Source organism: Oncorhynchus masou, chromosome 23 (genome assembly GCF_036934945.1).
Source record: "Oncorhynchus masou masou isolate Uvic2021 chromosome 23, UVic_Omas_1.1, whole genome shotgun sequence".
Classification (NCBI taxonomy): domain Eukaryota; kingdom Metazoa; phylum Chordata; class Actinopteri; order Salmoniformes; family Salmonidae; genus Oncorhynchus; species Oncorhynchus masou.
In genome coordinates, this window is record NC_088234.1 from 30609371 (window position 1) to 30753549 (window position 144179).

Below are 144179 nucleotides of genomic sequence, written 5' to 3' on the forward strand. Positions count from 1 at the left end.
AGAGAGAGAGAGAGAGAGACAGAGAGAGAGAGAGAGAGAGAGAGAGACAGAGAGAGAGAGAGAGAGACAGAGAGACAGAGAGAGAGAGAGATTTTTGAGTGCTGTAGCCCTTTCTTGCAGTCAAAGGACCTAGTGGCCTCATGGGTGGAATGTTATTAATATTCTCATAATTACATAATTAGTAAACTGTTTCAAAAAAGCCACCCAAACTCTGATGTTTCTTTGTCAAACAGTTTTGTTATATTTCCGCCTTCTGTGATGTACAGTACCAGTCAAAAGTTTTGACACACCTACTCATTTTCGGGTTTTTCATATAAAAAAAAAAAAACTATTTTCTACATTGTAGAATAATAGTGAAAACATCAAAACTATGAAATAACACATGGTTAACACAAGATTTTAGATTCTTCAAAGTAGCCATCCTTTGCCTTGATGACAGCTTTGCACAATCTTGGAAAGTGTAATATATATATCTGACATGGTACAGGCGTCTTCTGTTTAAGCCCATAACCATGTATGTGGGGTGTATACTTTTCAATGTATATTAGTTTGACTCTGATTTAGCCCACTGCAGTAAAAGGTTAAGCGGTAAGGAGGACATGTTGTTTGAGATAGAAGTCCATCAGTGTGGATAGTCACTTGACTGGACAGCTAATTTTGCTCTTTAAACCTTGCTCAGGTTACCATAGAGACAGAGACTGAAAATCAATGAGGTTTTCTGAATTATTCATCAATGCATTTTTGTATATGTGTGTGTGTGTGCATGTGTGTGTGCGTGTTGTGTGTGGCCAGGGCAGGTTCCATGCATAAGCGACATAGGTGAACTCAGTCAGGATCTCAACTTACTGTAGAGAGTTAGACTAGTATGCTGATATAAATGTAACATGCAGCAATTGGGTGGGCCTGGGAGGGCATCCACATGTTCCCTTTATTACAGATAGAAATACTCCTAAGCACCCTGACCCACCTCCCCTCAGATGATCCCGCAGGAGAAGTAGACGGATGTGGAGGTCCTGGGCTGGCGTTGTTACACGTGGTCCGCGGTTAAGTGGCCAGTTGGACATACTGCCCATTTCTCGGCTTATGTTAGAGAAATGAACATTAAATGATCTGGCAATGGCTCTGGTGGTCATTCCTGCAGTCAGCATGCCAATTGCACGCTCCCTCAAAACTTGAGACATCTGTGACATTGTGTTGTGTGAAAAAATTGCACATTTTAGAGTGGCCTTTTATTGTCCTCAGCACAAGGGGCACCGGTGTAATGATTATGCTGTTTAAATCGGCTTCTTGATATGCCACACCTGTCAGGTGGATAGATTATCTTGGCAAAGGAGAAATGCTCACGAACAGGGATGTAAACAAATTTGTGCACCAAATTTGAGATAATTTTTGAGCGTATGGAAAATGTTGAGGATCTTTTATTTCAGCTCATGAAACATGGGACCAACACTTTACATGTTGCGTTTATCTTTTTGTTCAGTGTAGAATATAAAGGTAGCAATTTCGAAATTTGGTTGTGCATCAACAGTTTTTCTCTTCTGTCAGTCACTGACAGTCACTCTGTTAGCATATGTCATTAGCAGTGTTCATTTTGGCAGCTATTTTAGATTTGGTTTTGGTCTTAGTTTTAGTCTTAAAATACCTTTATTCCTCAGTCACATTTGAGTCATTTCATCCTTCGTTAGTTTTAGTTATTATTAGTCGACAGAAACTCCACAAACAAGTTTTGGCTAGTTTTAATCACAGCCATTTTAGTCACAAAATAGTCAATGGATTTGTTTACTATTAAATATTGAATATTTAGGCTACCTCTAACTTCCATCATGTGCACTCCTAATTTAAAAAAAAGAGCAACACTCCTTTGCTGACAGCGGCAACACAGACGATTGAATAAAAGCACACATGGGACAGACAGACAGACACTCCCATCTGACTGAGGTGTTCCTTCTCGTGTCTCTATCTCTGGAGGAGGGAGATCAAACCCCTACAGCAGAACAGGGGCTATGTCCCAAATGGCACACTTAAAAGTTGTGGAATATGTAGGGAATAGGGTGCTGTTTTCTACACAGCCTGGCAGCCTCAGCCTCTCACCCAACAGTGTTATACTATTGATGAGTTAGCTCCAAGCTAGCTTATTGCACCGATCTGCTGTGTCAGCAACAACCCAAACTGAACCCTTTCTTCCAGAACATTCCTAGTCCCCTCTGAATGAACAAATTAACCGGATTAACATATCCAAATCACAGTCGGATCCCTGTATTAGTACAGAAGTGAAAAATATAGCCCAAAAGTGGGTCAACAAAGCTTGTGCTTTGAAATGACTTTGTGATTCTGTGCTATGACTGGGAGACTATGGGAGATCAGGTTGCCATTAGCTGGCAGTGGGGTGCAGTGGCTAATAGATGACTAGATGGTGAAGCTCTGCTGCCGCTCAGTTAATCCTTTACATCAGGATAGTAGCAGTGTCGTGTTGGGGGGTTGACTTAGCAGAGAGAGAGAGAGCGAGAGAGAGAGAGAGAGTGTGTGTGTGTGTGTGTGTGTGTGTGTGTGTGTGTGTGTGTGTGTGTGTGTGTGTGTGTGTGTGTTTCCAGGCTGTGAAGTCTCCTCTTTTATCCTTTTTTGTTGTTGTTGTATCTCCTTATGGCAGATTTAGGTTGTGTATTTCGATGGTGTGGGTTCACTGCAGGGTTTCCCCATGTTCCCCTTGTACAGTAGCACACACCCACACGCTCTCTCTGGCATATTCGGAGTGGCAAAGTGGGTCAAGATGGTGGATGGCCTGCTGAATGTACAGGGAAGGCAGTGTCTGACTCATCCTCCTCTTCCTCTCCTCCTCTTCTTCTCCTCCCTAAGCCCGAGAGTGTCTCTCCGTCAGCATTTGGACTCTTCTCGCACCTCTCATTGGAACGTGGACTCATTTGAAACTCTTTTGGTACTGCCCATTTCCCTGTCGCCAGGTGATGCTCATTGCGTCACAGGTCACAGCGTTACACTGAGGTCATATGTAAGACCTGTATTTTAGATCTTACAACTGCCTAACAACCCCCCTTTCAGATATTAAAGAACAAGACTGCACAATGTTGGCCCTAACTGTCTCAAAGTGAATCTGTTAAAATTCACTGGTCCATAGTTCTAGAGTGTAAATGCCAACTTGGAAATATAGGAACAGGGATAGAGAAAAAATAGAGAGGGAGAAAAGCTTAGAGTCAGTCCAGAACATTCTCTTGTTCACTGTGTACAGAACTGTCTGCACTCCTCCTCCTCTGGCACGCTCTATCCCTCCATCCCCATCACCCATGGCAACCCCCCCCGCCCCAGCCTCATTTATCCTCCTTCTCCCACCACCGTGGAGCATCAGTTTAGGCAAGCGGGCAAACACACGCACAGAGTTTCTGTTGATGGTCATTCATCCACTACTGCATCCGCAATGTTACTATACCAACCTAACCTGTAGTTTGTATGTGTGGGCTTGAGTCTCTGCACAGTGGGAATGGAGTTTGGCCTTGGATATTAATTATTCCTATTGGCTCTCCAGCTTATTGATTTGGACTCCGCACTCTTACTGGGCTTCAGAAGCACCCAACACTATAACGTGTGTGTGTGTGTGTGTGTGTGTGTGTGTGTGTGTGTGTGTGTGTGTGTGTGTGTGTGTGTGTGTGTGTGTGTGTGTGTGTGTGTGTGTGTGTGCAAACTGTAATAAACCGTATGCTATACTGTACTTTCTCACACACAGAGTACTGGCTCTTTCAGATGTTTGAGGTCTAGAAAATGGATAATGGAATATAAGAAAGCGCTACATCATCAGCTATATTCATCATCGCTTTCTTGCTCTCTCTCTCTCTCTCTCTCTCTCTTCCTTCTCTCCAATCATTTAGTAAATAGTCATGAATAACATTGTCCTTTATGAACAACCATAGTGGGTAAATGAGACAGTTTGATATTCTGATACAATTTAACTGAACTCCCGTTGCCACGGGGAAATCATTATGGAGTTGTTATGTCCTTCTGAATCCCTTGCTGGCAATGCCAACTTCTCTTAGCAACCCGTTTCTCTCAGGGAGTTACTCATTTTTCTGCCCATTTTCTGCCCGTTTTAACACACCCGCTCACAATAACAAACTAGCCCCCTTTCTCCTTTTCTCTCCTCACAAGCTGTGCATTGTGGAGGGAGTAGGCTACAGTGACTGCACACAGAGTCCTTAAAGACCGCCCTGAGATATAGAAAAGTTTAAGTAGTACTTTGGCCATCCTTCTTAAAGCCTACCTCTGGCTATCACAAGGTAAGATGCTAGACTCTCGACCCAGATTCTTCCACTCACCTACTCACCCAATCACTCACCCCTCCCCGCTCTCCAGCATCTGTTTCAGGTGAACGTCTTTAATACCAGGGTCCCTCTTAGCTCAAGGTGCCCTCTTCACCCCCTCATCCCTCTCTTCTCTCCTCTGCCCATCCCTCTCTCCTCTCCCTGCTGGTATTTGGTTCAGTTCTGTATGACCAGAGGGCATAGGAGAGGGGTTAGGATTTGAGTGGGGTTGGTGGTGCATTGCATATCCCCATCCCTGGTTCACACACATACACACACACACACACACACTCTCTCTATCTCTCGAGCACTAGAGCTCACATTACGTGTGTGGATTGAATCACCCCTGTGGGCTCGGTACTCATCCATAACCGTTCCCCATCCCATTATCCCTCAATCCCAGTATCTCCATGAGTTATATGGGCATACATCACCTCCTGGATCCTTTTGAAGTGGGCTTGTTATGATAACTTGTCGGGTCCATCACGTTGGACACTGTGGTTTCCATGCATTCCTGCATTAACAGCCTGTTTTATGACCCTGCGATGTGCCATATGAATTACTCCAGTGGGACACCACTGATTAATCGTGTGCATGATTTGCATCAGAATCAACTGATTGTGCACGTGGAGTATGAGGGGTAAGTGTGAGGTCAAGGTTAAGGGGAGAGGATAGAGAGAATGTTCTGGTGACCTGTATTCCAATTACACACTGCACACTGCCCTATCCCATCTGGACAAGAGGAATACCTATGTAAGACTGCTGTTCATTGACTACAGCTCAGCCTTCAACACCATAGTACCCTCCAAACTCGTCATTAAACTCAGGGCCCTGGGTCTGAGCCCCGCCCAACTGGGTCCTGGACTTTCTCACGGGCCGCTCCCAGGGTGTGAAGGTAGGTAACAACACGTCCATCTCACTGATCCTCAACACGGTGGCCCCACAAGGGTGCGTGTTCAGCCCCCTCCTGTGCTCCCTGTTCACCCTTGACAGCGTGGCCACACACGCCTCAAACTCAATCATCAGGTTTGCAGACTACAATACAGTAGTAAGCCTGATTACCAACAACGACGAGACAGTCTACAGGGAGGAAGTGAGGGCCCTGGGAGAGTGGTGCCAGGAAAATAACCTCTCGCTCAATGTCAACAAAACAAAGGAGCTGATTGTAGACTTCAGGAAACAGCAGAGAGAGCACGCCCCCATCCACATCGACGGGACCAGTGTAGAGAAGTGGAGAAGGTGGAAAGTTTCAAGTTCCTCGGCGTACACATCACTGACAATCTGAAATGGTCCACCCACACAGACAGTGTGGTGAAGAAGGCACAACAGAGCCTCTTCAACCTCAGGAGGCTGAAGAAATTTGGCTTTGCCCATAAAACCCTCACAAACTTTTACAGATGCACAATTGAGAGCATCCTGTCGGGCTGTATCACCGGCTGGTAGGGCAACTGCACCACCTGCAACCGCAGGGCTCTCCAGAGGGTGGTGCCGTATGCCCAACGCATCACCGGGGGCAAACTACCTGACCTCCAGGACACCTACACCACCCGATGTCACAGGAAGGCCAAAAAGATCATCAAGGACATCAACCACCCGAGCCACGGCCTGTTCATCTCACTATCATCCAGAAGGCGAGGTCAGTACAGGTGCATCAAAGCTGGGACCGAGAGACTGAAAAACAGCTTCTATCTCAAGGCCATCAGACTGTTAAAAAGCCATCACTATCCTGCTTTTAACCCTGCACCTTAGAGGCTGCTGCCCTATATACATAGACTTGGAATCACTGGCCACTCTAATAAGGGAACACTAGTCACTTTAATAATGTTAAAATAATGTTTACATACTGCTTTACTCATCTCATATGTAATAACTGTATTCTACTCTACTGTATTTTAGTCAATGCCGACACTGCTCAATCTAATATTTACATTACCAGTCAAAAGTTTGGACACATCTACTCATTCAAGGGTTTTTCTTTATTTTTACTATTTTCTACATTGTAGAATAATATTGAAGACATCAGAACTATGAAATAACACACATGGAATCATGTATTAACCAAAAATGTGTTAAAGAGATTCTTCGAAGTAGCCACCCTTTGCCTTGATGACAGCTTTGCACACTCTTGGCATTCTCTCAACCAGCTTGCATTTCAATTAACAGGTGGGCCTTGTTAAAAGGTCATTTGTGGAATTTCTTTCCTTCTTAATGCGTTTCAGCCAATCAGTAGTGTTGTGACAAGGTAGGGATGGTTTACAGAAGATAGCCCTATTTGGTAAAATACCAAGTCCATATTATGGCAAGATCAGCTCATTTAAGCAAAGAGAAACAACAGTCCATCATAACTTTAAGACATGAAGGTCAGTCAATCCGGAACATTTCAAGAACTTCGAAAGTTTCTTCAAGTGCAGTCGCAAAAATCATCATGCGCTACGATGAAACTGGCTCTCATGAGGACCGCCACAGGAAAGGAAGACCCAGGTTATTGGAAGATTTGCAAATCGAAGCCAACATTGTTGCATTTCCGTGGAATTGTACAATATAAGAAACACAATGTCTTTGTAGACGGAATCTCAATCTCACATAGCTACGCTTCCCTCCTCTCTTCCTTCTATTCCGCCTCCACTCTGTTATGCTCTCCTGCAGCCGTCTCAGTGCAACAGTGGGCGAGGGAGAGGGAGAGAGAACGAGAGAGATGAATAGTGCTGCATCGCAGATGATTCATTACATTACTAACGATTTCACCTACAGAACTACTTTACATATACAATTTACATTATTCAATGTTGTTGTTTTTTTGTGCTACTGGAATGTTAAACCCTGGGCCTTTAAGGTCCTTGAGTCGGGAAATATGTTATGATCATCAGTGGTCTCCAGCCTAATGAGGCTACATGGATGGAGCTGTGGAAGTACCCATTGTTGTAGAGAGGCCTGCTAGATGGATATGATCCAATAGCATCATCATTAGCATTAGGTGAACCCTCCTGTTTGAGTACACGCGGGCAGGCGGCTGGACGGGCGGGTGGACGGACGGACGGACAGGGTTGAATGGATGAATAATAATCCTCTGTTTGTTGTTGTTAACACATTATCTCCTCTCCATGGTGAAGTATTTGTATGTCATGTGCACAATGTCTACAGAATTGCTTCCCTGTTGTCTACATGTTGCAGGCACATGTGGGGAATGATGACAACCAAATGTGTTACATTTTATGCCTGTGCAAAGCTGTGTTGTGTGAATGTTGTTGTTTACATCTTACACTCTCGTGTTGTGATGTATTTGGATTACCGATAGCAGATGGCTCTAGTCATCCTCTTCAAGTTTAGTGATCTCAAGTTTGATTAATAGCTGCCTGCAACTCTAGTTACAATGCATAACAGACAAACACTCAATATATGCAGTCAGATGTCAGGAGAAAGGAATGTGCAAGGTTTGGGTGTTGAAAGTTATACCAAGACAGAGGTGGTAGAATAGATTGTAGTGTCCTCCATTTTGTCCCAGTCCAGTCCTTGGGAAGCTCATCCCTCAATAGTGACAAAGCACTGTTTGACATCATTCATGAGAGAGAGAAGGAGAGACAAAGAAATAGAGAGTGAGAGAACGAGAAAATGATGACCAGAGACCAGGACGAGCAGAGATGGGAGAGAGAGAGAGAAAAAAAAACAATGCAAAGAGAAAGACAGACTATTTCTTAAATATGAGACGAATATGACAATATGACATTATGCCACGTCAATATGACATTGACGAATGAGTGACACAGACAGACGGGCAGAGAGAGAGTAATAATGTTGATCTTTCCAAATCAGTAGTGGTGTTTTAATTAAACGAGACACCAGAACGTGGGAGAAGTTTGGCGCTTCATAAATGTCTCCTTTTTCCATTATTTTTGGAGAAAAACATAAAAACGGTATAATCTTTGTAAATTATATCATAACTCCACCAATCCTATTTATGTAACAGATGCAGCTAACAAAAATATATGGAAATGTCTGCTCTACCCAAAATTACAACCAACTAATTTCAGCATTACCACAAAAATGGAAGAGGCAAGTGGGTGGGGGAGAAAGTAAGGAACTTGTCTGTCAACCCTGCATTAAAGGCCAAAATTGGTTAAAGAAAATTGTGAAAATAAAGAAGTATACCAGCTTCATAAAAGGACCAAAAAATTGACAGCTGTGAAATATAGATTGCTAAATAGTTGGCACATGGTAATAAAATTGGCACATGGTTATGGCACATGGTTATAAAATTCTTGCAACCAATTGAATGTTATTTATATATATGGGGGATACAACCATCCCAGCTCTGCAGATTTCTACTTTGGAAGTAGAAGCCTAAGTGTTGTTCTCCATTAGTTTACTCCAATTACGGGAGAAGGGGAAAATAATAATGGAAAATATATATATTTTTAAATATATATTTTATATATACAGTATGTACAAACATATATATCTGGGGGATTAACAAAGATGTGAAAATCATTTTGGGAAATCTGTTGCAGATCAAGTCGACCCACAATACAATGTTCTCTCTCTCCCTGGGCTGGCTGGCTGCCTGGCTGGCTGGCTAGCTAGGTAGCTAGCTACGAAGCATAAGTAAACACAATAATACCAATGTCAATATTAGCATGTGAAGTAGCTAGCTAGCTGTAAAATCACCCAAACAAACTGCAGTACTAATTTAGGAGTCTATCTCACAGAGTTCCAACTGCCACCTAGCTATAATCGGCGTCTCTGCCCAGAGCGAGAGCAGAGTGACGTTGCTTTCACACAAATATCATTTTGAGGAGGTGGGAAACTCCACTAGAATTGGATTGCGTGACGAATAGCTTAGTTGGGTGGGAAGTTTCTCCATTCATTGCCCAATGGAATTCCTATCTCCTCCTGTCTTTAATATTTCTGTTTCCTACAGACACTGCGCATTGCGACATGGTACTTGAAGGAGAAACGGAGATGAATAATTAGGTACAATGTTTAGATTTAGCACATCTAAGCAAAATCTATACTTTGTCATTATTATATAGCTATGATGCCTTTCTACACGCTTTCCTGATTTTCACAGAACATATGCGTTCACCAAATTGACATGAGTTTCATGATTTTTATTTCTGCTGGACGTTTGTGAGACATGGATGAACGTCTAATTTCTGACGTGAGACTGTGAGAGCTTGTTGTATACTCGCCGAAGTCTCAAAGAAGCTTGAGTTTCAAATGGTGAAGTCTTTTCAAATGCTTATGACCGTCAATGCTGTCAGAAGCTATGTTCGGTAGTAGGCCATTCTCACTGTGTCCGCTTGGCAAATATATAGCCTATGCTGCTTGAGCAGTGATATGTTGCATTGATGATGGATACTGTCAACACAACCCATGATCCAGGTTTCCAGGCACCGTCACTCCCCAAAATAAATAAACAGGCTACGTCCGTGAAAGTCTGGAATCTACTGTCTGATTCCAGTACATAGTAGTACTGGAATCTACTGTCGGATTCCAGTACATAGTAGTACTGGAATCTACCGTCTGTTACAGTTATGCTACTATAATGAGCTAACATTACATAACTTGAGATGATGGTGATGATAATAATGGTGTTTATAATTAAATAGGTTACCAGTAGCCTAATAAAATGTGTGGCCCTCTCCACTCCTGACCCTTTTATCCTCATTCCTGTGCACTGAGATCCGTGTGGAGTTTACTGCTACTGAAGACACAGTCATTATTGAGATCACTTGGAGAGGGGAAAAAAGCACCACTTGCAAGTGCTCCCTGCCCTTTACAGAGGCACTGTCTAACAATCATTGTGCACTTGCTCAAGAGAACGTATGATTATAACACTTCCGTTTTTATCAAGGTTATTGCAAATGAGATGAGTTGAATTAAATTACTCCACGTTTTATGCCGTTTTTATGATCAACTGGAAGACACCTCAGTCCACCGCACAAGAAGGCGCATCCATATTCCATAAGCACACGCATCTCTATTTTTCCAGTGGGCTGGTGCGGTAAACGCCCTGTGAGAGATTCCCGAGAGGCGGTGTCATTTTTTTTATTAGGACTGGAACTTCTAGAAGATTCTATTTATATTAGATAGCTGCAATAGCTCAACAAGAACTCAGCCCTCGTACCCGAGAGAGGCTTTCGTGAATCGTATGACCTGCTGCCGCTCATCCCAAAGATAACCGACTGTTGACCGCAGATTTCTCGCTCCTTTTCGAGCGTGCCGCACCGGACCCCGCGCGTTAGAAAACAAGACGTTTTGGAGGATGTACTACAACACCGCGCAACGGCAGGAAGAACTTGGATATTAGGATAAGAAACACCGCTCTTCGTTTTGTAAAAGGGTTTGACAGTTGAAAAAGGGACACTGACAGCGCGACAATGCCAGAAGAAAAAGGTAATGTAGCGCAGGTTCGTTTTCTCCTACCGAACGTGTGTTTACTTTGTCGGGGGCACGGGTCGGTTATGGGACATAGACGCTTCTCGATGGCCACTGTAGACCGTAGCCCTCAGCGCTGTGTGCGTCGACTTGAAAGGCTATGGAGGGTTCATTGATTTATCGTTGTACAGAAAAGGTATGCAGTATTCTGCCCAATAAGACATAGCCTACCTTATCTCTTTGGACTACTTTATGGGACAAATAGGATTTATTCCATCATTTAATATGATTAGACAATTGTCATAAAATGAATACAAAACAGGACCTTTGTGTATTATGTAATCCTAATTAAATTGACATTAGCCAGATATTAATACCAGAAACAAACAACAACACTCTCTCTCAGTGTAGGCTATGACTAATAATGTGCCAGAATGATATGCGACAACACTCCATGAAGTCCCTGGCAGGGAGCACTGTGCTTTTGGGCACCAGCCTGACTGTGACACAAGATGCCTGTCTGGCTGGCCGTTCAGGCATGAAACCAATGACAAGGGGCCGATCTGGCTCAAATTGGAAAACAAATGAGATATTTTGGTATGACAGGAGATATGTTTTTGGTGTGTGTGTGTGTGTGTGTATCTGTGTGTGCACGTGTGTGTGCATGTGTGTGTGCATGTGTGTGTGTGTGCGTGCACGTGTGTGTCTGTGTACATGTGTTATAGCAGCATTACACAGTGTGATCTGGAACAGATGAAGTAACATCCCACAGCCCTTTCCCCTATTTTCTGATAATATGCAGCGACAAAGTGGGAGTCCAAACAAATGCCTCAGCCTATAGAATCAAAGTGTTTTCTCCGGACTGCAATGTCATGTCCTTAGCTGCCTTGTTAAGTTTGAGACGCAGCCACCTTTAGAGGGGCAGCTATGTCTTGGTTATGAATGGACTGTTGGCCATAGCGGTGGTGTGTTTGTGTGGACGGGGAGGTGTGGACAGTTTGTAAGATCACAATGTGATGATGCTCGGCTTTGAAAGCTGTTCTTATGGGGATGGCTAGCTGTCAACAGGCAGAGCGACACCCACTGGCGTACCACCCCCCCACCCCCCTCCGCAGCCCCCACAACAAGGGTTGTGGGCCCCTGGAGGTAGCCCCCATAGAATTAGGAATTACAATACTAGAATGGACATGAACCTTATGATGGCATCAAGGTCAGGGAGTTGTTGGTCAACCAGGGTTTGCCAGTGCTGTGATAAAATATTTTGTCAAATAACGAATTTGAAGAATTGATCTGCACTGTATGTAGAAGAATGTATGTATAAGAATTATTCCATAAATTGTTCAAATTAACTGCCGATATGCCAACATCCCGTTCAAACAATTGCAGTCAATCCACAGCCATTACACTGGCTTAAATCAGTAGACTGATATTGTATCATATAATAGAACTCTCAGCTATCCAATAATATATATATATATATATTTATGGCCTGTTTACATATATTTTAGAAGCTATTTATACAGAAAATGTGTATAAAACCCATATAAACTGTATTTATAATTATATGACAATATTTTAGGTTGACAATAATTATATTAAAATGTCTGATATATCACATGCCTTTGTTTTATATTTTTGCATAAGTAAAATCATGACAGTATGTGTAGAACTGCAGGAAATTAGCTTAAAAAAATGCAAATTCATCTGTCCTGTTTCTTTCCTCAGAGGAGATGAGGGAAGGGAGCACTGCCCCTACCTCGCTCTCCGAACAAATTGCATGAATTAAGGAACAGTCTGAACTAGAGAGGAGATTCTGCAACTCTTGAAGCACAATGGAAGTAAAATAAAAAAATAAAAAAAAGCTTATTCAAAGTTACAGGTTTGTTACGTTTCGGCTTTTGGCCTTTTTCCTCAGAGGACATGAGGAAAGGAGATGAGGAGAGAAAGCCACGTTTAGCATTCAGACACAGGCACTTCCAAATGAACTGTCTTCATCCTAGAGGTTAATGGAGATAGGATGTGTACTATGTTCAGTTAAAATAGTTATGCATTCCTATCCCTTAAAGTGTTAAACCTGCTGGGCATATGCCAGTGTTTTTACACCACCAATGCTGCTAAAGAAATGCAGACTCAAAGGTTATCCTGAATGGTTATTCCAGGCCTTGTTGTTCAAAGCTGGTATACACAAACAGTTAGCACAAATAGGCCTCTCTCTCTCTCTCTCTCTCTCTCTCTCTTTCTTTCTCTCTCTCTCTCTCTCTCTCTTTCTCTCTCTCTCTCTCTCTCTCTCTCTCTCTCTCTCTCTCTCTCTCTCTCTCTCTCTCTCTCTCTCTCTCTCTCTCTCTCTCTCTCTCTCTCTCTCTCTCTCTGCAGTAACCCACCACACACACACACACAAACCAACAATACCATCTCAAGCTATGTGCTGTGATTTTGTGCTGCATCATGGTGTCTGCTGTGTGAGCAGGTCACATGGTTCCTATATTACCCGCGCTCAGGCCATCCTCCGAGCACCAACGTCTCCTCTTCTCTCATCCTCATCTCCTCTCTACTCCTCTCCTCCGCCACTGATTTTGCCTTTGTCCTAGCCGGCTATGGCGTTACATTCAACTGACTTCATACATGCTTTAAATCAGAATGTCATGGCTGCACAAATTGTCACCAATGCGAAATTGCTTAGTAATGGTCGGGTGTCACTCATGAATTAGTCACACATAGCCTATAGGCAAAGCTGGAGTCCCCTTCAACATTGCACTGATCTGAAGCCAATGTGTCAAAGCTTTTGATATCGCTGTAATGCTTAATGTCATAAGCCCCTCGTGATGCCGTCACGTCTCAGATGTAAACAACCATTAAAGACCCACTGAAGAGGATGCTATTTAAGAGGATACTATTTGCGTGTCGTCCTTAAATTCTGAGCTGCAGCTGAACCTAATCAATTCTATTAACCGAGTTATGTACTCAGTCACGGTCGGCTGGTCGGCCATATCTGGACTGACCGGCGCACAGAGCTTATCTCATCACCCAGATTTCAGGGAGAGAGGAAGAAAAGATTAAGAGCGAGATAGACAGAAGTTGGTGACAGAGAGGGAGGGAGGGTGAGAGAGAGATAACTAGACAGAGATGGTGAGAGAGAAACAATGAGATGGATGGCACTTGTAGTAAATCATCGACAAGCATGTTAACATTGATGTCCTTGGAATGTCAAAGGCAGTCATTTGTCTTCCATGTGTGGGTCATAGGTCAAATGCATGTCAGATCATGTCAGGCATGACAGCACAGGTTTATCTGTGAGCCTGCATTGCTAAGTTCAGGTGTAGTTTTCCATTATAATTTTTTCACCATAAATCTGATTGTGATCAATTTTGTTGATCTGCATGGGGGACTCCCTGGATTTGGGGGGCTCCCTGATGTTGATAGCCATGCCAGAATAAATCATTCCAAAATGAAAGAATATGGATTACAGAGCTAAAGCTAGGGAATCTAACACCTATCCCTGTTAAGGTACATCCCAAGGTCAATGTTTTGGCCACCAGAATATGCCCCTGCGGTGGTAACCCGAGCATTTTAATCATCCACCACTGCCAGTCAGGCAGATGGACCCTGCCTGGAATGGAGCACCATGGAATCGCCTTGGGTTGAGGGAACAGGGATATTTTTAGTGGAGAGCATGGCTCCTGGAACAGGAATTCAAGATGGCTGCCCATCTGGGCCACACTGACTGCTCACCTACAGTAGCTATCGGCCAACCTTGAAGGAAAAATGCCTGCCTGTGTATGGTATTTGTGCGTGCACATGTGTGTGCTTATGCACGTGTGTGATAGAGGTCGACCAATTAATCGGAATGGACGATTAATTAGGGCCGATTTCAAGTTTTCATAACAATCGGAAATCGGTATTTTTGGGCGCCGATTTGCCGATTTAAAAAAATATACATATATATTTTTTTATACCTTTATTTAACTAGGCAAGTCAGTTAAGAACACATTCTTATTTTCAATGATGGCCTAGGAACGGGGGGTTAACTGCCTTGTTCAGGGGCAGAACGACAGATTTTCCCCTTGTCAGCTCGGGGGATTCAATCTTGCAACCTTACAGTTAACTAGTCCAACGCAATAACGACCTGCCTCTCTCTCATTGCACTCCACAAGGAGACTGCCTGTTACTCGAATAAACAATCAATCATAATCACTAGTTAACTACACATGGTTGATGATATTATTGATTGATTATATTATCTAGCGTGTCCTGCGTTGCATATAATCTGACTGAGCATACACGTATCTAAGTATCTGACTGAGCGGTGGTAGGCAGAAGCAGGCGTGTAAACATTCATTCAAACAGCACTTTCGTGCGTTTTGCCCGCAGCTCTTCATGTGCGTCAAGCATTGCGCTGTTTATGACTTCAAGCCTATCAACTCCCGAGATGAGGCTTGTGTAACCGAAGTGAAATGGCTAGCTAGTTAGCGTGTGCTAATTCTCATTGTGGTGCTGGTTCGAGCCCAGGGAGGAGCGAGGAGAAGGACGGAAGCTATACTGTTACACTGGCAATACTAAAGTGCCTATAAGAACATCCAATAGACAAAGGTTAATGAAATACAAATGGTATAGAGGGAAATAGTCCTATAATTCCTATAATAACTACAACCTAAATCTTCTTACCTGGGAATATTGAAGACTCATGTTAAAAGGAACCACCAGCTTTCATATGTTCTCATGTTCTGAGCAAGGAACTTAAACGTTAGCTTTCTTACATGGCACATATTGCACTTTTACTTTCTTCTCCAACACTTTGTTTTTGCATTATTTAAACCAAATTGAACATGTTTCATTATTTACTTAAGGCTAAATGGATTTTATTGGTATGTATTATATTAAGTTAAAATAAGTGTTCATTCAGTATTGTTGTAATTGTCATTATTACAAATAATACAAAAATTGGCCGATTAATCGGTATTGGCTTTTTTTTTGGTCCTCCAATAATCGGTATCGGCATTGAAAAATCATAATCGGTCGACCTCTCGTGTGTGAGTGGTTGGGTGGGGGGAACATAGATGGCATGTCCCCGAGGTCTGTAGTGGTACATAGCTCAGATTGTTTTCTGGCTGTGACCTTTGGGAGGGCGACACTGTGGGTTTGTGTCTGTCAGCGAGGGAGCAGAGGAGAACAGGGTGATTGATGAGCAGGACATCTGTGCCAGGCTATAGGTCTTGGTGTTATGTGTGTTATGGGATGGGCTCAATAGCTCAGTACAGTGTTTTCTGTTAGCCTAGCCCTTGGAGGTTCTTCATAGCACATTGTGTTCCTTGTGTGTCAAGAGTGCTCCTTCATACTATTTACCCTGAAATGCTCTAGGCCTAAACTGTACCCATTACAAGAGAAGCCCCCTAGTGGAATCATCTTGGACCCCCCCAAGCCATATTTATTGTCCAGACAGGAAGTGAACGATACAGGATCCACTAAACAAGTGCGTGCCAGGGGTAGTGTATGCTGGTCCGGCCGAGAGAGAGCGAAAGAGAGAGAGGGCAGTGGGCAGACCCCCCATTTCCTCCAATAGAATAGTCTCGGCTGGACTCTTGCTGTGCCACATGGTTTCAATCAACTCAGGCTCTTGAAGTGCCTCAGACCATTTTATGAGGACGTGTGACTTTCCTTCCCCCAAATTCTTGCCTTTATTGGTACAGTAGCAGCCAGTGTTGTGGTTCCAAAGTCTGGTCACAGTTTTGTCCTGTGTCGGATACATTTGTACTCTGTCTTGACTCGGAGTAAAAAACTCATCATTATCAGCTTCCATTCAGTGAGCGCGTAAAACCGCTTCTTGATGCCAAATATATCATGAACATCTTATCGCCTATTGAAACTTGGGGGGGAAATGTAACAGTCTTTATATCTATTAGAGACATGTTTGCGCAGTGGCGAACTGTGGCTATTGGACCTCGGCTTTCAGTTGGGGGAAAGATAGCAGAAAACCGAGCATACCTTAATGCGCCCAACTGAATCGAACAGGCCTGAGGCTGAGCCGAGCTTTCGTGCTGCCACTCACAGAGACAGAACCCGCACAGATAGTGCTACCAGCAACAACAACCACACGGCTTACGCTAACCTACTGTACGGTAGCCTCACACCATCACTATCACAACATCCCCAACAGCGACAACAGTGACACATCACAGGATGTGCGTGACAGGTTTGTGATGTTGAGAGGACAGCGACCGTAATAGCAGCGCAGTCCATGTGGGAGAGTGCACTTTCTGTAAAACATACAGGGCCGATAGAACGAGAGAAGACACACAATGCATGATGTGAACGGATAAGCAGTTCCATTCACTCTGACATAATAAGCCAGTAGGTCCCAATCAAAGGAATACAAAAACACAACCATTAGGCGAAGCGTTTCCAAATTGAAATGCACAGTTATTACTTCCCATTGCAAACATGTTTTTTTAAACATTCAGCACAGAAAGTAACCGATGATTTTAAGTTCAAATGCGACAGTTTTTTAATCCTTTATTTAACTAGGCAAGTCAGTTAAGAACAAATTCTTATTTTCAATGATGGCCTAGGAACAGTGGGTTAACTGCAGATTTGTACCTTGTCAGCTCGGGGGTTTGAACTTGCAACCTTCTGGTTACTAGTCCAACACTCTAACCACAAGGCTACCCTGCCACCACAGTTTCATACACGTAAAGTTATTTTCAAAGAGATAGCTAACAACAGCAAGTGGTCTGCAATAAAAATAAAACAGTTCCACTCGCCGTGTTTTCGATCATTTGAAACGGATGCTGATCCCTTGAAACGTATCTTCTTGTTCGAAGTTGCTAGTAAAAAGGGCAAAGCTAACAAATTAGCAACAGCATCCTTTTCGAGAACACCTGCTGCAGCCGCTTACAACAAAAGCTAGCTAGACCGCGGGAAAACTATTGCTCGCTACTGCACTGTTTCCATATGGTTTTGTTAAAACAGTCCCATCCATTACAGGTCAAAATGTGATTGGTTGATTCCACTGTCACTGCACAATTCTGGCCTAATACATTTCAATGGCAGATGCCTTCTCTCTCGCTTCTGATGGCCTAGCCAATGGCCGACTTAGCTAGAATTATCTCCCTGGAGACTACCAAAGAAAAATCCTTTCGCTTCAGTGTTAACCCTTTCCTTTCCAACAGAAACTGAAGAGATTAAATCAGAATATCATTGAAAATTAGAATATAATTAGAATATAATTGAACTATTATTAAACAGATTAAATAGAAATGAAAAAAAAAGTATTTTAAAACTGCATTTATTTATTTTATAAATCCTTAGCCCTTCTCTGAAGGCATAGAAGGCCCTCGTGTAGTAATAAATTGTAGAGTGGCTCTCTATTTTCTCTCAGCATTTTCCCACCATTCTGAATGTCTAAAGAATCCACAAGTTCTTCTGAAATATGAACTCTTTTTATGGTGGCAATTTGACAAAATTCCAATCATGCTCTTGAATTGGACTTGCGTTTTTCTGGTCTCTGCCTTGACTCAGTCTCGCCCCGCTCTGGTCTTGTTCTTGAATCAGTCTCGCTTTAGCTGGTCTCGATCACAACACTGGTAGCAGCATACCCACATGCTGAAGACTGGTAGCTTACACTGTAATAAGACAGAGTTCTGCGTCCTGTTGACAAGCAGCAGACTTCCAATATATGCCAGAGTATTTGATTATTTGATATTTGATTATATTATATGCCTCCTGTTGTACTTTCATGTGATTACTACGAATATCTCCATAAAAATGCAACTGATCGTAATCTGGAAGTATGGATTGGAATTCAAAGCAGATTCTGGGGTCACAGTGCACTTGGTTAGGCCATGACCTTTATTCAAAGACAAGATCTTGGAACATGAAGTATGATCAACCAGCACCACACCTCTAGCCTTTATGGTGAATATCCTTGTTTCTTTGTCATCAACTAAAGGCATTAGTTTACGGAGGTTCATGAGATCTTGTTTGCCTTGAAGTTGTTTATCCGGTCTTCCTGCTCGCTGTATAAAACTGAAAAAATAGCTTTTTACCTCACCAGAGGCCCTTTAAACATTCCCAGAATGCTTTGCTCTACCTCTGAGTCTGGTTCTTCTAGTCATGGCCGAGAGGCCCAAGACCTCAAAGGGATAATAAATGGCGTTGAAGGTGTTTTCACTGTCGTCGGTAGTATTTACCATGTAAAGAGTACCTACAGGCAACAGACATAACACTACAGCTTGTGCCTAACATGGCTTTGTTTGAGTCCCAAATCTCATTTGGGCCTAAGTAGAGGCTAAACAGGGACATTTCTCAAGTTCTCAATGGTAATGTTGGCAGACAAAGAACAGAGAGGAGAAACTCTTGAATGAATGAATGAATAAATAAATGAATGGAGGGGCACTGAAGCTGAAACTTGTTCTCGGGTAAACACTAGTCTAGCATACGGTGCCCTGCTTAGCACAGGCAGTCTATCTGAATGCCATTGTTTCCCCCTTCTTTTGAACCCCAATTAGGAGTAACCATGGTGTCCAAAACAGAACCGGTTTGACGAGCACACGAGAGAGAGAGAGAGAGAGAGAGAGAGAGAGCGAGCGAGAGAGAGAGAGAGAGAGAGAGAGAGAGAGAGAGAGAGAGAGAGAGAGAGAGAGAGAGAGAGAGAGAGAGAGAGAGAGAGAGAGAGAGAGAGAGAGAGAGAGAGAGAGAGAGAGAGAGAGAGAGAGAGAGAGAGAGAGAGAGAGAGAGAGAGAGAGAGAGAGAGAGAGAGAGAGAGAGAGAGAGAGAGAGAGAGAGAGACTCTCTATTTGTCTGATCAGTTGTCCGTATTGGGATGGAATGATGACTTGCATGGGTGAGTATGCGAGCACTTTGTGTCATTATAAATGGAGAAGGGTGAGGTGCTGAAAGACGTAAGCTGATGTTGTGTACTGTACCACAACTTCGTACGGACTGAAGTTATCAGGCTTGTCTCTGTGTTTGTCACTGTAAGACATAGTTACTTAGGCTAATTGATGCACCAATTATCTGGTCATATCTTTACCACTACTCATAGACATACAGTACTTGTCATATATCTTAACAGTACATACCATGTGCAGGCCTCCGGGCTGTTTGAAGTTTCGAACATACTTATGTAATGAATGTGTGTATGCAGTGTGTGTGTGTGTGTGTGTGTGTGCCTGCCTGCCTGTGTGCGTTTTACATGAGTCATGAATGCTTTTGTTCACGAGTATGTGTGTGTTCCTACACGTGACATCTCCAACAAATGCATGTGTGTGCATTTTCTATCTAACCTCGGTGCCGCTCTCCGTTTCTTTCAGTGTTTCATCAGCAGGGTGTCCACAGCCCTCTGGAGCAGGGGGTCAGCAGCAGCAGCTCCATCCCCTGTCAGAACTGTGGCAAGGCCTGCAAGGGAGAGGTGCTGCGCGTGCAGAACAAACACTTCCACATCAAGTGCTTCGTCTGCAAAGGTACGTCGGCCTTGACCCCTAACCTCTTATTATCTAGTCAATGCATAATTTTTTGATCCAGTCATTTAGCAGACGCTCTCATCCAGAGCGACTTAAAGGAGCCATTAAATCAAATCAAATCAAATGTATTTGTCACATACAAATAAATTTGATTTGATTTAATTGCCTTGCCTTGCTTAAAGCAGATGTTTCACCTCGTTGGCTTGGAGATTTCGAACCAGCAACCTTTAGGTTACTGGCCCAATGTTCTCACCAGATGCAGATACAAGGACACACAAAGACTGCTGACTAGTTATCATGAGCACAGGCAGTTAGCTACTGGGTTTCCTGCATTCTTATGGTCTTTGGTTATAGCAGGTGCAACATACAGTCATCATGTTTGCTACGTATCTCACTCACTCACCAGAGCACTACCATAGAAAACAAACAGGCTTGGTTAGATAGGGCAGGTCAAAGCAATCAAAGAACAGAAGGATCAGTGTTTCCTGTTTTGTCTCTTTTAATGTGTGTGTGTGTCTGTGTGTGTCTGTGTGTGTCTGTGTGTGTCTGTGTGTGTCTGTGTGTGTCTGTGTGTGTGTGTGTAGCTAAAGAGTTGGCTGCTGTGATCTCATATTCAGCCCACTCCTCCTTTCTCTCTCAGTCATCTCCATTGCACTCTGTAAGGCCCCAGTCTTTCACTAGGGGCTGGTGTCAGTGTGATGTTGTTATGAACACAAGCAGGGTTGCTAGGAAACCAGCGGGGTCGGGACAATGTTGGGCACTTCCTTCAGTTTATCACGTTTATTCTTACATCAGTGTGTAATGCCACTGGACCCCCCCCCCCCCCCCCTCTTGATCCAGGAGGGGAATCTCTGCTGTTACCGGCAAGCTAGATAGCTAACTAGCTACTAAATTAGCACACCAAATGAACAACTGCAGAGCATTTAACACATTTAAGAGAGTTAACTTAATGGTTATAAGATATCTTGCTGGCAAACATTTAGTTGCGAATTCCATAATCTAAGTAGATCACCTGGTGCACAACAGTGAGTGACTCACAAGGCTCCAGTCTCTTGTCGTGCTTGTAAACAAACAATTATGTGACAGGTGAAGTTAAGAACGCAATATTCTTTATCTCCCAACATATTGCGCAAGTTGACTACAGGTATTTGCTTAAAAAGTTGCGGGCAAATATTTAAAATGTATCAAAAAACATCAATGGAATAGTTTCAACGGTATTGGCGGTATTGAAAAACCATCCCGTAGCTATTTCAGAATACCCTAGTATATACTGTATACCGCCCAAGCCTTCTCTCCATGTTGAAATGTTTATCCCTGGTTTACTGATTCATAGGGGAAGTCTGGTCCAAGGGGAAATGTGCTAAGCATGAAGATTCTTACACCTGCAATAGTATTGTATTACATTTTCTTTAGCAATTCCTACATTTTCAATATTTCCTCCACTTTATGTTTTTGGTTTATGCCTGAAATACAGTATGTATTCATGTTTTATTCATTTGTCAGTGGGGTTTCTCATAGGAAATGTATGAGGCTCGTTGATGAAATGTCAGGCATTTAGAGGGCGGTATTAATACCCCTTATAGACTCAACACTGACAGGGAGAGGCACCGAGGTGGTTCGTCCACACCCCAATCCCAATCCCTTAACCACCCCCCAACCCCCTAATGACAAAAAAACAAAACTGGGGTGTTTATTGAGACAACACCCAGCTTAACCACCCCCCTTATCAGAATGCCTTATTTTGCCCTTCCCAGAATTCCACTGCAGGAATGCAATTTTCCATCTAATTGTTGGATTTATACTGCCAGAATTCTTCATGTATCCTGAGGTATGAGGGTGACGGCCCGTTTTGACGATAAACTTCCAGATGTTGTGGACTGAGTGTACTCCAGAGCTTGAGGTAGAAGTTACTCTGAAGTCCAGATCTAGGAACAGATTACCCTACCTCTAATCTTAACCTTATAACGGTGTGCGAGTTCATTAGAACGTGCGTTGAAGATGTCGTTCCCATAGCAACGATTAAAACATGGATTGATGGCAGCATTCGCGTGAAACTGAAAGCGCGAACCACTGCTTTTAATCAGGGCAAGGTGACTGGTAACATGACCGAATACAAACAGTGCAGCTATTCCCTCCGCAAGGCTATCAAACAAGCTAAGCGTCAGTACAGAGACAAAGTAGAATCTCAATTCAACAGCTCAGACACAAGAGGTATGTGGCAGGGTCTACAGTCAATCACGGACTACAAGAAGAAAACCAGCCCAGTCACGGACCAGGATGTCTTGCTCCCAGGCAGACTAAATAACTTTTTGCCCGCTTTGAGGACTATACAGTGCCACTGACACGGCCTGCAATGAAAACATGCGCTCACTCCTTCACTGCAGCCGAGGTGAGTAAAACATTTAAACGTGTTAACCCTCACAAGGCTGCAGGCCCAGACGGCATCCCCAGCCGTGCCCTCAGAGCATGCGCAGACCAGCTGGCTGGTGTGTTTACGGACATATTCAATCAATCCCTATACCAGTCTGCTGTTCCCACATGCTTCAAGAGGGCCACCATTGTTCCTGTTCCCAAGAAAGCTAAGGTAACTGAGCTAAACGACTACCGTCCTGTAGCACTCACTTCCGTCATCATGAAGTGCTTTGAGAGACTAGTCAAGGACCATATCACCTCCACCCTACCTGACACCCTAGACCCACTCCAATTTGCTTACCGCCCAAATAGGTCCACAGACAACGCAATCTCAACCACACTGCACACTGCCCGAACCCATCTGGACAAGAGGAATACCTATGTGAGAATGCTGTTCATCGACTACAGCTCGGCATTTAACACCATAGTACCCTCCAAGCTCGTCATCAAGCTCGAGACCCTGGGTCTCGACCACGCCCTGTGCAACTGGGTACTGGACTTCCTGACGGGCCGCCCCAGGTGGTGAGGGTAGGCAACAACATCTCCACCCCGCTGATCCTCAACACTGGGGCCCCACAAGAGTGCGTTCTGAGCCCTCTCCTGTACTCCCTGTTCACCCACGACTGCGCGGCCACGCACGCCTCTAACTCAATCATCAAGTTTGCGGATGACACAACAGTGGTAGGCTTGATTACCAACAACGACGAGATGGCCTACAGGGAGGAGGTGAGGGCCCTCGGAGTATGGTGTCAGGACAATAACCTCACACTCAACGTCAACAAAACTAAGGAGATGATTGTGGACTTCAGGAAACAGCAGAGGGAACACCCCCCCCCCTATCCACATCGATGGAACAGTAGTGGAGAGGGTAGTAAGTTTTAAGTTCCTCGGCATACACATCACAGACAAACTGAATTGGTCCACCCACACAGACAGCATCGTGAAGAAGGCGCAGCAGGAGGCTGAAGAAATTCGGCTTGTCACCAAAACCACTCACAAACCTCTACAGATGCACAATCGAGAGCATCCTGGCGGGCTGTATCACCGCCTGGTACGGCAACTGCTCCGCCCACAACCGTAAGGCTCTCCAGAGGGTAGTGAGGTCTGCACAACGCATCACCGGGGGCAAACTACCTGCCCTCCAGGACACCTACACCACCCGATGTTACAGGAAGGCCATAAAGATCATCAAGGACAACACCCACCCGAGCCACTGCCTGTTCACCCCGCTATCATCCAGAAGGCGAGGTCAGTACAGGTGCATCAAAGCTGGGACCGAGAGGCTGAAAAACAGCTTCTATCTCAAGGCCATCAGACTGTTAAACAGCCACCACTAACATTGAGTGGCTGCTGCCAACACACTGACTCAACTCCAGCCACTTTAATAATGGGAATTGATGGGAAATGATGTAAAATATATCAATAGCCACTTTAAACAATGCTACCTAATATAATGTTTACATTCCCTACATTATTCATCTCATATGTATACGTATATACTGTACTCTATATCATCTACTGCATCCTTATGTAATACATGTATCACTAGCCACTTTAACTATGCCACTTTGTTTACATACTCATCTCACATGTATATACTGTACTCGATACCATCTACTGTATCTTGCCTTTGCTGCTCTGTACCATCACTCATTCATATATCCTTATGTACATATTCTTTATCCCCTTACACTGTGTATAAGACAGTAGTTTAGGAATGTTAGTTAGATTACTTGTTGGTTATTACTGCATTGTCGGAACTAGAAGCACAAGCATTTCGCTACACTCGCATTAACATCTGCTAACCATGTGTATGTGACAAATAAAATTTGATTTGATTTGAACCATTAGAGGGATGAATAAACATCTGACCCTGTATCAGTGGTTGGAGGTAACTTCAACCTGCTCTGGCTCCAGCCACTTTATAGGCTGCAACAGGGCCGTATCAGAAAACCATCAAAGACTCCTCAGGTTGACCTGGAGGAGAATCAACCATATCAAATATATGACCTCCCAGTCTGCTTACCACTAATTAGAGCTACCGCGGGTGTAAGCCAGGCGGCTAACGGTGCCAGTTCTGAAGGGGAAACCATTAGCGCTTTGCTAGCCAATTATAATTAGCACTATGCTACACAGGGTTAGTCATTTAATGTAACCCCCCCCAGTGGCTCTGGTAGTCTGATATCATCAGGGCTCGGAGTGGTAACACAAAACACAGCCTCAGATGTAGCCCTTATGATGTTTAATCATGTTACTTTTAGCTAGCTAATTCACTTTATGCTAGGAATGCTATCAAGTGTTGCTAGCTTTTGTTGATGCAAGAACTCTATCTGTCACATAGTGTCCTGTTATGTCGGATTTTATGACACCCGATTAATTAGTTAGTTAGTTGAATCAGCTATGTCCAAAATGAAAGATACACTGAAACCGTTGTCTGGCAGAACATTGAGGAGATTTTTATCCCTCGCCTGTTTTTGTTCTCATGGAGGATGATAACATCACAAAAGCATTTTCACACAAAGGGGAATTGACTACTGCCAGCAAAACTGTGGACACCCGATCTTACTATACAAGCTTACAGGCCGGTGAGCATTATACACATAAACCTATGGAAAAACAGGCAACTGTTAGCGATATCAGCTATCAATTTCATTATTAACCTATCCAAATAGATTCCTTCCTGGAATTATTGGTGTTGGACAGTAAACATACACGAACAACCACATGTTCCGGGGTCTATTTGACGGGGGGGACGGGGGGGGGACACAATGGCAGCTGTTTTAGATATTCTCAATGGGGGTGTTGGCTTTTGGCCTCTCTGTTCTCTTGTTGCTTGACCAGAACCTTCGTAGCTCGGGTGCTTTTTGTTGTTGTTGTCACTCAGGGATGGGACAGTGACCTCACCCCACACTCACACATACCACCAACGCCCACCTCTGTCAGACCTTGAAACAGGCCCAGGGTCTAGTGCTTGTTCCGTAGGGGTCCTTCTGGGCCAGGTCTAGATTTGAATGGAATGTACTCATAGGGATAGTACAGTAAACACAGTATGTTGGGTAGGGCCCAGAGGTTTTCCTGTTCAGGACAAACTAAGCACCTTGAACATAGGCTACTGTAGACTAAAAAAACGTCAGGTTTTCTCCTGTTCTATGTCAGGGCCTGTGAACGGAGAGAGGAGAAAATCCGATGTAATACGCCGTGGGAACGGATAACAGACACAGACCCACGCTAGCTTGCCTCTCTTCCGTTGTCTTAGTAGTCTGCGAGCAGTTTAGCTCCACCGAGTGGGAGCAAAGTCTCACCTTGAAGTGAGTTTCTGTTTCTCATGTCAAAATGATCGACCGTGGGCAAAAAAATCGACCATAGACTCTGCACTCCAATCCCCACGTAGCATTTTATTCTGTCAAGGACACACAGACATGTCCACTCATACTACCACCCAGGCACACACTGTAAAATACAAAGGGGCTTTTGCAAGGGACTGCCAGCAAGGTCACACAGACATATCGGCATACCCATTGCACACAGTACATACTGTATATATTTAATAGCAGTAGCATATTGAGGCTGTATGTAGGGTCACTTGGTGCTTTCAAGACTAATCTGGCTTAACCAGGGCTGGGCTGGCTGTTGTGTCCATTTTAATTTTCATCTGCAGGATCAGGATAGTGAATTAGATTAGCCACAAATTACATCTAAATGACATGCAATTTCATTAGCATCCTGTGGTCTGGTTCTGTTCAGCTTTCAAAAAGGTAATGTGCACACGCACTCACACTCACACACACTCACACTCACACTCACACACACACACACACACACACACACACACACACACACACACACACACACACACACACACACACACACACACACACACACACACACACAGAACCAGGGAATTGTATGCACACAGACCCTTGTTGATGAGCTGCTCAGGCGTGTGTGTCAGTGTGTATTATTTCCACTAAGGAAAGCTGCTGGTTAGGAAACATTATGAAACATGTCAACGGAGCATTTCAAGACAAATCGGAAATCCCTGAATACCTACAGCAGTTCAGGGCACATATTCATAAAGCGTCTTAGAGTAGGACTGTTGATCTATGATCAGTTTTGTCTTTTAGATCATGATGATTAAGATTATATGGACGGGGTGAGGAACTGATCCTAGATCAGCTTGATGAATACAGGCCCCGATAGATGAAACTAGTTGGATGTGGAAGTACACCTCAAAGTGTCTTCATCCGTTTAATCCTGTATTATTACAACCCAAGAAATGACTCTGTTTTAAGTCGTAAATCTCACCGTGAATGACCTTGAAGAAACGATACAATAGACAGAGAGGTTTCTTATTATTTCTCTCAGCAGGAAATGTATGAATTAGGTGGAGAAAATCACTCTGATTTCACATAGTGTTCAGAGGGGAATCCTCAGAGGAGATATTCTGAGTGCCTTTACTTCGTAAGTAGCTTCCATTTCCATTTTCCCTTCATGCTACATTAGATAACCTTTCACAAATGGGATGTTCTGAGGATAGGGAGTTTTGGGCCTGGCAGACGGGCATTAGTCTATTATATTCTGTATTGTATAATAGTATTGTCAGAATCCTGGTTAATGTAGACTCTTGTTGACCGGCTATAAACAGGCAGTATAAGGAAGGGTTAAGGTGTGTGTGTGTGTGTGTGTGTGTGTGTGTGTGTGTGTGTGTGTGTGTGTGTGTGTGTGTGTGTGTGTGCGTGTGCGTGTGTGTCTGTGCTAGGACCATAAAAGACAATTCCACAGATAGTGGAATTACGCTTTGACTCAGTTTTTTCACATTAAAAGGTCGATGTCCACGCTCCTGTGGAAATATAATTAGCATAATAATAAAAAATACCATTCAACTCTATGTACGAGGACTACTTTTAACAATTTCCACTGGAAAATGTACCGAAACAGATTTAGTGTTAGAACTATGCAAATGCAAACTTTGGTAATGTTTTTTTTTTTGAGTGTGTGTGTCGGGAAGGATGTTTTTATTCATGTAGGCTACACTGTCCTGGAAAATCATTTTAAATGTGGTCACCTTAGTGTGTGTGTCCGCTTGTGGCTTTGTTTATCCCCAGCTTCCTGTTTTTATTCAGCCACCACGAGTCGAAGGTCATCTATATTAATGCCTCTGTCTTACACAATGCACCCACACCAATAATTCATGAGACATGGGTCTCGGTGTGTGTGTGTGTTTATGTATTGTCTACCTCTAGAGCATCATTCAATTTCTGCTTGATGTCAATGCTCTGACTGACTGGGAAACCCTGGCCTAGCGCACTAGTGGGGCTGCAGCACTATGGAGTAGTCGGGTTGAGTTCCCGCGTAAAACAAATACTGCAGTTTACTATAGAACACTACAGTACTGTAGTAAACTGTAGTATACTTTATAATACTCTACTACACACTGTAGTATCCCTCTAACATAAGTAGTACTTACTATAAAATATTGTAGTATACTGTACAGTAAATACTACAGTATTATATGCAGAAAAAACTCTAGTAAATACTACAGTACTTAATTTGGATATACCCTGCCCAATCCCCTCCTCCGTATCAGCATTTGTGCCACCCATAAGTGAGAAACCCACTTGCCAAGTATAGACCATATATTGGGTGCCCTGCAGGTTATACAAAAGAGCAGGAGCTCATAAATATCCATTCAGGCCCCAGTTCGTCCTACCTACAGGTTATTAGCTCTTTTAGTATTTCTAAAGTAGGTTTCCTCAAAGAGAATGCCCCCACTTCTATTTCAAAGATAAACACTGTAATGAAAATACTACAGTAGTGTCTGCAGAAACACTACAGTATCAAATCAAATGTATTTATTAAGCCCTTCTTACATCAGCTGATATCTCAAAGTGCTGTACAGAAACCTAGCCTAAAACCCCAAACAGCAAGCAACGCAGGTGTAGAAGCACGGTGGCTAGGAAAAACTCCCTAGTAAGGACAAAACCTAGGAAGAAACCTAGAGAGGAACCAGGCTATGAGGGGTGGCCTCTTCTGGCTGTGCAGGTTGGAGATTATAACATATTTTAAAATGTTCATTGATGACCTGCAGGGTCAGATAGTAATAATCACCGTGGTTGTAGAGGGTGCAACATGTATACTACAGCCTGCAAAAAACAATACAGTGAATACTATAGCATTTATACAATAGCCTTTTTTCCATGTGGGATTGGCCTAGGTATGGATCCCAAATAGTTATTGAGACTAAGTTATTGTATTTCTCACTCCCAGCAAAGTCAGTAGCTACTTCCTATCCATACAATTAGGAAACCTAATCTACTGCAACATAATATCACATGGCTTTCTTCTCTCAAGCATTAGGCTACACACCCCTTACTAGCACTCCAGACTCACAGTTCAATAGGTCAGAGGCCTTTGAGTCACTCACACACACACACGCACGCACGCACGCACACACACACACACACACACACACACACACACACACACACACACACACACACACACACACACACACACACACACACACACACACACACACACACACACACACACACACACACACACACACACACACTACTGGGCATCCAGTTTCACTCCAGACTCACAGTTCAATAGGTCAGAGGCCTTTGAGTCACTCACACACACACACACACACACGCACACACACACACACACACACACACACACACACACACACACACACACACACACACACACACACACACACACACACACACACACACACACACACACACACACACACACACACACACACACACACACACACTACTGGGCATCCAGTTTCCACTAAGCATGTATAATGAAGGTCCCACTGCTTATTTAGCGAGTAACACTCAACTCACACCGAGGCTTGAACCCACAGGACCTCACCGAGGCTTGAACCCAGAGCACAACTGACCGCCCTCTGGAAGTATCTTACCAGTTGGCGGCACTGAAAAATGTACAATTCGGGCAGCGCGAGTAGCGACACTTCAGGCTGAGGAGTAAGTTTCACACATCCCCATGTGCTACAAATGCTCCGTATCGTAAGTCAATGCCCTATACAGACTAATAATACTAACCATGAGCTAACACTTTCTAATGTCTTCGAAAGCCAAGTCAACAAACAGATTACCGACCATTTCGAATCCCACCATACCTACTCCGCTATGCAATCTGGTTTCAGAGCTGGTCATGGGTGCACCTCAGCCATGCTCAAGGTCCTAAATGACATCATAACCGCCATCGATAAGAAACAATACTGTGCAGCTGTATTCATTGACCTGGCCAAGGCTTTTGACTCTGTCAACCACCACATCCTCATCGGCAGACTCGATAGCCTTGGTTTCTCAAATGATTGCCTCGCCTGGTTCACCAACTACTTAGAGTTCAGTGTGTCATATCAGAGGGCCTGTTGTCCGGGCCTCTGGCAGTCTCTATGGGGGTGCCACAGGGTTCAATTCTTGGGCCAACTCTCTTCTCTGTATATATCAATGATGTCGCTCTTGCTGCTGGTGAGTTTCTTGTCCACCTCTATGCAGACGACACCATTCTGTATACTTCTGGCCCTTCTTTGGACACTGTGTTAAGAACCCTCCAGACAAGCTTCAATGCCATACAACTCTCCTTCTGCTCCCTCAAATTGCTCTTAAATACAAGTAAAACTAAATGCATGCTCTTCAACCGATCGCTGCCTGCAACTGCCCGCCCGTCCAACATCACTACTCTGGACGGTTCTGACTTAGAATATGTGGACAACTACAAATACCTAGGTGTCTGGCTAGACTGTAAACTCTGCTTCCAGACTCACATCAAACATCTCCAATCCAAAGTTAAATCTAGAATTGGCTTCCTATTTTGCAATAAAGCATCCTTCACTCATGCTGCCAAACATACCCTTGTAAAACTGACCATCCTACCGATCCTTGACTATTTACAAAATTTTGTGCTCCTTTGCACCCCATTATTTCTATCTCTACTTTGCACATTCTTCCCCTGCAAATCTACCATTCCAGTGGTTTTTACTTGCGATATTGTATTTACTTCGCCATCATGGCCTTTTTTTTGCCTTTACCTCCCTTATCTCACCTCATTTGCTCACATTGTATATAGACTTATTTTTCTACTGTATTATGTTTGTTTTACTCTATGTGTAACTGTGTTGTTGTATGTGTCGAACTGCTTTGCTTTATCTTGGCCAGGTCACAATTGTAAATGAGAACTTGTTCTCAACTTGCCAACCTGGTTAAATAAAGGTGGGGGGGGGGGGGGAGAAAACAAACACATGCGGTTGACTGTGACATGTTTGTGATGGATTTGATCTCGGAACGATGACGTGTCTTCTTTAGGGAGTCATTGAAAGTCTTTGTGTTGGGCCTAAATAGCTCACTCCTACTGTGTGTTTCATCCACTTGCCATTTGTGAGAAGGCTATTTGATTTAACATGGTAGCCTATGCTTGAAAACAGGCTATTGTTAATTTGACAGCCTTATTGTGCGTACGGGGATAAAGCACATCCTAACAACACTTGATTTGATTGAATCTGATTCCATAAGTGCAGCAGCAGGCAGGGGAGCTGCTTTGACACATTCAAAATGAACAAAGGATACGAGATAAATGAAGGAGAGATGAGAGGAAGAAAGCTCAACCATTTCCGTTACAGGAGAGGAGAGGAGCGTACAGGCCACACCCTCTCTCTGCTCTGTACTGAACTTTGGGGATTATGTGATGGTAAACTGGGTTAACCCATTGCATAATCCACTCCGCTCAACAGACCCTGAGAAGAACTGAAGCATTTAGAACAGTGATTTGTACAAGTAACCGGTAATCTGAAATGGAAATATGTGCTCAGCCCTTCTCTCCTCTCTTCATTAGCGCATCTCTCCTCTCTTCATTAGCGCTTCTCTCCTCTCTTCATTAGCGCTTCTCTCCTCTCTTCATTAGCGCTTCTCTCCTCTTTTCGTTAACGCTTCTTTCCTCTCTTCATTAGCACTTCTCTCCTCTCTTCATTAGCGCTTCTTTCCTCTCTCCATTAGCGCTGCTCTCCTCTCTTCATTAGCGCTTCTCTGCTCTCTTTGTTAACGCTTCTTTCCTCTCTTCATTAGCACTTCTCTCCTCTCTTCATTAGCACTTCTCTCCTCTCTTCATTAGCACTTCTCTCCTCTCTTCATTAGCGCTTCTCTCCTCTCCATTAGCGCTTCTCTCCTCTCTTCGTTAGCGCTTCTTTCCTCTCTTCATTAGCACTTCTCTCCTCTCTTCATTAGCGCTTCTCTCCTTTCTTCATTAGCGCATCTCTCCTCTCTTCATTAGCGCTTCTCTCCTCTCTTCATTAGCGCTTCTCTCCTCTTTTCGTTAACGCTTCATTCCTCTCTTCATTAGCACTTCTCTCCTCTCTTCATTAGCGCTTCTCTCCTCTCTTTGTTAACGCTTCTTTCTTCTCTTTGTTAACGCTTCTTTCCTCTCTTCATTAGCACTTCTCTCCTCTCTTCATTAGCACTTCTCTCCTCTCTTCATTAGCACTTCTCTCCTCTCTTCATTAGCACTTCTCTCCTCTCTTCATTAGCACTTCTCTCCTCTCTTCATTAGCACTTCTCTCCTCTCTTCATTAGCGCTTCTCTCCTCTCCATTAGCGCTTCTCTCCTCTCTTCGTTAGCGCTTCTCTCCTCTCTTCGTTAGCGCTTCTTTCCTCTCTTCATTAGCACTTCTCTCCTCTCTTCATTAGCGCTTCTCTCCTTTCTTCATTAGCGCTTCTCTCCTCTCTTCATTAGCGCTTCTCTCCTCTCTTCATTAGCGCTTCTCTCCTCTCTTCATTAGCGCTTCGGTCCTCTCTTCATTAGCGCTTCTCTCCTCTCTTCATTAGCGCTTCGGTCCTCTCTTCATTAGCGCTTCTCTCCTCTCTTCATTAGCACTTCTCTCCTCTCTTCATTAGCACTTCTCTCCTCTCTTCATTAGCGCTCTCCTCTCCATTAGCGCTTCTCTCCTCTCTTCGTTAGCGCTTCTCTCCTCTCTTCGTTAGCGCTTCTCTCCTCTCTTCGTTAGCGCTTCTTTCCTCTCTTCATTAGCACTTCTCTCCTCTCTTCATTAGTGCTTCTCTCCTTTCTTCATTAGCGCATCTCTCCTCTCTTCATTAGCGCTTCTCTCCTCTCTTCATTAGCGCTTCTCTCCTCTTTTCGTTAACGCTTCATTCCTCTCTTCATTAGCACTTCTCTCCTCTCTTCATTAGCGCTTCTCTCCTCTCTTTGTTAACGCTTCTTTCTTCTCTTCGTTAACGCTTCTTTCCTCTCTTCATTAGCACTTCTCTCCTCTCTTCATTAGCACTTCTCTCCTCTCTTCATTAGCACTTCTCTCCTCTCTTCATTAGCACTTCTCTCCTCTCTTCATTAGCACTTCTCTCCTCTCTTCATTAGCACTTCATTAGCGCTCTTCATTAGTGCTTCTCTTCACCTCTCTTTTCAGAGACAGACAGTAGGAGTGTCAGCATGCTATTTAGAGTGTTAGCATGCTGGCTGTCCTGCCTGGTTACTGAAAGAGATGTATTACTCATATTTATTATTACTCAGTCATTTACATTACTTGTCATGCTTAGGACTGGTTTTTATTTACTTTCAATGGGTGATGACGGTCAAAATCATTATCTTCACTGTCATATCTTTATCATCATATCTTTATCATTCCCAATCTTCTCTGAGTCATCCTCCAGCCAACTCCATGTCCTTTCTACTAGGTCACAGGTCACACGAGGATGTTTGATGAGTCTATGTTGGTGCCAGTGTGTCCCAAACGTCACATTCTCTGGCACCGGGAGTAGAGGCAGAGGGGATAGGATTCTATCTGCTACATACCAGAACATACCAGATCAGAGTCTTGACTGCATACCAGAACTCCTCCTTTCCAGGCTAAATCCATCCCCTAAACCTTCCCACCATGTTTGGCCCAATCCCCAATCCCCGTACGGGAATTCTGCCCACTGTTAATGTACAGTGGTTCCTCATTTAAAAGTTGCATCATACCGCAGTATAGTCTGCTGAGGTATGCTGTGAAATGTTTCGGTGAGTCGCAGTGCTTGCCATTAATGCTAATTTGAAACACCAGGGAAAGGTCTTTGAGCACATCTACTCCATCTTGATATACAGTATCTACATCATGACCTATTATAAGGTTGTTTTGATTAATATGTGGATTATTATCAAGGCACAAGACGGGAGAATGGTCGTGGACAGGCAAAAAGGTCAAAACCAGATCAGAGTCCAGGAGGTACAGAGTGGCAGACAGGCTCGTGGTCAAGGCAGGCAGAATGGTCAGGCAGGCGGGTACAAAGTCTAGAAACAGGCAAGGTTCAAAGCCGGGAGGACTAGAAAAAGGGAAATAGCAAAAGAAGTATGGGACAAACACGCTGGTTGTCTTGACTAAACATACAAGACGAACTGGCACACAGAGACAGGAAACACGGGGATAAATACACTGGGGAAAATAAGCGACACCTGGAGGGGGTGGAGACAATCACAGGAACAGGTGGAACAGATCAGGGCGTGACATTATAATAAATTGTCATATTTATATGGGGTTGATGCATTTGTCAGGGCAAAACAGGTCTGTGATATTGAATTAGACATTTCAAATTGTGGTCTTGTGTCAGGTGAACTGTTGTGTCCTCATCTTTTGGGCTGATAATTTAGTTCAAGCATTTGTTATAAAAAGAAGTAACCAAGGGAGCCTTGAGTAATGAAACAATAAATGAACTGCAACATGTTGGCTGAAGCAGTTGCAATCACGAATGCATGCAACTGTTTTTTTCTTGGCTGTACAATTATTGTATTTGTTGTGCTGTTCCAAATAGTCTGAACTTTTGAAATGATGAATTTCCCTCTCCCTACTGCCAATCGGCAGATATCTCAATTCTTATTAGTCAATGCCCATCACGTGATCGGGTCCTTCTCACAGGCTTTGCAGCTTCGAAGTAGGCTACAAGTGAAGACAGACCGATGCAAAGGTGTGCGTATATTGAAGATGTTAGAAGAACTGTCCACATTTACTTTTTGTCAGCCAACAAGATGAGTTGGCCTCACAAACAGAAAAAGTACTAGCCTATGTCAATCTACCAACCCTCCATAGTAGAATAGTTGGCCTATTCTATTGGTCAGTTTGTCCTTCTGTGCGAGAAATAAATATTACAAACATACTCTGGGAAAGTTGTGGGACACGATAGATCCCAAATGAATACAACCACTGTACATTAAAAAAAACGTTGAAAAACAATGAGGCTGATGCAACAGATCACAATGTTTAGCTTTGTTTGGTTCTGAGAATATTCAAATATACTTATTCATGTCACTGAGGGAGTGCTGAGGTTTAGAGGGTCTACACCAGAAGTTAATGGTTATCTGTAGGAGGAAGGTATTATTTTGTGTGTGCAACAAAAGCTTGGAATGTGTTGACTGCAGGGGAGCGATTACATGTGGCAGGCATTGATGACGGGAGAGAGCCATGGATTGGTGATGGAGGGGGGTTGAGGTCAGGTCAGGTCACCTTAAGGGAGAAATAAAAGTTTATGGCCCGTATCACTCGTGTCCTGCCTAGCAGTAAAGAACAATGTTTGTACAGATGAGTAGGAGGAGGCTCAGCCTATGAGGAAGGGTTAAATATCAGTGCTTGTGTGAAAATGTTTTTGTCTAATGCAGCTGTATTGATCCTCTGGGCAGAATACACTTGGTTAAGCTTTCCTAGTGCCCGTAGAGTTCTTTTACTCTGAGGATTAGAACCTAACAGCTTCAAATGCTATTTCTTTACATTATAAGCGCAGCAGTGTGCGCACTGCAGTAAGAGCAAAATGCAATTAGCGGGAAAACACCATTCTTAAAGGTGCACCGCAAATGTGAGCGATTTCATACGACGGAGATGAAAATATCCTTCAGAAATGTAGAAAGAGGGAAGATCTAAAGATTCAACAACAAGCATGGGTTGTTAATATGACTAAGATTGTGTCTTTGGCTGCTGGACAACGAAATAAAGTTGAGTACGTGAGAGAAATACTGATTTCAATTGCGTTTCAGGAAGTGTTTACAAAATATTACCCGTAACAATCCTATGGTCGGAAAATGGTAAGACAAGCCTTGTAAAAATGACAAAAAACCGTCTTGGTTTTAAACCATTACGTTCATGGTTAAATAGTCTCAACATGTTGACTGCCTCCACTCAGATTGCAAGATTGGTGATGTTGTAGTGTGCAACAGGCACTGGCCTTACAGAACAACGGTGACTCAAGTGCGTCAACAGAATCAAGCCTTTAGACATTAATAATGGTCCTACATTATATTTGTCAAACATGACTGGCGTTTAACCTAATATATATATACAGTGGGGCAAAAAGGTATTTAGTCAGCCACCAATTGTGCAAGTTAAAAAGATGAGAGAGGCCTGTAATTTTCATCATAGATACACTTCAACTATGACAGACAAAATGAGCAAAAAAAAAATCCAGAAAATCACATTGATGGATTTTTAATGAATTTATTTGCAAATGATGGTGGAAAATAAGTATACTTTTTGCCCCACTGTGTATATATATATATATATATACAGTGGGGCAAAAAGTATTTAGTCACCACCAATTGTGCAAGTTCTCCCACTATATATATACAGGAGGGATGGTGGCTGATAATGGGCCTCTGTACGACTATGTAGATATTCCATTTAAAAAATCTGCCGTTTCCAGCTACAATAGTCATTTACAACATTAACAATGTCTTTAAAAAACAAGTACATTTCTAAGTGACCCCAAACTTTTGAACAGTAGTGTATATATATATATATATATATATATATATATATATATATATGACTACTGTTATATATATACACTACTGTTCAAAAGTTTGGGGTCACTTAGAAATGTCCTTGTTTTTTTAAAGACATTGTTAATGTTGTAAATGACTATTGTAGCTGGAAACGGCAGATTTTTTAAATGGAATATCTACATAGTCGTACAGAGGCCCATTATCAGCCACCATCCCTCCTGTGTTCCAATGGCATGATGTGTTAGCTAATCTAAGTTTATCATTTTAAAAGGCTAATTGATCATTAGAAAACCCTTTCGCAATTATGTTAGCCCAGCTGAAAAGTGTTCTGCTGATTAAAGAAGCAATAAAACTGGCCTTCTTCAGACTAGTTGAGTATCTGGAGCATCAGCATTTGTGGGTTCGATTACAGGCTCAAAATGGGTCAGAAGCAAAGACCTTTCTTCTGAAACTTGTCGGTCTATTCTTGTTCTGAGAAATGAAGGCTATTCCATGCGAGATATTGCCAAGAAACTGAAGATCTCGTACAACGCTGTATACTACTCCCTTCACAGAACAGCGCAAACTGGCTCTAACCAGAATAGAAAGTTGTGCCCTGGTGCACAACTGAGCAAGAGGACAAGTACATAAGAGTGTCTAGTTTGAGAAACAGACGCCTCACAAGTCCTCAACGTCAATAGTGAAAAGGCGACTCCGGGATGCTGGTTACACTTCACAATAGGACTCAACTCCGACGGATGGCAGCATCTATCTGTAGTCTAAACTGTGGCACAAATTGTGGGATATTTCACACCTAGCCGAGATATTAGACTATCCTTTTGCAAATTAATGGAGGTGTGAATGTTTCTGCTTGAGCATCTCTCTCCTCTTGCACTAGAGTCCTGCATCGGACACAATAATCAGCTGGTGGTGGTCCCGGAGTTGAGAGAGAACTTGGGTAAATACAATGGTGCAATTACACTTGACATGTGGATGCTGATTTTTGAAAAATAGGCTACTTTTGCCTTACAGTCCATTACATGAACAAAAGAGTGTTTGCTCTTGGAGAGGGTACTATTCGCCACGGAGTGGGACAGTTCCCAGCTCCAAACTGCAGATACCATAAAGCCAGCTATTGTGAAAGAATACCTTGTGGATCTTGTTGATTTCCTCTATCCCCTCAAAGAGGCCACGCTTGCCTTGGAGGCAAACAAACAGCCTACTCTTCACCTGGTAATTCTGTTGTTCCAAAAGATAAAGCGTCATCTACAGATGGATTTGTGGTGTCAGAGAGAAGCCAGCTGCGAGCCTGCGACCGGGCACAGTGGAAGACATCCTCTTCCTGCACAGCAATTTGAAGAGATCTGAGTATTGAATGGACTGTTTTCCAAGTTATTGATTTAGTGGCTTTATTTGTTGGCTATTATTATTTGGCTCTTTCAAGGCGTTTTGGGTTGTCAATGTGCCACAATGCATTGTGAAAATGTTAATGCATTGTTCTTAACTCATGACATGGTTTCTGTTTAGCAAAATGTTGCATGGACAAAAGGAATAATAGCCTGCTGTCTGTCGGTAGTCATAGAAACAATTAGGCTAAACCAATTTATGTTATTTTGTTCGGGTAATGGATCGACTCGTGGAGCTCATTAGAGGCGGCTTCTTTCTTCAATATAATCATTAATTCAGAAGGTTAAACCCATAGGTCTTCAGTGAATTCAATTAAATGACCAGGTTCCTTTTTTTGTGAGGTTGTAATAATCCCATGCCTTCTGGGGATTTGATCAAATCCAAAAGTTATGGGCGGAGTTAGGAAGTTGGTTGTCAGAAGTATTACGATGGAAAAGTATTTTTACTCCGTCTGTCTGCACATTTCAAGACGTGGCATGTGAGGGCGCAGGGAGATCTGTGCGGATTAACTTGGTCAAAACATTTTTATTTATTGAGATCCAAAGCCAGAGATGAGTGAGTCACTCAGCTTTAGGCTGACAAAATAGCCTACTAAATATGCCAAGCCTAAACTGATACGTTAAATTGCCTAAATAAACTAATAACAAACCAAATGAAGGTCTTGAAAATACGGGCAACCTTTTTCCGTCCTTATACCAACGCTGGACCTTCATTCAGTTTCTGCTTCACGTCATCAAAAAAGGACTCCATGTTTCAGAAACTCACTTTACATAGAGGGGCATTCAGTCTCTCCACACTGTGCTAAATAAAGCTAGTTTGTAATCTTCAAATTCTTTCTGTCTGATTTTCTAGGGGGAGAATCCGGAAAGCATAATCAGTGTTCTAACTCCCACTTGTGATAGTGTGACGCAATGGTCGGAATGAGCAATTTACCACAATATGCCGCTATCTACCACAAAGTGTTGGGGCATAACCTCACCACTTTTAAATGAGGAACCAATGTACCTGACCTGCGTTTTTTGTGGGGTCGACCTGGGTAATCATCAACATCATCACCATGAGCCTGCACCACTTTAATGGCTGACTCAACCTCCACTTCCCCTACATTTCCCCCTTCCTTATACAGATAAATCCTTTCTGGCGTGGTCTGTGGTCTGTGGGCGACCATCTGCTGCAGGTATACATATCAATCTGTGAAAGACAAGCCTGCTGTAGACTTAGGGCCTTCACTCTCTTTTTCTCGCTCTCTCTTTCCCTCTCTCAGGAGAGTGTGAGCGAGAGACCGAGAGAGAGAAACAGAAGCGAGCGAGATGTCGGTTTCAGGTTACCCACGCTGCTGGCAGAGGGTCAGGTGGCTCTAGGGTGGCGCCAGGATTGAAACACTCCTTATAGTTGTTTCCTAATTCCTCTGGCCCCTTTAGGGACCTGGATCAAAGAGAGGGAGGTAGGAGGAATGCTCTGTAGAGGACTGACTGATAGCATAGTTTCACAGTTCAACCCGGTTGCATAAAGAGAAGCACAACTATAGACGGTCTCCAAACATAAAATAGAACCACTGTATCAACTCACAGACCTACAAGCGACACAAACTGTTGTCACCACATCACACAGCACATTGTGTTATGTACAGTATGTTCCCTCGTAGTGGACCCTTTCTAGTCCAATCACTCGAAGACGTGTTGGAAACAATGCTTGTTGCCTCATGTCCGGCAGCTTCCAGGTTTACCCGGCTGGCCCAGAGTGTTATGATCTTATTCAGGACAAGGTTCACATGCAAGCACACACACACACACACATGCACACAAAAGCAACTCTGGACAGGGTTCACGCATTGTCATCCCACAGGCCCGGATATTAGAAAGCAGGCTGCATGTGCCACATTCTAGGGTGGCTCCGACCAATGAGGATTCAAGCTTCTATTGGAAAATATGTCCACCACTTCCTGAGCAACATTCAATGGTTATTGTTTGGCAGCTCTTTTATTGGGATGGTGCTTCCCTGGGTCAGGTTGCTTAAAGGTTGTCAGAAGGTTGTAAAGAAGTTGCAGTGGGCCACAAGGATTCCCCTGGTGTAACACGGAGCAGCTGAAACATCACTCGTTCTTCCTCTCCTTCCCTTCTGAGAAAAGAGGGAGTGAAGAGAAAGGAACTCACTTTGTTTTATTAAATGACTGGAGAAGGGATTGAGCTTTCCAGCGGGCGTGTCCAGAGAGGGACGTCAAGGGGGTTTTGTGTATTGTGTGTTGTTGCCATGGTTAATTTATTGTTTCTGTGGTTATTAGGTTCGAGAGAGACAGAGATAGAGACAGAGACAGAGAGAGACAGAGACAGAGAGAGACAGAGACAGAGACAGAGAGAGACAGAGATAGAGACAGAGAGAGACAGAGATAGAGACAGAGAGAGAGAGAGACAGAGAGAGACAGAGACAGAGAGAGACAGAGATAGAGACAGAGAGAGACAGAGAGAGAGAGACAGAGAGAGACAGAGACAGAGAGACAGAGACAGAGAGGAGAGTTTCAAGTTGTAATAGTTGTATGTACAGGATACACATGGGGCTCTATTTTAACAAACCTAACGCAATGGTAAATCTAAGTGCAGACACTAGCGCTACAGGTTTGGGGGGGGTGTCAGAAATCATTTTGCTATTTTCACCATCACAATTATCGGCGCACTTGCTGGGGTTGGCGTGAAGGGCTGGGTTTTGATGACTATTTACGGTCTTTTATGTATTCCCTTGGAATCAACTCCAATTCCAATGTTAGTCCGTTCTGTGTTAAATGGCTTACAGAAACGAAATAACAAAATGTAGACCTACCTTTGCTAAATTTGTATATATATCTAAAAAAAAATTGTTTTCACCCATTTGCAGTCCACATTCTTCTAAGTAATTACATGGCTCCAATGGCATTCACACTGATATAGGGGCTCGGCCTACTGTAAATTGAATTATAGCTGAGCATGGACATGCCAAACATTGTCAATAAGAAAGATTCAATTAATTATTGATAAGGCCTAAAAAGAGAACAAATCGATTCTAATCCAAACGAAACAACGTAGGCTATATCACACTTACAGGCACCATCATTTCTCTCAGTGGGCATATAATGTTAAAACGACGCAGACTATGGAGGGTTTATACGCACATCCACACTTCTCTCAGTAGCTGGACAAAGATCCAATATGAATAGAATGTCCACTCGCTGTTATACTGCTCCCAAATAGACCTGTGTTTTATGACCATAATCAGAACCATCTTACAGATCAGAGGACAAAGCCCCACGGACGTTGTCACCATCAAACCCGGAAGGTGAATCGTTGTAATAAGTTTGGTTGTAGTAAAAAAATGAGACGGAAAACGAGCTATTTTGACAGGTTACAGACGGCCTCTAAATACAAGGTTCCCCGGTATTCACCGGGGTACTCATGTCTCGTTTCATACAGGGCCTGGATACATAGCCTCACATCGCGGAAGGGGTGCATGGCTAAACGGGACCTGCATGGCTAAAACAATGTGGGCCTACGATGCATAGATAAAAAAGGGGAATGTCAGGTCACTGTTTTACTCCTCGCAAACTTGATATTTTAATAAAGCTTTGGTTTTTTTAAGATGAATTTCCAGTCGGTCTCAGGAGCCAGACCCTTTATCGACAGATTTGACTCGTGTGATTACATTGGGCAAGATGGAATAAGTCTTAATTAAGAGGAGGGGATGCTATGCTTGGTTTTTAATCAAATAAAACGAAATGGGGAAAAAACGTTCCTTTTCTGTGTTTCTAAATATGTCAATATTCATGCCATAACCAACTGTTTTACCATTAAAACCAGCTTTTGGTTGGTCTTAAATATCCCAGTCAGCGCTGCCTGAAATTAGCACTTTGGATCATGTTTTTAAGGACACACCTCTAATATTTCCACCCCACGAGCAAGCTGATATAAGATGGGTAAATTGCTGATCCTGGCATTAAGGCTGGAAAATGCCAGTGCACCAGTTTTTACATGGTGAAATTGCTAACTAACACTAGTGCCCTCTTAACACCGGCCGAAAATAGAGCTCATGGTATTCACCGTCCAACAATTTATAGTACAATATTTACACATGTATCAGGGAAGGGTGGATTGGGGGGCAAATGTTTAAATTGTGCAGTATTAGCAAGTATTAGCAGTAAGTAAGAGTATCAGAAGTTGTGATGTGTGTGTACTGTAGCGTGTGTGTGTGTGTGTGTGTGTGTGTGTGTGTGTGTGTGTGTGTGTGTGTGTGTGTGTGTGTGTGTGTGTGTGTGTGTGTGTGTGTGTGAAAACAAGAGGATGTGTAGAACAGGCTCTTTTGCGTAGAACAATGTTTGTCCTATGACTTGTTCCAGACTGTCACTCAAGCTCTCGGTGCTCAGTGTTGGCGTTATCTACTGTGTCCTTATCCCCCTCTCTTCTTTGGGCCTCTCCTCATGAATTTCAGCTAGAGTTAGCCATCTGTACCACCCCCTCATGCAATTTAGCCCTGATGACAACGCACTGCTGTCTTTGATCCTATGTCTAATTGTGTTCTCCTTTCTTTCTCTCCCCCTTTTCCCCCTTCTGTGCAGTGTGTGGCGTTGACCTGGCCCAAGGGGGGTTCTTTGTGCGCCAGGGGGAGTACATCTGCACCCTGGACTACCAGCGGATGTACGGCACGCGCTGCTTCAGCTGTGAGGAGTTCATCGAGGGAGAGGTGGTGTCGGCCCTGGGCAAGACCTACCACCCACGCTGCTTCGTCTGCGCCAGCTGCAAGTAAGAGACACACACACACACTCCTTGCATGCGTACATACACGATGGCAGACACACACACACAGGGGTGGGGACACACACACACACACACACATCACCAACAGTGGTGGAGACACACGCGAGGGAACACACCCCTACAGGATACTCAGACATACAGACAGATGGGTGCCCACATTCAACTGGGCATGTGGACGCTTTGAAGAAACTCCCAATACCGTAGTTTGCCCTGCAATTCCTAACTCATTCAAATTGAATACTGTATGTGTGTATACTGTATGTGTGTGTGGGAAAGTGGTTTTATCAGGCCTTGGAAGGTAACGGGAGCCTCTTTCGCACTGAAGCAGGAATGTTAAGTGTGTGGTCAGGAACTCGCAGGCCACTTATTTCTAGAGCAGTGTTAGGTTTCCCACGAGTGTGTGTGTGTGTGTGTGTGTGTGTGTGTGTGTGTGTGTGTGTGTGTGTGTGTGTGTGTGTGTGTGTGTGTGTGCCTGGGTGGGCGGGGGGTTGTGCATGTGCCACGTGTTTGTGTCATACACAGTGTTCTTGTGTGGGATTTGAGGGTGCAACATGATCCGCAATTCCTTGGTCCAAAAACATCTGATTAGTGTTAGCACTCTACCCACCTCACCCCACTCTCTCTCTCTCTCTCTCTCTCTCTCTCTCTCTCTCTCTCTCTCTAGTGTTAGTCAATGGGGTGAGACAGGGATGCAGCTTGAGCCCCACCCCTTTCAACATTTATATAAACTAATTGGCGAGGGCACTAGAACTGTCTGCAGCACCCGGCCTCACCCTACTAGAATCTGAAGTCAAATGTCTACTGTTTGCTGATGATCTGGTGCCTCTGTCCCCAACCAAGGTGGGCCTACAGCAGCACCTAGATCTTCTGCACCGATTCTGCCAGACCTGGGCCCTGACAGTGAATCTCAGCAAGACAAAAATTATGGTGTTACAAAAAAAGGTTCAGTTTGCAGAACTACAAATACAAACTCCATCTAGACACCGTTGACCTCGAGCACACAAAAACCGATACCTAAGCTTTGAATGATGAGGGAGAAAAAGGGCCTTCTATGCCATCAAAATTAGGATCCCAATTAGGATCTGGCTAAAAATACTTCTGGGGCCTGCTCACAAATCAAAAATTCCCAAAATGGGATAAACACCAAATTGAGAATTCTGCAAAAAACATCCTCCTTGTACAACGCAAAACACCAAATAATGATTGCAGAACAGAATTAGGACGATACCCGCTAATGATCAAAATCCAGAAAAGAGTCGATATGTGTTATTGCGGGTATAGCAAAATGCTTGTGTTCCTAGCTCCAACAGTACAATGGTATCTAACAATTCACAACAATACACACAAATCTAAATGTAAAATAATGGAATTAAGAAATATATAAATATTAGGACGAGCAATGTCAGAGTTGCATTGACTAAAATACTGTAGAATAAAGTATATACATATGAGATGAGTAAAGCAGCATGTAAGCATTATTAAAGTGACCAGTGTTCCATTATTAAAGTGACCAGTGTTCCATTATTAAAGTGACTAGTGTTCCATTATTAAAGTTACTAGTGTTCCATTATTAAAGTGACCAGTGTTCCATTATTAAAGTGACTAGTGTTCCATTATTAAAGTGACCAGTGTTCCATTATTAAAGTGACCAGTGTTCCATTATTAAAGTGACCAGTGTTCCATTATTAAAGTGACCAGTGTTCCATTATTAAAGTGACTAGTGTTCCATTATTAAAGTGGCCAGTGATTCCATGTCTATGTACATTATTAAAGGACCAATGTTCCATTATTAAAGTGACAGCCATCTAAGGTGCCAGGGTTCCATTAAAAGTGACTAGGTTCCATTAGTGACTAGTGTTCCATTAGTGATGGCTTATTTAACAGTCTGGTGACCAGTGTTCCATTATTAAAGTGACCAGTGTTCCATTATTAAAGATGTGTTTTATTAAAGTCTCCAGTGATCCCAGCTTTGATGCACAGCCTCTGGTGCAGGGTTAACCTTCTGGATGACAGTCTGGTGGCCTTGAACAGGCCCAGCTTTGATGCTGTACTCAGGAATATATACAGGAATATATACACATTCTGTTTATTTATTTTCCCTTTTGTACTTCAACTATTTGCACAATGTTACAACACTGTAAATACTGTAGCCATACTATAACATTTGAATTTGAAAGATTTTGTGAGTGTAATGTTTTCTGTTTGTTTCTAATTGTTTATTTTACTTTTGTTCATGATTTATTTCACTTTCTTTGGCAATGTAAACACATGTTTCCCATGCCAATAAAGCCTTTTGATTTTAACTGAGAAGGCGAGAGAGAGATAGACTCCTGCAGAGTTCGAGGTGTTGTCTGTGGCTTGGCCATATGTGTGTGTGTGTGTGTGTGTGTGTGTGTGTGTGTGTGTGTGTGTGTGTGTGTGTGTGTGTGTGTGTGTGTGTGTGTGTGTGTGTGTGTGTGTGTGGGGGGGGGGGGGGGTCTGCCTCCTTATCTTAAACCTCAGGAACAGTGTGATGTCATGTCGTTGGGGATATGAAAGTGTATATGTATGTGTGTTTGTAAGTGTGTCCACATTCTTGCACATGTGCGTGTCTCCCTATTCTTGACCATCCACTTAGTCTGGCTGTGACAGTGTGACAATGTGACAGTGTAGTCCTAGATACCAGTGCTTTCTCCGTGGGGGTGTTGCATAGAGCAATGGGTGATAAACACAGCATTATATCAGCTCTCACCGACTTCTTTAATGACCTGTTCCTTTTATTTCTTATTTTATTCGTAATTTTTTTTTTAAACTGCGTTGTTGGTCAGGGGCTCATAAGGAAGCATTTCACTCTTGTATTCACTGTTGTATTTGGCACATGTGACTAATAAAATGTGATTTGATTGGATTCCGCCAAGGCAACACGAAAATCCACTGACAAATCTGTCTTAGGTGACAGGTACACTTCACTGACTGACTATAGCTAGCAAACTAGCTCGATCATAGAGCTCATTAGCTGCATTATGAGTGATGATTATTGACATAGATGTTTATTCCCCAGACATACGAGTGTCTAATCACATCACGCCAGTATCATTTGCTTCAACTCATAAAAGCCATGTCTGTAGCATGTGTTTTGCCCTGAGCCATCGTTCTTTTTTTTTGTCCCCGATCGATGTCACCCTAGCATTCTGTGGCCCGGAAATGGCGTCTTCGTAAAAGGAAGTAGAAATGACAGCCAAAATGTAGTGGAAGCAAGACAAAAAAATGTTGTTGATGCTCATTTTTTTATTTTTTTTATTTTACTAGGCAAATCAGTTAAGATCAAATTCTTATTTTCAATGACAGCCTAGGAACAGTGGGTTAACTGCCTGTTCAGTGGCAGAACGACAGATTTGTACCTTGTCAGCTCAGGGATTTGAACTTGCAACCTTTCAGTTACTAGTCCAACACTCTAACCATTAGGCTACCCTGCCACCCTGCTGCGCCTCATGAAGCATTAATTAGCATTCTGAGTGGTATGGTTTATATGGAGACATTTTCCAGTCACCTTTAATTCTGCAGTGTCATGACAGACATTCTTCAGTAACACTGCTCCCTTCCAGGACATTATGTGTGGAAATGTGTTCATTATTTGTGTTCAGGGCTACATCTCGTATAATCTGACGTAGTGGACATTTCAAACATACAGGTATAACACAAACAAAAGCACATTAGCGTCCACGGAGATAGTGCATTCTGTTGAGTGACCTGAATCTCTGTGCTATTGTGACATCGTACTTGTGTTGTGAACTGATGGTGTCTTGCGTTGTCTGTTGATTGATAGACAGCCGTTCCCTGCCGGTGACCGCGTGACATTTAACGGTAAAGAGTGTATCTGCCAAAACTGTACAGAGCCCCTGCCTGCCAACAGCCCTGCTCCCATACAGGCTGTCCACAGTAAGTTACCCTACATTACACTACACATCCTCATCTTTCTTCTGACTATCACTCTCCCTCAATCTACATAGCCTATACAGTATATACTGTATCTCTTGCTCCATCACTTCCTAACACTTTCCAGTCTGTTTCTTTCTCTCCTCCTGATACATCTCTATATATTTATGCCTGTGTCTTTCTCTCCTATTCCCTTCTCTTATTCCCCCGCCCCCCCTCTCTTTCTTTCTCTCTCTCCCTTCTCTCTCTGCCCCCCCCCTTCTCCCCCATGTAGACTGCTGTGGCTGTGGGAAGGAGTTTAAGAACGAGCAGTCCCTGGTAGCGCTGGACAAACACTGGCACCTGGGCTGCTTCAAGTGTAAGGTGTGCAACAAGGTGCTCAACGCAGAGTACATCAGCAAGTGAGTCCCTCGTGACCTTAACACCCCCTCAACACCACAGGGTTGTTCCACCTTTTGAAAAGTGTAGCTTGGTCAAGAAAACCTTTTGATTTCATCTCATTTGAACATTCTGTCATAAGGAGCACATGCCAAACTTCATAAATAACACCTTTTTCCCATCTCAAAAGTAACAGGTTTGGCCATAACAGGGTTGACCGTAACAGGGTTGACCGTAACAGGGTGGACCGTAACAGGGTGGACGAGTTCATTTTAAATCAGCTACATATCCCCTCGTGACAGGGAGAATGGACGCTTGTTGTGTGAAACAGGGAGTTGGCGGTTGAATGCAAGCTTCACAAAAATGGTTCTATTGTAAAACATTTCCAGCCTGTCTATCGATGGGTAACATGGTTGATGTGTTACGGTTGACCCGCTCAGTTCTCCACCATAAAACACCGGAAAATGGCCGAAAAGAATAGAACCAGCTCACCAGCTCTTCCACTATGATTTGACTATTAGATGTTCACTGTTTCACCATATTAAAACGAGAGTTCAGTTCACGTAACAGGGTTGACCTTAGAATGAGGGACAGACGTAAAATGAATCACTCATCACATTAAATCGATTTATCATTTTCAGAAATGACTTTGTCAAAACTGCAAAAATAACTCAGGTTTTATAATGATAGTGAAAACTTGGAGAAATTGTGGGGTTAAGTGGGTTAAAATATCCCTGTGAGTCACAGAGGGTGCACAGAGTGACAGGACAACATGTTGAATTTTACCACTTTAGCAAATCTTTATTCATATATAAAAAATCGGTTTGATTGAATTCTCCATGTGGTCTAAATGAAAGGGCACGTCATTTAATATAACAAACTTCAAATATCAAAGGGACACCAAAGGCAGTCGTTTCGTGGAACAACCCCTCAGCAGGCCTTAACACCACCCCAGGAGCACCACGTCCCACCCCAACACCTGTCCCTTCCGGACCACACCTCTCACCCTTCCAGGTGGCATCCCAAATGGCACCCTATCCCCTACACAGTGCCCTATCTTTGACCGGTCAAAAGGAGTGCACTGTATAGGGAACAAGCCATTGAAAAAAAGAGTGGAGAGAGTGAGTGAGTGAGTGAGTGAGTGAGCAATGATCTTTTCTCGGTGCTCACAATTCTTTCCTAGTCTGTGTGTGTGTTCCCAAGTAGCACCCGATGGGCCCCGGTCAATAGTAGTACACTATACAGGGAAAATAGGGTGCCATTTCGGACAACATCTCTCTCTTGGGTTTCCATCTATTTTCACAGTTCCAGAAGATGCTCGACCTGATATGTGACGTGCGTTACTCCGCAATTCAAGATAGCTCTCGTTCTGTGTCGGTTTGTGTCACTCTCTCTCTTTCTCTCCGAAGCGTCCGAAGGTCACGCAGTATGTATTGAAAGCTGACGGGGGGTGGGATCTCTGACGTGTGTGTGTGTGTGTGTTTTTACTAGGGATGGGATCCCCTACTGCGAGGTGGACTACCATGCCATGTACGGCATCCAGTGTGACAGCTGCAAGAAGTACATCACCGGAAAAGTACTGGAGGTAGGACGCGTTATAACACCTATATGTCACTTTTTATCTGCCGACGGAGGGATGGAAGGATAGATGTGTGAAGTGGAGGTACGAATCGACCCACCTGAGGTCTTCGAAGCCCAAAAAAGGTTCTCAGCTGTCGTATATGGATGGAACCGCTTGGCTACACATGTTTCTGTGTCTCTCGCCACTGTTGCATTTGCGCCGGCTCAGTATGGTTACTCACTCTTCTCCACAGACACGTTTCCAATCCGTTAGCGTTCACAGTATTGCATCTCTGCCATGTCTGTGACAGTAAGACTCCGGGTAGGAGTGTACCATAGGCACAGATCGAGGATCCACTTACCCTCTTCCAATCGTCACCTCAACCATTCGTGGGAGAAACACTAAACTGACCTTAGATCAATGTCTAGCGATACCTAAGCCACGTTAGCCTGTTGTCCTGTGGGACGAGACTACAGATATCCCGTATCTATGGCTGCATGTTTAATTCACTCTATCTCTCCCTCCTGGGTATCCTCTCATTTCCCTCTTTTCTCTCTCTCTTTCTCTGGGCTAATGGCTTTGACACCTTCCAACCCCTCCCCTCTCTCTCTCTTCTTTCTCTCTCTCTTCTCTCTCTCTCTCTCTCTCTCTCTCTCGTCTCTCTCTCTCTCTCTCTCTCTCTCTCTCTCTCTCTCTCTGCGTATCTTTCTCCCTCTCTCTCACCCTCTCTCTCTCTCTCTCTCTCTCACTCTCTCTCTCTCTCTCTCTCTCTCTGTCTCTCTCTGTCTCTCTCTCTCTCTCTCTCTCTCTTCTCTGTCTCTCTCTCTCTCTCTCTCTCTCTCTCTCTGTCTCTCTCTCTCTCTCTCTGTCTCTCTCTCTCTCTGTCTCCCTGTCTCTCTGTGTCTCTCTCTCTCTGCGTCTCTCTCTCTCTCTACTCTCTCTCTCTCTTCTCTGTCTTTCTCTGTCTCTCTCTCTGCGTCTCTCTCTCTCTCTCTCTCTGTCTCTCTCTGTCTCTCTCTCTTTCTCTCTCTCTCTCTCTCTCTCTCTGTCTCTCTCTCTCTCTCTCTGCGTCTCTCTCTCTCTCTACTCTCTCTCTCTCTTCTCTGTCTTTCTCTGTCTCTCTCTCTGCGTCTCTCTCTCTCTCTGTCTCTCTGTCTCTCTCTCTCTCTCTCTCTCTCTCTCTCTCTCTCTGCATCTCTCTCTCTCTCTATCTCTCTCTCTCAACTCAATTCAGTTTAAAGGGCTTTACTGGCATCTCTCTCTCTCTCAGCATGCATGCACACCACTCTCTTTACTAGAATCTTCTCTGTCACATAAACAAGACTTTAAGGGATCCATTGCTGAATACCGCTGTGGTAGAAAATATGCCAACCAAAACACATACCTCAAAACATTATTCATATAAGATAAGACAATGGTATTCGATCACATAATGTTGACTGCAAATAGATCAAGGTTTTGGAAACAGAAGCGCGCGTTCTTTACATCCTTAACTGTAATGTATTGTATTTGTCTCTGAAAGTGACGAACAGAGATACTGTTTAAACCCGCATCAGCTAATAGAAGAGAGAGAGAGAGAGTGAGAGAAAGAAAGAAAGAATGAGGGAGAATGAGGAAGAGAGAAAATGAAGGGAGAGAACAAGGAAAGAGATAGAGAGAGAGAGAGAGAGAGATGGAGAAAGAGAAAGAAAGAAAAACAGGAGAAGAAATCAACGAGAGATGTGAGATGACTTCAGTGGAAAAGAGGTCTCGTTTTACACCGGTGGAGTGGAGGGTCACAGGATACTCTCTCGGCGGTGAGGGAAATCGGGTAACAAGGGTAGGCCCAAGCTCTGAGACGGGGTCTTGGCCTCCCTGTAACCCTCATTGACGAGGACACAAATATGGAAGAGCAAACAATGATCCCCCTTATCCCGCTCCTGCTCTCTCACATCTCTCTCTCTCTCTCTCTCTCACCTCTCTCTCTCACCTCTCTCTCACATCTCTCTCTCTCTCTCTCTCTCACCTCTCTCACCTCTCTCTCTCACCTCTCTCTCTCACCTCTCTCTCTCTCTCTCATATCTCTCTCTCTCTCTCTCTCTCTCTCTCTCTCTCTCTCTCTCACCTCTCTCTCTCTCTCTCTCTCTCTCTCTCTCTCTCACCTCTCTCTCGTTCTCTCTCTCTCTCTCTCTCTCTCACCTCTCTCTCGTTCTCTCTCACACGCTCTCCTTTCATAAACATGTATCCGGTTGCCAGGCTCTGAGAGACTGGCGAAAACATAAGAAACATAAGAAATATAATGAGCGCGCTTGTCTCTTTCATCTTGCATAGCATTACATCATCACACAGAATACATAAGAGACACACAGTAGGCCTGTATGTAATTGTCCCGGATATGTGCTTCAGCTGCTGTGGCCTGCCAACCTCAATCAAATCAGTCACAACTGAATAGCTGTGAGGCGTCTGCGGGGGGCGGGGTGTGGGGAGGGTACGTTTTTGTTTTTGTGTGTGTGTGTGTGTCACAGGGCTACTGCACAACAATGTGCGTAAGGAAATGTGGCTTCCTCAAGGCGGTTTAGCACACCAGCTGCAACCCCCCCTCAAAGCAAGATCAGCAGACAGAGATAGTGAGCTCCACCCAGAGATAGCTCTGCCATCTATGGGCAGAGGGTCCCACCCAGTCAGTCACCGGGCCTGTCGTGCACTGAGGACTCTGCACTGAAATGTCACGGCATTTGGGGTTGATTAACTCATTGAGCACAGGGGGGGGGGGGGGGGTTAAGCCAATAGAGGGGCCTTAGGGAGGCTTAACCTGAATGGAGTTTGGGGTCTAAAGGAAGATTGGTAGAACATGAAACTGGTGGAAACTATTGTAGTTAAATGGTCTGATTAGGGTCTAAGAAGATGTGGGTAGTATTAAATGGCTCGTGTCAAATGGGTTTATAACTATAGAGAGTCGTGTGGACAATCCATAGAGAGAGGGTGAATAGGGCCACAGCGAGCGTTGAGGAGGTAAGAGGGAGAGAAGGATAAGGTTTTAGGGCCACAGCGAGGGTTGAGGAGGTAAGAGGGAGAGAAGGATAAGGTTTTAGGGCCACAGCGAGGGTTGAGGAGGTAAGAGGGAGAGAAGGATAAGGTTTTAGGGCCACAGCGAGGGTTGAGGAGGTAAGAGGGAGAGAAGGATAAGGTTTTAGGGCCACAGCGAGGGTTGAGGAGGTAAGAGGGAGAGAAGGATAAGGTTTTAGGGCCACAGCGAGGGTTGAGGAGGTAAGAGGGAGAGAAGGATAAGGTTTTAGGGTCACAGCGAGGGTTGAGGAGGTAAGAGGGAGAGAAGGATAAGGTTTTAGGGTCACAGCGAGGGTTGAGGAGGTAAGAGGGAGAGAAGGATAAGGTTTTAGGGCGGTGTCGATCCATGTAGGGTCGGCTGGTTTGAAGACAGGGCAGAGAGAGAAGACATTGTATTGCCCATTGTTCTCTGTGCACCCAACCACCCCTTTTCCACTGCAGTGTGTGTGTGTGTGTGTGTGTGTGTGTGTGTGTGTGTGTGTGTGTGTGTGTGTGTGTGTGTGTGTGTGTGTGTGTGTGTGTGTGTGTGTGTGTGTGTGTGTGTGTGTGTCAGCCTTGTTGCTCTACTCTACCTCTCTTACCAAAATCCATTCTGAGATCACTTCCCCTGCCTTCCAGCTTAGTCACAAACACTGTAGGGGAGAGGAAGAGAGGAAGGCAGAGAGAGATGAATATAGATAGACGAAGGGAGGGAGAGAGAGGTCGATCGAGAGAGAAAGGGAGGATAAGGAGAGGGAAGAAAAAAAGAAGAGCGAGAAAGGGAGGAGGAGAATGACGAGAAAAAGGAAGAGAGAGTAAGAGAGAGAGAAAATTGCAGACTGATTCCTGACCTGCCCTCTCGTCCCTCTAGCAGTTCAGAGTCTGGTTGCCATTCTCACTTTTCAACACATCCACCCGTCACTTCAATGTCAGTAACCAAAGCACAACGGTATCAAACTCACACCTCAATTTCAAACCTCCAACACGGCAACCCATGACAAAGCCTCGTCCATAGAAAATGCCTACTCATAATTCAAAACCAAAATGCCTACTCATAATTCAAAACCAAAATGCCTACTCATAATTCAAAACCAAAATGCCTACTCATAATTCAAAACCAAAATGCCTACTCATAATTAAAAACCAAAATGCCTACTCATAATTAAAAACCAAAATGCCTACTCATAATTCAAAACCAAACCCGGTCCAAATGCTAGCTTGCTCTCGCACAGAGGAGACAGAGAAGTTGTTAGAGAAGCATTATCTATTTCCGTCCTCAACCCTGCCATACTTTCCTTGTTTGAATAGGGATCCAATTCCAGCCTGTTATCTCTCTCTCTCTCTCTCTCTCTCTCTCTCTCTCTCTCTCTCTCTCTCTCTCTCTCTCTCTCTCTCTCACTCTCTCTCTCTCTCTCTCTCGCCCTCTCTCTGAAAAAATGCTAAACTGACTCAAGATCAGTGCCGAGGGCAGGGGTGTCAAACACATTTTGACCCAGGGGCCGCATTCGGTCTTCAAGGAGGTCCGGATGGGCCGCACTGAAAGTGTGTTGTATTTCCTCGCCATTACAATTTTCAGCTGGACATCGAAATTCCCAAAAACGATGAAAATTGTAATGGCGAGGAAATACAACACACTTTCAGTGCGGCCCATCCGGACCTCGTTGAAGACCGAATGCGGCCCCTGGGTCAAAATGTGTTTGACACCCCTGCCCTCGGCGCTGATCTTGAGTCAGTTTAGCATTTTTTCAGAGAGAGGGCGAGAGAGAGAAAGTGAGAGAGAGAGAGAGAGAGAGAGAGAGAGAGAGAGAGAGAGAGAGAGAGAGAGAGAGAGAGAGAGAGAGAGAGAGAGAGAGAGAGAGAGAGAGAGAGAGAGAGAAAATGTGGTCTAGATTAAATGGAAAAACAGAGCAAAGAGTGGGGAAAGAGAGATAATGTCACGGTGTTTGCAATAAACATGTTGTATATGGAGAGAGACACATATATGGAGGCAGAAAGGGAGGGAGAGAGAGACAGAAACTCCTGTCAGCTACCCTACCTAGATGCAATCCACACCATGACATCATGTCATTATGGACACATGCATCATCTCTACCACCTCCCAACAGCTCATGAACGTGTCACGAATAGCGTGTCATCCGACGTTAGCATCTCAATGTGAAGCCGTTCATGTCACCATGGTTATCAAACCGCATAGGTTGCTTACAGGGTGGCGGGATGGATCTCATGTCTACTAATAGAGTACGTGGCTGCAATAAACATGGGTGATGTCATGTAAACATTGGGCCGGTGTTCCCTTTCAGACGCCTCGATTAGTTTCACGAAGGTTCGGATGGCCCTAACTGGAGACATAGTTAGTGATCGCGTGGCCAACCCGCAGCATTATCTGCTCCGTGCGAGCCTAAACCGTAGCGTAGCTTGTACCAGAGCACCCCCTTGTGCTCAAGTTGTAGCACTGCACTTCCATTTTGTCGTCATCTTCGTGTTCATTGGATAAGCTGGCCGAATGGGAATTAGTTTGGACACGCTCTAGGGGACGTTTCAAACAGCAGTGTGTCAGCAGCCTGTGACACCAATACAACTGTACATCCAGGTAATGCCTCTATAAGTACTTGTCTTCATATGTGTTTCGTCTGGTTGTGGATATACTTGTGTCTGGGAATGAAGGTTATCGGTGTATTGCCGACGAGAAAAAAAACATCCGTCTCACTTTCGAGAGGAAAGACAAAATGTTTTCTCAATCAACTGTGGATTCTTTTATTCCGCCTTCTCCCATTTGTCCCGTCCTCAGTGTTCTCCGTCTCGCCGTGGATCTCCAAGCTCGTTTCCTCGTGCTCAATGTCATTCCTGACCTTTGTAACTTTGTAACCTTTGACCTCTTGTCCCCTTGCCAGGCTGGGGAGAAACACTACCACCCGTCATGTGCCCGCTGTGCCAGGTGTGAGCAGATGTTTGGAGAGGGAGAGGAGATGTACCTGCAAGGTGGACCAACCTCTCTTCTTCTTCTCTCCCCCTCTCTCTCTCTTTCTCTCCCCCTCTCTCTCTCTCTCTCTCCCTCTTTTCACTCAGAAATGCACCCACAACCCATCCGTCAGCATGGAAACGTCCTTCACTAATAGCCCAGCTGCCATAAAACCACAGTGCATTTGCCCAGTGCTAATGAATTAGATCACAGTGTTAGTGAATCACTGAATGTCCATGGCATGAATCACCTCACACAAAACGCAGCCTTATAATTCACCATTCTGCCCTCTTTCTTATTTACTGCTCCTGGTGCACTAGAGCTGTTGGCTTGGCTCACATCTGTGATTTACAAGAAACCTGTCTCCATCTCCCCGCGGCTTCCTTTCTGATGGCGCAGGAATTGATTTGCTATGAGTCACACGTGTATATGGGGCCGCGGGGTTGTACTCTTGCTTGCCGAACTCATGCCTCTTTGTCGGAGATACCGTGGCTGTGGGGAAAATATCACATTCGAGTGGATGCATCTCACTGTGTTCCTCGCTCTCCCTCTTTCGCTCTCTCCCTATTTTTCTCGTTCTCTCTTCTGCCCCTCTCTCTCTCTCTCTCTCTCTCTCTCTCTCTCTCTCTCTCTCTCTCTCTCTCTCTCTCTCTCTCAGGCAACTCTATCTGGCATCCTCCTTGCAGACAGGCAGCCAGACAGGAGGAGAAGAGTAAGGTGAGTTCTCTCTCTGAGACAGGATGACCACGCATCACACTGGTTGTCCACACCCAGGCTTCTCTAAAGTTAATCTCGGACACCCCAGTAACATAATTGCGTCAGATACACAATTATGTTCTATGGGGGAAGACGTGTTGGAAAATATACTAACCAGGCTAGCAAAGTCTACAGCCCTCAATACGGAAACGCTCAGCCAGTTTTGGACAAGTCCGTGGGCCAAATGTCCCCTCCCGTTATGAAATTGGAAAGATGCGAACTCCTGCGAAAATTGAGATTTGTCCGAATGATCAGTGCCGGAAATCCAGCGTACCGGAACAAAGTCACTCGTTATGTCATCGCATCCAGCAGGCTGTCGACAGATGCTACTACCATTTATGTCATTGCGCATCTGTCCACAAGAGATTACTTAAAAGTAGCTCCACAGTCTAACTATGGCTAGGTCACAGTATCCAGGAGTCGTACTGATTCAAACCGTACATCACCGTGTGTCTCAAGTCAGGATTCCATCCGTAGAGAAGAAGCAGCCCAACTTGACTGACTGCGACTGTGTTGATCTTGATTACCTGAACAAAGGGCACCGAATAAGTGCACTTACTGTGCAGTAAGTCAATAAGCCCAGGTCCCAGACCAGTACTCTGTCCCTCCCCAATGTAATACACCTGTTGTTCCCAGAAGCAGGTCCGGATACAGCTCAATGACGTCTCTGAGCGACAGGTTTGTGATGCATGTGCAGCCCAGATCCCTTTACCCACCTCCAACCTCTGCATGGGCTGCCCTGACCCCTCAACCTTGACCCCCGAACGGCTTCACGCTCAGTAGCTAGCCATGCCCACAAAACACTTACTGTACCTAGCCCGGGCCCCAGGACACTCACTTCCCCATAATCCCATTAGGTTGATCATGTGATCCAAACACAGGAAGTGTCTTTACTGTAGTAGTATGGCAATAGCCGAGGTTTGGATCCATTCCATTTCAATTCGGGCGGTGGATTAGGTTGAAATGGAATTTAGCCCCAACTTGAACTCTTAACGGCTGAATAGGTGGTGGTTAAACGTGACACTGATCACTGTAGCCCACCTGAGCTTCACTAATGAACAACACTATTGTGTCTGTCTGGTGTCACAGTATCAGGAGACTGGTTTGGTCACCACTACCACTGCTTTCACCTTGAATGATGCTGCATAGTGTTTTGTGACCAGAGGAGGGGTGAACGTTAAGTTTTGTTGTTATACTGCCTTATGTTAACCTAGGCTCAGAGTTCATCTCGAGTTAGTGGCAGGGTTGTGAAAAATGCTAGTCCCACAGAGAAACTCGCTGAGAGTAGCAATGTGTCGTTTTAAGTTCAAGAGAGATACATGAGAGATACATGTGTTTCTGTCTCTGTCTCTTTCTCTCTCCCTTTCAATCCTTTTCAGTGATAATGAGCAGAGTTAACTCCTTGTCGCCCTTGTTCCAGGTGACCAGGACCTCCTCTGAGAGCATCACCTCTGTCCCAGCCTCCAGTGCATCTGGCTCTCCCAGCAGGGTCATCTACGTAAGCGCCACCTCATCTCACCACTAGAGGGCGTCACAGGACAACAGCCGGTCACTAACCCGGGGTCCTGGAGCGCAACAGTGTGTATCACAGGAGGCTGGTGAGGGGAGGACGGCTCATGATAATGGCTGAAGCAGAGCAAATGGGATGGCATCAAATGCATGGAGAACGCATGTGTTTGATGTACTTGATACCATACCACCTATTCCGCTCCAGCCATTACCACGAGCCCGTCCTCCCCAATTAAGGTGCCACCAACCTCCTGTGGTGTGTATGCAGGTTTTTATTTTATTTTTTATTTCTAGCCCAGCGTTAACACTCCTGATTCAATGACATAATATCGAGATGAATAGTTGATTAGTTGAATCACGTGTGTTAGTGATGGTCTGGAGCAAAAGCCTGCCCGGTCCTGTAGGTCTCCAGTACCAAGGTTGTCCACTGTGATCAAGTCAACAGCAAAAATATATAAGGCCCTTTTTACATCTGCAGTTGTCACAAAGTGTTTTATAGATAGCCAGAATAATACCCCAAAGAGCAAGCAATGCAATCAATTGATTGATTAATTGTCGACTGTGCTACGTCGACGACAGTATTTCAACTGTGATCGAGTGAATTGCCTATACCATTATCATTTTCCCATGACCAAAGTGGTTGACGTTAAAAAATACTGAGCGGGCGTGTTTCTCTGTGTCCCAGGCCAAACTAGGAGATGAGATGCTGGACTACAAGGACCTTGCTGCTCTGCCAAAGATCAAGGCGATCTACAACATCGACCGGCCAGACATGCTCACCTACGCTCCTTATGTCAGCTACCCCTCAGAGGAACGACACTACGGAGATGTAAGGGGGGACACGGAGAGGGAGCAAGGGAGCTGCGTTCTCTTTTTCTTTCTCTTTCTCTCTCTCTCCATAAAGCCAACCACTGAACTGACCTCTATCCGTCAGTCTCGTGTAGCCTTATGCAGAAAATGTATCCTTCCTTCCTGTTTTGAAGGAAACTCATTCCCTCCGTTGAATCATAGCTCTCCCCAGCCTCGTTGGCTAAAATGTCTTAAGTTGGAGCAAAAAGACGATTTTGTCATACATTCAAAATGGTGTTAATTCGTATTGTTTTGCTCCTTCCCTCAACATTCCCACAACTGTAGACATTGGGAGGGGTATAGCAAGTAAGCAAGTCATATTCATTAAACCCAACGCCTAACGAATGTCAAAGTCATGCCGACAATCATGTTTGTTCGGTTAACTCATGTTACCTCAGATGATATGAGTTCATTTGACTGAAATCAAATCGGATTGTGTTCGTCACATGCATCGCAAACAACAGGTGTAGACTAAAAGTGAAATGCTTACTTACGGGCCCTTCCCAACAATGCAGAGGGAAAGAGAATAGAGAAGAAGTATAAAAAGTAAATCTAAATCTAAATAAATACACAGTAAGTAACGATAACTTGGCAATATACAGGTGGTACCAGTACAGGGGTGGAGAGGTTTTTGAGGATCTGAGGGCCCATGCCAAATCTTTTACTCGTCTGCTTCTGTCTTTGCCTCAAATACCACAGCCTGGACCTCATACTGAGCTCTACCCGGACATGACTCATTTCAATGTTTCCCCATAACATTGTTTTATGTTTCCTCTCAAATTTTATTGATGGCTGTGTGTTAGAATTGAAGTGTGCGTGCCTGTGTGCGTGCCTGTGTGCGTGCCTGTGTGCGTGCGTTGACGCAAAAGGGTGGTTTTCATGGACATTCGCACACTCTACAGTGATTGATCCCGATCATCAAAATAACATCAGCGAATCCCCCATAATCTGACGTGGAACACACATTCCTATGATTCCGTGGTATTGCACCCCACCACGAGGGCAGAGGGCGTGAACGTTCCCGCGAACCTTCCGTGTTCGGTATTTGGCTTGTGTCCGTGACGTCCTCAGTTGCCCTCCTTGTGTGACGTCGTGATGACGTAACTTCCTGTCCTGGTTTCCAGGGCGACGGAGAGAAGTCTCCCCGTCAGAGGAGGCCCTCCAGCCCCAGCTCCAACAGCTCCCAGGGGAGGTATGGAGGGTACACCCCGTCCCGCTCCCCCCAGAACTACAGCAGGCCAGGTAGGTATCCCCCCTCACCCCTCACCCCTCACCTCCAGCAAGCAGCAGTTCAACAAAAAAAGAGCACATAGTAAAATGTTTGTACATTTGACATATAGAATGTTTGTACATTTGACATATAGAATGTTTGTACATTTGACATGTAGAATGTTTGTACATTTGACATATAGAAAGACGTATAGAGTTGACATATCGGAAAGTAGAACATAGTATTTTGCTGTTATCCTTATATTATACTTATATTATATTAATAGAATAATATGTACAGTTGTAGTCATTAATATACAGCATTTGCATATAGTGCATGACAGGGTTGGGATCAGTTCCATTTAAATTCCAGTCAATTCAGGAAGTACACGAACATTCGAATTGGAATGTGGTTTACTTCCTGAATTGACTGGAATTTAAACTGACCCCAACCCTGGTGAATGATGTAATATTTATGTGCATCATATTCCAAAATGTACCCCCTCATTTAAGCCTCGTCTTGATTTGCCACGCTCATTCTATTACTTTAGAGAGCACGTGTTTTTCCAAGATGCTGTTCTTTTTTTCCCCATTGCAGAATTTTCTAACATTTCATCAGTATTCATTCCATTGCTTCTCTTTGAATGAGGTGGTTAATGCCATCACTTTTTACATGGGATTACCACAGAATCTGTACTGTATTTGTCTATTGGGTATGGGACAGTACTATGGACAGCGTCCTCTTTGCTCTAAAAACCATCTTGTCCTTCTACACCATCTTCCCCTACAGAGGATCTTTATATGGCCAGTAAAGCAATGGGTAATAGATACAATGGCCAGCCCCTTGACTCCAGCTCCCTCCCCCGCCCATCGGCCTACACGGGGGGGCCTAAGTACCTCTCCCCCTTGGCTAGGGACTTCTCTTCCCTCCCCATGCACTACTCAGAGGGCCTACCCCCCAAGTACCCTTGGGCGCTGCAAATGCCTGGGGGGATGACAGTGCCGGGCAGAATCTCTCCCAGGGGCAGAGTCTCTCCTGGAGGCAGAAACTCTCCTCTGCCCTTTAACCCTACCACCCTGGCCATGCTCCAGCAGCACAACTATGTGCCCTACTTCAGAGGTAGCTAGTCCTCCCCTGGTCCCTAGCGCGCTGTCCTGGACCCATGGGGCCGCCGGTGTGGAGTGCAGTGTCAGCTTTAGACTTGATCCCGGCTCTGCAGTGATAACACTGCATGTCCCCCATCCCCGGCTGTGTACAAACTCTAAACTAATCGATAGTTAAATTAACAATGGCACCCAACGAGTCCCACAATGACTGTTTTAGACCTATCGGTATTACATGTCTGTGTGCTGTGTTTCCCACAATATCTGCATGGTTTCTGCTGTTGTTGTTTTGACAATTTTACATAGAATAATATTGTTTCTCTAATGTCAGCACCGCCACAACCCCCCATCAGAGTTACCAAAAGCACCATTTTGCTACACAATTTTTCAGCACACAAGTGGGGTTCAATTGTACCCCTTTGCCTATACGAGTATTCCCCTACCCACACAGGTGTGACGTGTCAAACCACCTCCCTGTGCTTCGTCTCCCCCTCTCCCCCTCCTTCACCCCCCTAGGCCTCAAACAGGACCCCCTACTACCACCTGAATCTAAACCTAAGACGTCCCTGCATCTCAATTTACCTCCTCACAGTCACGGTAACGCACCAGATCCCCCTGGTCTCTATCGCTCTGTTTCTCTTTCTCTTAGCATAATACTGGATTTTCTTGGTGTGCATCAAGGTTGTGTGTTGGGACCCCTTAAGTTTGTTTTTGCTTGCCCTTTCTATTGTCTGTGGACGATCCTATTTTTTGTCTTCAGGTTGTCTTAGTCTTGTTGTTGTGCATGAGAACCGACTGTAATTGTGGATATTTTCGATATACTGTTTGTATTTCAGTTATACTTGACATGGGAATATATTGATATTGGGGGAGAAGATGGCAGATTACTTCCTTATTTTATGTTTCTATGTTTGGTGGGATGTAAGTGTTGTACTTGTAACCTCAACTGTTGGCTTGCCCTTAACTTGAAATGGATTGCCTGTTAGTGTTTATGTTGTTGTTCGTATTTTGGGAACCATGCCTTGCCTTAGAGTTGACTGTTGTTATTCAGTGTGTTTCAGCCCTTTAAACCTTTGGTGTCCGATGGTGATTTTGTATGGAGTGAGTGGGAGAAACTGCAGGTGGTTGGTTTCATGGTTGTGGGAGGGTTGCTGACAGGGAGATATAAGTTTGGGGGTATACGGTATTATAGTTAAATATGTCGGTCTGCGGTCTAGTTTGGAACGAACATGATAAGTCACAGTATCTGCGAACAATGAATAAATGTGTTTGACCTAAGTCAACTCGACCAAAACCTTGACAAGTGTGGGAGTAGGTCTACTTTTTTTTAAAATCACGAGTCACCTCCAGTTTCCCTCGGGAAGAGATAAGAAAAAGCGATCACTCAGATGCATTGCTTCTCCTAAGCCTCAAAGTCAGCCAAACCACGAAGGCCTCCTTAGATACCCATCAGCTCTTTTTACTGTTATCCAGATTTACAGGTTTTATCACTGGAGACACACCATGATACTCGTCTCAATGACGGGCTGACTTATGCCCCAGGACTTGAAGAGATTGGGACTTCATTGGGTCACTGGAGATAACTCACGCCTCACGAGTAAGGAAGAGGGAGAGAGTAAAAGAGGGTGGAAGAGAGGGGGAAACCAGAGGTAGAGAGTCATTACATGGAATGGGGGTTGGAAGAGGGTCACTTTTTGGGCTGATAAGAAATTGAGGCTGAACTCCCCCCCCCCCCCCGTAAAGAAGTTGGAGGGGGAAAGAGCCTTGAGAAGGAGTGAAAGAAAGTAGGAAAGAGAGATAGAGAGAGATGAGGTTTGACCGGAGCGTTAGTACTGTAAATCAGAACTCCGCGGGCCAGGCTTCGGTGGTTTTTCCATGAAAGGCAGAGAGATGGAAAGTAAAAGTTCTCAGCGAGCCAAGATGAAAGAGAGGACTGGAGGAATGAGGGAATGAAAGGGAGGAGAGGAGTGGTGGAGTGACGGTGCCGTAATTCGGGGTCTGGTTGCCAGTCGCAGTGGCACGTCGTTCTGTGCACAAAAACACACACGTGCGCACAGACACGCACAGACTCACACACACTGGGCTGGTTGCCTCTTCAGGCTCAAGCGGTTCCTAACACAGCGTGAAAAGAGAGTTTGTTTCTATGCTCTGGTTTTGGGTTTAATGAACTCTCAGGTTCCCTCAGGAGTCTAGTTTAAATGATTGTGTTTGTGGATAACTATCCCTCACAAGTGGCTTAGCTGTTTGGTTTCAACACGGTGCTAGAGGCAGGAAGTTTAACCAGAGATTAAGAGGTCATTGAATTGAATTGAATTTTGAAGAGCGAGTGGAAGACAAATGCGATGGAGACAGAAAAAGAGAGGAAAAGATATGAGTCAGAGGGATAAGGCAATGACAGAAAGAAAATCCACTCGATGAATTGATGTAAATGATGCAATGACAACTGCATCCAATGTAAGAGTTATTATCAGCACATGAGGATTAGTCCTTGAATGAGGAATTGCTACCACTTGTTAATAGATTCTTATTCTGAGATATGCTATGTCGCTCTATGATGTCACTGAGGGTCATACCTAAAAAAAAAACAGTACACCCCCCCCCCCCACCTCTCCTCGGGCTCAGTGTCCTGCCTTAGCTCCAGATTTGTGGAGGTGCTGCCCTGCAAATAAACTGAGGTCTGCACTAATGCCAGTTTGTGTGTGTGTCCGTGTGTGTAGACATGCGTGTGCATGACTGTATGTGTACGTGTGTGTGTGTGTGTGTGTGTGTGTGTGTGTGTACGTCTGCATCTGTGTGACTGTGCGCGTGTGTTTGTGTGTACATGTGTGTGTCCGTGCTTGTGTGTGTGTGTGTGTGTGTGTGTGTGTGTGTGCATGTGTGTGTCCGCGTGTGTTTCTGTCAGAATGACCTCATCCTCTTGCATCCCAACGGCTTCGCTCTTGCCTTCTGTTCCTCCCACAAAGGCGAGAGAGGCGCGTGTGCTCAATCAAATGAACAATAGCTCTCCTCTTTTTTTTTCTCTTTCTTCCACTTTCTTGTCTTTCTTTCCCCTCACCCTCTGTTCTTTTCAGCTCTCTTATGTAGATGTTTATTAGTTATGGCCTGTAAGGTGTCAGTGACTTAATCACCCAGCCTGCGTGACACAATGCATTGTGATGGACTGTGGTCATAATTACAGTCGCGCACACTTTCAGTTGAAAGTAGAAACACATTGACGTTGTCCCATTTCAGCTTGCGCCGGTGTCCTCAATGCATTGCCATTAACTGGTATAGCCTTTAACCAACCTATATATATATTTTTTTTTTTCTTTTAGCAATCTGCCTTTATAAGATGCTCATAGCCTTCATTCATCTTTTATGATATCGACATGAGCCAAGTACCAATAGCAAGGGCCTAGAGTTTTTCCTGGTCTGGATAAATGGTCCCGAAAAACCTATGGCCCTATCAGTAACCAGTGGTTGGGTTATCAAGTCAGTTGATAATTGTAATGAATAAAGTTGGTTCCGCTTCATAGTTAAAGCTTTGACCAGTAAGCACAACAGCATGACTCTTTGCTCCTCTCTTTGCCCCCCTTTTTTCGTCCACGGCTCTTGCTCTCCCCCGTCCCTCCCTATCTCTCCTTTCCCCATTGGAGGTAGTGAAAGTGGTCGGAGTACACCCAGTTTGTCCACCTATTCCGACGGCAAATCTCCCTCCTCCACCTATGTGGCTGCTCCTAGGCATTTCCACGTACCAGGTAGGTTCTCCACTTCGCTTTGACCTCTCACCTTTGACCCCGTGACCCTTGATCCCCTCAACACGACCTCTCTCTCTATTGCACCATGCCCGTCTGCCTGCTCTCTTGTCTGTCCAGGTCTGTCTAGGTAACAGATCTAAGTAGGTGGATGGACATTATACAATAACAGTATATCAGATGTCTGGGATGAACCCTTTTCTGTTCTCCTTGTCTTCTTGTGTTAGTGTTTTATCCATGTCAAAGGGTTTCTTTCGGACCTATCCTGTCCATTTGATTTCCCTGACTCCCTTCCCTCGCTCTATCTAAATGTATCTTTCTCTCTCTCTTTATCGCTCTCCTCTTTCTTTATCCTGTGTTGGGATCCTGTCCTATACAATATGTTGAGGTCTGTCTAAATCTGAATGTTTCTTCAGTTTCACAGGTAAAAGTGCGATTCGTTAGATTCCACTTTCACAGACATGTTTTATCAACATTATCATACGCTCTTATAATGCAACCACGTTGTAACTGCTGACGTCACGAGCAATGGCTGACATAGAACCGGACTGCATGGGCAGCGCCACTGAGAAGGGTCATCACTTCCTATGGGTTAAGGAAGGATCACATCCTTCTATCCAGGTCATCAGGAGGGATCAGCCAATGAATTACACTCGTGAGAACCAGACCTGGGTTCAAATACATGTGTATTTGTTATTTAAATATGCACTTTGTATTTTGGTGTTTTCAAGTAATGTGGCCAATATCAACAACTGCTTATTTTCAAATAACGTATATAATTATATAATATTTTCAGATACTTATTTCCAAATACATTATTTAAAATACTCCTAGAACCTGGGTTCAAATGCATGGGAATATTTATTTGTATTTGAAAAAATTCTTCAAATACATGCCAATACATTCCAAGTGTATTTCCAATACAGTATTCAACCACCTGTCTTTTCAAATAAACAATATCTGGATATTTACTTCGAAATGTATGTGATAGTAATTGAGATTTTTGAAATAGTATTTGTACTAGGATGGTAATTTGAAATAATTTGACTATTTGAATAATATCATAGTATCGTAGTCCCCCCCAGAAGTGTAATTTCTCTTGACCCTCGACATATCAGAATGACGCAAAGCACATGGCTGTCACGAACGTGGTCAGGGAAATGACCGGACCAAGGTGCAGCGTGGTGAGCGTACATTTTCCTTTATTTAGAAAGTCAACAAAACAAGAAACACAAAAAAATAAATAATAATAAAAACCGACCGTGCAGTTTCCTAGGGCTATACAGACCACCAACAAAGTCAACTACCCACAACTACGATGGCAAAACAGGCTGCCTAACTATGACTCCCAATCTGAGACAACGATAGACAGCTGCCTCTGATTGGGAACCACACTCGGCCAAACACACAGAAATACAAAACATAGAATGCCCACCCCACATCACACCCTGACCTAACTGAATAGAGAACTAAAACGTCTCAGGGCGTGACAATGGCAAAGGTAAACACAGGACAGGGTGCTTTTTCCTCTGGTAATTTCTCTGGTAAATTGTCAGCAACTGCAAAAGAGTAGTCAAATTTTCACCATTGTAGAACTGATTCTGTTAGTATCAGTTTCAGGAGGTCTTGTGGAAACTCTGTTAGGTGAGCGCCTGTCATTTCTGTTTGAAGTGAGGAAAACAGCGTACCGATCTCAGGGAACCATGAAGGGTTTAATACACAGCAGTATATCCTTGTAGGTAAAAACTTCACAAAGGATCATTTAATTTAGACAAAGCTTTCTCATGGTTAAAATAGGCCTGCATTCCCACTTACTCAAGTAATCGAATACTAACGTCGGTTTGGGATATTCGATCAACCCATCCCTAATTTGAACCAAGGTCTGGTTAGCAAACATTCCATAACTGCAGATGGCAGTAAATCACCAACTTTGGCTTTATCCCGGCTCAAACGACACCCTCCAGGTGGCAGTTTCCACCCTTTCTGTTTGTTTCCCAACTCATAGAACTAGTAGAAGAAGATATTGACTCCTTTAAAATGGAGCGCCTGCTGTCACAGACGCCGTAATGGGACAGCAATTGAGAAGAGTCTTAACTTAGGTCTATGACCCTGCATCATATTCTGTCCACTGCCCTTTGATGAGTGTTAACCGTTTGCAGCACATTACAATGGACATAACGTTGACTTTTCTAGTGAAAAGCCCCTTTTTTTTGATTTATCGTCATTATTTCCATTTAACTATCACAGTGTCAGTCACCCGCATGGAAAAGTCCCCGTACTTGGATGGAGTTGACGTAAATAAATGAACAAAGCAAAGTGATGATCTACTTAATGTGTTTTGTAACCATGGTATGGATTTTATATGTTTATTACTCCCTGGCGCTGGCAGTGGCTGAAACAGGGCAGAAAGGGACCCACACATGTTGTATTTCATGAGCAGAGTGCAGTTAATGTATTGTTGCTAGCTAACACAATGGTGTTTGGGTCCTGTGAACGTTAAACGGATTGGATCAGCTTAGGACAGACATACTGTGTCAATTATTGTGTAAAAAAAAAAAAGAGTCACTCGCACAATTGTTTAATTGAATTAGTTGAATTTAGTCATTTTCCTTTTTATTTGTTATTTGATATGCTTATTTGGTCTATGAGCAGTAATGAATGATGTGTTGTAGTAAGGGAGAAATATATGATGGTTTCTATTACCGATGACTTTTGGAAAAATTTAATAAATGTATTGTTGGATACAACATCGATCAACAATTACCATTGTTCTGGGGATGCCCAACCGAGTGTCTGCTTCACATTACAATAGGACTGGATCAAAATGACATGTTTTTGTGTGTGTTGCATGAACAGTGACAGCAAGTGATGATTTATTGGCGATAATACCCTGTCTTGCCAGTTCTAATAAAAATATAATATGTTTTGCATTGGACCAACCATAAAGAATGCTGCCCCATATCCTACTGCTGCTTCTCAGACTATTCCATCCCTCAATAACTGCTAACTCATGCTTTTCTCTCTCTCTCTCTCTCTCTCTCTCTCTCTCTCTCTCTCTCTCTCTCTCTCTCTCTCTCTCTCTCTCCTTTTCTCTTTCTCTCATCCTGGGCTTCTTTCATTTCTCTCTGCCTCTCCTCCTCTCATCTTCAGAGACTAAGGTCAAGATAGATAATATCTATAGAAAACCCCCTATCTACAAGCAGCATGGTACAGTCATCTCTTCTCCTTTACTTCCTGGTGTAACTTCCTGGTCTGGTCTCTGCACGATGTGTTGCGTGTCGCCTGTCCCAAATGCTCCGGGTAGAAGTTGCCCGTAGGCACAGCCATAGGATCAGCTTTCCTGTCCGCGATCCTAACTCTTACCATTAGGCGGGAAAGCATCGAACCGACCTAAGATCAGTGGCTATAGGGCAACTTCCTCCTACTCACGTCCTTCTCGCCGTGGCCCATTGTTTTCAAGCGACTTTGACTCATCTCCCGTCTTTTTCTATTGTAAAGGCGTCGGCAACTCAGGCAACAGAGTCCGCATTTACCTTTGAGTGCCTTGTTACTGCAACTGGGTGGAGGTTTTACAGTCAAACGGGTCTTATCTCAGATGTGTCACCCAGGCATCTGAAATAGTGACTTTCCATAACACACCCAAGGTTATGAACTGTTTTGTCCCCCAGTGTTCTTTGTAGCCACATACGGTTTTGAGAATGACACAAATATTAATTTCCACCAAGTTTGCTGCTTCAGTGTCTTTAGATATCTTTGTCAGATGTTACTATGGAACACTGAAGTATAATGACAAGCATTTCATGTGTCAATGGCTCATTCAAGTGTCAAATGCTTTTATTGACAATTACATGAAGTTGATGCAAAGAGTCAATATTTGCAGTGTTGACCCTTCTTTTTCAAGACCTCTTCAATCCACCCTGGCATGCTGTCAATTAACTTCTGGGCCACATCCTGACTGATGGCAGCCCATTCTTGCATAATCAATGCTTGGAGTTTGTCAGAATTTGTGGGTTTTTGTTTGTCTACCCGCCTCTTGAGGATTGACCACAAGTTCTCAATGGGATTAAGGTCTGGGGAGTTTCTGTACCGTGTACCAAAATATCGATGTTTTGTTCCCCGAGCCACTTAGTTATCACTTTTGCCTTGTGGCAATGTGCTCCATCATGCTGGAGAAGGCATTGTTCGTCACCAAACTGTTCCTGGATGTTTGGGAGAAGTTGCTCTCGGAGGATGTGTTGGTACCATTCTTTATTCATGGCTGTGTTCTTAAGGCAAAATTGTGAGTGAGCCCACTCCCTTGGCTGAGAAGCAACCCCACACATGAATGGTTTAAGGATGCTTTACTGTTGGCATGACACAGGACTGATGGTAGCGCTCACCTTGTCTTCTCCGGACAAGCTTTTTCCAGATGCCCCGAACAATCGGAAAGGGGGTTCATCAGAGACAATGACTTTACCCAAATCCTTAGCAGTCCAATCCCTGTACCTTTTGCAGAATATCAGTCTGTCCCTGATGTTTCTCCTGGAGAGAAGTGACTTCTTTGCTGCCCTTCATGACACCAGGCCATCCTACAAAAGTCTTTGCCTCACTGTGCGTGCAGATGCACTCACACCTGCCTGCTGCCTTTCCTGAGCAAGCTCTGTACTGGTGGTGCCCTGATCCCGCAGCTGAATCAACTTTAGGAGACAGTCATGGCGCTTGCTGGACTTTCTTGGGTGCCCTGAAGCATTCTTCACAACAATTGAACCGCTCTCCTTGAAGTTCTTGATGATCCGATAAATGGGTGATTTAGGTGCAATCTTACTGGCAGCAATATCCTTGCCTGTGAAGCCCTTTTTGTGCAAAGCAATGATGACGGCACGTGTTTCCTTGCAGGTAAACATGGTTGACAGGAGAAGAACAATGATTCTAAGCACCACCCTCCTTTTTAAGCTTCCAGTCTGTGATTCAAACTCAATCAGCATGACAGAGTGATCTCCAGCCTTGTCCTCGACAACACTCACACCTGATGTCAGCTGGTCCTTTTGTGGCAGGGCTGAAATGCAGTGGAAATGTTTTTTGGGGGATTCAGTTCATTTGCATGGCAAAGAGGGACTTTGCAATTAATCTGCTCACTCTTCATAACATTCTGGAGTATATGCAAATTGCCACCATACAAACTGAGGCAGCAGACTTTGTGAAAATTAATATTCCTGTCATTCTCAAATCTTTTGGCCATGAGTGTACTGTAGAATTATTTTGTGGAGAATGTGTCCGTACAGTACACTGCAAAATCATTGTTGCCTGAGTCAAAAGTCCGACATGGAAAACACAAGTGGCCGTATTGCACCTTTTTAATGATCACATTTTATTTCTCACACCTCCCTGATTGTGTTAGTGTCTGCTCATCCCGTCCATGCCTGCCCATATTCATCTCAGTAGCTCATTGGTCCTAGTAGTACATGTGACCTGATCACGTTGTTGTGTGTCCATTGGGATTGGCCGAGGATATGAATCACTTGGTGTTGTGGTGCTGATGGTGTCTTGGTCACTTTTTTTGTTCCACTTATAACCCTTTGTGTATTTGTCACGTTTTAAATGTTGTGTTTTTCTCCCGGGTCTTCCTCCTTTCTTGTATGCGTTCGAATGTATTTCAAATAGAGGACCAAAATGCCATCGAAATAAATGAATGCATGTGCTGTATAATGCCTTATCTTCTGTGTCATATGAGGGAGGATTATTCTACAGGCCTATACAATCTACAATACATAAGAAATAGGACAACTTAATCACAGCATATTTCTCACAATTTATGAGTTAACAGTCTTCAGTTTAGATTGTGTATATTCTAACAGACATATGCTTAAGGTCAATAGAACGCACCAGAAAATACACCATTTCACGAACTCTTCCGAGTAAATAGGCCTGCTTTCTAAATTATAAACTGGGCACTGAGCATACTATATAGTAACATTTAAATACAAACTATACACTGTGATAGTTAGTTATACAACGGTACCGTCACTAGGGTTGTTGCTGTTGACGGTGTCACTGTTGTTTTAAAGCAGTAGGTGTTGCACGGCCCATTTGGAGAATGGCCTCGACGGGCTTGTCTCGTGATGATGATGTCACAGAGTCCAGTTGACTTATTATAGGATGCAGTCTGTGCAGCATACTGTACTGTAGCTGGTAAATAGATGTACAGTGGCAAGAAAAAGTATGTGAACCCTTTGGAAATACCTGGATTTCGGCATGAATTGGTCATACAATTTGATCTGCTCTTCATCTAGGTCACAACAATAGACAAACGCAGTCTGCTTAAGTAAATCACATGTAAACAATTATACGTTTTCGTGTCTTTATTGAACACACACTGTGTAAAGATTCACAGTGCAGGTTGGAAAAAGTATGTGAACCCTTGGATTTAATTACTGGTTGACCCTACTGTGGCAGCAATCTCAATCGGGTTGAGGTTAGGACTCTGACTGGGCCACTCCAGAAGGCGTACTTTCTTCTGTTGAAGCCATTCTGTTGTTGATTTGGTTTGTTTTCCTGTTGCATCACGCAATTTCCTTTGAGCTTCAATTGGGGGACAGCTCACCTAACATTCTCCTGAAAAATGTCTTGGTGAACTTGGAAATTCTTAACCTCTTGCAGTCATCTTTGCAGGATGGCCACTCCTAGGGAGAGTAGCAACAGTGCTGAACTTTCTCTATTTATAGACAATTTGTCTTACCGTGGACTTTTGGAACCCTTTCCAGCTTTATGCAAGTCAACAATTCTTAATCTTAGGTCTTCTGAGATCTCTTTTGTTCGAGGCATGGTTCACATCAGGCAATGGTTCTTGTGATTAGCAAACTCAAATTTTGTGAGTGTTTTTTGAAGGGCAAGGCAGCTCTAAACAACATCTCCAATCTCGTCTTATTGATTGGATTCCAGGTTAGCTGACTTCTGACTCCAATTCGCTTTTGGAGAAGTCATTAGCCTAGGGGTTCACATACTTTTTACAACCTACACTGTGCATGTTTAAATGATGTATTCAATATAGACAAGAAAAATACAATCATTTGTGTGAAATTAGTTTAAGCACACTATGTTTGTCTATTGTGATGACTTAGATGAAGATCAGATCAAATTTGATGACCAATTTATGCAGATCTCCAGGTAATTCCAAAGGGTTCACATACTTTTTCTTGCCACTGTAGTAGATGTGTGGTACAGAAACTGGGATGTCACGTGTTACGTTATATACCGTAACATCAGGAGTGTGGTTCGTTACGTACTGTATGACTGTTTTACAGCCTCTAGAACATCCTGGCCAGAAGGGGACGACGTCAAGGTGAGGAGGTGTCTGTCTGTCTGTCCCACGCACCTACACATCAATCCGCCCTTGGATATCCTGTAATAATTGGCTGTTGAGACTGTATTCACTACAATAATTGGCTGTTGAGACTGTATTCACTACAATAATTGGCTGTTGAGACTGTATTCACTACAATAATTGGCTGTTGAGACTGTATTGTTATTCACTACAAAAGCGGTCTATTTCTCTGTATAGACAAGGACCAGTTGGATGATCTTGAAGAGTGAGATAGACGGCCAACCTCTCCCAGAGGACCTGCTGGACCCCAGGAAGTCCACCTGCAGCCTGCCCACTGACGCCTCCCTGCCCAGTGAGTAGCCAATCAGTGGTCAATCCTTACTTGACTGGCATGGCCTCCACCAATGAGTAGCCAATCACTGTTCAACGCTGACTTGACTGACATGGACTCAACCAGTGAAGGTTGAGGACTCACTGAATTGACATCAGATTGAAAAAAAAATAGCCCGAAGAGCCCTTATGACGACTTAGATATTGTTTCGTTCCTTACAGGCTTCCCCTACAGCAAGTCTGCTTCCCTGCCAGGATATGGAAAAAATGGCATATACAAGGTGAGTTCTCATACACACACACACACACACACACACACACACCATAATGAACAGAGGCTGCAATGAGAAAATACCAGAGACTATACAGAATCATCCAGCGACAACCTCTTACTTGGTTGTGCAGTATGAAGTTAAATGTTATACAAAAACGCACGGTGTCCATTGTCCTGTACCGCTGGAGATAGTTCAGCATGTGTGACACCGGTTAAACAGGTTCACATCTGACTGCCATTGGCTCATTTCGCGTCTCGCGGGCCATGATCGCAACAAGTCATGTACACTGTCTCTCTCTCCCTCAGAGGAAAGGCATCCTAACACACACACACACACACACACACACACACACACACACACACACACACACACACACACACACACACACACACACACACACACACTTGCACCAGGTGGCCTCACATATGGTCCCCAATGACACAATGCGATGCTCCACTTCAACTAAGTGCCAACAAGGGAGTGGAGGGGATGTAGTTTTGGCCTCTCTGATTCTGGAGGAGACAAGGGGTGGAGAGGGGGGAGCCCTTGGCAGGGGGACAGTCAGTTCTATCCTGGGCAGGCGTCTGATTCGGACTTGGCCGTCTTACAGAGAGCTCAGAGTTCCGTGAGGTACTGGAAAACTCGCTCGTAAATGGAAATGAGGTGTGCCTGTCGCCATACCAACGGGCTTAGCCAAGCGCGCTAAAGATTAGAGCTCCATTAAAGACCGATCGGCTCGCCGCTCATTAAATAAGGTGCCGCACTGATTGCTGTGCGGAGGAGGTGCCAGCTGGGCGAAGTGATTGATTTAACCACCAGGTGGTAGTGTTTGTAAATGTTCATCGCCTTTTCTGTCACCGAGCGGGTGGGAGTGAGTTATGGCCAATAGACAGTGAAGTTCATGTCAAAAAAAGGCTATATTCTGCTGCGTATCAATAGTTGAACTGGCTTCCTTTCTTGTGTCTTCTCCTCCCCCACTGATCTAGCAGCCTTATGATAGGGGAAAGCAATAGATGTAAACCTATCCAGTCTTTTGCGTTATCAACCGTACTCAAGGGAAGGAGACAAGGAAAGGAAGCCATTTCAGTGTATTGACACACAGCCCTTGACTTATCAACGCAGGAAGGTTGGTTGTTTTTCTAACTTTCACAGAGCTCTTTTAGACGGGGAAATCATGTTTTACAGCTTTCCTATCAGATTCCATGTAGGCCTATCACTCGTAACCACTCCTTCCTCAGATACTGGACTGCAGCAGAAAAGTGTATTTAGTCTAACCTTAATGATGTGTTATTGCTGCTTATATTTGTTTGTTGATGGATGGTGGTCGGCTAGACAAGAGGGGTGAAATCGCTGAAAGTCCGACTTTCAGGAAGAAATGTGAAATGTGGACTGTATCAGGCCCCAGTAGCGTGCTACACTGTAGACATGAATTCTGCAACCTGATTGGCTGTTACAGTTCCTGTGGCAGTTGAGACAGCGAGACGATGTATGGCTATGGAGAGAGGTTGCGTTTATTTACTGAGCTGGGAATGGAGCAGTTGTTATTCTGAATGTCTGTTTGTCTCTCTCTCTCTCTCTCTCTCTCTCTCTCTCTCTCTCTCTCTTTTTCTCTCTCTCTCTCTCTCTCTCTTTCTCTTTCTCGTTCTCTCTCGCTCTACCTCTCTCTTTCTATCTCCCTCTCTTTCTCGCTCTCTTTGTCTTTCTCTCTCTCTCTCGCTCCCACACTGAGAAATCCATCACATGTTTACACCCCAGAGATCCAGTTAGACTGAGACTGAAGCCGGAACCAAACCAGAAAGGATGCACTCAGCTACAGTAGCTAACCCAGTTCCCCCTCAACTCCCTCAATGCATAGTAGCCTTTCTCCAACCAGGTTAGACTCTGCAGTCAGATTGCACTTGTGAGAGTGTGGGGGTAGCCTCTCTTGGATTGTAAGCTGCCTTCAAAAAGGGACATCTTGTGCATCATTTGTGTGCAATTTATCCTCACACCAATGAGAATAGGAAAGGAGAGAACGACTAGGCTTCTCTTTGTAACTGTACAGTACATATATTATGTATGACAATGTACAGTATGGTCTGGAAACGGTCAAATATGTCTGGATCCATTTAGGTGTGTTGACCTGGTCTGTTTTTAGTCTTAACCCACTGTGTGTGTGTGTGTGTGTGTGTGTGTGTGTGTGTGTGTGTGTGTGTGTGTGTGTGTGTGTGTGTGTGTGTGTGTGTGTGTGTGTGTGTGTGTGTGTGTGTGTGTGTGTGTGTGTGTGTGTGTGTGTGTGTGTGTGTGTGTGTGTCCTCCCTAGGAGGTTGCCGACCATGCTGAGGATGAGCCAGACCAGCAGGACTCCCACAGCTGGGGAGGAATGAGAGGTAGGACCTAGATCGCAAATACTAGATCTGCTAGTTCATTGCTGCCATATTGGAAAAGGGCGGGTCTGATAGGATCTATTAGCAGATCTACGATGTAATAATGTTGCAGCTGCACTTTTAATGGGAAGCGGTTCAGGTGGACGAGTTTTTGCTCAAGGGTGCTAAAGCCACATGCCTTCACCATATGAGTTACATCTGTGTGTGTGTGTGTGTGTGTGTGTGTGTGTGTGTGTGTGTGTGTGTGTGTGTGTGTGTGTGTGTGTGTGTGTGTGTGTGTGTGTGTGTGTGTGTGTGTGTGTGTGTGTGTGTGTGTGTGTGTGTGTGTGTGTGTGTGTGGTGTACGTAGTCGCTCCAGAGTTGTCTGCCTCAGCGTGCTCTTGCTATTCCTCAGCCAAAGACAGGCAGCACACACAGTGCCATGCTCGGAAAAACTTTGTTTCAAAGTGTGTGTGTGCGCGTGCGCGTGCCAGTGGGAGGAAGTTGGTACCAGGCTTTTTTAAAGCCTTTGACGTGCTGAGTTAGAACACAATATCGAAGTTACACAAAGAATCACCTTCATTTGCACAATTCTGTGATTCTCTTTGTGCTGTAATTTATTTGCCTGTTCTATTATGGTAGTGTTCGTAATTGGCGTCTGAAATACTAACACAGTCATTCATCTGACATATTATTCTCTCTCTCCCTCTTTTCCTCCCTCCTTCCCTCCCTTTTGCTCGCCTCCAGAGTACAAGGTAAGGTTCCGTCAATTGTTGCCGGTGTTTCACATCATATTAGTTTGATGTATTTGGCAAATATACTGTGGTTAGATGTCTTTTGGCTTCATCTTGGTAGAGTACATTAGCACTCTACCCAGGATGAATGTAGTGTTAAATAGCTGACCGTGTGTGTGTGTGTGTGTGTGTGCGTGTGTGTGTGTGTGTTCCAGGTGTACCCCTATGAGGTGCTGGCTGTGACTCACAGGGTGAGGGTGAAGCTACCCAGAGATGTGGACCGTACCAGACTGGAGGTGAGAGTCCATCATATCGCTCCCTCTTTCTTTCTTTCTTTCTTTCTTTTTCTTTCTTTCTTTCTTTCTTTCTTTCTTTCTTTCTCTCTGCCTCTGTCCTACTCTCCCTCTCTGTCCTGTGAGGCTCCAGGCTCCAGTCGGGTCAATTCTTTGGTGATTTTGTGGCATGGAAACGATCCTAGTATCCTACAGGGAGACTCTTATAATCTCTTATAATCAGCCTGTCCCCTCTCAACCAGTCTATGACCTCTCTACGAACTCCCTACGAACCTTTTACAAAGTCTCCCGCTCTCTGGGAACCTCTCCCTGAGGGTGGGAACGTCAGTATTTCCCGAGGTGTGACTGACGCAGGAGGTTGCCCTCTGCGGTCGGGAATGCCGACCTCCTGGCTGGGTTTGGAGTTGGTGAGGTTGGGATGGTGTGTCGGAAGTCGGGAGGCTTGGATTCCAGACTCTGTTTTTCCCACCATTACTCTAGCCTTGACCCTATGTGGCTGGGTTGTGGCTGGCCTGCTCTGCTTTTGACTGTTTGTTCAATTAAGGGCCACATGACTATGGTCGGTTGGTGAGCCAAGGGTTGGAGACACGCTCTCCTAAGTCCTAAAGTGTGACTTTTTTAGAGGTACTCTGAATATGTACACTGATCAAAAATATAAACGCAACTTTTAACGTGCTGTCCCATGTTTCTTGGGCTGAAATAAAAGATCCCAGACATTTTCCAAAAGCACAAGAAGCTTATTTCTCTACATTATTTGGTAGAAATATGTTTACATAGCTGTTAGTGAGTATTTCTCCTTTGCCAAGATATTCCATCCACATGGCAGGTGTGGCATATCAAGAAGCTGATTAAACAGCGTGATCATTACACAGGTGCACCTTGTGCCGAGACAATAAAAGGCCACTATAAAATGGGCAGTTTTCCCACACAATGCCACAGATGCTTCAAGATGCTTCAAGTTTTGAGGGAGCATGCAATTGGCATGCTGACTGCAGGAATGTCCACCATAGCTGTTGCCAGAGAATGAAATGTTAATTTCTCTACCAAAGCCGGCTCCAACGTGGTTTTAGAGAATTTAGCAGTACATCCAACCGGCCTCACAACCACAGGCCACGTGTAACCACGCCAGCCCAGGACCTCCACATCCGGCTACTTCACCTGCGGGATCGTCAAAGGGGGGAGGAAGAGTATTTCTGTCTGTAATAAAGCCCTTTTGTGGGGGAAAAAAAAATGAATTCTGATTGGCTGGACCTGGCTCCCCAGTGGGTCAGCCTATGTGGACACCACAGGAGGTTGGTGGTACCTTAATTGGGGAGGACGGGCTCGTGGTAATGCCTGGAGTGGAATGGTAACAAATACATAAAACACATGGTTTCCAGGTGTTAGATGCCATTGTATCCTTGTCATTCCGGCCGTTATTATGAGCCGTCCTCCTCTCAGCAGCCTCCTGTGATGGATACAGTACTGTTGGTCAAGGTCATTGCTCCTGTGGTTACTGGCTGTCCTTTCACTAGTCCAGCATTCCTCAGGCACCAAATGATCTCTCTCTCTCTCTCTCTCTCTCTCTCTCTCTCTCTCTCTCTCTCTCTCTCCCCATCTAATCATACCACAGTTCCAGGCCCATGTCTCAGTGTTCTCTAGTATACTCAGGCAGAGGCTCTAGTTATTGCCATAAACCTTGGAATTGTATTTTTCCTACCATTTTCCATATTAATTTGCAATGTGGTTCAGTGGGAGAAGTCAGCCCCTTTTTTGTTCTAACCCTGTCTCTGTGTGTGTACGTGTACGTGTGTGAGGTACACAAGGCTCCAGGGCTGTCTGCCTCAACATATGTGTGTGTGTGTGTGTGTGAGATTATCCCCCCCCCGCCCTTACAAATGCACATTGGACTGCTCTCACCACATTGTCCCAATGTTGTGAGGGTTGGTTTGTGGTAGCGTTATCATGGTATTGTGTGAGTGTGTGTGCGCTGTTGGCTGGGGGAGACGGGTTACTCCTCTAGCCTCACACTGAGTTATGGACTGCTGATTTATCATGCTGTTTGTCTCCCCCTACGCATTCACCCTGTGTGTGTGTGTGTGTGTGTGTGTGTGTGTGTGTGTGTGTGTGTGTGTGTGTGTGTGTGTGTGTGTGTGTGTGTTGGTCTCATTTCAGTGGGTTTAGAATATCTCTACTTGTCTGTGAGTGTGTATGCACTTACTGTATGTGCCACTGTCCACAAATCACATACGTCCTCTTATATGTGTCAGGCTATGGGTTTGTGTGTGTGTGTGTGTGTGAGTGCATGTGTGTGAGACGGAGTGACTGTTTTCAGATGATAAGTCATCATCTCTCGGGGTGAAGCAACATTATCCAGGCAGTAAAGTTTTTTTTTTATCTCAAACTGGTGATTTCATTTTTCACTCATACAAACCCCATCTGTGTGTGTAATACCACGTAGAGCCAGGCCCCCGCACACACACACACACACACACACACACACACACACACACACACACACACACACACACACACACACACACACACACACACACACACACACACAAAGATTTATGCAAATCTGCTGTGGAATCCCATTAAACCCACCATGAGATCACACTGTGTTTTGCAGTATGTGTGTGTGTGCGTGCGTGCGTGTGTGTCGATATTTACCAGCGGGACAGACGGTGGTTTCCCCGTACACAGACAGACAGACAAAGACAGATGCTTCTATTATGTGTATGGATGGTTGTGATTACCAAGAGTTATTAAGTCATTCGTTCTGTGCTCAGAACCGGTGAGACTAACAATGCATGTGGAGATTATTACTAGACATAAAGTGTCTTAATGCAACACCACAACAATGAGCTCCAAATACAGATGTCTGGATTTTGATGACGTAACTGAATGGAGACACTGAGGCTGCACTGATCCGACATCAGTTGTTATCTTAACTACAGTATTAACTACAGTATTTCCCAAGGCCCTGTTGGTAGTCTAGGTATGGTTTCCGATTTATAGTAACCTGATTCCAAAGGTTGTAAGTTTGAACCAGCAGTTGTTTTTGAGGGCCTCCCGAGTGGCGCAGTGGTCTAAGGCTGTGCCACTAGAGATTCTGGGTTCGAGTCCAGGCTCTGTCGCAGCCGGGCTGCGACCGGGAGACCCATGGGGCGGCGCACAATGTGCCCAGCGTCGTCCGGGTCAAGGGAGGGTTTGGCCGGCAAGGATATCCTTGTCCGATCGCGCACTAGCGACACCTGTGGCGGGCCGGACACAGTGCACGCTGACACTGCCAGGTGTACAGTGTTTCCTCTGACACATTGGTGCGGCTGGCTTCCGGGTTAAGAGGGCATTGTGTCAAGAAGCAGCGCGGCTAGGTTGGGTTGTGTTTTCGGAGGACGCACGGCTCTCGAACTTCGACTCTCTTGAGTCCGTTCAGAAGTTGCAGCGACGAGACAAGACTGTATCTACCAATTGGATACCACGAAATATGGGAAAAAACAGGGTAAAACAAATTGAAAGTTATTTATTTTTGTTTTAAGCCTATCCCACAATTTAACCCTTACCTTAAGTTAATGCCTAACCTTAAGATTTTGGAGTTAATACCTAAACTTAACCCTCACCTTAAAAATGTGGAGTTAATACCTAAACTTAACCCGAACCTTAAAAATGTGGAGTTAATACCTAAACTTAACCCTAACCTTAAAAATGTGGAGTTAATACCTAAACTTAACCCTAACCTTAAAAATGTGGAGTTAATACCTAAACTTAACCCTAACCTTAAAAATGTGGAGTTAATACCTAAACTTAACCCTAACCTTAAAAATGTGGAGTTAATGCCTAAACTTAACCTCAACCTTAAAATAGTGGAGTTAATGCCTAAACTTAACCCTAAACATGTAGAAATTTGACATTTGTAACAACTTCGAAATGTGATCTTTGAGAAACATGGATGAACGTCTAATTCCGACGTGAGACTGTGAGAGCTAGTTGCTGTGTGTGTTATACAACATAGAGCTAGGTCCACAAACACATGTACACACACACACAAACACACACACACACACACACACACACACACACAGATGTAGTCAAATCTGCTGTGGAATCCCATTAAACCCACCATGAGATCACACTGTGCTTTGCAGTATGTGTGTGTGCGTGTGTCGATATTTACCAGCGGGACAAACACACAGACACCCCAGTGGCTTCCCCATACACAGACAGACAGACAAAGTCAGATGCCTGTATTATGTGGATGGAGGGCTGTGATTACTAAGAGTAATAATGGCAAATAGAAATCCAATATGGATGGTGTTAAGAGATAGATGGGAGGGGTTGAATGGAGCTGAAAGTTGGGAATAATAAAAACTAATAGCAACAACATAACTAATGTAAAACGCACTGTGTCCGTAAAACGTACACTACCGTTCAAAAGTTTGGGGTCACTTAGAAATGTCCTTGTTTTTGAAAGAAAAGCACATTTTTTGTCCAATAAAATAACATCAAATTGATCAGAAATACAGTGTAGACATTGTTTATGTTTTAAATGACTATTGTAGCTGGAAACAGCAATTTTTGTATGGAATATCTACATAGGTGTACAGAGGCCCATTATCAGCAACCATCACTCCTGTGTTCCAATGGCACGTTGTGTTAGCTAATTCAATTTTTTATTTTAAAAGGCTAATTGATTATTAGAAAACCCTTTTGCAATTATGTTAGCACAGCTGAAAACTGTTGTTCTGATTAAAGAAACAATAAAACTGGCCTTCTTTAGACTGAAGTTCTCGTACAACGCTGTGTACTACTCCCTTCATAGAACAGCGCAAACTGGCTCTAACCAGAATGGAAAGAGGAATGGGAGGCCCCGGTGCACATCTGAGCAAGAGGACAAGTACATTAGAGTGTCTAGTTAGAGAAACAGACGCCTCACAAGTCCTCAACTGGCAGCTTCATTATTAAATAGTAGCCGCAAAACACCAGTCTCGACGTCAACAGTGAAGAGGCGACTCCGGGATGCTGGCCTTCTAGGCAGGTGTGTGTACCAGGTTGCATTCATCTGATGTGATGCCAGCGGTGTCTTGCCCAGATTCCTCCCGTCTCTGCTGGCGATGCCTGGTCGTTATGGAAACTAGTTGATTGACCGTCACACGATGACAGCCCGATTCTATACTGAACAAAAATATAATCATAATATTCAACAATTTCAAAGATTTTCAGTTCATAGAAGGAAACCAGTCAATTTAAATAAATTCATTAGGCCCTAATCTATGGATTTCACATGACTGTGCAGGTGAGCAGCCATGAGTGGGCCTTTGAGGGCATAGGCCCACCCACAGGGGAGCCAGGCCCAGCCAATCAGAATGATTTATTTCCCACAAAAGGACTTTATTACAGACAGAAATACTCCTCAGCACCCTAGATCCCCCTTCTCAGACGATCCCACAGGTGGAAAATCGGATGTGGAGGTCCTGGGCTGGCGTGGTTTCACGTTGTCTGCAGTAGTGAGGCCAGTTGGATGTACTGCCAAATTCTCTAAAACGATTTTGGAGGCGGCTTATGGTAGAGAAATAAACATTAAATGATCTGGCAACAGCACTGTTGGACATTCCTGCAGTCAGCATGCCAATTGCACGCCCCCTCAAAACTTGAGACATCTGTGGCATTGTGTTGTGTGACACAACTGCACATTTTTAGAGTGGCCTTTTATTGTCCCCAGCACAAGGTGCACCTGTGTAATGATCATGCTGTTTAATCAGCTTCTTGATATGCCACACCTGTCAGGTGGATGGATTATATTGTCAAAGGGGAAATACTCTCTAACAGCGGTGTAAACAAAATTGTGCACAACATTTGAGAGAGAAAAATATTTTTTGTGCGTATGGAACATTTCTTGGATCTTTTATTTCAGCTCATGGAAGAAGAAAAAAACGATTCCATTGTATACTTTTGACATTTTGGGGGGTTATAGTATTTGTAATGTGAGCCAAACAGGGGATAGACATGGTTCTGAGGCATGGACTTTGATTTGGTGTGTTAAATCTTTCATTAAAGAACCAGTGACCAATGATATTCTCATGCTGAACACAACAGTAGGTTTTGGGTCACACATGGATGGTATGAGGTTGAGGTTTCATGGTGAAGAAAGTTGTGTAAGATGTGTGTAAGTGTAGGTAAATTTGGACCAGAGGATAACGTAAGTATGATAAGCTTATGTTAAGCATTATACAGCACTTATCTCAAATAGAATTTAAATACAAAAGCAGGTTGTAAGCACAGTTTAAGAGGATGAAGCTCCTAGCAGGTCCAGCCAGCCCTTTAGGCCTCATCTTAGGGGTTAGTGTTTGCCATCCCACACAGGCCCTCTCTCCATCTGTGGTCACCCCAGACATAGTGTGTCCAAGTCAGGCCCTCAGCTCTGGTCCTCTGGGTTTTTAAAAATGTTACCAGGAACAGTGAGTTTACTGCCTTGTCCAGGGGCAGAACGGCAGATTTTTACCTTGTCAGCTCAGGGATTCGAGCTTGCAACCTTTTGGTTACTAGTCCAACACTCGAACCGCTAGGCTACCTGCCGCCACTAAGGAGTAGGGTGTGGTGGTGGGGGTAAGCACAACACCTGTCACCGCTGTCTCTCTCTCTCTCTCTCTCTCTCTCTCTCTCTCTCTCTCTCTCTCTCTCTCTCTCTCTCTCTCTCTCTCTCTCTCTCTCTCAATTCAATTCAATTCAATTCAAAGGGATTTATTAGCATGGGAAACACATGTTTACATCTCTCTGTATGTGTGTGAGAGTGGTGTTGTTACAGGGGCTGAGTGAGGCGACTGCACTCAAGTGCACTTCACAGGACATGGAATCCTGCACTTAAACAGATGGCTAAATGCACTGTCCGTGGTTGATACTGTAGCTGCTGACACATTTATGTCAGTTTTGATTGTGTGCCCTGATAAAAGTGAACTATGTATTTGATAGTATCTCTCTCTCTCTCTCACCACTCTTTCTCTTGCCTCTCTTATATTCTCTCTGTCTATTCTCTCTTTCTATTCTGTCTGTCTGTCTGTCTGTCTGTCTGTCTGTCTGTCTGTCTGTCTGTCTGTCTGTCTGTCTGTCTGTCTGTGTCTGTCTGTCATATTCCCACTATTTTGCTTCCACAGATTGTCGGTCCTGTCATTCTAATGAATACAAACATATTGTCTTGTATTCTTGTCTCTTCCAGAGACACCTCTCCCCAGAGGACTTCCAGCATGTGTTCGGGATGACCCTGGACCAGTTTGACCGCATGGCCCTGTGGAAGAAGAACGACATGAAAAAGAAAGCACGCCTTTTCTAAAGCCAAGTGACTGTAACAGAGATAAAAATAGCATCTCTAGTCTACAACGTCGGTCCAGTCTGGAAGAAAGGAAATCCGAAAGAAAACCCCCCCCCATCAGAAATCATCTATATATGCACCGCCATACGACTTTGCGCCTGCGAAACATCATCTCTGCCAGAATAAGGAAGGTGGAGACATTTTCACGATGTCGCCGTGACCGACATCCAACGTCGAGGCAATGTTTGTCACATATAGCTTTTGTATGCGTTGTGGTCTGAATGTTATTTTTTTATAACCTTTGGGGAGGTGGGGGGGGGGGGGAGATGCATTTGCATGGCCCGTGACACCACTCCTCCTCTTCCCCTCTCCCCGCCTCTATGTGAGTTCTGCATCCCCCACCCCCTTCCTCCCCAAAAAGAGAAATAGGCTTTTTTCTCTTTGTCTCTGTTTCTTCCTGGTTCAACGTCTGCCTCTTCTACGGTCTTTATCTCGACTTGGAACAATATCTCTGTCTGTTTTCTATCTGTTTCGTTTTCCCCATTTTTATCATTCCTGCTATCTGTTTTTCTTCCCCTCTCTTATGGTCTCTCTCTCTCACTTGATCTTTCCTTATCTACCGTGTCTCATTTAAGGTCTCTCTCTCTCTCTCTCTCTCTCTCTCTCTCTCTCTCTCTCTCTCTCATTCCCCACCCCTGTCTCTCTCATTCTCCCCCCCTCTCTCTCATTCTCCCTCCTCTCTCTCTTTCTCTCTAATTCTCCCCCCCTCTCTCTTTCTCTCTTTCATTCTCTCTCTTTCTCTTACCACCTCACCTCTCCTCTTACTCCTCTTCTCTGTCTTTTTCCATCTCATTTTCTTTCTTTCTTTTTTCTTTCTTTCTTTCTTTCTTTCTTTCTTTCTTTCTTTCTTTCTCTCTCTATCCTCCCTTTCCCCGCTGTAGCCTGTGCTAGCCTCTAACTCACCACAACTTATAGTCTCATATCTGAACAACAGATGTATCATTTTACAGCAGTGGAGGTTAAGATAGGAAAAGTTTATCTTCTCCTTTTTTAAGTGGGTAGTTTGTTTGATAGCCATGCCATGATTTGTTGGTAGAGGGCTGTATCTTACACACGCCACTCATAAATCAGTGAAGATGGGAGTGTTGGGGTTGGATCAGAGCCAACAGCATGAATCATGGGTAAAAACAGTACCATAGGCACCACTGATACCCATAGCAGATGTATAGAGCCTCAGGTTCTTTCAAGCCCTTTTGTCAAACACTGCCTTGCCAGACACTTTTACGTAAATCCCTTCCCATCAAAAACCTACATTATTTTTATAAGCTATTTTTGACTCCTGGATGGCCGTCATCCATTCTGTGGAAGTTTTCAGATGTGAGAATTGTGTTGTTATGACACCTTTATCATCTGCTCCCCCCTCATTGTCCTCACACTATCTAACACAGGCCTGCAGCAGCACTTGAGATATACAAGTTAAGCCTTGCTTAATGAATTGATAATGACATATTGACACATAATATGTACCTTCTGTGATAGAGGATGAACCCTTTCTATGTTCGTTGTTTGTCAAATCATTTGGCATCCACTGCCACATATGTAGTGGGAAAACCTATATTGGCTTTGCTAAGTCTCCAGAAACTCCAACAATAATTCAACCATAAGTGGCATACAATATACAATATAGACGTGACATACAGCGTACATATATTTGTCTCGGAGTTTGTTATGCAAGTCAAGGTATATATTGCCTCTAGGGCATGCATGCATATGAGAGATCGTTCAGGTCGTCTACGATGGGAAATGTATGAAAATGTTTGTAAAAACATTCTCAATTTGGATCATTTTGGTCCCTCATTTTGGTTAATTATTTTATGCACATTTTTTAACACAACTTTTGTCCAATGAAAAGCCCAATTCAGATGCTTTTGTTTGCCATTTATTTATAGACATCTTAAAGGGAGGATGAGGATGGTCACCTTTAAATCTAATGGCTATAAGGGCAGGTGTATTGGAAAAGATATGCTCAATATAAATGAAAAACACAGTCAATCTGAATAAATATCAAATCAGAGTTTTGCTCCATCGGTAAGTAGAACATTAGCCGTCGTCATCAAAGCTCATGTCTCCTGACTTCTAATGTCAATCTGAAATGAAAGCGCTTTTATCGAAATTCAAATCAAATGTATTTATGACACCCATTTTGCGTCAGCAGATGTCACAAAGTGCTGATACAGGAGCAATGGAGTCGACCACGTATTAAAGTGCTTGAGTGTGCCTCGTTGAATGTGAATGCCGATAGTGTTGCAGAATTACATTGTCAAATCTAATGTCTGCTTATATCGGATGATCATTTATTGCAGTTTGGAAGAATGCTGTGTGTATGGATGTGTGTAAGTTTTGACCTTTTTGGATCACTGTTACAACGTCATTGTAACATTGAAAGAAGGTTGATGTAGCGTTATCAATGGTGAGGAGGGCTTTCCCAGAACATAGATCACAATGGAGGGCTGTTCGGAAACACTGTGTTTGTTTTTGTGTTTGAACAGCTGTGGAAACAGTAGTGTAAGCTGAGAGGCAGAAACTAAGGTCTGAGCTCTGAACTTGCCCTTAGGCACACACAGATCTGGGATCAGATTCCATTCTCCTAATCCTAACCTTAACTATTAGGGAGGAAATGCTAAATGTGTCTTAGTTCAGTCAGTGTCTACACTCTTAGAAAAAAGGGTTCTTCGGCTGTCCCCATAGGAGAACCTTTTTTGGTTCCAGGTTGAACTCATTTGTCATTTAGGTTCCATGTCCTCAACTGAAACCAACAATGGTTTTTCAAAGGGTTCTCCTACGTGGACAGCCAAAGAACCCTTTTAGGTTCCTTATAGCAGTGTAGGGCCAAGTGCATTCCGTTTTGCTCAAGGGTCAGGCCAGATCAGCAGAGCTCACATAGCCCAGATACACACCAGGCCAGATCAGCAGAGCTCACATAGCCCAGATACACACCAGGCCAGATCAGCAGAGCTCACATAGCCCAGATACACACCAGGCCAGATTGCACAACCCGTTCATCATCTCTTTAGGTAAACAGGCCTCCCACTCAGAGGAATCAGCTACGTGTCTCTCTTACGTCAAGGTCAATACAGTGTTGGATTCAAAACTTTATTTACGCTTTTGATACAGGAAATTGGAAGGAGCTGCCCAATAGGCGCAATTTTTTTGCTTCCGATTTATTTTGAATATAGAGGCATAATAACATATCATATGGTCAATGTGTGGCTTCTGTTTTTGCTTGTTTGATTGTAATGGAAGCCAGATATTTATGAATATCCTATGTATGCAGGTATATGTCCATTGCGCCACTATAGTCACAGAGAAGTGTATTACCATGTTTGTTATAGAATGTCCCGTGAAAATAATTCTGCCTCATTGTATTAACCCCAATGTTATGGAATGACTAGTCTTTATCAAATATGTTGTTCTTTTAACCTAATGGCTAGGCGTAACACGAAGCCGTCTCTGTGGCACACAATTAGAATTATGCTGACATTGCCGTTATGCAATATGATGACGTTAAAATGAATTTGGCTCTGTCACAATCTATTATTTTTGCACTGTGTAACCAACGGATACCATATGCTGTGATTCGATGTTGTTGAGGCCCTGTGGAGGATGATGAGAGGCTGAAAATATGGCTTAACATTATTCTAATGGTGTAACTAAGCCTTTTATTTAGCTTTTGTTCTTATTTGGTTTCGCTGGTTTGCAAGAAATACTGATGTTCATCTTTAAATAAATGTTTCATTCAGTGCCGTTTCTTTTGATGTGTGCTGTGGTTTTATGGTGATTTAACTGGTCAGAATCTTGACTGTTTGGGTAGTTGCTTGAGCAGTCAGTGAAAACTCTTTTGTGTTATTCTCAGACAAACTGAAATGTTTCAGTGGCACCTATCAAATGAGAGTTGCTAACTTTGTATACGTGACAGTCTCTTCTGGTGTGAGGAAAGTTGGTTCCAGACACAACAGACATCCTTATTGGTTCATATCAGGGCTCTCCAACCTTGTTCCCTGTTCTCCAACCCTGTTCCTAATCGAGTGTACCTGATTCTAATAATGAGCTAGTTGATATGCTGAATCTGGTTAGTTACGACTGGAGTTGCAGTGAAAAACGACCGTAGGGGAGCTCTAGAATAGGGCTGGAGAGACCTGGTTAATATTCATTTAGTCCAGAGGTGTCAAACTCATTCCATGGAGGGCCTTTTTGTCTTCTAGTTTTTGGTTGTTCCTTCCATTTAAGACCTAGACAACTAGGTGAAGGGAGTCCCTTACTAATCAGTGACCTTAATTCATCAATCACGTACAAGGGAGGAGCGAAAACCCTCAGACACTTGGCCCTCCGTGTAATCGGTTTGACGTATGTGATTTCGTCTGTCCCTAAATTAAATTAGAATAGGACACCCGGTTTAAACCTAGTGAACAAATATGCAACTTTGTCTAATTTGTTGCTCTGGGACAAAGGAAAGGAGATTTCTGGGTGCAGTCTTGCTACTGAATAATGTTTCCACACTGTGAATCTATTATGTTGAAACTGGTGCTGATGAAAGGAAGTGAATCATTCTGTGAATCATTGTTGTCATTTGATTCATCATGGTATAGTAAAAGGGAGACTACAGAGATGAGCAAACTGGCATTCTGTGTTAGTCTATTTATTATCTTGATAGGCCTGTATGTTGATAAATAGTTATTATATCAGCTGCCTCAAATCCACTAGACTGACTATTTAAAAGGCAAAGACCCCACCCCTTATCTGTGATTGGGAAAGCCCTTGTAAGCTACGGCTGTGATTGGCTACTACTGTGTCCATCTCGTCTGTCTTCTTGACAGCTGGAATATGCTTCTGTCCCATCACCCACGGAAAGTACTGTTGGGCATTTCTTGTTTTTTCGGTGAAACGGCTCATTTGGCTCATTTGGCTCCCAAACGGCTCTTCGCTCAAAATGCTTAAAAAACAACCTAGAACCATGAAAAAAAAGCCAATCTCCAATGTATAACACAAAAGCTAGGCTACCATTATGTCAGATCGTGAAATGCGCGTTCAAATACAGTTTTACCTGGCCAAATTATTAAATGGCCAGCAAAAATAAATAAATCAGCTTGGACCATATTGACGCGCTCTCCTCTCCCCACTATGTATTGTTTCTGCAGTGAGGATTCACTCTCTTTGGATCATTATTTTGTAACTTAACTGCAAAAAAAAGCAGTAGTGTGCAAATCAGGCAGCCAAAATGAACGCCTCTTTCACCGATGCAATTCGGTTCCAACGTTCACCAAAACGATCCGTTCGTTCGCCAATGACCCATCACCAAGGGAAAGGAAGCAAGGAGCTAGGGAAGGGAGACGCACGAGAGTCCACAGCCTGCTTACTATACATGATAAGTGCGCACCCTGGAAGTATCTAGACGACATGGACAGAAACGGAAAAGGTAAGCGTTTTTGTCTTACGCCTATACATCTACTTTCATTCATTGTTATTCTGTCCGTGATTGTTGAGATAATTGTAGTCTAACAAAACCACGCGCTCGTAACCATGTTTCTACAGTAGCATAGCTTGCTTATCACCTCGAAGGGTGTGTGTCGTTTGTGTATGGGGAAATATAAGGCGTTTTGCTGTAGAATTTTCCAATGTATTATGTAAACGATATCAGTTTGTTTGTATCCCCCCCCCTTGTTTTGGCATAATACTTCCGTATAAATTGTTTCTCTGCCAGTTTTTTTTTTATTCTCGTGAGATTAAAATGATTTGCCTCGTCTGTCTCAACTCCAGTTGAGCATTTCAATATAAATGGTCAAAGTATTCTTGCTACAACAACTTGAACAAGGTTGCTATGAGGGATGGAGAGGCACAACACAAAGGAACACGAGGTGTAGACCAACAGGGGGTCCTGCCGTGTGAGCAGGTTGCAGCGTGATTAATTGACAGACTAATGAACTCTCACGGTATGGTGCTCGTGACCATACCTCATTGGCTGGGATACTGTGTAGGTGTATCAAAGGACCCGCATTTGCTTCCTGTCATCGTATTCTCTCCTATCGTTGTATTATTTCCTCCATGTGAACTGAGGCCGAAAATTGAACAGGTGGAAGCAAATTATGGACAAAATCACCATTCCATGTAGCCTCCCAGTATGTGTAAAGCCTACTGTTTATGCCAAAAAGCTTAGGCTTTAATGAATTTACCCAGAAATTTACCCAGAAACCACAGAGTGGCTGGTTCAAGCGCCAATACTGCCTTACCTCTTTAATCACTAGAACCATATTGCTTTTAACTAACCTGTAGTTTCAGATGGGTAAAGATGAAGGGCATGGAATAAGGAAAGGAAATGCTTAAGAGTAAGACTATTGTGATGCAGCATGGTAGGGATCAGCTGGTCGCACCCTGCAGCAGCCACTCAGACTGACTGGCCAGGAGGGGAGGGGAGGGGAGGGGAAGGGGGGGAGGCAGTCAAGAAGCTCAGTTATTTAGAACAAATCCAATGAATCAAATATAATGGGGCACAGGATGGGTAAATCTGCTGGGTTTGGATTAATCAGACTACATGTTTAGGAAGGGGCACCGTTTTAACTGATAACAGATAACTGGAAATGACACTTACCAATGACCTGGCCATTTTCTTAAATATTGGATTGAAATATGTTTTAACAGTGTTTGTATTTTAGTTGGTCATTGGGCCTGTCTGTAGTCTCCATCTCTACCTTAGCTGACCTGTATCCCCCAGTCCGGTTTGTTTACAAGGAATTTGGTGGGGAAATAATCCCTGGAACCTTTACTTCTACTGCCTTTGTTGTATTTTTACCCCTAATTGTGTGTGCCTGAGGCTCGGTATTTCCCCAGCTCTTTATGGAAGCCAAAGCCAATCCACCCCAGTCAGTCCAGGCAGGCAGTCCCTGTAACAATGGACAATGGAAGGCAGACCTACTGTATACATCCTGCAAGCTCTTTGGCCGCAGTATTGGACCAACTCTTTTTTTTTTTTTTGCATCCCAAATGGCATCCTATTCACTGTGTAGTGCTCTGGTTAAAAGTAGTGCACTACATAGGGAATAGGGTGTCATTTGGGACACACACTACCTTTCACAACCTGGGAGAGGGCGACAGTGGCCGTGGAGCACACACACGTACCGTAGGTCCCCTGTGACAACTTTCTCGTCCCATGTCCTGATTGATACACAAGAAGTAGCAGCTATTGAGTAGCAGGGCCTCAGTGGGTCATTTCCCGTAAAAATATGTGTCAGAGTATGGGTGGTATGGTTTTGAGTTGAATCTGAGGTGAAACTGTGATCCCCTGTCCATAGCAGCGGGAAATAGGGGTGCTACAGCACACCCTAAAAATCGAAACGAAAAAAAAGAAAAGTGATCTATAAAAAAATATTTCATAACAGTTGTGCTCTGGGCCTTTACTAGTCCTGTATTAGCGGGCCGATATAGCCGTCTGTAGTGCGGGCAGCAAATTCTCATCCTACATCTTACAGTAACCGACTGAGATTTCTGGCAGTTGGTTCCATTAAGCCGACCATGTCGGTGCTGTGGGCGTTGCTGGTGACTTCACTATTGGACATCTGTGCCCCTGGGTGTGAGGTAGCGAGTTAGCGTGGGGTGCGCAGTGCAACACAGCTGCGAGGGCTGAGATACGGTTCCCCCTGCCATTAATCCATGTCTTGAGTATTATCCCTACCATCACCAACCCACCCTATCCCCACTGATTTAGTGATAACAGAAAGGGTAATACTACGACAGCATGGATTCAATGTTGATTAAACGTTCACAGTGGTGCTCCTTCTCAGTTCCTCGTCATGCAGGGAAGAGTAAGGTTAGCTCGGATTGGAACTGTGCCATTGCATTCTCTCTCTTTCTGTCTTTCTCCATCACTGCTTCTCTGTGTGTTCTCTCATTCTGTAAAATAGAGCTGTTCGCTTCTCTTTTACCTTCCAACTCTCTCTGAATCTACTTCTATTCTCCATGCCTATCTTTCAGTCTCCTCTTCTCTCTCTCTCTCAAACTTCTGTTTTCCTTACAGGCCGGTGCATGATTTCTGAAGCATCACTATTCATGTACTGTAGGGTTTCGACCTAGTAAAGGGGATTTTAAAATCTCTCTCTAGTGGTTATAAGTGTACCATACTTTGCCCGAGGACAGTGTTCCTAGACTCCCTCTGTCTGTGCTGTCTCTCTGGTGGGTACAGTGAGTCTGCTGTGCCTCAGGGTGGCGTTCTGTAGTGTGTGTCAGGGCAAGACGCATTACAGCAGGGCTAAGTGTGAAGGTGGAGTGAACTATGGGAGGATCCGTAGCTCGCTCTCATTCCTCAGAGAGTCTGTTAAGCTCCGCTGTCTTTAGTCCAGGTGTTTGCCTTGAGGAAAACATCCTGCCCCCAAAGGTCTGTAAGAAGACAGAATGATGAAGGAAGCATATTGTGCGTGCGTGCGTGCATGTGATAGTTACCCAGCCTCATTTTCTTCCTGCATAGCCTAGCAGTGACTAAAGCAATGTATCAATTTCTAACATTGTCCTTTGTTATGTAAGGATTAGCCTGCCCTTCTCCCTGTCTCCCTGATAATGCCTCTAAGTATACCTGGGCATAGTTCCACCTCCATTACTCTCCCCACATCTTGCTACAGTCATTCAAACGGACATCTAGATATGATTAATGGTATGAATCATTGCTCCAATAGTAATTCTGACTTAAAGATCGCTTCCAGTGGCTGGAGCCATCTAGCTGAAACCCTTGGCATGTCATGTGTCGTAGGTGACGAAAAGTTCACAGGGGAAATCTGAGGTAAAATGTGATTTGCGAGAGTGCACCCCTGTCTGACGCTCGGTACCTGTCGGTGCTTGTGTTATGAGTACCGTGGGGAGAGTAGAGTACGCATGATTGCTCTGCTTCAAGTAGGGACACGAGGGACGACGTTCAGTTCGTGTTCTGACAAGGCTGGCTTCTGGAGCTGAAGTGAATGTGTTTTGATTGTTTGCGCTGCCTGACACAAGGTCATCATACTAGCGTTGGGGTCATTTTGGTGACTCGTTTTTCCAAAGCCGAAAGTCTCTTCGTTCCCTTTCAGCAACAGTTGTCAGTTTTACTGTGAATCATGTTTGTGATATCCATTTAAGATATTTGTGTTGAGTTGGATTCTGCTTGGTTAGACATGAACACGACGTATGCATGTCAAAACAATATGTCTCTATCTCCAATATAATTAATGTCTCTGTTATATTACAGTACTGGAAGCCTCTCTCCAGTCCTGGCGGCTGTGTTTTGGATATGGCAAGCGTTCTGGATGTTTGTCCTCTGAATAATGTCCTCTGAATGATGTTATCACAACATTAGCTCTCTCCTCACCCCTAGGAATCCCCCCCCACACACACACACAGGCTCTATCCTTACCCTCTTCTCGGTTCCCTTCAGGGCAACAAAAAACATGACTGAACAGGAACCTCAAAGCCATAGCCCTGGTAAGTAGGGTTGCTGAGGGTGTTGCAGCACCCTCTGATGAATTGAAATTTAATGGAAAAAAATGTGTGAACTAGGCCTTTACTACTCCTGTATGAACGTTGAAAAATACTCCTCAGCACCTTCCATTAATTCCATGTCATGAATCCAGATGGAGACTCAAGGCCAGGTAGAAAATCATTAGAGAGGGAGTGGAGAAGATTGACTTTCTCTATTGTCTGTGAGTACTACTGTAGAGTGTTTATAATTATTATAATTTTTTTTATTTTTTTTCTGTGTCTGTCTGTCTACCCACCCCAGGTATTTGAGATAACCCCCCCCCATCCCAGTGCTGAGAGTCAGTGTCTGAGAGGGCATGAGGTGAGTTTTGCTGCAGGCTCCTTCAGTCATTTGTGCATTGACTCCTCACAAAGAGCAGAGTGTGTGTGTGTGTCTCAGCTCTGAACTACTCAACACAGAGGGCAGAAGGGTGAGCACAGAAGAGCCTGAGCCCTTCCCTGCCTCCCGTTGTTTGTCTGTCCAACTCCTCCCCTCTCTATCTGTCTTTCACATTCACTCTATAATATTTAACAGTTAAACACAGTAGAATTCACTTGTTCTCAGTCTTGTCTCTCCATAAAATCTATTCCTACTTTCTTTCCATCTGACCTAACCCTCACTTGTGGTATATGGCTTCTCCCCAATGAAGTTTCTCTCTCTCTCTCTCTCAAAATCCCTCACCCTCTCTAAATTAGGGTCTCTGTAAAATAATGGTTATTAGCCTCTTTCTCTCCCTCCCTCTCTCTGCCTCTCCAGTCGTTCCGGGAGGAGAGGAGGAAGGATTCCAGTTAATCAGGCTGTGTGTGTCTATACTCCCTGCACAGTCGTCTGGTCACCCTGACCACCAAGCCTCCCCACATGGTAGCAATTTGAAGTGAGGGACGAGAAAGGAGAGATAGAAGATGAGAGGGGAGGTAGTTAGCGCCCTTGCCACATTTATGAGACGGAGGTTGCCGGGGAAAGTGGTGCGGTTTGGGTCGGACCCAAAGTAGATCTATAAAGTAGAGGGAAGGATATAGTTTGAGAGAGAAATGATGTTCGCCTCAGAGTGTCACTTTGCTCCTGTAAAAGGCTATTGGATTCCGCTAATGGCTCCCAGACGCTAGGGAAGTTAGCGCGGTAGGATCAAACAGTTTGGGCTGTTTTACGGCGTGGGATCGATGTTGGATGTGGTGTGAACATCTGTAACATAAGCAAATAATGTGGTGTTTTGGTCATCAAAATGGACTTGTTCACAGACTTTGTTGATGTGTTCCATTGAGGGTGAGACTAGGTTTAATTAAAAGGAGACATATCGACAGTATACCAGGTTAGGGGAGAGAACTGTTATTTAGATCTAGGCCGAATGTCATGTCGTCACATTTTCAAGGGGTCCCTCATAACACAGCTGTTCCTTTCATTGGCATTCACACACGGGTTATTGGATTACTACACACACACATTATAAACAGCTTCATCGGTGCATAAAGTCTGGGCTTGTAAGCGCATGGTTCTACTAGGTGAAGTCCCGTCATTCTTTCACTAGGGTAGTTTGTCTCCCTGCCCTTTGCCTTTCATCCTAAATATTTTCACACGCAGCACCTGCCTGCAGACACATCTGCCTGCGTCCTGTTCGATCTGTGCAGACCTGCATAGACATCGGCATGGCAGTGGCACATCTTCCACATACACCTGCCTTAACTTTAATATAAAACATCAATAAAATCAATTTAGCCTCAAATAAATAATGAAACATGTTCAATTTGGTTTAAATAATGCAAAAACAGTGTTGGAGAAGAAAGTAATATGTGCCATGTAAAAAAGCTGACGTTTAAGTTCCCTGCTCAGAACATATGAAAGTTGGTGGTTCCTTTTAACATGAGACTTCAATATTCCAAGGTAAGAGGTTTTAGGTTGTAGTTCATATAGTATTTATAGAACTATTTCTCTCTATACCATTTGTATTTCATATACCTTTGACTATTAGATGTTCTTATAGGCACTATAGTATTGTCAGTGTAACAGTATAGCTTCTGTCCCCTTCTTCGCCCCTACCTGGGCTCGAACCAGGAACACGTCGACAACAGCCACACTCGAAGCATCGTTATCCACCGCACCACAAAAGCCACGGCCCTTGCAGCACAAGGGGAATAACTACTCCAAATCTAAAAGCGAGTGACGTTTGAAACAGTATTAGCGCACACCCAGCTAACTAGCTAGCCATTTCACATTGGTTACACCAGCCATTAGGCTTGAAGTCAAAAACAGTGCTGTGCTTGCGAAGAGCTGCTGGCAAAATGCACGAAAAGTGCTGTTTGAATTAATTATTATGGGCCTACTGCTGCTCAGTCAGACTGCTCTATCAAATCAGACTTAATTATAACATAATAACACACAGAAATACGAGCCTTTGGTCATTAATATGATCGAATCTGGAAACTATCATTTCGAAAAACAAAACGTTTATTATTTCAGTGAAATACGGAACCATTCGGTATTTTATCTAACGGGTGGCATCCCTAAGTCTAAATATTCTTGTTACATTGCACAACCTTCAACGTATGTCATAATTACGTAAAATTCTGGCAAATTCGTATGCAATGAGCCAGGCAGCTCAAACTGTTGCATATACCCTGACTCTGCGTGCAATGAAACGCAAGAGAAATGACACAATTTCACCTGGTTAATATTGCCTGCTAAACTGGATTAGTAGTTATAACTAGTGATTATGATTTATTGTTTTTTATAATATAAGTTTAATGCTAGCTAGCAATTTACCTTTGCTTCTACTGCATTCGCGTAACAGGCAGGCTACTCGTGGAGTGCAATGGTTAAAGCGTTGGACTAGTTAACTGTGCGGTTGCAAAGTGGAACCCCTGAGCTGACATGGTGAAAATCTGTCGTTCTGCAGTTAACCCACAGTTCCTAGGCAGTCATTGAAAATAAGAATGTGTTCTTAACTGACTTGCCTAGTTAAATAAAAGGTATAAAAAAATATATATATATTTTTAATAATCGGAGATCGGCGCCCAAAAATACCGATTTCCGATTGTTATGAAAACTTGAAATCGGCCCTAATTAATCGGCCATTCCGATCAATCGGTCGACCTCTAATACACACACTAGTGTTTCATGGTTTCCCGAAACCTCTATACTTTTTTGTTTTTCGATACTATTTTCGATACTAACATGAACGGTACTAAAACGGTTGTTACTTTCTGCCCAACGTGTCTCACGGTGTATACTGACTGAGAGGATCAAGTCTGTCTATCAGCACAGCCGACGTGCCTATATTGCATGGAGTGCACCGCTCATGCCTCTTGCCTGCTCCGCTTACTCATTGCTAGAGGACTGGGAGTCTGGGCTACATACTTTTTGCTTCCCTCTCATGCGCACACCAGTTAGCACACTTGGATAATGCAACACTGCATTTAGAAATGTTGAAACTGTTAATGTCCATACAGGCTACAAAACTTTACTTTCACATTTGTAGGCTAACTAAAAAAAAAATATAATAATTTGTAGGCTAACTTTTGTCCCTAGCTTACATTAGAAGCTAAAATCATTTCACTACCTTAAGTACTTTGTGATAACCATAACACTAAATTTGGTAATTGTCACCAAAAAAACACATTTTTAGCTAATTCACTTAATCATCTCTCCCTCACGTCTAAAGACACATTTCCCCGTTTGTCTGTGTCAGGTATCTCTCCTCTCAACTGACTGTGTGGGAATGTGACTTGTGAATGATGTCATTAGTGGGTCTTAGAGACCGTGTACACTTTTATAAAAGAAGAGCTCTCTACTTCTATGCAAATGTTGTTGATCAGTACAATAATATAATTCTCAAGTGGAACCCGAAACAGATTGTTCGTCATCTGTAGTCCCGTGAAAACAATGAGTAACTCAGTGCAAGCTCAATAACTAAAGCATGCATAGATTACTATTGAATATGCATTCACCTGTATTGTGAATAGAACTAGGCTTTGGTATTTACCCAGTTTGTCAATAGAGTTACCATTCAAATACATTATTACCGTTATGTTTTATCTAGTTAAATTGGTAAAAACAAAGTCTAATTTATGAATTAATGCAGACGTGGCTGTCTCAGATTTTTTTTTTTCTTATGACAATTCTGGAATGTAATGATATTGAACTCAAAAGTTGCCCAATGATTGAACAGAAGTTGCTGAGTTTATCTGTCTGAATCAAGTGCCATTCTGTGTATTTGGCTAATACGCCTTTTTTGTCGCTGTTTTGAGTATCGTGGCGGTATCGAGTATCGTGATACTAAATCTGGTATTGTGTCAAACTTCTGGTATTGTGAAAACACCAACACACATCACATTCCCTGTGAATGACCTATTCAATCAGAACCCCCAAAATGCTGCAATTGCGGTCTTCCTGACCGTAGCCCTCAGCTACAACTGTCAACACCAGACAGAGAACGGAACCATCACATTCCTCCAATCCCCTTTCCTGGAAGAAACACACACCACATTGTCAACATGAACATGAGGCTGTCTGTCATATTCTTTCAGCGCTCATCATCCCTCTCGTCTCATTCCTCAGCCCTGGAATGACTTGGCCTGTTGATGGGCTGCTTATGCTGTGGCTCAGCAAGGGTGTGTGTGTGTGTGTGTGTGTGGAGGTTGTTGTAGCCTCTCCCAGGGATCCTGTACCCTATTTGATGTGCAGCGGTATCACCCTCTGGGCTTTTTAATAAAGACGTCTGTTATCTGTAATCAGGCAATAACAACTAGTCTCTCTGGGCTGAGAGGGGGTCCTTCTCATATCCTACTAGAGGAAATGTAAATGGGATTGAGCTGGACGCTGTGTGTTTTGGGTGAGGCTGTAGTTTGTGTTGCGGTTCCGGACTGGACTTCTTCTATTAGCGCATCTGTCCTGGTACTGTATAGGGCTGTTGTTGTTGAATTGACCAAAGCTATAGTGACATTTAAATACAGAGCTGGTTAGAGAGAGAGGAGGGGTAGAGAGATGGGGAAGAGAAACAAAGACCACTGGTTTGATGTGGAATGCAAAAACCTAAGAAAGAAATTGAGAAACCTATCCAACCAAAAACATAGAGACCCAGAAATCCTGAGTCTGCACTATGGTGAATCACTAAAACAATATAGATATACACTACTGAAAAGGAACAGCACGTCAGAAATCAGTTCAATGTAATTGAAGAATCCATAGAATCTAATCACTTCTGGGAAAATTGGAAAACACTAAACAAACAACACGAAGAGTTCTATATCCAAAATGGAGATGCATAGATACACCACTTCTCCAATCTTTTTGGCTCTATAACAAAGAGCAAAAACATACATGATCAATTACAAATCTTAGAATCAGCTATTAACACTAGATCTGCCATAGGGCCAACAGCCACTGATGTTTGCTGTGTCCTGCTCCTTCCCTGACTTTTCCTAAATGTTTCTATTTTACACTGCTCATTTGTCCGAATTTTGAAATCACAAACAAAAGTATTTAGAGCCTTTACTATTTGTATTTTTTTACACCTATGCCTGTCTTAACCCGCCAAGACAATGTGCTGTAGGACGTTGGTACCCAGCCAGGCACTAATGCGTCTCTCTCTCTCTCCTCACTGAATGAATGATAAATGAATGAATGAGCAATAATTGTGCACCTTACTTCACAGTTGAATTTAAATTAGGCCGAGCTGAATGACGAGGGTGAAGAGGTTGATTTAATTGGCAAAGACAATGGTTTAATGATGAGTTTGTTATGCCTATTTATCAGCAGCAAGTAATTTGACTTTGTACTCCGGGGTTGATACCATTCTTTTACATTTTACTTTGTAAAAAGAAGCTGTTTTGGGACTTTTATGTACTATACCTCTATTACTAATCAAATGTCTATTTCCCTGTATATAGCCTCGCTATTGTTATTTTACTGCTGCTCCTTTAATTATTTGTTACTTTTATTATTATTATTTTATTTTTTTTACAGAATTGTTGGTTAGGACTGTTGTATTCGACGCATGTGACAAATAAAATGTGATTTTAATGTATTTTAAGTGAAACAAGAACATGCAATATGTAGGCCTTTAGAATGATGCAAAATATATCCTCTACTCGATCCAGTGAAGCAAACGATGCCAGCCCACTGAATGAATGACAAATGGATAATTGTGCACATTACTTCTCCACCAAATTTAAATAAGGCCTAACTGAATGATGAGGGTGAAGAGGTTGCTTTAATTTAGATCAACAATAGTGATGAGTTTGTGTTATGCATATTTATCAGTGTTGAACACAGAGTCTCTGATGGCACAGCTAGCACTGCGATGCAGTGCCCTGACCACTGCGCAACCCAGGAGGCCCGATGTTAATAATTTGACCGCACGCTTTGCGGATTGATACCTTTCTCTTTTGCATTTACTTTGTAAATATAAGCTCTATTACTAATCAAATGTATTGTAAGGGAAAGGAAAACATGCTATGTGTTGCAGTAGGCCTTTAGAATGATGAAAAACATGTCCTTGACTCTATCCAACTTAACGAGCGGGGAACAAACGATGCCAGTCAGCCTGCACAGCCCGTCAATTGAAACTACATCTAAACTATACCAAAACTAATTTCACACATATTAAAACCTCTTGAAACTCCCCATCCCGGATCCGGGATTGTGACTAAGCCTCAGGCTCATTAGCATAACGCAACGTTAACGATTTCTGAAAATCACAAATAAAATTAAAATAATGCGTTTGCTCTCAAGCTTAGCCTTTTCTTAACAACACTGTCATCTCAGATTTTCAAAATATGCTTTTGAACCATAGAAATTGACTAATTTGTGTAAGAGTATGCAAAGCTAGCATAGCATTTTGTGTAGCATGTAGCACGCAACATTTTCACAAAAGCCAGATAACCAAATAAATAAAATCATTTACCTTTGAAGAGCTTCTGATGTTTTCAATGAGGAGACTCCCAGCCACATACCAAATGCGCAGTGTTTCCTGAAAGCGTCTGTGTGTAGGAGAAATCGTTCCGTTTTCTACATTGCGCCTGGCTACCGAAACGAAACGAAAATGCAGTCACCTACAACGACCGAAACATGGCAAACGTTGTTTGGAATCAATCCTCAAGGTGTTTTTTCACATATCTCTTCATTGACATGCAGTTCTTGGAAGCTTGCTTCTCTCTCTCTGCTCCATGGAAAAATACTGGCAGGTGACTTTTGCGCACCAATTTCGGCGCAGGACACCGGGCGGACACGTGGTAAATGTGGTCTCTTATGGTCAATCTTCCAACGATCTGCCTACAAATACGTCACAATGCTGCAGACACCTTGGGGAAACGACAGAAAGGGCAGACTCATTCCTCTTGCGTTCACAGCCATATAAGGAGATCATGAAAGACAGAGCCTCAAAAATCCTTGTCATTTCCTGGATGCCAAGTCATCTTGGTTTTGCCTGAAGCTCACGTTCTAGGGCACGCACAGAGAAGATATTTGTATTTCTGGACACGTCAGAGTGTTTTCTTTCGAACAGTAGCAATTATATGCATAGTCGAGCATCTTTTTGTGACAAAATATCTTGTTTAAAACGGGAACGTTTTTCTTCCAAAAATGAAATAGCGCCACCATAAGTGTAAGAGGTTAAGAGTTAGCCTATAGACAAGATTCAATTGACAATCTGACCATATTATGCAGTTTCTATTATCTTTTGTCCATGACTATCCATGCTGTCCATACATTCAGCTCATGACCAATCACGTGGCAGCATTGCTCTGACTACTAAGTGAAAACCTAGTAGTATAAGAAACTTCAAATGTTAAATATGCTATTCTGTCATTAATGGATGAATAGGTGATATAAACTAGACAGAAACCAATCATGTTGTATATGACTTCACTGAACTGTATGATGAAGAGGGTGATTTGAGTGTGATTTTGATGAACAGTGGGCGGTCTAATTATTTTATTATGATAGGCTGGATATGGTATAAAGTTTACCCTCCGAGTCAAATCAGACACTGAGTGCAACATACAAAGTGTGTAGTTCACAGTGGTAGCCTGAACCAAACGAATGGACACACTGACAGCTTTGCAAATGCTGCAGAACTTAGGTGAGTTGGAGGATCAGATATTGAGCTTGAAATCGATGTTGCCGATGAAGAGTCTTCATCTGATTTTGAGCCTCTGCCTCCCCCTCCGATGCCTGAGCCTCGCCGTAGAAAAACCAGAACAGAGTCAGGAGGGATGGCACGGTTTGTGTAGAAAAGAGGGACATGTTTGACATGCAGATGTTGCAGCACGTCAGAGATTGTATTGTTGCTCATGCGCACAGGAAAGTCAACAGTAGGTGGGACATGTCTGTGGATGAATTCTGAGAGATTATTGCACTCTTGTATGTCTGCGGGGCGTACAACGGAAAGAGCATGGATATGGAGTCATTTTAGTCTGATGGATATGGGCTGGACATTTTCTGAGACTATGCCATGCATTCCCTTCAGAGCGATTATCCGACACCTGCTGCAGGTGCACACAAAACAATGTCCATGAAAACTATGTGCAGTGCAACACATTTTGTTTGTGAGGCTTGCTCACACAAAGCCCCGGAGCTGTGTGCTGACAGCATAAAGAGACGACGGGATTTGATTCATGAATAAAGGCACTCATGTAAGTGTCACGCCTGCTCCCGCTTCCCCTCTCTGGCGCTCGAGGGCCCAGGCTGCCCTTCATTACGCACACGTGTCACTGTCATTACGCACATCAGCGCTCATTGGACTCACCTGGACTCCTTCACGTTGTTGATGGCCCCCTTCTATATCTGTTTGTTCCTCAGTTTTGTTCCCCGTGGCAGCATTATTGTCGCCATGTTTTGTCCCCGCCGTCCAGACGCTGTTCTTGTTTTGTTTGATGTCCATTAAATGTTCACTCCCTGTACTTGCTTCTCGTCTCCAGCGTCGGTCCATACAATAAGGGCACACTACACTGTCCGATACAATCAACAAATGACTGTTTCTATATCTTGTCATGAATATATTTCCACTAATATACACTGCTCAAAAAAATAAAGGGAACACTAAAATAACACATCCTAGATCTGAATGAATGAAATATTCTTATTAAATACTTTTTTCTTTACATAGTTGAATGTGCTGACAACAAAATCACACAAAAATGATCAATGGAAATCAAATTTATCAACCCATGGATGTCTGGATTTGGAGTGACATTCAAAATTAAAGTGGAAAACCCCACTACAGGCTGATCCAACTTTGATGTAATGTCCTTAAAACAAGTCAAAATGAGGCTCAGTAGTGTGTGTGTGGCCTCCACATACCTGTATGACCTCCCTACAACGCCTTGGCATGCTCCTGATGAGGTGGCGGATGGTCTCCTGAGGGATCTCCTCCCAGACCTGGACTAAAGCATCCGTCAACTCCTGGACAGCCTGTGGTGCAAGTGGCGTTGGTGGATGGAGCGAGACATGATGTCCCAGATGTGATCAATTGGATTCAGGTCTGGGGAACGGGCGGGCCAGTCTATAGCATCAATGCGTTCCTCTTGCAGGAACTGCTGACACACTCCAGCCACATGAGGTCTAGCATTGTCTTGCATTAGGAGGAACCCAGGGCCAACCGCACCAGCATATGGTCTCACAAGGGGTCTGAGGATCTCATCTCGGTACCTAATGACAGTCAGGCTACCTCTAGCGAGCACATGGAGGGCTGTGCGGCCCCCCAAAGAAATGCCACCCCACACCATGACTGACCCACCGCCAAACCGGTCATGCTGGAGGATGTTGCAGGCAGCAGAACGTTCTCCACGGCGTCTCCAGACTGTCACGTCTGTAACGTTCTCAGTGTGAACCTGCTTTCATCTGTGATGAGCACAGGGCGCCAGTGGCGAATTTCCCAATCTTGGTGTTCTCTGGCAAATGCCAAACGTCCTGCACAGTGTTGGGCTGTAAGCACAACCCCCACCTGTGGATGTCGGGCCCTCATACCACCCTCATGGAGTCTGGTTCTGACCGTTTGAGCAGACACATGCACATTTGTGGCCTGCTGGAGGTCATTTTACAGGGCTCTGGCAGTGCTCCTCCTTGCACAAAGGCGGAGGTAGCGGTCCTGCTGTTGGGTTGTTGCCCTCCTACGGCCTCCTCCACGTGTCCTGATGTACTGGCCTGTCTCCTGGTAGCGCCTCCATGCTCTGGACACTACGCTGACAGACACAGCAAACCTTCTTGCCACAGCTCGCGTTGATGTGCCATCCTGGATGAGCTGCACTACCTGAGCCACTTGTGTGGGTTGTAGACTCCGTCTCATGCTACCACTAGAGTGAAAGCACCGCCAGCATTCAAAAGTGACCAAAACATCAGCCAGGAAGCATAGGAACTGAGAAGTGGTCTGTGGTTACCACCTGCAAGAACCACTCCTTTATTGGGGGTGTCTTGCTCATTGCCTATAATTTCCACCTGTTGTCTATTCCATTTCCACAACAGCATGTGAAATGTATTGTCAATCAGTGTTGCTTCCTAAGCGGACAGTTTGATTTCACAGAAGTGTGATTTACTTGGAGTTACATTGTGTTGTTTAAGTGTTCCCTTTATTTTTTTGAGCAGTGTATATTTATTTATGCAATTCATCCTTAGTTCATGCACTGGTGCTTTTTTTTTAATGAATACAGCAAAATATTTCACCTGTGCACCTGGCTAGATATATTATTAATAATACATTTGTTTTAGTTTCTACTTCGTCAAAATAAGCTGTATCTGGACTTTATTAATTGCTATAACTCTAATACTAATCGAATCTACAAATACAGATGATCAAATGGATTACACTGTTTTTATGGTAAGGAAAAATAAAATAGGCTATAGGCCTATGTTTTCTCAAGGACTTGTAGTATTATATAAAACATCCTTGACTCTATCTAAACAAATAACTTTTTTATTTATTTTTAATATGTTTCCAAGAATATTTCTTCATGTATTTAATCCTTTATAATAGTTGATGCACTATTTATCAAGCATTGGTGCTTATGTTTGCTGCGGGTTCATATGCATCTGATGCATATGCTAAAGGAGATGCCAGGCAACGTACTGATGGGCTGAAAGGCCGGGTGGTTCTAGTGTTAAAGACTACCAGAACCCACTGGGTTCTCCAATTACATTGAATGAACTATAGGACAAAATACAAACCCTCCAACCCCAAAAGGCCTGTGGTGTGGATGGTATCCTAAATGAATTGATACAATATACAGACCACACATTCCAATTGGCTATACTTAAACTCTTTAACATGTTCCTCAGTATTGGCATCTTCTCCAATATTTGGAACCAAGGACTGATCACCCCAATCCACAAAAGTGAAGACAAATTTGACCCCAATAACTACCATGGGACATGCATCAACAGCAACCTTGGGAAAATCCTCTGCATTATCATTAACAGCAGATTCATACATTTCCTCAGTGAAAACAATGTACTGAGCAAATGTCAAATTGGCTTTTTACCAAATTACCATACGAAAATCACTCATTCACTCTGCTCAACCTCATGCTTGTGCAGAGTGAATACGTGATCCTCAAACCTTCTCATGCTTTGATTATTTCAAAAAGCTTTTGCCTCAATTTACAATGAGGGTCTGCTATACAAATTGATGGAACGGGGAAGGGGGGACATACATACAACATTATAAAATCCATGTACACAAACAAGTGTGCAGTTCAATTTGGCAAAATACACATTTATTTCCACTGGGCTGTGGGGTGAGACAGGGATGCAGCTTGAGCCCCACCCTCTTCAACATATATATTGGCGAGGGAACTAGAATGGTCTGCAGCACCCGGCCTCACCCTACTAGAATCTGAAATCAAATGTTTACTATTTGCTGGTGATCTGGTGCTTCTGTCTCCAACCAAGGAGGGCCTACAGCAGCACCTAGATATTCTGCACATAATCTAAGACCTGGGCCCTGACAGTAAATCTCAGTAAGACAAAAATTGTTATCCAGAAAAGACACATTAAATTCTACAACCGCCTAAAAGGAAGTGATTCCCAAACCGCCTAAAAGGAAGTGATAACAAAGCCATCGCCTACAGAAAGATTAACCTAGCGAAGAATCCCCTAAGCAAGCCGGTCCTGGGGCTCTGTTTATAAACACAAACAGACCCCACAAAGCCCCCAGGACCCCAACACAGGCAGACATTGGCTCTCAAGATAGGCTACAGTGGGGAGAACAAGTATTTGATACACTGCCGATTTTGCAGGTTTTCCTACTTACAAAGTATGTAGAGGTCTGTAAATGTTATCATAGGTACACTTCAACTGTGAGAGACGGAATCTAAAACAAAAATCCAGGAAATCACATTGTATGATTTTTAAGTAATTCATTAGCATTTTATTGCATGACATAAGTATTTGATGCATCAGAAAAGCAGAACTTAAAATTTGGTACAGAAACCTTTGTTTGCAATTACAGAGATCATACGTTTCCTGTAGTTCTTGCCCAGGTTTGCGCACACTGCATCAGGGATTTTGGCCTACTCCTCCATACAGAACTTCTCCAGATCCTTCAGTTTTCAGGGCTGTTGCTGGGCAATAGAGACTTTCAGCTCCCTCCAAAGATTTTCTTTTTGGTTCAGGTCTGGAGGCTGGCTAGGCCACTCCAGGACCTTGAGATGCTTCTTACGAAGCCACTCCTTAGTTACCCTGTGTTCGGGTCATTGTCATGCTGGAAGACCCAGCCACGACCCATCTTCAATGCTCTTACTGAGGGAAGGAGGTTGTTGGCCAAGATCTCGTAATACATGGCCCCATTCATCCTTCCCTCAATACGGTGCAGTCGTCCTGTCCCCTTTGCAGAAAAGCATCCCCAAAGAATGATGTTTCCACCTGCATGCTTCACGGTTGGGATAGTGTTCTTGGGGTTGTACTCATCCTTCTTCTTCCTCCAAACACAGCGGGTTTAGACCAAAAAGCTCTATTTTTGTCTCATCAGACCACATGACCTTCTCCCATTCCTCCTCTGGATCATCCAGATGGTCATTGGCAAACTTCAGACGGGCCTGGACATGCGCTGGCTTGAGCAGGGGGACCTTGCGTGCGCTGCAGGATTTTAATCCATGACGGCGTAGTGTGTTACTAATGGTTTTCTTTGAGACTGTGGTCCCAGGTCTCTTCAGGTTATTGACCAGGTCCTGCCGTGTAGTTCTGGGCTGATCCCGCACCTTCCTCATGATCATTGATGCCCCACGAGGTGAGATCTTGCATGGAGCCCCAGACCGAGGTGATTGACCGTCATCTTGAACTTCTTCCATTTTCGAATAATTGCGCCAACAGTTGTTGCCTTCTCACCTAGCTTCTTGCCTATTGTCCTGTAGCCCATCCCAGCCTTGTGCAGGTCTACAATTTTATCCCTGATATCCTTACACAGCTCTCTGGTCTTGGCCATTGTGGAGAGGTTGGAGTCTGTTTGATTGAGTGTGTGGACAGGTGTCTTTTATACAGGTAACGAGTTCAAACAGGTGCAGTTAATAGGTCTGTGAGAGCCGGAATTCTTACTGGTTGGTAGGTGATCAAATACTTATGTCATGCAATAAAATGCAAATTAATTACCTAAAAATCATACAATGTGATTTTCTAGATTTTTGTTTTAGATTCCGTCTCTCACAGTTGAAGTGTACCTATGATAAAAATTACAGACCTCTACATGCTTTGTAAGTAGGAAACACTGCCGATTTTGCAGGTTATCAAATACTTGTTCGCCCCACTGTATGTGCATACTGCCCACAAAATAAGGTGGAAACTGAGCTGCACTTCCTAACCTCCTGCCAAATGTATGACCATATTAGAGAGACATTTTTCCACAAATAATTATTTGAAAAATAATCAAATTTTTATAAACTCCCATATCTATTATGTGAAATACCACAGTGTACCATCACAGCAGCAAGATGTGTGACCTGTTGCCACAAGAATCTAAAATATATTTTGACTTCTTTAACACTTTTTTTTTTTTGGTTACTACATGATTCCATATGTGTTATTTCATAGTTTTGATGGCTCAATATTATTCTACAATGTAGAAAAATGCTCAAATAAATAAAAACCCATGAATGAGTAGGTGTGTCCAAACGTGTGACTGGTACTGTATATTTAAAAACCTTGCATATCTTAATTTCCACAATTAACGAATAATATGCATAATAATGTAGGCAGTTCATGCAAAGGATTGTTACCTCTAACCAGGATTGTTACCTCTACCAGGATTTCCATTACAAATATGACATTTTTGGCAAGCAATATTTATGATTCATCCTATATTGTCCCTAACATCATTATCCAATAGCATCAGATGTGGGATACATGCTCAAACACACTCCCCACCCTTTACCCCCACAACCAACCACAAGCCCAGATGTTCAACAGTTGTTCCATCCCCGAGCCCAACTTAAGAAAGGACTTGACATGCGAAGGCATATACAGTCGTAGCTGTTTGAGAAGGCATGCAACATTTAGAATGTGGAGATTTGATGAACCAATGTCAAGTCCTAGCTGATGGAGCTAAGATACACTCCTTTCCCCTGAAACACACCCATGCTGGTCGCCCATTGTGAGCATTTTTCCCAAGCATCTCTGTACAGTCAGGCTTTTTGATTATTTTGTGCCTCCAGGGCCACAATAATTTGCCCCCTCTCAGATTGTCCAAGTGTGGGTTGCTCAGGTGGGTGTCTAGGATATAGGGTTGGGGAACCGTTCCATCATGATAGAACAATTAATAATTAAACTATATTTATCATTTATTTGTAAATGTATAGCCCATATCAGCACAAAATTGAAAGCTCTCTTTGTCACAACTCCTGCTCGCAGACACACATGAGCTCTGGCATTTGCATCCATTTTCCTTTATTCATTTACTTAACTCCACACTTTTCCAAACATAAAAACACACACCCCACCTTCCATCACATGTACACCCGCACTACAATATGTCCTCTGTTTGCTGTGTTTTTATCTCTACCATGTTGATACCTACCTCATTTCTGGCTTTTGAGTACTTTTGTGTTCCAGTTCCTTATATATATGAAGATGTATTATTTCAATAATAATCCTTTATTCTATTTTTGTCTTATCTATTTATATAATACTACAAATAGAAAGTTGAATACTAATTATTTTACAACATTCCCTATCTTGAATAGTGTATTTAGTTTATTCCTTTATCAATTGTTGTTGTTTTTGTTTCCCTATTATTATTATTATTATTATTATTATTATAATAATATTCCATGGATATTATTGGTCGTTCCATTATTTGACTCCTCTATGGGAACTTTGTAATATTTACAATAGGAATGGAGTAGTCTTGGTGTCTCGGAACAATTGGTTATCAATATAGAGTTTATTGACGACGAGAGCTACACATTTCTCTTTTAATCTATTCAGCTTGAAGAGTGGGTACAGAATTTTGCACCGCTCTGCAATTTCCTAACTCCCTAACTCTGTGTCTTCCTCTTTTTACCTCTCCCTCTCTCTTTACTGGGAAATAACTATTACACACGCAATCGTGTGTATGTTAATGTGTGTAGCAGCTGGCCAAAGGGCCATCCCCTCAGTGCTGTGTGTTATAGTTCTGTCATACACTCAAATATGATTCGCTCTCTCATTGCGTTACAGAAGTGGTACTCAAAGTCGGGGTCACGACCCCACAGTAAAAAATAAAATGAATAATAATTAAGAGTATTGTATGGGACGATATACAAACATTTTTGAGAAAGATTTGAAAAATGTTATTGAGTAAATGCATTTATTGGTTTCTGTTCATTTTGATAAGAGATGAAAATGCAATGAATTGAATGTTTATTTGTTGATGTAATATTTTTAATTGACTGATTTTTTAAAAAACTTTTTTTTTAAGGTTCTGCCATTAGATTGGGATGGGTTGGAGAGAAAGACTTCAAAATATATGGGATCCCTGTTGAAAAAGTTTGAATAACACTGTATTACAGTGTGTGTGTGTTGCAGCCTAAAGCTAATAAACACTATTGCACCATACAGAGTCTGGACTGCCATTCAATTCCTTGAATTGCATTGCAGCCATGTTACTTGACTTACTTCAACCTGACTGGTTGCCAGCCGTACACTGCTCCAGCACAGAAATCAAAGAGTATCAAAGCATATTTGACTCCCGCTTTAATTTCCCAAGTGCTGTTCTTTCCAGCCTCATCAAAGCACCATGGATTTAAAAAAAAAAACAACGGGGAAAATCTCCATCATGGAAGTGCCTCAACAAATCACCCGGCAACCGGCGCGGAAACAGCGAGTGAAAACACTTCCTGTCGCCATGCTGGGTGGGTGGACGTTGGGTGTGAGTCATCGTTCAGCCCCCCCAGGGCCAGTGAGTGACTCTATATTCCAGATGGGGGAGGGAGCGTTGGCATCATTAGTTGGCCAGACCATGTGCTTGCAGTCTGAGGTGGACTCACACAGTCATACTGAGACTTGAGTGAAGATCACACACTCTTTTCTGGTACATTACAGGTTACTGGTATTCAGCCTAGGTCCATTAGTTTCATTATAGTACAGAACCCCCTTTTTGATAAGTGTTGAACCTGTCACCCAAGTGTGTTTGCGTGGACACCTCACCCAGAGAGGTCAGGGAGACCCCAACAACTTGTGCCCCGAAACCACATTATTCAACTGTGACACTAAAGAGTGAGTGAGAGCCAGAACAACATTGAGAAAAGGCAATGCTGGAAAATGATAGAGACAGAGGAGAGGTTGCACTATAAGAGATGATAGGTGGACATTCTGTCTCGACACCCAACACACACACACATTTATGGTTTCTTGCTTTATAAGACTAGGACATTTGTTCAGTGCAATAACAGTCTCTTCCTCTCATCCAAGGATCAACCAGAGGAAATTGCACAGCAATCTCCCTGCCGACTCCCCTGGCCACTTTGTCTCTGCCAGAGACCAGATATAGTATAAACGCACACGCAGAGATGGACACATGCACGCACACACAAATCGTCTGCTGGGAGCGTTGTTATTGAACATGTGGGGGGGGGGGGGGTCGTCTGTCTGACAAATGTGTGTATGTAAACATATGGCGTGTACACACGTATGTTGTAACTGTTGTGGAACAGTCAATCCCACAGGGTGGGGTTGAGATGTGTTTTGGTTCTGAGTCGGGTTCCTGGTATTTTACCTGCACTTCCTACTGTCCCTCTGTTTTACTTTCGTCTGAACTTTTGTGTCTGACATTGACCCCCCCCCCCCAAAAAAAGTTGAGTACTCTTTCTTACTGTACTGTAGTTGCCAGACATTCTCTTTTCCCTCTTTCTTCCCTCGTTCCAGTATGTTTGCTGTGTGTGGTTTTCTGGGGGCTGTGTTCGTGTTCGGAAGGCTCTACGTTATGTGTGTGTGTGTTGTGTTATGCTGGTGTGTCAGCCCTCTCGGCCCTAATTGTTATTTACACAAGCCTCAACACTAATGACCGACTCAAAGTCAATTTCATGCAAAGTTTCCTTTTCATTACTATTTTAACCCACTTTATCCGCAGACTGTAAATGTCAGCTATTTCTGGACGGAATCGTTGTTTTTACTTTGATAATGAGCGTGTCACACCCTTTCTGTTTAGAAAAAAAGACTGCGGGGGGAAAAATACGTGGACGCCGTTTACAGTGGAAGACTAGCTGTGCTATTTCCATCTCACCTTCTCCTGTGTGTGTGTGTGTGTGTGTGTGTGTGTGTGTGTGTGTGTGTGGCACGTTATTATGCGTTTATTGGCACCCATTGCTCGCCTCCGGTCTCCCCCGGTTCAGGGGTGCTTTAGTGAGGTGTGGTCTGGGTTGGCCCGTGCTCCAGTCTCTTGTACAAGGGTGTGTCCCGTTTTCCTAGACGGAGTTCGGGGCTGGAACGCTGTTCTGTTCACCAAGGTTTGGAATCCTTGAGTAAATAACGGTTCCATATGTATTTGTGTTAACAAGAGGTGGGGGAGGGGGAGGGGAATGGTGCATACACAGACATAAAAACTCAGACAGAAAACTGACATCCAGACTATTTCTGGACCATAGCCCTGCACTATTTCCACCATCCATCTTTAGAGGATTACATTCACGTCATTGTCCCATTCAGTAGGATCTAATGGTCACCATTGAAGTCTAAACAGTCCTATTTTAGGGGGAGCTGCCTTCACTCCCAGAACAGACAGTACTCTACCTTTTTCATAACCTTACAAGGAACAAGTTGAACTCCCATTCCACCTTCATCCCGTTTCAATCCTTCTCTTTACTCCATCAAGCATTCCACAGGTGCAGTCATTTAACTACAATATACCGAGGGGATTTTCCTACAGAAGAATGTATGTTACATTTTACATCACCCAATAATGTTTCAGTAGTCAGGAAATGTTCAAGATACCTAATCAATCAATCCTTTTATGTTTTTCTTTTTTTAATTGAACCTTTATTTAACTAGGCAAGTCAGTTAAGAACAAATTCTGATTTACAATGACCCTGGCCAAACCCGGATGACGCTGGGCCAATTGTGCGCCGCCCTATGGGACTCCCAATCACAGTCAGATGTGATGCAGCCTGGATTCGAACCAGGTACTACAGTGACACATCTTGCACTGAAATGCAGTGTCTTGGACCACTTGCGCCACTCGGCGAGCCTTGTAACTACATTTGTGTCATATTGGGTTGTAATAGGAGCAGAGGCAATGTGTAGTAATTATTGTGACAACGTCGGTTAATAATGTAATAGGACACATAACCTTGTTTCCTCACATGGGACAGACTCCTGTGTTTTTCTTAGCTTTGTTTGATTTTGTAACAGAGCGCAACTTGATATTTAGATTGCTTCCCTTTTTATATTTACAGTGAAAGAAGTCATCGAGATGATAAGATTTCAATTCAAAATAGTATTTGTTTTCACAGCATATTGGGGGGGGGAACGAATGAGAGCGAGAGAGAAAGGTAATCCAGTGGAGCTGGCGTCCGAGGCTTTGAAGTCGCGGCTTTGTGGCCTGCGCATGCCTCCGTTTCACTGGGGTAGCTCAGAACTCAAATGGGTCTCTCGCTCTCTGTGTGTGTGTGTACATTTGTGCAGCCTCAATGCATGCAGGCAAATAATTCACTGACTACACTGCTTCTTTCCTCCTCCTCTCCTCCTCCTCTTCTCCTCCTCTCCTCTCATCCCCCTCTCCTCTCATCCCCCTCTCCTCTTTGGTACTGAAGCGGTTGTTATTGTTGGCTAGTATTGATTTGTGCCTTCTCATCTAGTCCATAATTCAGACCAACAGTACAGTTGGAGGAGGATCAACATGTGTTGCGTTGAGGTGTAGATGGCATCGGTACAGAAGCTTGAACTAACAGACTAGCGATACTAACAATAGGAAAACAACGTTTTGCGTATGAAAACGGTCATTTGGACCAACAAATGTTGCTCGACAAGATGGAAAAATTAAGTCACATTACTTCAGCTGAGCGTTACACCGATCAAGACCTCCCCATGGTTCACTAACCAGACTGCAAAGGCATATGGCCATATTTAGTATTTATGACTCGAGTCCACATGTATACAGCTGTGTATTCTACTGGAGTAGTACTGTATCCATGGCATCTCCCACAAAAGGCAGGGATTCGATGAGCTCATGCTAATTCCACTGAAAGTGACACACGTACATACCCACGAACACACACACACACTGCCGAGAACTATGATGTCATTGTCATCATATCCTACGCAGAGGCGGCCGGCTGCTTTGATCCAGGGCAGAGCCTGCATGGAGTGTGTGTGTGTGTGTGTGTGTGTGTGTGTGTATTGCGCCTAGAATGTGTCTTTAACCGCTCACAGTTTGAGCTGACCCTGAAGCCCTGTAGCACTTTTCACCCCAACTGGCTTAAAACAGACAATTAAACAAGTGGTAGTACACTGAATCCCCACTGTAAGGAAGGTCACATCATACATACTCAGTGACATTCGCTCCTAGCTACCCTTTAAGAATTCTGAAATTGTTCAACATAAGACCTTACAGCACAATCCCTTAGCCCTCCCCCTCTCTTTTGCACAGTCCTGCGAACCCCAGCAAATTGTAGCGATATCCCAATTCAACTTTGAGCGAGGCCTTTTCAGCCCTCCTAGTTGGCCCTCCGAACGAAGTGAATCGAGACAATAGTGTGTGATTTGCGGCCCGCAATTCAGGGGCATTCTTGCATGTGGGCATCCCATTGGTTCCTGCTGGTGTTTTTAAGTGACACTTTTTAATATTCTGGATTCCTCCTGATTGTCTGTGCGATTTTTAAAATGTGTGTCAAAAGGCAAATAAAAGTATTATCAGAGTTTGTTTGTTTAGGCTATGCCATCATTGTAGTATAATTGCCTGATTTAGCTTAAAATGTATGTGCAATTTGTTGATGTGTTGGGCACCAGATGTAATACATATACACACAATTCCACCCCTCTCTTTATCAAAGCTGTGAGGGGGGGGTCTGGCATTTTTATGGCGGTTTTTGAGCAGTGGCTTCTTCCTAGCTGAGCGGCCTTTCAGATTATGTCGATTTATAGGATTCGTTTTACTGTGTATATAGATACTTTTGTACGTCTTTCCTCCAGCATCTTCACAAGGACCTTTGCTGTTGTTCTGGGATTGATTTGCACTTTTCACACCAAAGTACGTTCATCTCTAGGAAACAGAACATGTCTCCTTCCTGAGCGGTATGACGTCTGTGTGGTCCCATGGTGTTTATACTTGCATACTATTGTTTGTACAGATGAACATGGTACCATCAGACGTTTGGAAATTGCTTCCAATGATGAACCAGACTTGTGGAGGCCTACAATTATTCTTTCTGAGGTCTTGCCTGATTTATTTTGATTTTCCCATGATGTCAAGCAAAGAGACACTGAGTTTGAAGGTATGGCCTTGAAATACATCCACAGGTACACCTCCAATAAGCTAATTGACATCATTTGAGTCATTCAGAAGCTTTTAGCTTCTTGAGTGTAGGGGGCAGGATTTTCGTTTTTGGCAAAAAAAAACGTACCCATTTGAAACTGCTCATTTCTCAGGCCCAGAAACTAGAATATGCATATAATTGTCAGATTAGGATAGGAAACACTCAAGTTTCCAAAACTGTCAAAAATATTGTCTGTGAGTATAACAGAACTGATATTGCAGGTGAAAACCTGAGGAAAATCAAACCAGGAAGTGCTGTTTTTCCTGAAAGCTCTCTGTTCCATTGGATGCCTTGCCTTCATTTTAAAGGGATTTCCTACGGATTTCCTACCAGATTTCCTACGGCTTCCTCAAGGTGTCAACAATCTTTAGACATAGTTTCAGGCTTTTATTTTGAAAAATGAGCGAGAAAGATAACATTGCGTCAGTGGATAGCTCGGTGTTCGCAGAGTTCTGCTTGCGCAACAGAGTGGGGCAGCCATTGTCTCTCCCTCTCCTAGTGAAAAAGCGACAGTCCCAGTTGATATATTATTGATTATATATTTTAAAAACAACCTGAGGATTTATTATAAAAAACGTGACATGTTTCTGTGGACATTACGGCTACTATTTGGAATTTTCGTCTGAGGTGTCGTGACCGCTCGAGGCTGTGGATTTCTGAACATAACGCGCCAAACAAATGGAGGTATTTTGGATATAAAAATAATCTTTATGGAACAAAAGGAACATTTATTGTGTAACTGGGAGTCTTGTGAGTGCAAACATCCGAAGATCATCAAATGTAAGCGATTTAATCTATTGCTTTTCTGACTTTCGTGACCAATTTTACCTTGCTGCTAGTGTTTGTAATATTTTGTCTACTGAGAGAGATGTTCTTACATAAACGCTTGTTATGCTTTCGCCGAAAAGCTGTATTGAAATCTGACACACCAGGTGGATTAACAACAAGCTGAGCTGTGTTTTGCTATATTGCACTTGTGATTTCCGACTTTTGTTTGTTATCCAAAAAATTGTGGAGTGGTTGAAAAATGATTTTAATTATTCCAACCTAAGTGTATGTAAACTTCCGACTTTGTGTGTGCGTGTTTTGCGCACGTGTCTGAAACATTAGCCATAACATGACAGTTCACTGCTTTAAAGCCCCTAAACAGAACAGAGTCCATTAAAGGCCCATTACCTAGTGACATGTACCTGCGCTTTGATCCACTAAGCTCCTTTAACCATTATCTCCCCCTCCCAGCCCTCTCACTCACTCTCTTCTCTGTTGTGGCTGATAATGGTGGCTGAAAAAAGGGAGACATTCTGTACGTTCCGAGCAGATGTTGCCCATGGGCACTGATCTAGGATCAGTATCCATAACTGAATTCTAGCCTTAAACATTCCCTCACTTATCCCTAATGGTAAAGTGTTGAACATTCTGCTTATGTGGTTACCACATCAAAGGTTATCTGCCATGACAGGCCCACCCAGCTCTAATAACTAGGTGACAGTGACAAACTTTCAGTCAAAACAACAGCCCAATCATGTAGAATGAGGAGGGATGGCATTTCAGTGAGGATGGACATTACCTTTTTATGATGGGATAAGGGTCAGCCATTTTTGTCAGGGATTTGGTCCATCATGGTTTGCCAGTGCTGTGATAAGACATTCTGTAAAATAATGAATTTGAAGAATTTATCTGCACTGTATGTTTGTTAACTAGCTAGAAAGACCGTTTTGAGATACAATTGATTTTTCAAATTAACTGACAATATGCCATACACTGGCCATACACTGGCTGAAATCACTCACGTTGGGAGTGAGACACGCATTTGACCCTCTTCTCACGCTCACATGCCTCATCTTATTTCTCAGGCATTGAACAAAGTACTGTTTTTTTTTTCAAATTAATCGAATGTATATTCAGTGCGTTAACTTTTCCACTGTGGCTCCTTTTGAAAAATCGAGGCACAAAGCCTGCAGTTCGCGTTGTAACTGCGGCAGCTTCTCCCGGGAGATCCATCATTTTCCTGACACCACACTGTGAACCACGGCAGATTTGAAGCTTGCGATTAGTTTAGTAAGGGTCCGGAACCGAGATGATTGGATGCGCATTTGAAAAGAAACGCCCCTTATGATTTAAAGTGGCGCAGGCAGCCACTGCAGACTGGACAGGCACATTTGCTCTCTTAATTAACAACGTTTTCAAAATAGCAGCGTGGCATCTTGTAGCTCTGTTTTGTACATACTTGTCAATAAAATAAAATGCATAACATACATAGCACTACAATTTAGTTATTTAACGGACGTTCGCATACAGAGCGAGTGCATTCATCTTTAAAAAGCCAGGAGAGACAACCACCTATCACAGTCGTATCCCAACCACATACATAATACAATTAAGCAATAATTCCCGAGGAGGTGTGGTATATGGCTAATATACCTTTTTCATACCTGTGGTATACGGTCTGATATACCACGGCTGTCAGCCAATCAGCATTCAGGACTTGACCCATTCCAGTTTATAATTCAAAATACAATATGAAATAGATAATAATGTCTGTGTTTCTTGCAGCATGTGATACTCGTGATTTAATCCACCGTTTGCATGCTACATTATTCACCTCATTTTAGTCATTGGCAATTTAGCACTCGGTTCATTAGGCTGTAAAAATTGAAAAGGCAGCATTCAGCAGGAATTTTGGCAGGTTGACTTGATTTTGCCCAACTATGAACATGATTTTGCCCAACTATGAACATGATTTTGCCCAAACTGATTGTGAGCCCAAATGTGTAACTGATTCCAGTGGGGGAACAATCCATTTGAAAGATAATTTGGGATGGATAAAGGGGCAGATGTCAAATCAAATCAAATTTTATTTGTCACATACACATGGTTAGCAGATGTTAATGCGAGTGTAGCGAAATGCTTGTGCTTCTAGTTCCGACAATGCAGTAATAACCAACAAGTAATCTAACTAACATTCCTAAACTACTGTCTTATACACAGTGTAAGGTGATAAAGAATATGTACATAAGGATATATGAATGAGTGATGGTACAGAGCAGCAAAGGCAAGATACAGTAGATGGTATCGAGTACAGTATATACATGTGAGATGAGTATGTAAACAAAGTGGCATAGTTAAAGTGGCTAGTGATACATGTATTACATAAAGATGCAGTCGATGATATAGAGTACAGTATATACGTATGCATATGAGATGAATAATGTAGGGTAAGTAACATTATATAAGGTAGCATTGTTTAAAGTGGCTAGTGATATATTTACATCATTTCCCATCAATTCCCATTATTAAAGTGGCTGGAGTTGAGTCAGTGTCAGTGTGTTGGCAGCAGCCACTCAATGTTAGTGGTGGCTGTTTAACAGTCTGATGGCCTTGAGATAGAAGCTGTTTTTCAGTCTCTCGGTCCCAGCTTTGATGCACCTGTACTGACCTCGCCTTCTGGATGATAGCGGGGTGAAGAGGCAGTGGCTCGGGTGGTTGATGTCCTTGATGATCTTTATGGCCTTCCTGTAACATCGGGTGGTGTAGGTGTCCTGGAGGGCAGGTAGTTTGCCCCCGGTGATGCGTTGTGCAGACCTCACTACCCTCTGGAGAGCCTTACGGTTGAGGGCGGAGCAGTTGCCGTACCAGGCGGTGATACAGCCCGCCAGGATGCTCTCAATTGTGCATCTGTAGAAGTTTGTGAGTGCTTTTGGTGACAAGCCGAATTTCTTCAGCCTCCTGAGGTTGAAGAGGCGCTGCTGCGCCTTCTTCACGATGCTGTCTGTGTGAGTGGACCAATTCAGTTTGTCTGTGATGTGTATGCCGAGGAACTTAACCTCTTGGAACTCCCCATCCCGTAACTAAAGCCTCAGGCTCATTAGCATAACGCAACGTTAACGATTTCTGAAAATCGCAAATAAAATGAAAATAATGTGTCTGCTCTCAAGCTTAGCCTTTTCTTAACAACACTGTCATCTCAGATTTTCAAAATATGCTTTTGAACCATAGAAATTGACTAATTTGTGTAAGAGTATGCAAAGCTAGCATAGCATTTTGAGTAGCATTTAGCACGCAACATTTTCACAAAAACCAGATAACCAAATAAATAAAATCATTTACCTTTGAAGAGCTTCTGATGTTTTCAATGAGGAGACTCTCAGTTACATACCAAATGCGCAGTTTTTCCTGAAAGCGTCTGTGTGTAGGAGAAATCGTTCCGTTTTCTACATTGCATCTGGCTACCGAAACGAACCGAAAATTCAGTCACCTACAACGTCAAACTTTTTCCGAATTAACTACATAATATCGACCGAAACATAGCAAACGTTGTTTGGAATCAATCTTCAAGGTGTTTTTTCACATATCTCTTCATTGATATATCGTTCGTGGAAGCTTGCTTTCCTCTCTGAATCCCATGGAAAAATACTGGCAGCTGACTTTTGCGCACCAATTTCGGCGCAGGACACCGGGCGGACACCTGGTAAATGTGGTCTCTTATGGTCAATCTTCCAATGATCTGCCTACAAATACGTCACAATGCTGCAGACACCTTGGGGAAACGACAGAAAGGGTTGACTCACTCCTCTCGCATTCACAGCCATATAAGGAGACAATGGAAAACAGAGCCTCAAAAATCCTGCTCTTTTCCTGGATGCCGTCTCATCTTGGTTTTGCCTGAAGCTCACGTTCTAGGGCACGCACAGAAAATATCTTGGTAGTTCTGGACACGTCAGAGTGTTTTTTTTCGAAAGCTATCAATTATATGCATAGTCGAGCATCTATTTGTGACAAAATATCTTGTTTAAAACGGGAACGTTTTTCATCCAAAAATGAAATAGCGCCCCCAGAGCATCAACAGGTTAAAACTTGCTACTCTCTCCACTACTGTTCCATCGATGTGGATAGGGGGTGTTCCCTCTGCTGTTTCCTGAAGTCCACAATCATCTCCTTAGTTTTGTTGACGTTGAGTGTGAGGTTATTTTGACACCACACTCCGAGGTCCCTCACCTCCTCCCTGTAGGCCGTCTCGTCGTTGTTGGTAATCAAGCCTACCACTGTTGTGTCGTCCGCAAACTTGATGATTGAGTTGGAGGCGTGCGTGGCCACGCAGTCGTGGGTGAACAGGGAGTACAGGAGAGGGCTCAGAACGCACCCTTGTGGGGCCCCAGTGTTGAGGATCAGCGGGGAGGAGATGTTGTTACCTACCCTCACCACCTGGGGGCGGCCCGTCAGGAAGTCCAGTACCCAGTTGCACAGGGCGGGGTCGAGACCGAGGGTCTCTAGCTTGATGACGAGCTTGGAGGGTACTATGGTGTTGAATGCCGAGCTGTAGTCGATGAACAGCATTCTCACATAGGTATTCCTCTTGTCCAGATGGGTTAGGGCAGTGTGCAGTGTGGTTGAGATTGCATCGTCTGTGGACCTATTTGGGCGGTAAGCAAATTGGAGTGGGTCTAGGGTGTCAGGTAGGGTGGAGGTGATATGGTCCTTGACTAGTCTCTCAAAGCACTTCATGATGACGGAAGTGAGTGCTACAGGACTGTAGTCGTTTAGCTCAGTTACCTTAGCTTTCTTGGGAACAGGAACAATGGTGGCCCTCTTGAAGCATGTGGGAACAGCAGACTGGTATAGGGATTGATTGAATATGTCCGTAAACACACCAGCCAGCTGGTCTGCGCATGCTCTGAGGGCGCGGCTGGGGATGCCGTCTGGGCCTGCAGCCTTGCGAGGGTTAACACGTTTAAATGTTTTACTAACCTCGGCTGCAGTGAAGGAGAGACCGCATGTTTCCGTTGCAGGCCGTGTCAGTGGCACTGTATTGTCCTCAAAGCGGGCAAAAAGTTATTTAGTCTGCCTGGGAGCAAGACATCCTGGTCCGTGACTGGGCTGGATTTCTTCCTGTAGTCCGTGATTGACTGTAGACCCTGCCACATGCCTCTTGTGTCTGAGCCGTTGAATTGAGATTCTACTTTGTCTCTGTACTGATGCTTAGCTTGTTTGATAGCCTTACGGAGGGAATAGCTGCACTGTTTGTATTCAGTCATGTTACCAGACACCTTGCCCTGATTAAAAGCAGTGGTTCGCGCTTTCAGTTTCACGCGAATGCTGCCATCAATCCACGGTTTCTGGTTAGGGAATGTTTTCATCGTTGCTATGGGAACGACATCTTCAACGCACGTTCTAATGAACTCGCACACCAAATCAGCGTATTCGTCAATGTTGTTATCTGACGCAATACGAAACATGTCCCAGTCCACGTGATGGAAGCAGTCTTGGAGTGTGGAGTCAGCTTGGTCGGACCAGCGTTGGACAGACCTCAGCGTGGGAGCTTCTTGTTTTAGTTTTTGTCTGTAGGCAGGTATCAGCAAAATGGAGTCGTGGTCAGCTTTTCCGAAAGGGGGGCGGGGCAGGGCCTTATATGCGTCGCGGAAGTTAGAGTAACAGTGATCCAAGGTTTTTCCACCCCTGGTTGCGCAATCGATATGCTGATAAAATTTAGGGAGTCTGGTTTTCAGATTAGCCTTGTTAAAATCCCCAGCAACAATGAATGCAGCCTCCGGATAAATGGTTTCCAGTTTGCAAAGTTAAATAAAGTTCGTTCAGAGCCATCGATGTGTCTGCTTGGGGGGGGGGGGGGGGGATATATACGGCTGTGATTATAATCGAAGAGAATTCTCTTGGTAGATAATGCAGTCTACATTTGATTGTGAGGAATTCTAAATCAGGTGAACAGAAGGATTTGAGTTCCTGTATGTTTCTTTCATCGCACCGTGCCTCGTTAGCCATAAGGCATACGCCCCCACCCCTCTTCTTACCAGAAAGGTGTTTGTTTCTGTCGGCGCGATGCGTGGAGAAACCCGTTGGCTGCACCGCTTCGGATAGCGTCTCTCCAGTGAACCATGTTTCCGTGAAGCACAGAACGTTACAGATGTCATCACAGATGTCATCTTGTCTTCAGGAGATTTTTTCTGTTTTTTACTATTATTTATTTGGTCTTTCACAATAGCTAATCTAAGTAATTAGAACAATTGCCATCCCCTAAAATGGGCTATTTTATATATATATATATTAGTCACTGCAAGAACACTGTCATTCCCCATACTTTTATTGTTTTATTTGTGTCTTTGAAAATCCATTTAGAAATTGCAATGTCTATGCATTTTTGTAAGCATTTATGGACATTGTTGAATACAGGCTATATAAAATGAGTATAAGCTATATTGAAATGTCCCTTGCCTCAGATATCCTGTTTTGTCCTTTTAGTATTGCTCACAAGCTAAGGAGAAACGGTAGCCATCAATGCAAAAGAAGATGGAAAATAAAGATGGAAACGTTTTCCAAATCAGCTTCAACCACCTGAAAGATTGCTATTTGTTAGATTTTTATTGAACGTGTAGAAATCAAATATCACCAACTGTTAATATTAGCTTTTTTTGTTTTGTTTTACCACAAACCAATGTAATTCAATGGCCCCCAGTTAGCATAATCTACATTTCATGCGCAAATAATCTCAAAGTATCTTCAAACCAAGTGGTCACATTTTTTTTGTGTCTATTCAACATTAATACATCCAACCTGTGATTTTATAAAAACATTTATTCCACCCTGGTCATTGGTCTAAGCAATGTGAAAATACACTCGGTTGTCAGTTTATTACGTACACCAACCCTTCTGCGAAAACTGGTTCTCTCCTACAGGACCGTGAGTCACGTGACCGTGGCTTGCTATATAAAGCAGGTGGACCGGCATTGAGGCATTCAGTTACTGTAAGTGTTGGATGTTAGAATGGGCAAAAGCAACTTTGAGTGTGGTAGGAGCGTGGTATCATCGTCGGTGCGAGGTGCACTGTTTCCAAACAAAAACCATCTAGTCAGCAGCAGTCCTGTGGGCGAATGCACTGCAGGAAATTATCTTTTACAACAGATTTTCTTTCATAGAGGGGAGCCCAGACCCCTGGCTAGGGGGTGGAGCCAATGACATTCATGAGAGCTTGGTGTGACATTCCCTCTCTTCAAAAGTTGGCAGCCCTGGTCAAAACAACAGCCTTATCATTTAGAGTGAGGAGGGATTGGGATTTCAGTGAGGTGGAGGGACAGTGGAATGGCCATAGAATTAGGATACTAGAATGGACATGAACCTTAAGATATTGTAAGAGAAAATGTATTTTGAAGAATTTATCTGCACTGTATGTTTATCTATCTAGCTAGCCAGTTTTATCAACTGCTAATATGGTAACATTCTATTCAAACGATGCAGTCAATCCACAGCCATTACACTGGCTGAAATCAGTAGAGGATAGGACTTAGACAAGTTGTAAATGAAACAAGTACCGACATTGTATCATATACAGAGCCTATAGAAAGTCTACAGAAAGTTATACAACATTTTCCAAATTAAGAAAAAAAATCATAAAACTGAAATATCACAATTGTATAAGTCCTGAGATAATAGGTTGTTATCAATAAAATGTCACAATACGGTGCAGAGCGTTGGATTTGGCTGCTGGGGGGCGAGGAGACCTCCAGCTCTGTTAAAACCGCTGACAACTGCACGCTGTTCTCAAGGGATTGTTAAAAAGATGTTCAAATGATTTGGTTATAATATGAACCCCTCTTGAGGAGAGAACTTTCTGTAGGAGAGATGTGAAGAGAGAACTTTCTGTAGGAGAGATGTGAAGAGAGAACTTTCTGTAGGAGAGATGTGAAGCGAGAACTTTCTGTAGGAGAGATGTGAAGAGAGAACTTTCTGTAGGAGAGATGTGAAGAGAGAACTTTCTGTAGGAGAGATGTGAAGCGAGAACTTTCTGTAGGAGAGATGTGAAGAGAGAACTTTCTGTAGGAGAGATGTGAAGAGAGAACTTTCTGTAGGAGAGATGTGAAGCGAGAACTTTCTGTAGGAGAGATGTGAAGAGAGAACTTTCTGTAGGAGAGATGTGAAGAGAGAACTTTCTGTAGGAGAGATGTGAAGAGAGAACTTTCTGTAGGAGAGATGTGAAGAGAGAACTTTCTGTAGGAGAGATGTGAAGAGAGAACTTTCTGTAGGAGAGATGTGAAGAGAGAACTTTCTGTAGGAGAGATGTGAAGAGAACTTTCTGTAGGCACTGTAATAACACTCACAGCTTTCCAAGAAAATACAAATGTAGACATGTATGGTCTGTTTACATATATTTTAGAGCAGGGATAATCAACTAGATTCAGCTGCTGCTGTTTTTTTTTTTTTTTTTCCAATCCTTTTCTTGGGCAGATGAAAGCCCAAACAGATATAATATTTGACTAAAACGTAATCATTTCAAACCTTGCTTACATTTGTATACCATCACATGTATCTCTCTCTTATACGTGAGAATACTTTGGAACCGATTTCCAAAATTAAAAATCACTTGGAGCTGATTTGCTGGTGTTTTTACAGTCTTTTATGTCCAACAAATAAAATCACTGGCCACCAGTTGGGGAACTCTGTTTTAGAAGCTATTTATACAGAAAAGGTGCACAGAGCCCATATAAATGGTGTATATAATTATATGACATTGTTGTAGGTTGACAATACTTTTATTACACAACACATGCCATATTTTTGTTTTCCTGCATAAGTAAAATCACAATTATGAGTCTGCCATTCATTCCAGTTAGACTGGTTTGGATTTCTCCTTGACCAATATGGCTGCCATTCTAGTAATTTAATCTCTATGGGTATGCTTTCTGCTCCCTCCCATTCTCTTCTCCTCTCTCCTTCTTCCTCCTTGTGTGTGCCTGCGTGTCTGTCGGAGTGTGTTTGAGGTGGTACATACAGTAGCAGTCAAAAGTTTGGACACACAAACTCATTTAAGGGTTTTTATTTTTACTATTTCCTACATTGTAGAACAATAGTGAAGACATCAAAACTATGAAATAACACATATGGAATCATATACAGTAGTAACCAAAAAAGTGTTAAACAAATCAAAATGTATTTTATATTAGAGATTCTTCAAAGTAGCCAACTTTTACCTTGATGACAGCTTTGCACACTTGGCATTCTCTCAACCGGCTTCATGAGGTAGTCATCTGGAATGCATTTCAATTAACAGGTGTGACCTGTCAAAAGTTAATTTGTGGAATTTCTTTCCTTCTTTAAAGCATTTGAGCCAATCAGTTGTGACGTGACAAGGTAGGAGTGGTATACAGAAGATAGCCATATTTCGTAAAAGACCATGTCCATATTATGGCAAGAACAGCTAAAAAAAATCAAAGAGATACGACAGTCCGTTATTGCTTTAAGACATGAAGGTCAGTCAATTGGAACAGTTTCTTCAAGTGCAGTCGCAAAAACCATCAAGAGCTATGATGAAACTGGCTCTCAAGGGGACCACCACAGGAAAGGAAAATCCAGAGTTACCTCTGCTGCAGAGGATAAATTCATTAGAGTTAACTGCACCTCAGATTGCAGCCCAAATAAAAGCTTCACAGAGTTCAAGTAAGACACATCTCAACATCAAATGTTCAGAGGAGACTGGGAATCAGGCCTTCATGGTCGAATTGCTGCAAAGAAAACATTGGTAAAGGACACCAATAATAAGAAGAGACTTGCTTGGGCCAAGAAACACGAGCAATGGATATTAGACCGGTGGAAATCTGGCCTTTAGTCTGATGAATCCAAATGTAAGATTTTTGGTTCCAAACGCTGTGTCTTTGTGAGATACAGAGTAGGTGAACGGATTATCTCTGCATGTGTGGTTCCCACCGTGAAGCATGGAGGAGGAAGTGTGAGGGGTGCTTTGCTTGTGATACTGTCGGTGATTTATTTCAAATTCAAGCCACACTTAACCAGCATGGCTATCACAGCATTCTGCAGCAATACGCCATCCCATCTGGTTTGTTTTTCAACAGGACAATGACCCAAAACACACCTCCAGGCTGTGTAAGGGCTATTTGACAGAGAAGGTGAGTAATGGATTGCTGCATCAGATGACCTGGCCTCCACAATCACCCGACTGCAACCCAATTGAGATGGTTTGGGATGAGTTGGACTGCAGAGTGAACGAAAAGCAGCCAACAAGTGCTCAGCATATGTGGGAACTCCTTCAAGACTGTTGGAAAAGCATTCCAGGTGAAGCTGGTTGTGAGAATGCCAAGAGTGTGCAACGCTGTCTAGGCAAAGGGTGGCTACTTTGAAGAATCTCAAATATAAAATATATTTTGATCTGTTTAACAATTGTTTTGGTTACTACATGATTCCATATGTGTTATTTCTTAGTTTTGATGTCTTCACTTATTCTACAATGTAGACAATAGTAAAAAATAAAGAAAACCCCTTAAATGAGTATTTGTGTCCAAACTTTTGACTGGTACTGTAGTTCAAAAGCCCCATGCCTTAAAGCTCAGTCTCCCAGTGGGATGCTTCTGGTTTTATTACTGACAAAATAGCCTTTTAAACTAAGCCAACACAACAAGAGCGTAAAGTCACAAAGACTTTATAGATGTAATATCGATGATAAGTGTTGTCGTAAACTCCCTTGTGGCTTACTCTATTTCATTAATTTACCCCGGACCCATAACAATGGGCAAAATATGAACTTTAACCTCAGCCACCCCAAACAACATAATCTAGTCACACACAATGTGTTGATGCAATGTGAAATGGTTATTGTTGTCATAAACCACCTTATGACTAGCTGTGTTATAGCCATGATTAAAAATAATTGGCAAAATAGGAATTGTGTTTACAGTAGTAATGGATATGATTGTTTTGAGTTAGGATAGGGCACCAAAGATCTCAAACTAATGTCTAGAACAACGGTGTCCATATACCACATATTGCTAATGTTACTCAAAACCCCCAAGGAAACTAAGCCAATTTCCCCCGCCTAAAGGCAGGATGTGGGGGCGTGTGTGTGAGGGGCTCGTAAAAGAGACTTATTCTCAGGGAGCCTAGAGGAAATTTAAAACAAGCTCTTTAAAACCCACCGACTGACCCTCCAAGTTTACAATGATGTACACACGCACGCACAGCTGATTAAGGGCTGCTACTTTGGAGGTTATAACCATTAATCAGCTTCACTGTAGCATATCCTGTGCAAAGAGACATGGTATCTTATAAGTGTTAGTTAAGGGTGCATAATCATCCATCAACTTCAGTGCCTTGGTTTAACTGCTTCTTTAGATGACCTGCTATTGTCTGCCTTTTTATAGTTTTACCACTCAGTCTCTCTTATGGGATTCCCTAGTCCAGCGGATCACTAACTTGAAGACGCGATCACACTACGTCTGGTGTAGACAGACGGGTCTGGTGGCAAATGAGGTGAGCCCTCCCCTCCTTATAAGGCGCCACTCGCCCCTCTGGTCGTTCTCACCTCTCTTCCTTGCGGAAGAGATGACTAATGCTCCTGATGATTTAGCACAACTATATCCCTGTCTTTCTGCTGAACTGTTTTTAGGCGAACCGTGAGGTTAACACTGCCGAATGTAGGACCTCGGCTCCTGTTGATAGTGTTGAGTCTCCCTCAGCGATCGTACATTCTCACAACATTTGCAATAACCATTACAGGGTCATGAAATGTATCAATTTCTGCATCAGAGGGTCAAAGAGGTTGACAGGATTAATGTGTGTGTGCACGTGCACATGTATGTGTTTGTGCGCATGTGTGTGTTGTGGAGAGCAACCCCATCGTCCGGCCTGGTGTTGTCAGTAGATTTAGTGAGCATTTAGTTCCTTGTTACTCTCGAGGGTCTAAGGAACCACCTCTTGGGTGTAACAAACAAAGAGGTTGTAAATATGGGTAGTGGCCTCACTCCCTCTCTCCACTTTCTCCTGTTACCGCTCTACTTCTAGGTCATCCACAGATGTGGGACCGTATTGGATAACAATCGCTACCCACACAATTGAGGTCATAACCGCTTGACTGGAAAGTCTCTCTCTTCACCCAAATATTACATCATAAACAAGCAATGCTAGGCATGAGTCTTTGTCGTCCCCCAACGGCCTAACCTGGGCTCTCTCTACCTTTCTCTCCCTCTCTCCCTCCCTTTTACCCCTCCTTTCAAGAGCCTGATACCGGATCTGACCAGTAAACAAATTGACAAAAGACCTTTAGCACGCTTATAGGGAAGGACACTCAACACGCACAGCACTTACACACATGACTGATGATTGGCTGAGAGAAATTGATGATTCCATTATTGTGGGGGCTGTCTTGTTAGACTTCAGTGCAGATTTTGACCTGATCGATTATAGTCTGCTGCTGGAAAAACACACGTGTTATGGCTTTACACCCCATGCTATAATGTGGATAATGAGTTACTTGTCTAACAGAACCCAGAGGGTGGTCTTTAATGAAGGGCCTCTCAAACACAATCCAGGTAGAATCAGGAATTCCCCAGGGTAGCTGTTTTAGACCCCTTACTTTTTTCAATCTTTACTAATGACATGCCACTGGCTTTGAGTAAAGCAGTGTGTCTATGTGTGCGGATGACTCAACACTATACACGTCAGCTACTACAGCAACTGAAATGACTGCAACACTTAACAAAGAGCTGCAGTTGGTTTCGGAATGGGTAGCAAGGAGTTCTAAAAGCATTGTATTTGGGACAAATCATTCACTAAACCTCAACTATATCTTCTTAATGAATAATGTGGAAATTGAACAAGTTGCGGTGACTAAACTGCTTGGAGTAACCTTGAACTGTCATTGTCAAAACATATTGATACAACAGTAGCTAAGATGAGAAGTCTGTCCATAATAAAGCGCTACTCTGCCTTCTTAACAACTCTATCAATAAAGCAGGTCCTACAGGCCCTAGTTTTGTCACACCTAGACGGTTGTTCAGTTGTGTGGTCAGGTGCCACAAAGAGGGGGAGAAGGCTCTTAAAAGTACACGGAGAGCTAACATTTAATGACATGCATGTCAATCTCTCATGGCTCAAATTGGAAGAGTTTGACTTCATCGCTACTTGTTTTTGTAAGCGGTGTTGACAAGCTGAATGTACCGAGCTGTCTGTTTTTCGGACATCCATGCATACCCCACAAGCCACCAGAGGTCTCTTCACAGTCCCCAAGTCCAGACTATGGGAGGTGCACAATACTACATAGAGCCATGACTACATAGAATTCTATTCCACATCAGGTAACTGATTTTTTTTTAAACTGGTAAAAATACACTTGATGGAACAATGGGGACTGTGAAGGGGCTCACACAAAGGTACAGACACATGCGTATGCACACATTGTGATATTGTGGTGTTAAACATGTTGTATTGTAGATATGTAGTGGTGTAATAATGTTATATGATGTACTGTTTTATGTGTAATGTAAGTGCTTTAATATATTTGGACCCCAGGCAGAGCAGCTGCTGCACACGCAAATACTCTGCCACGTCTTCCATGGACCTTAGTCCATATATCTCCGCCTGTCTTTCTCCCCTCCCTATGGCTCATTCATCTTTAATGAGCTCAGATTGGGGCCTTAATGGACTGCCCCCTCACACACAAAAAACACGTGTGCTCACACACCCTCCCCCCAACCACCCCCCACAGACAGGAACAGATGCATTATTTAAATCCTAGGAAAAAAGCCCCCAAACAAATTAACTGGCTCCCCACTGAGACCATGCAATGGCAAGGCCTCCATCTGAGCCAGATGGTAAATCTAAGGAGGGGTGGAGGGACGGGCAGAGAGTGACGGGCGGAGAGGCTTGATTATTGTTTAACTACCGGACTATAGTCGCCCTAGACCAGTCTGTCTGCCTGTCCACTCGATCCAATTGGTTACGGACATTAGGGCCTGACCGGGCACAATGGCAACACCAGCTGAGGCCTGGAGTGTAGTTGGTTGAGTTGGAGGAGAGGGAGGAGAGTGGTATCCAAAGGGCTTAGGGATATGTGTAAAACAGTGCAGAGGAGGAAGCTATTTCAATCCCAGTCATTTACATTTGGAAAGGCTTCTACGACTTCTGCATTTAGAGAGAGAAAAGGGAGAGCGACAGAGACGGGACGTTGCTGAAAGAGGGAGAATGAGAAACAAATTGACAGAGTAAAGGGAGGGAGGAAAGAGACTGCATTTCTAATGTATCATTAAGAGCTTAAAGGGTATTAGGTGATTTTTTTTCCCTCCAAATAATCTGATGAGCTCTTCACCCTTTCAGAAGAAACTTCCTGTCTGTGAATAGGAAAAGATTTAGGATGTGCTTGTATGTCTGCGTGCGTGACCGTAATATGTTGTCCAACTAGTAGGGCTGGCACAATTACCGTATAATTGTGTAACCGACAATTATGGATGAAGGTCGTCATGAAAATAAAGTAACCGTCATGAGCGTTTTTAAGAAAGAAATGTGTGTGTGTGTGTGTGTGTGTGTGTGTGTGTGTGTGTGTGTGTGTGTGTGTGTGTGTGTGTGTGTGTGTGTGTGTGTGTGTGTGTGTGTGTGTGTGTGTGTGTGTGTGTGTGTGCAACGAACTGCTGTCTGAAGACTGGGTCGGCCGGCAATTCGTGCGGTTGAGTCAGTTTCTGCAGTTACATGGACTCTTCAAACAATCAAGGTGTTGTCTAGGCAACCTCCTCTGCTACAACGCCCCCCTTCCTGCAGCAACCAGTCAGGAGTGGAGGGCAGGAGAAAATGTGTGGAAAGAAAACAAAAAATGCTATTCAAACAATATAACCATCATCCAAAATTCCATGACTGTCACAGCCTACCAACTAGTGGATAGCAAATAGAGGATAGGGCATGTTATGTATGGGATTCCCTCTGAACTTTGCACTCTAGAAATAGAAGACATGGAAGGTACACTCTTAGCACCTTTTTTTCTATCTAGAAATGGTTCCTCTGATGTTTTATTTAATATCACTGCTACATCCGTATGGTTCCAATACACATGGGCTAGATTGATCGCATGCCCCGCTTATGGCTGTCTTTGGGTCTGCTCGTGACGTGTGAGTGAAATTTACCATGGCAATGGAGGGAAAAGAGAGTGATGGGAGAGAGAGAACCCTTTAGAGAACCCTTTAACCCTAGGATAACCCTTTTTAAAGAACCCTTTTGGTTCCAAGTAGAACCCTTTTGGGTTTCATGTAGGACCCTTTCCACAGAGGGTTCTACACAGCTAAACAGACCACAGTTGAGAAAACTACTATTTTCTCTTTCCGCTTGAGCTGAAAACACAAAAAAAGTGTTCTATGTGGAACCAAAAGGGTTCTCCCTGGAGCCAAAAGGGATTCTCCAATTTGGACAGCTGAAGAAACCTTTTGGAACCCTTTTCTTTTTTTCTTTTTTTTTAATAGAGTAGCTTAAACCTCCAAGTTTTGACTCTGTAGCACAAATTCTCTTCACTCTCAAAGGTAAACACAACTAAACAGACCACAGTTGAGATAAACGACTATGTTCTCTTTCCGCTTGAGCTGAAAACACAAACAAACATTCAGGCCGACAGTAGAACATGCTCTATCAGATGGGATATAAGCCACTAATAGGCTAGCACTCTGGGTTTTCACTGCTGCAATTCAAACGTCTATATTTCACTCAATCTCTCTCATGCTGTTTCATTTGACAAATATTCTTTTAAAAGGCATGTAAAATGCTTGCTAGTGTTTTGCCCCTAGCTTTTCTTTTACATTCTGGTTTGAATCTAAACTGGTTAAAAAGTTAGTCTCTCCCCCTCAAGACCAGCTGTGGTGTGTGTTTGAGTCTGTTGTTGCAAAGACATCTTAACCTCTCTGTCGCTCTGGGGTTTCTATCAAATACTTCTCTGATGTTTTATTTAATGTCACTGCTACATCCGTATGGTTCCAATACACATGATTGATCGCATGCCCCGCCTATGGCTGCTGTGACGTGTGAGTGAAATTTACCATGGTAATAGATGGAAAAGAGAGAGAGATGTCATGGATTTGACTACTTCCTTTTCGTTGGGCCAATTTGTCTAGTTTGGAACGTTGAGGCTGGTTATTGTCGAATATGTACAATAGTTGTAGGGGGTTCATGCACAAGCATACGTAGTGCACAAACCAGGGACTGTAGTGACACCTCTTCACTGAAACGCATAACCTTCGACCGCTGCGCCACTCGGGAGTGGTGGTATACACAATACCCCATAATGACAAAGCACAAACAGGTTTGTAGACATTTTAGCTAATTTATTAAAAATAAAAAACGTATCACATTTACCTAAGTATTCAGACCCTTTACTCAGTACTTTGTTAAAGCACCTTTGGCAGCGATTACAGCATTGAGTCTTCTTGGGTATGATGCTACAAGCTAGGCACGCTTATTTGGGGAGTTTCTCCCATTTTTCTCTGCAGTTCCTCTCAAGCTCTCTCAGGTTGGATGGGGAGTGTCACTGCACAGCTATTTTCAGGTCTCTCCAGAGATGTTCGATCGGGTTCAAGTCCGGGCTTTGGCTGGGCCCCTCAAGGACATTCAGAGACTTGTCCCAAAGCCACTCCTTCGTTGTCTTGGCTGTGTGCTAAGGGTCGTTGTCCTGTTGGAAGTTGAACCTTCACCCCAGTCTGAGGTCCTCTGGAGCAGGTTTTCATCAAGATTCTCTCTGTACTTTGCTCAGTTCATCATTCCCTCAATCCTGACAAGTCTCCCAGTCCCTGCCACTGAAAAACATCCCCACAGCATGATGCTGCCACCACCGTGCTTCACCGTAGGGATGGTGCCAGGCTTCCTCCAGATGTGATGCTTGGCATTCAGGCCAAATAGTTAAATCTTGGTTACATCAGACCAGAGAATCTTGTTTCTCATGGCCTGAGAGTCTTTAGGTGTCTTTTGGCAAACTCTAAGTGGGCTGTTATGTGCCTTTTTACTGGCCACTCTATCATAAAGGCCTGATTGGTGAAGTGCTGCAGACATGTTTGTCATTCTGGAAGGATATCCCATCTCCACAGAGGACCAAGACCCTTCTCCCCAGATTGCTCAGTTTGTCCGGGTGGCCAGCTCTAGGAAGAGTCTTGGTGGTTCCAAACTTCTTCTATATAAGAATAATTGAGGCCACTGTGTTCTTGGGGACCTTCAATGCTGCAGAAATGTGTTGGTACACTTCCCCAAATATGTGCCTCGACACAATCCTGTGTCAGAGCTCTACGGACAATTCCTTCGACCTCATGGCTTGGTTTTTGCTCTGACATGCACTGTCACACCTTTTATTCCTTTCCAAATCATGCCCAATCAATTGAATTTACTCATGGCTTGGTAGAAACATTTTGGAAACTGCATGACCTGTTCTGAACCTGTTTTTGATTTGCCATTTTTTGATTTGTCATTATGGGGTATTGGGTGGAGGTTGATGAGGAATTGTTTTTATTTCATCCGTTTTAGAATAAAGCTGTGACATAACAAAATGTGTAAAACGTCCAGGGGTCTGAAAACTTTCCGAAGGCACTGTATGTAGTTGTACTCTGAGCTCGGCATAGCAGATCTGGAGGTGTCAAATGATGCAATACCACTCCCTTTTTCAATCAAAGGAAGTACAGTATACCTCCACTCCGGTAATAGAGACAGGCCTTAAAGGGGCTATTGCCTGCGATGATGCTTCTTCCAGACCTGAAGCCACATTATGGTTTGCTGTAGTCTAGCTGCTGACGCGCTATTCCAATACGTTTATATTGGCTTGATGTCACTGTCATACACACACTTCCTGGCATGGAATGTGACGCTATGGGCTCATCTGCACAGTGTGTGTATGCATGTGTGTGTGTGTGACATAGGGACCGAGAATCACTTCTCGTAAATGAACAGACCTACTAACCTGTCACAATCAGCATGACCTGATTCCAAGGGGCTTTTGAGGAGATTTATTTTCTTCTTTCCATGCATTTCTGAGCGTTTACAACTGTAAAAAGGGTTTAATTGGAGCCTGTTGGTCATACTGTATTAACTCGATGTGAATCCACTGTTCTGTGTGGCTGTACGGACAGACGAACGGAGATGGGGGTACATATCATTGGATTGCACACACACAAACAAACAAACAAACAAACAAACAAACGCATACACACACATGCGTGCACACACACGTACAAACACACACGCATCTCAATCCAGCCGCTGTCCCCCCAGCCTATAGGCAAAATGCCACACGGAAATTATGGATCAAACATTACTCTGTTTGTTTATTGCTTTAAAAAAACAAAAACATTTCAACATGAGCAACGGGCATCACTTTCTTGATTGGATGGATCTCCTGACATCACAAGGGATATATGTTCGCATAACACAAACTGTTGCAGCACGTGGTGGTACATTATATAGATTGAGGGTCTCTCCTAATTTCTAATCCTGTCTACCCCCAAGCCACCCCCCTCTCAGTCAATCAGTCAGTCAGGCCCATATGGGGAACAGGCATAGGCCCAGACCCCAAGATGAACACAGACTGATTCCTCTCCTGGTCTGCTCTGCTCCAGGGTTTAGTCGAGGAGGGAAACAACTCCTGCTTTGATCCTGACTGGTATTACAGTGCCAGCTATTGTGATGCAGCCAACTAGCAGATGGTTTGGAATCCGGAGGAATTCCTTCAAATCCTTATCCCACATTACGGGTTGTATTATTGAAAAGATTACTACGTTGGATGTGAAAAAGAACACCTCGGTACCGTACAGTATTTGTTGTGAGAATGCTATCTCCCCTAAACCTTTGCCAACATATGTTTTACTACTACTGTAGTGCCCTCCAGATTACATAAGATTAGTTGGGCCAAAAAGGAAGTTAATGAGATTTAGTTCTTGTCCTGTGTTTTTGATCATCTGTGGCCTTGAGTTTGACCCAGGAAAGAGAGATGACTGTTTTTAGAGTTTTACACTCCCTGTTGACCAGTGATGTAAAAATACTTTAAAGTACTACTTAAGTTTTTTTTTGGGGGTATTTATATTTTTGCCAACTTTTACTTCACTACATTGCTAAATAAAATAATGTACTTTTTACTCTATACAGCTTCCCTGACACCCAAAAATACTCGTTACATTTCGACAGGAGAATGGTCGAATTCACACACTTATCAAGAAGGTCATCCCTACTGCCTCTGATCTGGTGGACTCACTAAAACAAATTAAATCAAATCACAAAACACAAGTGCTTTGTTTGTAAATGATGTCTGAGTGTTGGATTGTGCCCCTGGCTATCCGTCAATAAAAATAAAAACATTTTTGTGCCATTTGGTTTGCTTAATATAAGGAATTTGAAGTGGTTTATACTTTTACTTTAGTATATTTAAAACCAAATGTTTTTAGACTTTTACTCAAGTAGTATTTAACTTTTACTTTTCTATTTAGGTATCCTTACCATTACTCAAGTATGACAATTGAGTACTTTTCCCACCACTGCTGTGGACTAGAGATACCACTCTTCCTCTGATAAAACAAATTCCACACAATCAAAGCCAACAACTTCAAAAGGACCCCCGGGACTCTATTTCATAACGCCTGTTCAAGGCAATAGAACGTTCCGCGCTGACTTTGAATCTGACGTAATAAAGTAAATGTGGGTTGCCATGTTGGGTGGATTTGAACTCATAGCACAGTGGCCAACCTTTACTGCTCTAAGATGCCCCCCCCCCTGTGTGTAACTGGAGCCTGTGTAGGGAAGCAATCACTCCAGCACCTCCAGGGGGCCTAAACGCTTCATTAGAGGAGTGTTTGTTTAACGCCGCCCCTACCAAGAGGCCTAAACCCCCCCCCCCATTAGCCACCACTCCTCAGCCTGTAAACCCCCTCTTTCTCGACTCCCTTCTGAGGCCCTGGTCTCCAACCTCTTGTGACCGCCGGTTCAGGGAGCGAGAGGGTGGGTCGTGCACCGAGAGGTCGGCAGGTTGACTGCTGTTTTGACAGGCGTGCCTGGAATACCATAGGAGCGTTCCCTTTCTAAGGCTAGGGGTTAACACACAAAGTCAACATGGGCTGGGTCCTGACTGCTCTTTACACACACACACACACACACACACACACACACACACACACACACACACACACACACTGTCGTCCTCAGTGCATTTGCTTCAGTTGACGCCTCCAGTCAGGGCGTCAGGTCTTTGTCCACATCTCTGACCCGTTAGCCCATTGACACAGCTGGAGAGGCTCAGCTTTGGGGGAGTTGGCTATCCCAGAGCGCACTGCTGGGGCTGCCGGCACGCCTGTCCTGACCTCTATCAACCGGGCCCACGGCCCAGTTTCATCACCGCAGGCTGACCCACCTCTGAGACAAACACCCTCTCTCTCGCTCTTCATTTTTGTATTTCTCTCCTCCTGTCGCTCTCATCCACACTTGTTCTCTCCCCCCCACATTCTTTCTTTACTCACTTTCACATTCTCTTTCTCTCCCTCTCTATTGTTCACTCTTTCTCCTACTTTCCCTCTATTTTTCTATCCTTCACTCTATTTCTCTTAATCTCTCTTCTTTCCCCTTTTCCCTCAGTGTCATGGCATTATATTGCAGGATGACAGACTGTTTGTGATGGTTGGTGTGACCCAGAATATCTGGTTTCCTACCATTCTATAGACCATTGACGTCCAGTCTCTCAACAGTGCTACCAACTCGGGACAAGGCCAGCGTTGTGCTACAACACCCAGCTCTGTGTGCTTAATTCAATAAGGCAATCTGGGGGAGAGAAGGTTACTTGTGTCACGGCTGTTTTGCGTAGAGCCTAGCATGTGTTTTGAGACATGTGACTCTGGCCGATTGGCTATGTAGCCCACACAACTCGAACCCCCCAACACACATGCGCACAAACAAACACATAATTGTCCATGGGACAAGCCAAAGAGGAATTATTTTCATGAATTAAGGTTTAAGTCGATTATCTTGATTCTACGGAGAGGATGATATAGTGTGATATAAGGAGATGGAGCAGCACCCTGTGTTATGAGATAGGGGACTAATATATTTGAATGTCAGTGACATGACAGTTTCATGGCTACAGTGCATGCAGCAGTGGTGTGTGTATCTCTATTAGATTAGATCTCAGTCATGCGGCCAAGCACTGACGTCAACGCTGACTTTCACAAAAGCCCAGATCAGCCAAGAAAGAGTTGACGCAAGAGATACAATCTCAGCATGTGTGTACGTACATGTTTAGTTTAGTTTATTAGGATGCCCATTAGCTACCGCACATGCAGCAGCTACTCTTCCTGGGGTCCACAGAAAACATACAAATACATGACAAAGTACAGAACAGTTATAGACAAGGACATTACATTAAAAAATATACATTTTTTATATATATTTTTCTCCTAAAAAAAACTGTTTTCGCTTTGTCATTATGGGGTATTGAGGAAAATATTTAATTGAATCCATTTTAGAATAAGGCTGTAACATAATAAAATGTGGGGAAAGTGAAATGGTCTGAATACTTTCCGAAGGCACTGTATGTCTGTTTGAAGCGTATCCAAATCCATTATACAAGTGGTTAGGTGTTTTCAACGCACAAATATTTATTTTTAAAAGACTAGAAGAGAAGTAGTCAATTTGTCCTGAAACTTCAACAATGAAGGACTATCATGCATGTCGTTGGTGTTAGTTCTGTGTGTGAAGTTAAGGGCAAGGCGTGCTGCATGTTATGAGCCTGCTGTAGCGTTACTGTATCCTGCTGTAGCGTTGCTGTAGCATTACTGTAGCCTGCTGTAGCATTACTGTAGCCTGCTGTAGCATTACTGTAGCCTGCTGTAGCGTTACTGTAGCCTGCTGTAGCCTACTGTAGCGTTACTGTAGCCTGCTGTAGCGTTACTGTAGCCTGCTGTAGCGCTACTGTAGCCTGCTGTAGCGCTACTGTAGCATTGCTGTAGCGTTACTGTAGCATTGCTGTAGCGTTACTGTAGCCTGCTGTAGCATTACTGTAGCCTGCTGTAGCGTTACTGTAGCCTGCTGTAGCGTTACTGTAGCCTACTGTAGCGTTACTGTAGCCTGCTGTAGCGTTACTGTAGCCTGCTGTAGCCTACTGTAGCGTTACTGTAGCCTGCTGTAGCGCTACTGTAGCGTTGCTGTAGCGTTACTGTAGCCTGCTGTAGCCTGCTGTAGCGTTACTGTAGCCTGCTGTAGCGTTACTGTAGCCTTGCTGTAGCGTTACTGTAGCCTGCTGTAGCGTTACTGTAGCCTGCTGTAGCGTTACTGTAGCCTGCTGTAGCGTTCCTGTAGCCTGCTGTAGCGTTACTGTAGCCTGCTGTAGCGTTCCTGTAGCCTTGCTGTAGCGTTACTGTAGCCTGCTGTAGCCTACTGTAGCGTTGCTGTAGCGTTACTGTAGCCTGCTGTAGCCTACTGTAGCGTTACTGTAGCCTGCTGTAGCGTTACTGTAGCCTGCTGTAGCGTTACTGTAGCCTGCTGTAGCGTTACTGTAGCCTGCTGTAGCGTTACTGTAGCCTGCTGTAGCCTGCTGTAGCGTTACTGTAGCCTGCTGTAGCCTGCTGTAGCGTTACTGTAGCCTGCTGTAGCGTTCCTGTAGCCTGCTGTAGCCTGCTGTAGCGTTACTGTAGCCTGCTGTAGCGTTCCTGTAGCCTGCTGTAGCGTTAGGTCTTTCTTTGCTGCACCTGACCGTATTACCGGGCAGTAATCAAGATGGGACAAGATCCGCACCTGAACACCTAGTACAGTTGATCTTTGTGTAAAAAAAAAAACAGATTTTTATTTATTTTTTATAACAGACATACCTCTCTCCCTATCTTCACAAAAACTTTGTCAACATGACTTGACCATGACAACTCCAATGTTACTCCTGGGAGGGGGGTTGGGAGGGGGGGTCTATTTGTAGCCATTTCCTAGTGACAGCCTTTGTACTGGCTGCCAGTAGGACCTTCAACAGTTAATTTACACTATTGGTGTAAATTATCAGGTATTTCACCCAAAATACATTTACGTTTGTTCTATGTCAAATTCCATTATTTTTCCAATGTTCGATCTTATTTTTCCCAGTGAGTTTCGATTGTGGGGCAGGTCCAAGAGATATGAGAGTGATCCACCCTTGATAGCCCAACGAAGGGGGTTCTCTCCAACAAGCCTGTTGGGAGTCGGTCTGTTTTGATTTCAGTTTAGGTGTTATGAAGAAGCATATAACATTCTTCCAACAGAATTCTCTCCAAGACCTTGAGTTGGTGGAGCTTAGTTGAGTCTCAAATATGTTCAACCATGTTTCATCATTTATTTCAATGTTAAGTTCCTCCTCCAATTTCTGTATAAATATAGTTTGTAGAATGTTTATTTGATAGAATACCCAAGTAATGATTTGAAATAGTTTTTTTTGTTACTCCCCAAGTTGTATGCGTTAGTGAATACTTGGATACATTTTTAAGGTGCTCAAGGGTCAATCACTTTTATCTGACTTAAAAAAATAGTGTCAAACTTGTAGGTATCTGTAAAAATCTTGTTTATCCAAGCCATGTTTTTTTACTTAGGTCCTGGAGGTTCTCCAGGTTCCCATTCTTTATAATTGTACAAAATCATGTGATGCCTTTCTGCGTCCATTGTTTAAACCTGAGTTGCAGGGATGAAGCTGGGGTTATATGCGGGCCAACTCGGCAGTTTGACACCTCTGTCTAAATGAATTTGCTTAACTAGCCTAAAATCATGTCTTAAGAGCGAAATTAATCCACTGATTTTATCTATTGTATATTTCTTTTATCATGAACTTATTTCCCAAAACTGACTGTATGGGTATTTCTGTCCAAGTAGTCTCGATGCCTTTCCATTTGGATTCGTACACTGAATTTCACCAACACACCAGAGGTCTCAACTGGGCTGACACAAAATAATAATTTAGGTTTGGTAAGGCCATACCCCCATAGTTTTTTTTGGTAATTGTAATGTTGTACAGTATATCTAATTATTGGTCTCTTTACTGTTCCAGATAAACCTTGATATCTGTTTATCCCTTAACTGTTTAAGTGGGATTTCTATGGGCAGAGATTGGAACAAATACAGTAACCTCCGCAGCATATTCACTTTGTTGCAATTCTACTGTGGCTTATCATTATTGATGGACAACAACCGTTTTCCCACCTCTTCCACACAAACTTGGCCAAATTCAAAACGGCAATCCTTCTCTTTCATGATTAGATATTCAATGCGCAAATATGATGATTAATTGTTCAATGTTGTCATTTCACTTCTGTATGTCCACTTCCCCAGTGAAATAGTCATTGAAAAAAAAAAAAAAAATAGTCACAAAATGTCTACATGTACAGTATGTCAACCAATCAGTTGAGCAGCCTGACTTGTTTGCTGCCCGTTTTGCATAATTTCTTTGAACCATACCATTTTTCAATTCATCATCGATCCAGGGGGCTCTAACAGTTCTCACAGTTCATTTCTTATTGAGAGGCGCATGCGTGTCAACAGTTGGCAATAATATTTGTACAAATACTCCCAAGTGCTGCCTCCTGGATTCACCTCCATATAAACATCAGATCAACATACATGTTTTACAACTTCAACAAAAGAGTTCTGAGAGAACATTTCGTATGATCTCTCATAAATAACTGTAGGGCCCTGACTTTGGTACTTTTGGCTTTCCTCGTCATTGCCTCAATGTTACGGTCACTAGTACTACAGCCAATGGGAACTGATATTGCTTTGGAGCAAAGCTCTGCAGCGTTCGTGACAATATGATCTATACAAGTGGATGTCACAGATCCAACACTATTTGTATACACTGTACTTGGTTGGTTGAGTGATGACCTGGGTCAACGTACAGTACCTGTCAAAAGATTGGACACACCTACTCATTCAAGGGTTTTTCTTTATTTTTACTATTTTCTACATTGTAGAGTAATAGTGAAGACGTCAAAACTATGAAATAACACATATGGAATCGTGTAAACTCAGTAAAAATAGAAACATCCTCATTGTCAACTGCATTTATTTTCAGCAAACTTAACATGTGTAAATATTTGTATGAACATAACAAGATTCAACAACTGAGACATAAACTGAACAAGTTCCACAGACATGTGACTAACAGAAGTAGAATGTGTCCCTGAACAATGGGGGGGTCAAAATCAAAAGTAACAGTCAATATCTGGTGTGGTCACCAGCTGCATTAAGTACTGCAGTGCATGTCCTCCTCATGGACTGCACCAGATTTGCCAGTTCTTGCTGTGATATGTTACTCCACTCTTCCACCAAGGCACCTGCAAGTTCCCAGACATTTCTGGGGGGAATGGCCCTAGCCCTCACCCTCCGATCAAACAGGTCCCAGACATGCTCAATGGGATTGAGGTCCGGGCCCTTCACTGGCCATGGCAGAACACTGACATTCCTGTCTTGCAGGAAATCATACACAGAATAAGCAGTATGGCTGCTGGCATTGTCATGCTGGAGGGTCATGTCAGGAGGAGCCTGCAGGAAGGGTTCCACATGAGGGAGGAGGATGTCTTCCCTGTAATGCACAGCGTTGAGATTACCTGCAATGACAACAAGCTCAATCCGATGATGCAGTGACACACCGCCCCAGACCATGACGGACCCTCCACCTCCAAATCGATCCCGTTCCAGAGTACAGGCCTCGGTGTAACGCTTATTCCTTCGACAATAAAAGCAAATCCGACCATCACCCCTGGTGAGACAAAATCACGACTTGTCAGTGAAGAGCACTTTTTGCCAGTCCTGTCTAGTCCAGCGACAGTGGGTTTGTGCCCATAGGTAATGTTGTTGCCGGTGATGTCTGGTGAGGACCTGCCTTACAACATGCCTACAAGCCCTCAGTCCAGCCTCGCTCAGCCTATTGCGGACAGTCTGAGCACTGATGGAAGGATTGTGCGTTCCTGGTGTAACTCGGGCAGTTGTTATTGCCATCCTGTACCTGTCCTGCAGGTGTGATATTCGGATGTATCGATCCTGTGCAGGTGTTACACGTGGTCCGTCACTGGACCATCAGCTGTCCGTCCTGTCTCCCTGTAGTGCTGTCTTCGGCATCTCATGGTACGGACATTGCAATTTATTGCCCTGGCCACATCTGCAGTCCTCATGCCTGCTTGCAGCATGCCTTAAGCATGTTCATGCAGATGAGCAGGGACCCTGGGCATCATTATTTTGGTGTTTTTCAGAGTCAGTAGAAAGGCCTCTTTAGTGTCCTAAGTTTTCATAACTGTGACCTTAATTGCCTACCGTCTGTAAGCTGTTAGTGTCTTAACGACCATTCCACAGGTGCATGTTCATTAATTAAGCATGGGAAACGGTGTTTCAACCCTTTTCCAATGAAGATCTGTGAAGGTATTAGGATTTTTAGCTAATTATCTTTGAAGGACAGGGTCCTGAAAAAGGGACGTTTCTTTTTTTGCTGAGTTTAGTAACATAAAAAGTGTTAAACAAATCAAAATATATTTTAGTTTCTTCAAAGTAGCCACCCTTTGCCTTGATGACAGCTTTGCACACACTTGGCATTCTCTCAACCAGCTTCACCTGGAATGCTTTTCCAACAGTCTTGAAAGATTTCCCACATGTTGTGAGCACTTAATGGCTGCTTTTCCTTCATTCTGCAGGCCAACTCATCCCAAGCCATCTCAATTGAGGTGAGGTCGGGTGATTGTGGAGGCCAGGTCATCTGATGCAGCACTACATCACTATCCTTCTTGATCAAATAGCCCTTACATAGACTGGAGGTGTGTTGGGTCATTGTCCTATTGAAAAACAAATGATAGTCCCACTAAGCACAAACCAGATGGGATGGTGTATCACTGCAGAATGCTGTGGTAGCCATGCTGGTTAAGTGTGCCTTGAATTCTAAATAAACCACAGACAGTGTCACCAGCAAAGCACCATCACACCACCTCCTCCATGCTTCACAGTGGGAACCACACATGCAGAGATCATCCGTTCACCTACTCTGTGCCTTACAAAGACACGGCGGTTGGAACCAAAAATCTAAAAATGTCCATTGCTCGTGTTTCTTTGCCAAATCAAGTCTCTTCTTATTATTGTTGTCCTTTTAGTAGTGGTTTCTTTGCAGCAATTCAACCTTGAAGGCCTGATTTCACGAAGTCTCCACTGAACAGTTGATGTTGAAATGTTTCTGTTACTTGAACTCTGAAGCATTTATTTGAGCTGCAATTTCTGAGGCTGGTAACTCTGATGAACTTATCCTCTGCAGCAGAGGGAACTCTGGGTCTTCCTTTCTTGTGGTGGTCCTCATGAGAGCCAGTTTCATCATAGCGCTTGATGGTTTTTGCGACTGCACTTGAAGAAACTTTCAAAGTTCTTGAAATGTTCCGGATTGACTGACCTTCACGTCTTAACGTAATGACGGACTGTTGTTCCTCTTTACTAATTTGAGCTGTTCTTGCCATAATATGGACTTGGTCTTTTACCAAGTAGGGCTAACTTCTGTATACCACCTCTAACTTGTCACAACACAACTGATTTGGCTCAAATGTATTAAGAAGGAAATAAATTCCACAAATGAACTTTTAACAAGGCACACCTGTTAATTGAAATGCATTCCAGGTGACTACCTCATGAAGCTGGTTGTGAGAATGCCAAGAGTGAGCAAATCTGTCAAGGCAAAAGGTTGGCTGCTTTGAAAAATCACAATTATATTTTGATTTGTTTAACACTTTTTTGGTTACTACATGATTCCATATGTGTTATTTCATATTTTTGATGTCTTCACTATTATTCCACAAACACTTGAGGGTGTGCAGTCAAACAAGGTTGAAGGTTCACACCTTGCATGGTCACACTATAGCTCATATCCTTTCTAACACACACACACAAACACACCTCCAATTGGCCCATTCGTTGCACCACATCTTTAACACTATAATCAGTGCAACCAGTTAATTCCTTCACCACCCTAAAGCTCAGCTTCCTCCCCTGAAGCAACATTTGTGGTTTTATTTCACACTACCTAAAGTCTGCGCTCAACTCAAGAAGCACTCCTCCCACTATTGCAATTAACCCACGGTAGGTGCATTTGGACTGCATGCCATAATACCCTGCATACCATAATGAACACTAGCTGTAAGGAATGCCGTCTCGGGTCTACTAAGGCCTTAAAAATACTCTACATCATTGACAACCTGTGTCTTGCTGCGTTTTTGTTTTTGCTTGACTGTTTGTTGGAAAAGAAAAGTGAGATGTGAGTGAGATAAAATCCACAGGCCTTCTTTTTGAGGATTTTACCACCTTGTTTTGACAGCCCTGCCCAAATAAATCAGCTCCTACCCCAAAATGTGTGTGGTCCTTTTCTGACCATTTTTTTTTACCAAACCCAAACCTCTAATCTACTAACATACAGTAGAAGTGAAGGTTAGGTCGGTTTGTTTTTGCATAGCTAGGCACACACCCTCAAGTGTTTAGTTTATAGTCCAGAAAAGCCTTAATTACATATGATTTAGTTTCAATGTGTCAATTTACACATGGTAAAACTTCAGTTCTGAACCAGCGTTTCTAGGCTTCAGCCTACCTAAACTATGCAATAAAGCAGACATTGTTTTGTTGAGTCTGAGTTGGGTGAGTTATTACACAGTATCCCTGTATTTCAACTTGAGCCCCACTCTCATATCTGTCATTGGCTGGCTGTTGCTCTCCCCTCTGGACACACAACCGTGTGACGGGTGCAGTGAGAGACGCGGACGGTCCTTAATGACCGACTATTACCATAAACTGCCGATTTCCCCCCCTCATCCCTAGGGGCGAGCCAGCCTGAGTTCAATAACCCATCTGCCGCTGAGGAAAAGGGGGAGAACAGAGAACTGGGCTAGCCCTGCCTGCCTGGTGTGTTTAAATATGCTTCCCTTAGTTAACTGCACACTGGAATACGAGCCCGAAAGAGAGCTGGGCGGAGAGAAAAGGGGTCGCGTCTCACCTTTCAGCAAAGATAGAGAGGGGGAGATATTCGAAAAGTTCAGTCTGCCCTCGGCGCGCTTGCTTGCAAGGCACGACTAGCCCTCTCATTATTGGCCGCCTGTCAGCACCGTAACAGACGGCAGATGCGAGCATTTAAACAAGATCCGTTTCTGAGCTGAGCAGACCATGCAGGCACAGGCAGTTTGAGTAGGTTTTGTAAGAGGGAGGAGGACGGAAGGAAGGAAGCAAAGAGGGGAAAAGAGCCGGAGAAAAGTTTGTAAGGAGACTCGTGACGGAGACGTTGCCGGTTGGTCGTTAAGCGCACGGTGGTGAAAGACTGTTCAGAGCTGGAATCGCGGGGCAAATCTATCCTCAAAGAAACAGACAAGGGTTCCGTCGTTGGCCGCTGACCCGTGGAGATAGTGATTTTATTGATATTCGACAGCTGCCGGCCACTCGCCTGCTTCTGTTTGCTGGGATTTCGATGCGTTGGGAAGCCACCATGCGGCGCGATCCCATTTTGTTCGCTTCCAGGGGTGAGTGTATTCCAACGTCAGCATGCGCTTTTGGTTCAGGGCTCCAACAGCTGGCCACTGTAAATATTGATATGTGTCTGACACATCTATTTACTATCTCCCCTTGAGAGCTGCTGGTTTTAAAACGAAACGAGTTCAATAGCCAACCCACTTACTGGAAGGGAAAATATAATGACCTATAATTACCTGATGATGCATTAGGCCTATTATTGTATAGTACTGTAACGTTATATGCTAATAATAAACAATGCATTGTTGCTAATCATTATCACCCCGCCTTGTAAATTGTCATTGCAGCTTTGCTATAATGACAACTCATTAAATGAATTATTCTGTAATAATAGTAACTCTCATAACAGAGAGCGAGAGGTTGCTGCGAGCTGGAGCCTGGAAAGATTGCTGGCCACCGCTGGCTCCTGACAGTGTCATTAGGGTCGTGGTTTTGTTGTCCATGGAATTATGCGTCGCGACTAGAGCGTAGCTCGTTGCAACATGAGACCTCCCCGCCCTCTCCCCTTTCTGACCCCGGGCAACACTGATGAATAGCAGCCCTCTCAGCGTCCAGGCAGTCCCGCACGATAATCACTGGATTGTGCCGTCGCTGGGCGCAGCTGGCGCGGGACGAAGTGACCAGTGACCGCCTCTTTCCAGTGGAGCGCACTTGGAGCTGCTACAGTATAGTGTGCATGAGTTTTACGCGCTCATTGGATTACTTTTGTTGCTGTACCATCAATTAAATCAGGGCATTATAGTTTATAATATATCATAACAGTCATGGAACGCTTTTTTTATTTTCCAATGTTACTCTAAATCAGATTTTGGCCTCAGGTTAGGTTATTGGGGCGGCAGGGTAGCCTGGTGGTTAGAGCGTTGGACTAGTAACCGGAAGGTTGCCAGTTCAAACCCCCGAGCTGACAAGGTACAAATCTGTCGTTCTGCCCCTGAACAGGCAGTTAACCCACTGTTCCTAGGCTGTCATAGAAAATAATAATTTGTTCTTAACTGACTTGCCTGGTTAAATAAAGGTAAAAACATTTTTTTTGTTTTTAATTCTATACAAATGAAGCAATGTTTCTATGATATTACTTACACAAATGATTGTGGTGGTGTCACGCAATTCATCCGTTGCATAGGCCCACATACCTAAGGTCAACCTAGAGGTAATGTAGAATTTTCCCTGAGGTCAACAGCATAGTCGTGGTATGACAACACAAAGTGGCTCCATATCTCTTGTTTCTCTGCAGGAGACCATATCCCTACAATAACAAAACCTGGCTCCACTGCTACCCTCCTCTATCTTCAGGTTGGCAGCTGCGTGGTATCAGGTAGCTAGGCAATTTATCGCAGCTTAACATTTGGTAGGGTCACCGACAGACAACCATTGTGTAGTAATGCTGTAATCTCATCTA

General features: G+C 43.6%; 2 protein-coding genes across 2 annotated transcripts in view; both read left to right on the forward strand.

Annotated features, from left to right (window-relative positions):
• The first annotated feature begins 10666 nt into the window (after positions 1-10666).
• Positions 10667-85870, forward strand: LOC135510734 (actin-binding LIM protein 2-like). Its single transcript, XM_064931899.1, has 22 exons — positions 10667-10697; positions 19985-20134; positions 42305-42488; positions 46309-46421; positions 46693-46819; positions 48288-48381; positions 54273-54360; positions 54999-55057; positions 55733-55774; positions 56517-56594; positions 57291-57434; positions 58579-58696; positions 59454-59783; positions 63403-63504; positions 66652-66708; positions 70782-70819; positions 71039-71153; positions 71354-71412; positions 73709-73775; positions 74499-74506; positions 74701-74781; positions 81971-85870. Exons 1-22 carry the CDS (start codon positions 10682-10684, stop codon positions 82082-82084), a joined length of 2184 nt encoding a protein of 727 aa, XP_064787971.1. The 5' UTR covers positions 10667-10681; the 3' UTR covers positions 82085-85870.
• A 56325-nt stretch (positions 85871-142195) lies between these two features.
• LOC135510735 (actin filament-associated protein 1-like) overlaps positions 142196-144179 on the forward strand; it is a 57825-nt gene continuing 55841 nt past the window's right edge. Inside the window, exon 1 of the mRNA XM_064931900.1 lies at positions 142196-142770. Coding sequence (XP_064787972.1) covers positions 142719-142770 — 52 coding nt within the window. The 5' untranslated portion in view covers positions 142196-142718. The remainder of the gene's footprint in view (positions 142771-144179) is intronic.

Excerpts from the sequence above, each read along its gene's own strand:
- LOC135510734 (XM_064931899.1), top strand. Across the intron at positions 59,784-63,402 it reads CTATGTGCCCTACTTCAGAG|GTAGTGAAAGTGGTCGGAGT; the intron begins GTAGCTAGTCCT and ends TCCCCATTGGAG. Across the intron at positions 71,413-73,708 it reads GAAAAAATGGCATATACAAG|GAGGTTGCCGACCATGCTGA; the intron begins GTGAGTTCTCAT and ends TGTCCTCCCTAG.